This window comes from Myxocyprinus asiaticus, chromosome 27 (assembly GCF_019703515.2).
Source record: "Myxocyprinus asiaticus isolate MX2 ecotype Aquarium Trade chromosome 27, UBuf_Myxa_2, whole genome shotgun sequence".
In the NCBI taxonomy this organism is placed as follows: Eukaryota; Metazoa; Chordata; class Actinopteri; order Cypriniformes; family Catostomidae; genus Myxocyprinus; species Myxocyprinus asiaticus.
In genome coordinates, this window is record NC_059370.1 from 6,530,223 (window position 1) to 6,674,401 (window position 144,179).

Sequence of the window (144,179 nt, forward strand, 5' to 3'; positions counted from 1 at the left end):
ATGATCGAGCGTAGTGGGATCAGTTCCTGCATGGGTTATCCGATACCATCCAGGATGAAATCTACGCCTTGGACTTGCAACACCCCGTGGACCAGCACCTCGACGCAGCCGATGTCATTCTCCACATCCCAAGCCAGCTGACTGTCACCACAACCCCACTCCTGCTACCCAGGTCATTGGAACTGCAGTCCAAGGTGGAGCCCATGCAGATCGGGAGGACATGGCTGTCACCAGAAGAGAATCAGCAGCGCATCACCAAGGGACTCTGCCTCTAATGTGCTGGCGCCGGTCACATCTCCACAAACTGCACAGCAAAAGCCAATGTTCGTCGGTAGGAAGGGGGTTACTGGTGAGCACAACTCCACTGAGCAAAACCCCCACACTACGGACTCTTCTCCCGGCCCGACTTCAGTATGGACCAACCAGCCATTCTGTCTCTACCTTGGTGGACTCCGGAGCGCAGGGGAATTTCCTAGATGTCACCATGGCTTCCAGATGGTGGATTCCGGTCGTCAAGCTGGACCATCATGGCATACTCCATCAGAGGCATGCCCCTGGCTGTAGTCACCCATTCCACCAAACCGCTCACCCTCGTCTCCAGTAACCATTCGGAACAGCTGTCCTTCCTCCTGGTCTAGTCTCCGTCTGCACCGGTGGTGCTAGGGCATCCATGGTTGGTAATGCACAATCCTCACATTGACTGGTCAACCAATTCTGATCTTGCCTGGAGTCCATATTGTCTGTCCCATTGTCTAAACTCTGCTGTCTCTTCTGTCCAGTCTTGTGTTTCGTTTCAGGATGAACTGGTGGATTTATCTGGAGTACCTATGGCATACCATGATCTGATGGTGGTGTTCAGCCGGTCCCACACTACGACCCTGCCTCTTCATCACCTGTACGAATGTGCAAACTATCAGCTTCCTAGTACTTCTCCCCCACGAGGCCATTATATTCGCTATCTGCTCCCGAGAGGGAGGCCATGAATAAATACATTAATGATTCTCTGGCAGCCGGTCTCATCCATCCTTCCCTTTCTCCTGCAGGGGTGGGGTTCTTCTTTGTGGAAAAGAAGGATGGCTCCCTTAGACCCTGCATAGATTATTGGGGGCTGAATGACATCATGGGGAAGAATTGTTATCCTTTGCCATTGATGTCTTCAGCTTTGGAACTATTGCAGGGAGCGTCCGTCTTTGCAAAGTTGGACCTACACAATACTTATCACCTTGTTCGGATCAGGGAAGGGGATGAGTGGAAGACAGCTTTTAACACCCATTAGGGGCACTTTGAATATTTGGTCATGCTTTTCGGATTGGTCAACTGACTTGCAGGATGACACTGTCTTCCAGGGGCTCGTGAATGATGGGCTTCGGGACATGGTCGACCGATTTGTGTTTGTTTACTTAGATGATATTCTGATCATCTCCCAGAATATCAAGGGCCATATCCAGCACGTCAGGCGGGTGCTTCAGCGACTGCTAGAGAACCAGCTATTCGTTAAGGTGGAGAAGTGTGCTTTTCATGTGCAATCGGTTCTGTTCCTGGGGTTCATCATTTCGTCCGAGGGAGTGCGCACGGATCCGATTAAGGTCAGAGCAGTCTCCGATTGGCCAAACCCAGATTCCTGCAAATCCTTGCAAAGTTTTCTGGGGTTTGCCAATTTTTATCGCTGTTTCATTCCAAACTACAGCCAGCTTGCCACACCTCTGATGGATCTCACCTCCACCCATACTAAGTTTTGCTGGTCCTTGCAGGTGGAAGCCGCATTTTCTAAATTAAAAGAGAGGTTTACTACTGCTCCCATTCTAAACACTCCCAACCCTTCACGTCAGTTCGTGGTGGAGGTGGATACGTCAGAGGTCAGTGTTGGAGCTGTTCTGTTGCAGCGCTCTTCCTCGGACAAGATGCACCTGTGTGCTTTTTTCTCGCACTGCCTCATACCAACAGAACGGAATTACGACATTGGTAATAGAGAATTGTTGGCTGTCAGATTGGCCCTGGGGGAATGGCACTACTGGTTACAGGGTTCGGGGGTACCTTTTGTGGTCTGGACTGACCATACAAATTTGGAATATATTCACGGAGCAAAGCATCTAAATTCCAGACAGGGTCGTTGGGCACTATTCTTTACGTGCTTTGACTTCATCTTGTCGTATCATCCGGGCTCTAAAAACATTAAGCCGATGCCCTGTCTTGATGTTTTGAAATCGAGACCTCCACCACCCCTCTGGACACCATCCTACCCGCCTCTCGGGTGGTGGGCATGGTGTCCTGGGACTGCACAATGCCATCTCACCCACCGATTGCCCAACGGGCCTGTTATTTCCTCTGTGTTCAGTCAAGACACACATCCTCTGTTGGGGCCACTCGTCCAACATCGCCTGCCATCCAGGGGCTGCTCATACTGATGCGCTCATTAGACAGCGATTCTGGTTGCCTTCGCTAGCGCAGGACATTTGCCGGTTCGTGTCCACTTGTCCTGTTTTTGTGTCCAGCATGACTTCCTGTCAGCCTCTGGCCGGGCTTCTCCAACTGCTGTCAGTCCCTTCTAGACCCTGGTCCCACATAGCCTTGGATTTTGTCACCGGTCTCCTCCCATCCCTTGGCAACATGGTTGTCATGATCATGGTGGACCGGTTCTCGAAGGCGACTCATTTCATTCTCCTCCCCAAATTACCTTCAGCGAGGGAGACAGCGGTTGAAGTCATTAACCACATCTTCCGCATTCATGGCCTCCCGGTCGATGTGGTTTCTGAAAGGGGACCTCAGTTCATGTCACGGTTTTGGGCAGAAGTCTGCCAACAGCTGGATGCTACCATGAGTCTATCTTCTGGGTTCCATCCCCAGACAAATGGGCAGGTGGAGCGAACAAATCATGAGCTTGAAAAGACCCTGCGTTGCATCGCCTCCTGTAATTCATATTCTTGGAGCTCTCATGTAGTCTGGGTTGAGTATACCCACAATTCCTTGCCGTCATTGTCTATGGGGCTATCACCCTTCCAGTGTTGTCTAGGTTACCAGCCCCCTCTGTTCCCTGCCCGATGCCCAGGTCCCATCCGCACGTGTGTTTATTCAACGGTGTCGTCGCACGTGGCAGATAGCCAGAGAAGCCCTCCTCCGGATTGGCGCACACGTTAAGAAGTCTGCAGACCATCACCGTCAGAAGGTCTGTTTTTTATCTGAGTACATCTGCTCCGACTCCCCTTTCGTAAGCTGGGGGCTCTCATGAAGGGCATTAGCCTGGTGGCGGTCCATCTCAAATTGCCCCCTTCCTCAGTCATGTCCACCCCGTGTTTCATATCTCCAGAGTTAAACCAGTAATTTGGTCTAATTTACATCCCTCCACACCCATCCCACCTCCACCTCGCCTAGTGGAGGGTGCTCTGGCTTGACGTCAGACGCTGGGGCAGAGGGGTTCAGTACCTGGTGGACTGGGAGGGTTATGGGCCTGAGGAGAGATGCTGGGTCCCAGCTCAGGAAATTCTGGACCACGCCCTCATCGATCAGTTCCATCTTTGTCATGGTAACTCATCTTGGGACACCAAGAGGCATCCCTGAGGGGGCAGGGGGCGGGGAGGTACTGTCACAGTCTCAGTGAGTCCGATGGTTTATTCCATTTGTGTTTATGTTCTCTTCATATGTTTCAGGTGCCTTTGGCTCATGCCAAATTTCAGTGGTTGAGTGGCACCTGATCATGATTTGTTTTTTGCCTATATTTACCCCACTTTGTTTCATGTTCATTGCTAGATTGTTGTTGTGTGTTTAGTCACTCACCACTCTCTCTCTGCCCTAGTCAGTCCTGTTGCGTGTTTTCTATATTGGTTGCCATTATTCGCCGTAGTGCCTGGATTGTGGTTACTATCCTGCATTGCTTGCCTTGACGCTTCACCTGAGTATTCCTCATCGGTTACCTCTCTACACTGGATCTGCTCTTCACACTACCATGATGCACACAAACCTACGAACACACTATCCTCCAGAGGATTCCTCGTGGATCTGCTCTTCACACTAACACAACGCACACAAGCCTATGAACACACTCTCCATCTCCACGCTGCAGTCGGTGCCTGGTTCCCCACACGCTACGCCAGCTCTGCTGTGTTTTATATTCAATGAATTCTGTTAATTTGTCTCCACACTTAAATCTCTGGTCTCATCCTTCTGACACATTCAGCCAACATTTTTTTTGTCTACAGAACAGGGTAGGGCTAATTTAAGTTTGTGTAAATAAAAGGCAATTATATAGGCCTAGCAATATAATTTTTTCGTTTGGTAATTTATTTTTTTAATTTAATGCTTTATTTGTTTGGTGATTTAATTTAATATAGGGAATTTTGCCGGCATTTTTCAAATGTAAGCTCAAAAATAATTTAATAGAATTGGGCTATGTTAGCATTCCAAAAAAGCACACTGAAGCTTTTCTTCTAGTATTGTGTATTTATTTTTTAATTTAAAACATCTTTGTGCACAGAAATGCTATGTTTTTTGTATTGTGGGCTTCCATGACTGCCGTCTATTATTGTGAATAGAGTTAAATGGAAAAACATTATGTCGACACGTGATATTTTAGCAATAATTTGCGTTTCCATAAGCTATATTGGTAAACTTTTTGATGTGCTACACTTTTTTTCGCCAAAAAAAACCTTGGATGGAAACATAGTTAATGACTTCAGAGCACTCCTTTCTCCCCAATTGTCTTCGTCAGAGCTCTCCTTCAAAATTTGTTCGACAATGACTTCAGTGACTTCAGAGCACTCCTCCCAATTGTCGACAATGACATCAGAGCACATCTCCCAGTTGTCTTCGTCAGAGCTCTCCTTCAAAGTCTGTTCAACAGTGACTTCAGAGCACTCATCCCAATTGTCTTCACCAGAGCTCTCCTTCCATATCTGTTTGACGATGACATCAGCCGACATCATGTCAGAGCACTCATCCCAATTGTCTTCACCAGAGCTCTCCTTCCATATCTGTTTGACGATGACATCAGCCGACATCATGTCAGAGCACTCCTCCCAATTGTCTTCATCAGAGCTCTCCTTCCAAATCTGTTTGGCGATGACGTTAGCCAACATCACGTCATAGCTCTCCTCCCAGTGCTCTCCAACACCAAAACTCTCCTCCCAGTTTTCTTGGACAACGATCATGTCAGAGCTCTCCTCCCAATAGCACCACATGATCTTTACTGCATGAGTAGAACAGGCAAGGTGCACAAAGCTGACATACCCATTCCATAGATGGTTGGTTCCCCTGGGTTAACACACCCACACAGAAGTAATGGGACCGAATGGGATGAAGGTATGGAGCAGCAGGTCTTTGGTTACTTCTGGGTGCAGGTCATCCAGGAACAAAGATGCTGGCTGGCCACTTATCCAATCTTCATAAAACTGTTTGTATGGTGTGGCCATTGTTCCACTCTATACAAACAGAGCTGTATAAAATACTGTATTAATACTGTATTGCTGTAATCTAGCAGCTGGAGTGTACAGTTCGAGTGCAGTATGATCAAATGATGATAAACTGAAGGTTTCAGCTCATTTGATAGGCTGCAATATGCAAAATTCCATTTCAGAGTTCTAAGAGTTCCAGTAATCACATAAGAGTTCCATTCCTGTGATGTCATAAAGACCTATTGAGTTTTTATAAACATTTTTGAATGTATACAGGAATGGAGTTCTTAATATATGACCTGTTGAGTCTGAGGAGTGTTGAATTTGAAAATTGCAGTCTATAAAAGGAGCTTAAATGACCCATTTGGAGTTCCATTATATGAAAAGACATTTGAAAATGTATTAACTAATATATAAATTAAAATATTTAATTATTTTACACTAAATTAGCAGTGAGCAATTTTGCATAATGCATAAGTGTGTAATCACCAAACACAATTAGCATGATTAACATGAAATAAAACCATAAACATAAATGATAACTAAAATAAATCAGGACCTAATAAAGAAAAAAATAATAATTAAATATTAAAAAAATTAAACTTACACTATACTGTAAAAGAGGAGGCGAGAAGCAGTTTTTCCTTTTCCAGGTGACGCTTTTATTTCCCCTTTTCCTCGACAACACTTTATAGTTACTTCCGTACACTCTAACCACACTAACACACACACACTGCTTCTACAAACAACTTCTATTCAGGAATGGTCACCCTGGCTCAGCTCTGTCATCTCCAGTCTCTCCTCTGAGCGTTGTGTCGCTCTCTTTATGCCGCTCTCCCTGTGCTCACTGAAATTAGAGACAGGTGTTAGACATAATTTAGCTCAGGAGTAAGCGCCCTTACCGCTTTCTCTCTCCGGAGAGATGCTTGACCACGCCCCCGCTGCCACATATCCCCACCGCCCGACTCAGGCCGGGGCGACATCCGGCCTGCCTACCACTCCCCCCCCATTTCTGGAAAGGAAGTCGGCGACAGCCATCTGCGCCCCCGGTCTGTGGACCACCTTGAACTTAAACGGCTGAAGAGCCAGATACCAACGGGTGATCCAGGCGTTAGTATCTTTCATGCGGTGGAGCCACTGGAGTGGGGCGTGATCCGAGCAGAGGGTGAAGGCCCGCCCCAACAGGTAGTATCGGAGAGTGAGGACCGCCCACTTGATGGTGAGACACTCCTTCTCCACGGGGCTGTACTTAGTTTCCCTTAACGAGAGCTTACGGCTAATGTACAGCACCGGGCGCTCCTCCCCCCCCCACCACCTGCGAGAGCACGGCCCCCAGCCCCCTGTCTGAAGCATCTGTCTGTAAAACAAAAGGGAGAGAGAAGTCAGGTGAATGAAACAGCGGCCCCCCGCAAAGTGCGGCTTTAACTTGCGTGAACGCCTGTTGACACTGCTCCGTCCACTGGACCGGATCTGGAGCTCCCTTTTTAGTGAGATCAGTCAGCGGGCAGGTGACGTCCGAATAGTTAGGCACAAACCTCCTATAGTAGCCAGCCAGCCCCAGGAACTGCCTCACCCCCTTTTTGGTCTTGGGTCTCGGGCAGGTCGCAATCGCCGCTGTCTTGTCAATTTGGGGACGCACCTGCCCGTGGCCCAAGTGGAACCCCAGATACCGTACCTCCACCCGCCCAATTGCACACTTCTTCGGGTTCGCTGTGAGCCCCGCTCGGCGCAACGATCTCAGAACCGCCCTCAGGTGTTGCATATGCCGCTGCCAATCATTGCTATAAATGATGATGTCATCTATATAGGCAGCGGCGTAAGCTGAATGCAGCCTGAGGATTCGGTCCATGAGACGCTGAAACGTAGCCGGGGCCCCAAACAAACCGAACGGAAGTGTCACAAATTGGTGTAATCCAAACGGTGTGGAGAAGGCGGTTTTCTCACAGGAAATTGGTGTCAAGGGGATCTGCCAATAACCCTTCGTCAAATCCAATGTCGAATAAAATCGAGCAGTGCCCAACTGATCGAGAAACTCATCAACGCGAGGCATTGGATATGCATCAAATTTAGACACCGCGTTGACTTTTCTATAATCCACACAGAATTGCACAGACCCGTCGCTCTTAGGCAATAGAACAACTGGGCTGGACCAGTCACTGTGGGATTCTTCTATTACCCCCATATCAAGCATCGCTTCCAATTCCTCCCGAACAATTTTCTTTTTGTGTTCGGGTAGTCGATAGGGGCGGCTACGTACCACCACCCCCGGCTCGGTCTCGATGTGGTGATGGATGAGGTTTGTACGTCCCGGTAGAGGGGAAAACACATCTGCAAACTCCTGTTGCAACCTGGCAACCTCCGTGTGTTGGCTCGGTGAGAGGTGGTCTCCGCAAGTGACCGGGGTGAACTGTTTACGTTTTGAGCTCACCTCCGGTCCGAGCTCTGCCTTCTCGGGAACCACCGTAGCCAACGTCACGGGGACCGCCTCCCTCCACAATTTTAGGAGATTGAGGTGGTATATTTGACGTGCGTCCCCTCTATCGGATCGTTTAACCTCATAATCGAGATCTCCCACTCGTCGTGTGACCTCAAAGGGTCCTTGCCACTTGGCGAGTAATTTAGAGCTCGATGTGGGAAGCAATACAAGCACTTTATCTCCCGGTGCAAATTCCCTTAGCTGAGTTCCCCTGTCATACAGTCGGCGCTGTCGTTCTTGAGCTTGGAGCAAATTCTCCTGTGTTAGTTGCCCCAAGGTGTGGAGTTTTGCTCTAAGATCAAGAACGTACTGAATTTCATTTTTACTGTTTGAAGGTCCTTCCTCCCAGGCTTCTCGCAATACATCAAGCACGCCGCGTGGGCATCGCCCATACAGCAGCTCGAATGGGGAGAAGCCAGTGGAGGCTTGCGGGACCTCTCGTACTGCAAATAACAGGGGGTCAAGCCATTTATCCCAATTTCTAGCATCGTCATGCACGAACTCACGAATCATGTTTTTGAGGGTTTTATTAAATCGTTCCACCAGGCCATCCGTTTGAAGATGGTATACACTGGTGCGAATCGATTTAATATTTAATAACTCGTACAGTTCGCGTAGTGTCCGTGACATAAACGTTGTGCCTTGATCGGTGAGGATTTCTTTCGGAATCCCCACCCGGGAGATTATTTTGAAGAGTGCCTCCGCAACACTGCGTGCTGAGATGTTGCGAAGAGGCACTGCTTCCGGATATCGCGTTGCATAGTCCACTAGGACCAATACAAAGCGATGTCCGTGTGCTGACCGTTCTAATGGCCCGACAAGGTCCATTCCAATTCTCTCAAAGGGGACCTCGATCAGAGGGAGAGGGCGCAATGGCGCTTTTGGGGTGGCCGGTGGGTTAACCAGCTGGCATTCGCGGCATGCCGCACACCATCTGCGGACATCGCCGCCAATGCCCGGCCAATAGAAACGGGCTATTAGACGGTTCAGTGTTTTCCTTTCTCCTAGGTGACCTGCCATAGGATTATAATGAGCCGTCTGGAATACCATTTCCCGACGGCTCCTTGGAATCAAAAGTTGGGTTGTATCCTCTTTGGTTCGAGTGTCCTGTGTCACTCGATACAACCGCTCATTTATAATTGCAAAATAGGGATATGAAAGTGCGATGTCAGGCTGGAGTCGTTGACCATCGATAACTCTCACTTGGTCAAAGGTGTGTTTGAGGGTTTCGTCTCGCGACTGCTCCAAAGGGAAATCCCACTCAGGGAATTCCCTGAGAAGGGGAGGGGCCGCAACCTCTCCCCCTCTCTCGTCATCATGACGTGGAGCTGTCGAGGACGGCCCCGGCTCCGCCTCCCCTGCCAGAGCATCGCACATCACACATCTCCCTATTCTCACACAGGACCCATCCGCACAAATTCCCTTTAATAAAGCTTTAAAATCAGGCCAATCAGTCGACAAAATCAGCGGATGGGTGAGGCGGGAACTAACCGCAGCCTCCACTCTATGCTTTTTCCCCCGAAATTTAATTGTCAGGGTCACCACTGGATACTTGTGAATATCCCCGTGTACAAACTTCACCTTCACCGTTTTGGATGTGACCAATGCCTCGGGTTGAACCAGGCGTTGGTGGATAGTGGTTTGATTACACCCGGTATCCACCAACGCTTGGTGAGTACCCCCCTTGACACTTACCGGTATCCGGTACGCTCCGGCCCGGTCGGGGGCAGCCTGTGGGAGGTCAGAGACCCGCACCACAGTCCCCAGCTCCATCAGAGGGCACTGATCTCGGAAGTGGCTCGGGTCTCCGCACCTCCAGCAGGCCGGCCCAGGCGCCACGCCCGCACTTGCGTCGGCAGGCGCCACCCCCCTGAGGGGGAGAGCGGCGGGGCACTGGAGTAGGGGAAGGTGTCACCTCCCACACCCGGGGAACTGGTCTCAGGGGCTGGGTTCCTCCTCGTCTGCGTGGGGCAGGAACGGGACCTGGAGAGAGAGCAGACGAGAGAGAGAGAGGGGAGGGGGAAGAAACAGAGGGAGGAGAGAGAAGGTAGGAGGGATCTTCTGTCCTCGGGATTGCCGCCATGTGGTCCTCCGCAAGTCGGATAGCTTCCTCCAACGACGCCGGGCGGTGGCACTGGACCACTCCGCCGTTCCTTTTGGCAGTCGAACTATGAACTGTTCCAGTACCACCTGGTCGATAATTCCCTGGACGTCGCGATCCCCCGCTAACAGCCATCTTCGGCAGGCGTCACGGAGCCGCTGGGCAAAGGCAAACGGGCGGTCAGAGCTTTCCAACTTCAAGCTCCGGAAGAGTTGACGACTTTCCTCCGGAGTGCGACCAACCCGTTGCAAGATGGCTTTTTTTTAGATCTCCGTAGGCCAGGAGGCTCGACGCTGGCAGTTGTTGAGCCGCGAGCTGGGCTTCCCCGGACAGTAGTGGGATCAGTTGGGCTGCCCATTGGCCGAGCGGCCAGCCCCAGATCTCGGCGGTCCGCTCAAACAAATCCAGGAAAGCCTCGGGGTCGTCCGCCGCCCCCATTTTCTGTAATGCTGGCGGGGGTAACGGCGTGGGTGTGTCCGGGGTCGCGGCTGAGGATGCCCCCTGGCTGAGGAGGCTCCGGATCGCCTGCCGGTCCTCGGCTTGAGCATGCATGAGCTCGACAAACCGGCGGTCTTGATCTTGCCGGAGCTCAAGCAGCGTTTGTTGGTGGTTCCGATGTAGGCTGGCGAGGGCTTGGAGGATCTCCGCCAACTGGGAGGACTCTACGGGACGACCTCCATCCATCTTCGACCCAAAACTTCAGTTCCCGGGTTTCGGCACCAGTGTAAAAGAGGAGGCGAGAAGCAGTTTTTCCTTTTCCAGGTGACGCTTTTATTTCCCCTTTTCCTCGACAACACTTTATAGTTACTTCCGTACACTCTAACCACACTAACACACACACACTGCTTCTACAAACAACTTCTATTCAGGAATGGTCACCCTGGCTCAGCTCTGTCATCTCCAGTCTCTCCTCTGAGCGTTGTGTCGCTCTCTTTATGCCGCTCTCCCCGTGCTCACTGAAATTAGAGACAGGTGTTAGACATAATTTAGCTCAGGTGTAAGCGCCCTTACCGCTTTCTCTCTCCGGAGAGATGCTTGACCACGCCCCCGCTGCCACATATACATTTATAAATAATAAATAACAGCTTTATTTTTTAAAGGCCTTGAAAAGAAAGAAGTTTGTTAAAGTTTTTTATTTATTTTGTTTATTTTTTATTAAACAAATAATTTTGTTTTTACAAATAATAAAATATATTATATCACAAGGTTTTCAATATAGGCAATACCAGACAAAAAAGAAAAAGAAAAAAACATACAGGCAGTTTGTTACCATACCAAAATGATAGTTGATACCAATAGCAGTGAAATTTCTCAATTCTCTACAACAATTTTGATAGCACAGCAAATCAAGCAGATCAAGTATTCATATAAATTTGATCAAGTAAATAGTATCAAAATTCAAGTAAAAAAAAAAAAAGAAAAAAAAGAAAAAGATGAAATGTAACAAAACTTATTAATTTACTGGTGTAGTCCTTCACTGTATGATTTGTAGTTATAATACATTAATACTTTTTAAAAGCTCCTAAAGTTATCCAGCCGAGAGATGTGAGTGGTTTACTCATTTCTTTTTTTGATTTATTTTTTAATAATATTAACAATATACTTGACAGCGGCATGTCTAATAAAGGAATTCTTCGCCCAAAAATATTATTTCTCTAATCATTTACTCACCCTTATGCTGTCTCATTCATATGACTTTCTTTCTTATGCGGAACATAAATTAAGATTTGTTTAGAAGGATGTATGAAATGTTTATATCTATACAATGCAAGTCAATGGGGTCTAAAACTTTCAAGCTCCAAAAAGTACATAAAGGCAGTGGCAGCATAATGGTGATCCATTTGACTCCAGTGGTTAAATCCATGCCTTCTGAAAAGTTATGATCAGTTTTAGGTGAGAAACCCAAAATGTAACTACTTTTTCACTTTAAATCTTGATCACATGAATCTTGTCTATTTGGCACGATGCTCATTCACACTTCCTCGCACTTGACGTATGCACAGAGTATGTGAACAGCATGGACTTTATGTCATTTTTGGATTTTGAGCATTTTGGACACTACTGACTGTCGTTGTATGGACTATATATATACAGTATCGTATACTGAGACGGCATGAGGGTGAGTACATGGTCAGATAATCAATTTTTGGGTAAACTATTCTTTAAGACTGTATTTACACTACAAGTCATTAAGTATCTGTGACAAGGAGGAGGGCGGGGCCAGGCCGTGAGTCTGCATGGCCAGACCCCAATCGGGCTAATCAGCCAAGGAGAGAGATAAAGCCGAGCCGGATGTGGCAGTTTGTGAGAGAGAGAGCCACACTGCTACAGCTGCCGTATGTGTGTTTGTGTTTTGTGTCTTTTAAGTTTGATTAAATATTACTTTGACTGTTCAGCTGGTTCCCGCCTCCTCCTTGTCACAGTATCCAATATTTTGTACACCTTTTTGTCCTGCTCTTTACTTTGCATGTGAAATGTATATACTGTAGCATAATAATAATAATAAAAAGCCAAGAAAAATTAACACTGTACAGTGGTTCCCCTAGGTTTTTTTCAGCAGCAGTGCTGTTGTGCATGCATCCATGAGCCCGTAACACTTATTTACATGCATCGGTGGAGGAATAGCTTAAAACCACCTTAGAATCATTATAGATGGTTTATTCATGTTCATCTTGTCGTGTAAGTTTACTGGAGGCTTTTGACTCTTGAAGGGCTCTGAAGGGCTCTGGGGGTTAAATGTTATAAAACATCCGAAAATGTAAAACAATTTCCCCGAAATCTCACAGGGGTTACTTTTCTCAATTTTTACGTCTAGTTTTATTCCGATAGAGTGATTTTTAAAGTACAGTATATAGCCTAATTATGGTCCTCTGCTTCACTTGTTTCCCAGCAAGACGAGATGTAATTGTGCTGAATTACATTTATGTTGTTGTTCTTGGCAGATACCTTTAACAAAAACTTCAACATGTAGTTAATGGGCAGTTCATTCAAAAACAACATTTCTGTCATCATTACTCAACCTCATATCTGTATGAATTTCTCTCTTCTGTGAAGCACAAAAGGAGATGCAAGGCAGAATGTTAGTTCTATCAGGAAGACTTGCAGACTTGAGTGAAATTCAAGATGACATTTATTTGATGAATATAAAACAGAAAATGTAATGTCTCTGTGGCAGCGGGGACGTGGTCAAGCATCTCTCCGGAGAGAGAGAAAGCGGTAAGGGCACTTACACCTGAGCTAAATTATGTCTAACACCTGTCTCTAATTTCAGTGAGCACGGGAGAGCGGCTTAAAAGAGCCACACCGCCAGCAGTCGGGGAGAGAGATTGGCGCAAGGAAGGCCACGGTGTTATATATTGTTATGCTGATGATGTAATGAAGTGGGACTCTTTAAGTAACTATTTGCTTGTGAAACTTTTGAGTGTGTGTGGAACTGTAAGCGACAGGGTGCACAATTAAATGCCTACCTAAACCAGGAAATCTTGCTTCTCGCCTCCTCCTTCCACTGAGAAGTGTTACACTGGTGCTGAAATCCGGGAAAAGTTTGAAGATGGATGGATGTCGCCCCATAGAGTCCTCCCAGTTGGCTGAGATCCTCCAAGCCCTCGCTGGCTTACATTGGAACCACCAGCTAACCCTGCTTGAGCTCCGGCAATATCAAGATTGCCAGTTTGTGGAGCTCCTACACGCTCAAGCAGAGGACCAGCAGGCGATCCGGAGCCTCCTCAGCCAGGAGGCGTTCCCAGCCGCGACCCCGGACACCCACACGCCGTTACCCCCGCCTGCGTTACAGAAGATGGGGACAGCGGTTGACCCCGAGGCATTCCTGGACTTGTTTGAATGCACCGCCGAGATCTGGGGCTGGCCGCTCGGCCAGTGGGCGGCCCGACTTATTCCGCTGTTGTCTGGGGAAGCCCAGCTCGCGGTTCAACAACTGCCGGCGATGAGCCTCCTGGCTTATGGTGATTTGAAGAAAGCCATCCTACAACGGGTTGGTCGGAGTCCGGAAGAGAATCGTCAACTCTTCCGGAACCTGAAGCTGGAGAGCTCCGACCGCCCATTTGCCTTTGCCCAATGGCTCTGAGATGCCTGCCGAAGATGGTTGCTAGCGGGGGACCGCGGTGTCGACGGGATCATCGACCAGGTGGTACTGGAGCAACTAATACATCGACTGCCAAAGGGCACAGTGGACTGGGTCCAGTTTCACCGCCCGGCATCGCTGGAGGAAGCTGTCCGGCTTGCGGAGGACCACATGGCGGCGATCCCGAGGGCGGAAGAGCCCTCCTACTCTCTCTCTCTTCCCCCTGTCTCATTCCCCTCCCCTCTCTCCTCTCATTCTGCTCTCTCTCCAGGGCCCATTCCTGCCCCACGCAGACGAGGAGGACTTCAGACACCGAGACCAGTTCCCCGGGCGTGGGGGGCGACACCTTCCCCTACCCCGATGCCCCGCCGCTCTCCCTCTCAGGCCAGGAGATGCAAGTGTGGGCGTAGCGCCTGGGCCAGCCTGCTGGAGGTGCGGGGACCCTGTGGAGCTGGGAATGGTGGTGCGGGTCTCTGACCTCCCTCAGGCTGTCCCCGACCAGGCCGGAGGTGGACACCGGGTGTAATCAAACCACTATCCACCAACGCTTGGTTCAACCTGAGGCTTTGGGCACAACTAAAACGGTGAGGGTGAAATGTGTGCACGGGGATATTCACAAGTATCCGGTGGTGACACTGATGATTAAATTCTGGGGGAAAAAGCATAGAGTGGAGGCCGCGGTTAGTTCCCGCGTCACCCATCCGCTGATTTAGGGGATTGATTGGCCTGACTTTAGAGTTTTATTAAAGTTAATTTGTGCGGATGGGTTCTGTATGAAATTAGGGAGATATGCAATGTGTGATGCTCTGGCAGGGGAGGTAGAGCTGGGGCTGTCCTCGACAGCTCCACGTCATAATAACAAGAGAGGGGGAGAGGCTGCAGCCCCTCCCCTTCTCAGGGAATTCCCTGAGGGGGATTTCCCTTTGGAGCAGTCACGAGACGAAACCCTCAAACACGCCTTCGACCAAGTGAGAGTCATCGATGGTCAACGACTCCAGCCTGACATCGCCTTTCATACCCCTATTTTGTGATTATAAATGAGCAGTTGTATAGAGTGACACAGGACGCTCAGACTAAAGAGGATACAACCCAACTTTTGATACCACGGAGCCGTCAGGAAATGGTATTCCAGGCAGCTCATTATAATCCCATGGCGGGTCACTTAGGAGAAAGGAAAACCTGAACCGTCTAATAGCCCGCTTCTATTGGCTGGGCATTGGCGGCGATGTCCGCAGGTGGTGTGCGGCATGCAGCGAATGCCAGCTGGTTAACCCACCGGCCACCCCAAAAGCGCCATTGCGCCCTCTTCCGTTGATCGAGGTCCCCTTTGAGAGAATTGGAATGGACCTCGTCGGGCCATTAGAACGGTCAGCACACGGACATCGCTTTGTATTGGTCCTAGTGGACTATGCAATGCGATATCCGGAAGCAGTGCCTCTTCACAACATCCCAGCACGCAGTGTTGCGGAGGCACTCTTCAAAATAATCTCCCGGGTGGGGATTCCGAAAGAAATCCTCACCGATCAGGGCACAACGTTTATGTCACGGACACTACTCAAGCTGTATGAATTGTTGAGTATTAAATCAATTCGCACCAGCGTGTACCATCCTCAAACGGATGGCCTGGTGGAACGATTTAATAAAACCCTCAAAAACATGATTCGTAAATTCGTGCACGACGATGCTAGAAATTGGGATAAATGGCTCGACCCCCTGTTATTCGCAGTACGAGAAGTCCCGCAAGCCTCCACTGGCTTCTCCCCATTCGAGCTGCTGTATGGGCGACGCCCACGCGGTGTGCTTGATGTATTGCGAGAGGCCTGGGAGGAGGGACCTTCAAATAGTAAGAATGAAATTCAATACGTTCTTGATCTTAGAGCAAAACTCCACACTTTGGGACAACTAACACTGGAGAATTTGCTCCAAGCTAAAGAATGACAGTGCTGACTGTATGACAGGGGAACTCAGCTAAGGGAATTTGCACTGGGAGATAAAGTGCTTGTATTACTTCCCACATCGAGCTCTAAATTACTCGCCAAGTGACAAGGACCCTTTGAGGTTACACGACGAGTGGGAGATCTCGATTATGAAGTTAAACGAACCGATAGAGGGGGCACACGTCAAATATACCACCTCAACCTCCTGAAATTGTGGAGGGAGGCGGTCCCTGTGACGTTGGCTATGGTAGTTCCAGAGAAGGCGGAGCTCGGACCGGAGGTGAGTTCAAAACATAAACAGTTCACCCCGGTCACTTGCGGAGACCACCTCTCACCGAGTCAACTCGCGGAGGTTGCCAGGTTGCAACAGGATTTTGCTGATGTGTTCTCTCCTCTACCGGGTCGTACGAACCTCATTCACCACCACATCGAGACCGAGCCAGGGGTCATGGTATGTAGCCGCCCCTACCGATTACCCGAACACAAGAAGAAAATCGTTCGGGAAGAATTGGATGCAATGCTTGATATGGGGGTAATAGAAGAATCCCACAGCGATTGGTCCAGCCCAGTTGTTCTAGTGCCTAAGAGTGACGGGTCTGTATGGTTCTGTGTGGATTATAGGAAAGTCAACGCGGTGTCTAAATTTGATGCGTATCCAATGCCTCGCGTTGATGAGTTTCTCGATCAGTTGGGCACTGCTCGATTTTATTCGACATTGGATTTGACGAAGGGTTATTGGCAGATCCCCTTGACACCAATTTCCCGTGAAAAAAACGCCTTCTCCACACCGTTTGGATTACACCAGTTTGTGACACTTCCGTTCGGTTTGTTTTGAGTCCAGGCTACGTTTCAGCATCTCATGGACCGAATCCTCAGACCGTATTCAGCTTACGCCGCTGCCTATTTAGATGACATCATCATTTACAGCAATGATTGGCAGCGGCACATGCAACATCTGAGGGCAGTTCTGAGATTGCTGCGCCGAGCGGGACTCACAGCAAATCCCAAGAAGTGCACAATTGGGTGGGTGGAAGTACGATATCTGGGGTTCCACTTGGGCCATGGGCAGGTGCGTCCCCAAATTGACAAGACAGCAGCGATTGAGACCTGCCTGAGGCCCAAGACCAAAAAGGGGGTGAGACAGTTCCTGGAGCTGGCTGGCTATTATAGAAGGTTCGTGCCTAATTATTCGGACATCACCAGCCCGCTGACTGATCTCACTAAAAAGGGAGCTCCAGACCGGTCCAGTGGACGGAGCAGTGTCAGCAGGCGTTCACGCAAGTTAAAGCTTTTACATTCACCTGATTTCTCTCTCCCTTTTGTTTTACAGACAGATGCTTCAGACAGAGGGCTGGGGGCCGTACTCTCACAGGCGGTGGGGGGAGGAGCACCCGGTGCTGTACATTAGCCATAAGCTCTCGTTGAGGGAATCTAAGTACAGCACCGTGGAAAAGGAGTGTCTCGCCATCAGGTGGGTGGTCCTCACTCTCTGATACTACCTGTTGGGGCACTTCACCCTCTGTTCCGATCACACCCCGCTCCAGTGGCTCCACCGCATGAAAGATACCAACGCGCGTATCACCCGTTGGTATCTGGATCTTCAGCCATTTGAGTTCAAGGTGGTCCACAGACCGGGGGCGCAGATGTCGCCCACTTCCTCTCCAGGAATGGGGGGGGGGTGGTAGGCAGACTGGATGCTGCCCCAGCCTGAGTCGGGCGGTGGGGATATGTGGCAGCGGGGGCGTGGTCAAGCATCTCTCCGGAGAGAGAGAAAGCGGTAAGGGCACTTACACCTGAGCTAAATTATGTCTAACACCTGTCTCTAATTTCAGTGAGCATGGGAGAGTGGCTTAAAAGAGCCACACCGCCAGCAGTCGGGGAGAGAGATTGGCGCAAGGAAGGCCACGGTGTTATATATTGTTATGCTGATGATGTAATGAAGTGGGACTCTTTAAGTAACTATTTGCTTGTGAAACTGTTGAGTGTGTGTGGAACTGTAAGCGACAGGGTGCACAATTAAATGCCTACCTGAACCAGGAAATCTTGCTTCTCGCCGCCTCCTTCCACTGAGAAGTGTTACAGTCTCTCTTTGGCAAAAGCCCCGTCTGACAGTCCGAAGAAGTTGTTCTTGGAACCGTCATATCCTGCCGGAAATAGGAGGCAGGGGCGAGGAGCCTACCCCAAAAGAGAGAGAGTAGAATACTACCACCAAAAGAGAAGATCCAGTCAGGTACGACCAGGTCTTGTGTTAAGCGTTCATTTTGGAGAAGAGGGAAAAAAAAGGATGTGAACACCTAGATTTGACATGGTGCACGATATCTCTGGCATGGTTGTGCAATACCTTTGCAATAGGAAAAGCCGTGCGTTTTTTTTTTTTTTTCTCATTTTGTCCTTGTCCTGTGTGTTTTTTTTGTTTGTTTTTTTTAGTTTAATTTTATCCTTGTCCTTGAGTGCGATTTTGGGCTCTCCGTCGAGGAGCCCCTGGTTGAGGCCCTACGTTAGGCCAGCATTGTTGTGCAGTATCTTTGTTGAAAGATAAACAACATTTGATTATGAAAATACTCAGACGAGGGAAGAGTTGTTTGAGATATCTTTGCCGAAAGGTGAACAATGTAGTGTAAAGCCATACGATAATGGCGATGTTGTGTGCAATCCCTTCGTTGAAAGAAAACAATGTTTGATTATGAAAACCCTCAGATGAGGGAAGAGATTGTTTGATGGTTATCTTTGCCGAAAGGTTAACAACATGCGTAAAGACATACGATAATGGTGACGTTGCATGCAATACTCTTCCTAGAAAGATATTCCATGAGGCTCGAGCCCTCAAACGAGGGCGGCCGTTGTTTAATGGATATCTTTGCCAAGGTGAACAGCATACATAAAGCCATACGATAATGGCGATGTTGTCGTACAATACCCTGTTGAAAGGTATCCCATGATAGTGTTAGCTTTCCGGCAAGGGCGAGCTGGCTTGTGCAATACCTATGCAAAGGAAACCATGCTTAAGATTATGGAAGCCCTGGCAATAAGGGTAGACATAATTATGCGTTATCCTTGCGAAACGATGGATGTGCTTGAATTGAATCATTGTGTAGGGAAGGATGTGATGGAAGAGAGCCACCAACCACCACCAGACAGGTATGAAAACTTACAGCTGATAGAGAGTTGAGCTTGTTTGATGATTTGAGTGTTAGTTCGAATATATTTCAGGTAGGATGAGGAAGACCAACGGCCGAGCATCTTGATAGTGGACTTTGTAATACCTCGATGAGCGTCAGTAGTAGCTGCTCCGATACAAAACGAGTGCCCCGAGAAGATATGAGGGGAGATACCACAGTCTTTGAGGGTTGCGGTGAGGTGGTTTCTGAACCAGTAGCGCGACATGGGGGCTAGGGATGGAGTGATGAATAGGGGAGGAAATTGACATGTCTAGTGTGAAAGTAAAAGGAAATGAACACACACACTGGGAGATCAGAACGGAAAATAGAGGACTACTGTGTGATTGGCAGAAGGAGGAATAGTGAACCCAGGTGGAGTTGTAGGAAGTGAGTGTGGACCGGACAAGTCCTTTCTGCATGAGAGTTGGAGCGGAATTTAAATGGGGAGTGAGGAGGGCCTTAATCCAGCAGGAGGTCTGAGAGGGAAGGCAGGGAATATTTTTTTTTTTTACATTGAAAAACCCAGGGATGTGTCTGGCTGAGATAATGGAGTTGCAGGAAATGCTCTGCCATGTCAGATGTCTCATAAGGGAGATGATGAGGCTAGAGGAGAACCAGCCTTAATGATTATAGTGACGACTGCGGAATTGTCGCAAAACTACGACGCGTTTGCGTGTCCAAAGGAAACCCCATATTACGCTGCCCATGACGATGGGATAAATTTAAAAGAGAAGCTATATTGAAAAATTTATCTGGCCATTTTCCTGTGAACCATGATCCTAGAAAATATCCCCCGAATCCTAAGGAGGGAGCCGTGTCCGTGAAAATGGACATGTCATCTGGAGATTCAGTTTGTGTGTGTGTGTGTGTGTGTGTGTGTGTGAAAAGGAAATGCCATTCCGGTGATTTAATAGCTGTGACCAGAAGAGGAGGTCCGAGCGGCAGCCATCATCAATTGATATGATGTAGGAGAGGTTGTCTATGGAATGGGCTAGTGTGAGGAGGCGGGAAACTAAGGAGCGGCCTTGAGGAATGATGTGCATGGCAAAATTGAGGTGGCCTAATAGGGACAGGAGATCGTGTTATGAGACCCAAACTGACCGGAGGACGACGTGAAAATAGACCTGATCCTGTCGAGTTTATCTTTAGGCAGGGAAGCTTGCATGTTTAAAGAATCGAGCGTGATGCCAAGAAATTCGAGAGACATGGCAGGGCCCTTGTTTTTGTTTTTTTCTTCCTCCACTTGAGAGAACACCCAACTTGTGAAAAAGCGCGATAGGATGTCCAAAAATAGGGGTGGGGCAGCGAGGTGATCGATGAGCTGGAAATCGTCGAGCAGGTGTAATAAGAATGGGAGCTTAATGTGATTGAGAAGGATCCAGTATAGGCCTTTCGATAGAAAATTACAATGTGAGGGCTACTTCTGCACCCAAAAGTGAGTCGGACAGCAAAGTAAAATTTTGACTGCCATGGAAATTTAGAGGGGCCAGTCGGTGGTGTGAATGGATATGATTTTGGAATCATCTTTGATATCTGCCTTTTTTTTTAAATTAAATTTTTTATATACGTATATATATATTATTATTATTATTATTATTATTATATATTATATATATTATATATATATATATTAGCCCGAAAAACCAGCAGACCATGCATGGTCCATGACATGCAGCTCAAATGGACTGAATTTCGGTATCTTCTATGAGAACACCTTTCTGGCCTGTGATGTCCAGAGGAAGGAATCCTACTGCCTGCTGCTGACGAGAGCTGCCCTGAATATATATATATATTTATACACACACACACACACACACACACACACACACACACACACACACACACACCTATGTACATTGAGTGGAGCAAAACGAAAACATTGATAACTTTAAAATCAATAAGGCATTTGGCAACATAGTTGAAGAAATAAAAGCATTTGGAGGGAGCTTTGACTTACCAGAAGGAACAGAAATTAAAGGAGCAAGATGAAATTAGTGAGCTTGATTCGGCACAGGTTTTATCCAGTGATTGCCAAACCTACTTACCTGCTACTAAATGTAACATCCCCGACCACGTGCATTAAAAGTGAACAGCATCATACTGAAATGCGTTAATACTAAAATTAATGTAGTTAGGCTGACATGACTGTTAAACTCATGAGCTTTGAAATTTTGAACATTGATAAAGCCCCAATGCTTGAAGATACCCATAGACTGAAACATGGTCCAACCGAAGATGAAAGTGAATGATTTATGAAGACATACGATACAAATTTCTGCACTTTAATGATGACTGAATGAGTAATAAAACTTAAATATGCTGTGAAAAAGGAATTACCCCCTGTATGACCTGATCATATAGGCGATATGCATTATGCTGGTAATGAAATTATCTGATGAATAAAGGAATGCAGTGTGGAGCCTACCGCTAGGTGTCAGAGGTGCGCCGCAACAGTGGTGCTTCCGAGTGAATGAGGAATTATGTATAGATTAAGAAAACACTGCGGCATTAATGCGCCCTTGAAGGCGCTCGGGTAGGGAACACCGCTCGAAATGTTGAACCCAACAAAATAAGTTAATAATTTCACTAAGGACCCTTTCACGAGACTTTAGTGAAGACTATATTTACTGTGATGTCATGCTCCCTCGGAGTGCCCACATCATGAGCTTTGTCTTTCCTAGTGGGTAGGGCATAGGGATGATACCTTGTATTGGAAAGCTCCCGTTACATGATTTAGAACGAAGAGCGACCAACAAAACGGGGATATCTAATTGAATGGAGTGATGAGACCCCATTCAATAAGCACTGTACATCATAACATGCCTGAGTATTGATCTTAATCCCCCGGTGGGGAACACTTGGGCATGCAACACGGTGAAAGACATGCGAGTCAACCCGACCGAATTACCCTCATGTGATCACACTATGGACGGGTGGTTGCCTGCTGTTAATATGAGAGCGAATGCGCTGTTGACATGAAATATTGCCTTTTGATATTGATGCAGATGTGTTATGATGAACAGACAGCATAGGCAACAGAAGGCCTAGACCCATGACTAAATCTGAATGCATTTGATGGATATGATGAGAACTTAGCTTATTTCTGATGGAAATCAGCTGCTGCCTGAGCCGATAATTTTGACAGACTTGGCGAGGAGCACACTCCTTCCACGCCAGATCGTGCATTCCAATTGAGGATGCGGTGGCTTGATTGAGGGAGATCTCCTAAGTGAATGAGATATGGATGAAGATCCGGGTTTGCTGATTGTTTACTCCCCATGGGTTTGACGCACGCAGAAGTTGAGATGAAGTGACGGCTTCGTTGGTAAGGGAAGGCGGGCTTCCAGAAATGTTCTGTGCACGGGTTCTTCTGTGGCCTGGAGAGGTCAGAACATGTCTATTATGATTCCGAGAGGGCGCGATCCCACTGAGAATCCAGAAATTTGCGGATGTGTGATGCGCAAGGAACTGCTGATTCTGGATAAGGTAAGGAGCAGTGAATAAGTCTGTGTCCATAGCTGGATGTTAGCTAGTCGGAGAGCGAAATGGACTCAACATCAGACAGTGCTATAGAATGATGTTGCCGTGTTAGCACAGTGAAACAGCAATGCGATAGATTGTGAGCAGACTTATAAAACAATGGCTTACATGTGATTGGCTAGGAGTTACCTAGCTAATGGTGCAATGATGTATAGCTGCTACTCTTCCCGCTAGAACTACGCTGCGCTTACATTTCCAGTCACCATGCACTGTCACAAACTTTTTTTCTCCATACAATAAAAGTGAATGGTGACTGAAACTAACATTCTCCCTAACATCTCCTTTTGAGTTCCATGGTAGAAAGAAATCATAAATGTTTGCAAGTGATGAAAAAATTACTGTAACTGAGAGAGAAACTTGCTTATGTAATATGTAAATTAAAGATAGAAAATTATACATTTTCATATTATGTATATCATTAATATTATAGTATTTATATTGCTATATTATAAATTTTTATGTACTGTATATTTTTACATATAGTACTTATTAGAGAAAATATCTGTATAGATCATATCAAGCTCTAGAGAGATTAACAGGTGTTTAAGAGTTTCTCTTCACCCCACAGTAGTTTCTCTTCAACCCGCATTAGGTTCTCTTCACCCAGAGTAGTTCTGGTAGCATTTTACACAAGTATCTTTGCTGTTTCTGCCTTTCTTTTCAAATGTGCGGTTTTGCGAGGGAGTGCCACCATATACAGGTGTCAAAACTTGATCACTCCGATGATCCACGCTTGCAATATTGACAGCTTTGCTTTCTTAATTTGAAACAGGAGCAATATTTTTATTGCATCACACGTTTACAGAGATGTGGTACAACGCCATTTGCATGTCGAATCTTAAGTTCAATAGTATGCGATTTCCTCTGTCCAATAAGGTGCTGCACAAGAGAGGGAGAGAAAGAGGGACACTGAGGAGCTGATTTATTCATGCAGATTCTGGAATTACAGTTTGATACAGACACTTTGTTCAGTCAAAGTGTATCAGTTTGATATTTGTTCATCTGTATGGATTGGTTTACCAATTCTCAGCTACATGTTAAAGTAAAAATCCTCACATTATGAAAGCAGAACATGCGGGAATGATTAAATTTGTGATCAAAGCCTGCAATCCCGTGCCGAATTTCAGGCCCTGTGGGTATCCTGCTTCTCTGTTGCAGGACACACTCACGTTGGACTGCTATACGGTGATGTCACTGTGAGTACGTGCGTGTATTTGTGTGTGTATGTGGTGGGGTCTCTTTCATTTCATACCAGCCACATTCTTCTGCACCAGCTGACAAGAGCTAGCAAGCATTAGGTTGCATAAAGAATATTAATGAACCATGTGAAATCTCAGCAGTGGCACTCATAATTTAGTAGCGGCGGTGCTAAATTTGAGTTATTTAATAATTTCTGAGGCTAGCTAAAAGATTATTACTGTAGTCCAGTCTAGATATGACAAGAGACTGAATGAGAAGTTAAATAGTCAAATAATGCTCCTGACCATCACTGTTAATACTAGCCATGATTTGTGTGTCAGTAGATCAATATAACTAATTACACTTGCATTCTCTATAATTTAGCGGAGCCCACATCCAATTAGTCCTATAAGGAGTGTGTCACTGTCAAAGAAATATGCCTGACATTCAACAGGGACACAGTAAATATGCAAAAGAACGTAAGGCCATGTTTCTGTTTTTAATCTAATTCAATGCATACAGCCCATTTACAATACCAAATTCTTATGAATGTGCTTTCTTTGCTTTTGTTTTTTTGTTTTGCTGGTGCTTGACAGGGAATGATATTTATTATAGGATGCAGACTACACAAAAACAGGAGAACCTCAGAATTAAATTGCACTTGACCCAGCCCATTAGTGCTTTGCGCTCACGCAACTTTGTCCAAACCCACTTGCACCTAAACTTGGTGTATGCTTGCACGAAAATACCAAAACTTCAAGGCCATCCTCACTGACTTTGTGCGTATGACGTATTGCCTAGCGCTGCGCTTAAAGGTGAAATGAATAGCAATTTTGTATATAATCTGTATATAATCATGATCACTCTCATAAGATGAATACTTCAGTCTAGGGCTCCAGACTAACAAGTAGTTTAAGTCTTTGGTTCTTTTAATTGTGATGATTTTGGCTCACATTTAACAAAAACCCACCAATTCACTATCTCAAAAAATTAGAATACATCATAAGACCAATAAAAAAACATTTTTAGTGAATTGTTGGCCTTCTGGAAAGTATGTTCATTTACTGTATATGTACTCAATACTTGGTAGGGGCTCCTTTTGCTTTAATTACTGCCTCAATTCAGCGTGGCATGGAGGTGATCAGTTTGTGGCACTGCTGAGGTGGTATGGAAGCCCAGGTTTCTTTGACAGTGGCCTTCAGCTCATCTGCATTTTTTGGTCTCTTGTTTCTCATTTTCCTCTTGACAATACCCCATAGATTCTCTATGGGGTTCAGGTCTGGTGAGTCTGCTGGCCAGTCAAGCACACCAACACCATGGTCATTTAACCAACTTTTGGTGCTTTTGGCAGTGTGGGCAGGTGCCAAATCCTGCTGGAAAATGAAATCAGCATCTTTAAAAAGCTGGTCAGCAGAAGGAAGCATGAAGTGCTCCAACATTTCTTGGTAAACGGGTGCAGTGACTCTGGTTTTCAAAAAACACAATGGACCAACACCAGCAGATGACATTGCACCCCAAATCATCACAGACTGTGGAAACTTAACACTGGACTTCAAGCAACTTGGGCTATGAGCTTCTCCACCCTTCCTCCAGACTCTAGGACCTTGGTTTCCAAATGAAATACAAAACTTGCTCTCATCTGAAAAGAGGACTTTGGAACACTGGGCAACAGTCCAGTTCTTCTTCTCCTTTGCCCAGGTAAGACGCCTCTGACATTGTCTGTGGTTCAGGAGTGGCTTAACAAGAGGAATACGACAACTGTAGCCAAATTCCTTGACATGTCTGTGTGTGGTGGCTCTTGATGCCTTGACCCCAGCCTCAGTCCATTCCTTGTGAAGTTCACCCAAATTCTTGAATCGATTTTGCTTGACAATCCTCATAAGGCTGCGGTTCTCTCGGTTGGTTGTGCATCTTTTTCTTCCACACTTTTTCCTTCCACTCAACTTTCTGTTAACATGCTTGGATACAGCACTCTGTGAACAGCCAGCTTCTTTGGCAATGAATGTTTGTGGCTTACCCTCCTTGTGAAGGGTATCAGTGATTGTCTTCTGGACAACTGTCAGATCAGCAGTCTTCCCCATGATTGTGTAGCCTAGTGAACCAAACTGAGAGACCATTTTGAAGGCTCAGGAAACCTTTGCAGGTGTTTTGAGTTGATTATCTGATTGGCATGTCACCACATTCTAATTTGTGATAGTGAATTGGTGGGTTTTTGTTAAATGTAAGCCAAAATCATCACAATTAAAAGAATCAAAGACTTAAACTACTTCAGTCTGTGTGCATTGAATTTATTTAATACATGAGTTTCACAATTTGAGTTGAATTACTGAAATAAATGAACTTTTCCACGACATTCTAATTTATTGAGATGCACCTGTATATATATATAGTTTTAACAGTGTTGTTTTTAACAAGACCATGGCAACCTCAGGTAAAATCAGGCATATATCATTATGGCATTTTTGTAATGAAAAACAGTTCCTGAAACACTTTTAAAAACTATACATACAAAATACTAATATTTATAAACTGCCATAGTTGTTACAAAAATGAATTATATTCCCCCACTACCCTAATGTAGTCTATTATAAATTTTGTATAGCTTCAGTAGTAATATGATATTGTTTATTATGAATCTATTTCTGCCTAAAATACTATAGTTAATACAGTTAGTGTTACTATAGGAAATTCATGGTATTTTTTTTTTTTTAAGGGTGGTGATGTGTGAAAAGTCTGCTAATTTATGTCACAGTGTTTTGTCAAGCCATTTAATGTGGTTTTAAACTAGTTAACTCACTAAGGGTTTTCATAGAGGTTTGCATCAGAGAATTCTGTGCTGAATAGGCCTTTATCACACTTCTGCATTCGCAAAGCGGAAGCTTCGCTTTGTAGTGCAAAACAAATTCCACTACTGTTTCAATGGCAGTGCCCATAGTGTGGAATTATTATGGTCTATTTTACGTATATACAATTAATCTCAAATATTTAATCTAAACAGACCCTATCTCACCTTCCAATCATTATAGCAATGATGAAGCAAATAAAAACGGTGTTATGTTATGTTATGATTTTAAACAGGATGTATGCAAGTAGGGAGTACTTAAAGTAAAAGTAAGTTTTTTTTTTTTTTTATTAGAGGAATGCAAGAATATAGCACAAACAAGATTAAATTTATACATTAAAGAACATTAGAACAAGACAGTATGTCATAAAAACGTATATTCTGAGTAAAGATTATACATGAGTATGAGCGATGATAATGATCACATTACTTTCGTGTTCTTACTTTTTATAATCTCCAAATAAGTTATAATATGCATTTAAAAATGATCAAATAAAGAAGCATTTCCATCCCAGAGTCGGATTACAGAAAACAACTGGTTTTAATGTGGAGTTATATCCTCACGGTTTAAGGACAATGATTGGGGAAGCATTCACCTGCGAGTCAAGACTGAATGCAATGTAAATAAAACAAAGAGATGAAAATGCCCAAGTGTCTACAACTGTATTATATTTAAAAAACAAACAAGAGATGAACATGATGCATTAGTGAAAACAATTACATTAAAAGACTTAAATGCGGTCTCTTCGGACTTAGACAGATACAGTATATGGGTGGATGTTTGATTATGCTTCTATTCGGAGGCGGATGTGATGACACGTGGACTGTGATAAAGGCCTGTTCAGAAGGTTTCCGCAACACCAGTGCGACCTATAATAAAATGTAGTTGCACTGGCGGGAAAAACTGTCCCAGTCTGGAGCCCTGCAGTCATACCATTTACCTTATAAAAGCTGTTTTATTCTACATGGAAAAGGAACCCTCATGGTGGCTGCCATGTTAGGATCACATGACCAGCTGAACCACATGACCGCCCTGTTATTTGACACTCATGGAATAAATAAATCATGGCTGACTGTGAATAGTAAATTTCAACAATGGCACTGGTAACAGAAAACTATTGTATTTGAACATTGCTGCATCCAGGCCCCTTGGTGTAAGTGTAAGCCATACTGAGAGTGCACCTTTAAGGCATAGCGTTCTTAAAATATTGCCCACAGTATTGTATTGTTAGAAATATCATGAGATTTACATACAAATGGGCAGATCAGTTGGTCTATTTAATTACATTAAGCAGAATCTGAGGCTGCAGTCTTCAGGATAAGAGTAATTACTTATTGTCTGCATTCAGCCATTAGTATAGAGAAACAACAACCTTGCATCCCTTGAGGATGACTATTTTTCCTCAGGTTGGACAGTGTACCCACAATGCCAGTGATAAATAGTCATGTATTGACATTAACATCATCCATTCACCTGAAAAGGCAGTGTGAACTGCTCTCCTTCAATAAAACGTCACCACGTAGTTGGACATTTGGACTTTTTGATCCTTATGATAAAGTTGCTTCAGAATCTACTGTCGTTCCAAAGAATTGTCATTTTAAAAGCTAGGTACTCAATCTATTGCTTAAAAGACTCATCCAACTCCAAATTAAGGTGTTGTGTCTAAAAAGTATCTTTCCCAACAAATTATTATTTGTCAAGTCATGTTATTATGGTTTGTCAGTTGTAATAGCAACTTTCAAAATAATTTAAAGTCATATTGCTATGATGTGCCCCTACTCTGGACCCATAAGGTCTCTCCCTCTCATTTATCCCTCAGTTGTCAGTTGCTTGGACAAATAGCTATCTAGATAATTTGGCACACAAATTTTGCTCTTACTAGCAAATGAAATTGGTCAACTTGTCTCCTGGCTAAGGATAAATACTACTGAAGACTCACTGAGACCCAAGTATAGAGATTTATTATAAATGTACTTGTTTACCTCTTGATTGTGTATTTTAGAAAGCTGTTGGTAATCTTGATTTTTAGGCATATTTTGATGATTGAATTTTGGTGACTTCAGAAAACAATTGGAAGTCTATAGCCCCGTTAACACATGCAGCCAGGTAAATTACAAGAAAATCATTGGGTTGCCTTCATTGCTAAATGTTCCACATGTGCTGTTCACACATAACGTCAGAATGGAAATGTATAAGTAATGATACAGCTCTTTAAGGGAAATTGCCAGAGCAAAATTTACCAGTATTTTCAAAAAGGTCATGTACAGTAAATTTTCTGGAAAATGCTGTACATGTGAAAGAGGCTTATGGGAAAATCTTGATTTTAAAGGAATATTCCAGGTAAAGTAAGTTAAGCTCAATCAACTGCATTTGTGGCATAATGTTGATTACTACAAAAAGCAATGACTCGTCCCTACTTTTCTTTAAAAAAAGCAAAAATGGAGGTTACAGTGAGGCACTTACAATGGAAGTGAATGGGGCCAATTTTGTAAGGGTTTAAAGGCAGAAATGTGAAGTTTATAATTTTATAAAAGCACTTCCGTTAATTCTTCTGTTAAACTTGTGTATTATTTGAGCTGTAAAATGGTTTAAATCGTCTTTTACAGCAGTTTTAGGGTTTATGGCATAACATCGTCATGGCAGCATAGTTGTAAAATTGGCTATAATGTTGCACAGAAAATGTTAATAAGCAATTTTCTAACACTAAAATCATGTTAACATGCATAATGTTTACGTCTTGCGGCTATGAGTATTTTAACGTTTACTGACTGGCCCCATTCACTTCCATTGTAAGTGCCTCACTGTAACCGCAATGTCTGCTTTTTTTTTTTTTTTTTAAGAAAAGAAGGGACAAGTTGAAATTCAACTGTGTGGCAATCAACACTATGCCACACATGCTGTCAGTTGAGCTTAACTTGTATTGAACCCTGAATATTCCCTTAAAGTGTGTGCTAAACGATTCTGATTTACTGTCTTCAGCTTACTTAATTTACTACTAAATTAGTATTAAATATAAAATATTCCAATTTCTCTGGGTATTATTGTACTGATTTTACAAAGATTCACCCTGCATGACAAACGTTAAATGGCCCCTAGATAGAGCTATAGTCTACTGAATGATTCATGTAATGCTCTCGCTCTCTCTCTTTCTCTCTCTCTCTCTCTCTCTCTCTCTCTCTCTCTCTCTCTCCCCGCTTCCACTTTCTCTGTCTTAATGGTTTTGGCAGAGATAATGTGAGAATTAAAGATAATCTGTGTTTATGCCCATGAGACATGGTTATTATTCACTGTGCCACAACATGCAGACATTGGAGTCTAACTCAATTACACCAGATATTATTATTCTACACCAGAGACAATTATTATACACAACAGCATACATACTGTACAAGCTCCACACACAAAAATAACTTTCAAGATCAAAACATGACGTTGACTTCCCATTTTATTTAATGGATTTTTAAACATCAGTACCCACAATCCTTCATTATATTACATTGTGATCATATCCTTTGATGGGAATTCATTTTTGAGAAGCTGATCTTGTCTGAATTTGTGTAGTGTCTCTTTAAAAGGCAGGGCCATGTGGCTACACCTCCACTCCCTTTCTAGTTCCGTAGATGATCTCACTGTGGCATCCCTTAGACAAATGATGTGTCTCCTTGTGGCGTCTCTCTTTCTATCTCTCTCTCTCTCTCTCTCTCTCTCTCTCTCTCTCTCCCCCCCCCCCCCCCCAAGTCTCTATCTCCTACTCCACAGCTCTCTTCATCAACAGAGGTACTGCAGCTGAGGAAACTTGATAGCACTCTGTCTCCCTCTCTTCTCCTCTTTTCTTTCTCTTTCTCCTCTTTTTTTGTCTATCCATCTCTCATTCTCCAGCAGTGATGTAGTCCTCTCAAACTTTGGCAGATCTTTGGCGATGAAGCCTTGATTGACATCCATGACTCCTGGACCTTTATGGATTCATTCATTTCTTTTTTAGGTCTTTTTGTCCTCTTTTCAGAGTCACCTCTCTCTTCATTTCTTATATCTTGTGTTTCCTTTGTATTTGGACCATGGCCATGAAGGAGACCGTACTCCCTATCAGTGAGGTTACCAGTCCGTACCCGGAGGTCGTGGAACTCAATGTTGGCGGCCAGGTGTACGTCACCAAACGTTCCACCTTGATCAGTGTACCTGACACCACCCTCTACACCATGTTCACCCGCTACACCCCACAGGAACTTCCCCGCGACAACCGAGGACGCTTCTTCATTGACCGTGATGGCTTCTTGTTCCGATACGTGCTGGACTTCCTTAGAGACCGCCAGCTAGTGCTACCAGAACACTTCCCAGAACGGGACCGTCTACAGCGGGAAGCCGAACACTTCCAGTTGGGGGAGCTGCTGAGACTTCTTGGCCCACGTGTTGCCAAACAAGGATCGCTTAACGATGAGGGCTGCCAAAGTGATATCGAGGAAATTTCACAGAGTAGCGAGTTGGTGACTCGAATGGGAAACAGCGCCACCAACTACGCGACTTCCTCTTTCACCCTAGACAAGAGGTCAGGGTTCATTACGATTGGTTATCGGGGATCATATACGATGGTGAGGGATAACCAAACCGACACAAAGTTCCGTCGTGTGGCGCGGATCATGGTGTGCGGCCGTATTGCTCTGGCGAAAGAGGTGTTCGGGGACACGTTGAATGAAAGTCGAGATCCGGACCGTCCACCGGAGAAATACACCTCACGCTTCTACCTAAAGTTTACCTACCTGGAGCAAGCATTTGACAGGTTGAGCGAAGCTGGGTTCCAGATGGTGGCCTGCAACTCGACTGGAACGGCCGCATTTGTTAACCAGTACAGAGATGACAAGATCTGGAGTAGCTACACAGAGTACATCTTCTTCAGTAAGTAGCTCTTGCATTTCCTACTTTGCTTATTAATTTCCCTGTAGTTCCCAGCTTTTTCCCCAAGGGATTTGTTTCATGACCAGTGTTAATGTTCACACAGTTTTTTGTCATAATTTTTGTCTTTTGATGAAAATGTCCTTTAAATGTAGTCAACATTTCATATTCATTGTTTTTAGTCAATTTTACTCTGACTAAAATGGAATACAATTTTAGTCAACAAAAATAAAATTTTAGTTGACAATAATGTGCAATATGACAAAAACATGGATCAAACTGTTCAGACTAAGCTTTAACCAAATATTCAAACATTTTGAAAAAATGTATAAAGTATTTACAGTTATGTAAACATGGATCAAACATATTAAAAATGAATTTGTTTAATATGTAAGATTAAACAACATGAGAAATATAAAATATTTTTTATTATTTGCATCATATTTTCATCAACAGCAAGTTCAGTTGCACTTGTTTGATTATCGTCATTATGCATGTTTTTCTTCTCGTCTTTGTTATCATTGACAAAATTACTAACTTCATCAACACATTTGTTTTTCAGTAATTTCATGGATGAGTTAGCACTGTTCATGACAGTAAATCAAATAAATCAGTAAACTGTGTAATTTTTTTTTTCTTTCTCGTTCAAAAATTGCAGAGATAACTGTAAGTATGCCATTGGTGGGTTGATTTTTCCCAAAAAGTGTAAAAACTGGCTCTGATGCTCTTTCAGAACATTGATCTGTTCATTTGAGCATCCCAACCAGCCCGGCTTTGTAATCTATTCTTCTTTACTTTTCAGTAATGAAAGTGATTTTTCCAACAGCTAGGAAAGACTCCCTGTCTTGTTAGCACAGATTTGTTGATAACAGCTACAAGTCATATTCATTTGACCTAAAATTAAGTACGCTTGGCGACCCTTTAGAGTAATCTTGAGACCCCTAGATCTACCCCCCCCCCCCTCTCTGTCTTTCAGTTTTTTCTTCTCTTCAGCTATTCTTCTGCAATCCCATGTCGCTCTTGTGCTGGGGTATTTTATTAAAGTTCCAAGAGGTCAGGTTCTCTACATTTCCTTCCCAGCAAAGGTCCGGATAATAAATTACATGGTGTCAGTAGTCAGTATAGCAATGAAATTACGTAAGGAATGCTAATTAATTAAAATGGTTATTATAAATTTCCAAGTTGGCAATAATAATACTGTGTATAAGAAGAAAATATCATAGTTAAAAAAAAAAAAAAAAAAAAGTCCAGACCAGTCTGACCATCTGGCACCAACAATCATCCATGCGATTATCTAATCAGCCAATTGTGTGGCAGCAGTGCAGTGCATATAATCATGCAGATACGGGTCAGGAGCTTCAGTTAATGTTCACATCAACCATTAGAATGGGGAAACAATGTAATCTCAGTGATTTGGACCGTGGCATGATTGTTAGTGCCAGACGGGCTGGTTTGAGTATTTGTGTAACTGCTGATCTCCTGGGATTTTCACGCACAACAGTCTCTAGCATTTACTCCGAATGGTGCCGAAAACAAAACACATCCAGTGAGCAGCAGTTCTGCAGATGGAAACGCCTTGTTGATCTGTACAATTGTGGTGAGAATGGTGCTGTTTTGGCCGCACGAGGGGGACCTACACAATATTAGGCAGGTGGTTTTAATGTTGTGGCTGATCAGTATATATATATATATATATATATATCATAAAGAAAAAAAGTCATAAAGTCAAAACAGGCAAGGATTAGGATATTGGGGCACCAGAGACAAAGCCAATAGTGGAGTTTGGAGGATCTTCTACCAAAAGATTAAAATATTTCAATCAGTACATCAATAGAGTGCACTCTGATATGAATATTTAAAGATAAAATCAACTGTTTGTTTTGAAGCTGAATGACAACAGTCCAGTATTTGTGTTTGAATATTTTTAGATACCCAAAGGGCATAGTAGGCCTTGTGACAAAAGAAAGATACTCTATGGTGGTTCAGGTATACCCCCGGAGAGAAAATTTTGAAAATGTAAAAGTCTGAATTTAGCTAAAGTTAAGTAGGCCTACAAATGGTCAGACTATCAAATAATGGAAACGTTCTGAGAACTCCACTATGCTACTAGTAATATCAGTTTTTTTTTCTTGCCATCTATGATATCTGTTTGTGAAAGGCTCGAAACATGATGATTAATAAAGCAAATTTTAAACAAAATTTTTTTTAAAGGCGCTATGGAAGCACATTGTTCTGTTACAAACCTGGTTTAGCTGAACGGTCGGATTCATTTCAGACACATGAAGTTCAGTTCACTTTGCTGTGTGTTTTAGCGAAATATGCTGGTATCCATCTATATTTCAGCTCAGTGTATTTCTCCACTATGGTCTACTGCTGATGTCATGATGTCTCGCGGTCCTGATGGAACCAAGCCGTGGTCCGGACCTGTACTGCGGTCCGCTAATTGGTGACCGCTGCTCTGGTGGATCACCTCAACTCTCTATCACTACATTCTCCTTTTTTCTCTTTTAAACACACACACACACACACACACACACACACACACACACACACACACAGTCCTCTTCAATATGTTTAGACTTTGATGCTGTAATTCACTGCAGTACATGTAAATGTGTGTCATAAGTGGGACAGTGTGTGCCTCAGGCCTGACATACTGAATAGAGAGAGGATATTATACACCAGAATGACACACCAGTTCTGTCCAATCATAAAGAAGCCTTGATATCAATGCTTCCTCATTAACCAACAAAAGTCAGCGTTGTCTTAAAAGATTGACTATTCATGGTTATCAGTTCAAACCTGCCTCAATGCATCTTGACCTGATATTTAGCTTTGGTGAATTATAACCTAAGTTTCCGCACCAAAATCTTTTCCCAACCTGGTCTCATAGATTCACGTTACTGTACTTACCTCTTTCAAAAATGAATTTTACATACCTTGTTGTACGTATTGCGGCAGTTTCCCAGTGAAATGAACACTAGAGGTGCTACAACAACATGACTTTTATTCACTTTAAAATAAACCATGAGAAAATCATCAGATTATCATTTGATAAGCTCTTATTTTTTCACCCTGTTTCTCACACAATACTGTCTTATGACATCTAAACACTTTTACTGCAGCGCATGATTTTAAAGGTGATGCATTTGAATGTTTGCATTAAATAAACAACTACATTTACAAGCTTGTTTGAAAGCGATTAAATTGGTAACTGTTAGAGCGTTGCACTTGGGATGCAAAATACGAGTCCTGAAGAGCAAGCGAGTCGACACGTGAGACGAAAGTACCACAAAATGAAGTGACTGCATCAGCAATTGTGTGTTTCATCTCACATTTGCTTTCATGACACTTATGGTAAGGTTTAGAGTAGGGAGGTAGGTGTGTTAATCTTAAACTCAATAGAGTATTAACCTTAAAAACCTCATCTGTTTGGGAGAAAATTTAACTCTCGCCACTCAGTGGACATTTCACCTCTGAACTGTTGTAATATCATTCTGTACGTAATTTTTATTAGATCGGGCTGTCTTTTCCTCACACAGCTATTGTATGGCTTCAGAAGTGTTGGATATGGATATGTAAAGTCAAGATGGAATATTGTTAAGTTCCAAACATACTTCACGCAAGTATGCAAACGCAGACGCATCTTGCTACGCAAGCTCGACTTCACGTGTTGTTGAGTTGTGAAATGTGTCAGAGCGCAATTCATAACCTAACGCAAGTACACGCTGTATTCTCAGCGTTGCCGCAAGGGGCGGTACAGTGGATTTTCTTTTTTCAATCAACAACTGTCATGGCGGAGCAGCAATTTGAGGAGAGCCTTGCCGGACAAGTAAGATTACACAAACATATTTTTCTGTCATCTTTTCAGCAAATAAAAACCACACACTCCTCAACTGTCGACATGCTGACTCCACCACATCCGGTTTTGTGGCGCCTAAAAAATTATTTCGCCCTCTTGTGGTCCGAGGTTTGTAACCGCCAGAGCAACGCAAGAGCGCACGTAATGTATGGGACCACGCATTGACCATGCACTGGCGAAGCGCTTGCATCTGCGTTTGCGTATTTGCGTGAAGTATGTTTGGGCCCTTATGGTGCTTTTTTTATGGAGCTCATGAGCCGCAGTTCCCAGTGTATTTTTATTTTTCATTGGACATTCTCCAATTTTGTGTTCCATGGAGAATTAAAGTAATTCAAGTCTTGAAAGACATTTTTCCTAATGGGTGAACTAACCCCTAACCCCTTAACACTGCAGTCCCTTTGGCTGATGGATTCACACTGCAATGACTGAGAGTTGAGTGCTCAGTCTTTGCAAGGTCTCAGCCAGAATGCAATGCAGTGTGTGGTCTCTGACTGAGCTGATGAGAATGTGGTCGTCCAAACCGCAAGTTTGATTTAATTGATTTGTGATTGACAGGAAGCCACGTCTTACATTGAATTTGAGCACTCCTTAAAACTGTTTGAAACATTTCAGCATGTTTCAGTGGGTTTGCGTGTGTGTGCCTGTGTGTTTAAGCTGAGATAAGGCATAGCTGAGTGGACCGGTAGAGAATTGTGGAAACATGTTAAAAAGAAAAGAAGGGCTGTCTAGGACATGGGTTTTCAACAGGGGTTGTACTGTCCCCCAGGAGGCGTTCAAAGGTTGCCAGGGGTGCTGAGAGCAAATTAGTATAGAGGGGGGCGTTAGGTTACAATTGGGGGGCATTTATCAGTCATAATCAAATCAATCGTCAAGTTCCTCTTTGCATTAAAACGTTTATCTAGACTTGGAGTATGTCAGTTGGTTCTCAATTACACGGGTTGGTACGCATTTGCACCGCGGTTCATCTGATTTTGAAGTCTAGCGACGCATATGAAGTATCTGCTTTAGCAGCATCAAATACACAGGCGGAGGCACAACCTCAGCTAATGCAACTGTATGGCTCTGTAGATGGATACAGCTCAATGGACAGAGCAGCACGAGTGCAAAGCTCTTCAAGCTTGAGCTCTTAAACTCACAGCTTTGTGAGAATCAGTGAGAAGCAAGGTGCGACAAGCGGAAACCATCTGAATTCTGCACATAATTCTACATCACCACCCTTGAATTTACTAGAGTAACACTAACTGTACTTTAGGCAGAAATAGATTCATAATAAATATTATCATATCACTACTTCAGCTCTATTAAATTTGTCATAGGCTACATTAGGGTGCGGCTGGGATAAGGGAATGAAGTAGGGGGGCGTTCATCAAAAAAAGGTTGAGAACCACTGGTCTAGGAGGAAGAAAATCTCACTTTGGTAGACTTAAGCAAGGTAATGGAACTTCAAGAGCTAATCCAACTGCTGCATGTCTCAGATAATGAGGTGTGTGTGTGTGTGTGTGTGTGGGCGGGTTTTGGTGGTTTAAAAGGAAATTTGTTTAGGTTCCAAACTGGTAATTACAAGGGTATTATGGTATAAATGTGGTTTATGAGGACATTTCTAGTGTCCCCATAATTCAAATCACTTAAACATACTAAATTATGTTTTTTTTTTTTTTTAAATGTAAAAATGCAGAAAGTTTTTTATGAGGTTAGGTTTAGGGGTAGGGTTAGGGGATAGAATCTACAGTTCGTACAGTATAAAAATCATTATGTCTATGGAGAGTCCTCATAAGTGTGTTTTTCTTATCACTGTGTAGTTTTGAGTTTTAAAAGATACCAAATGAATATAAGCTGTCCACTCTATCAAACTGCTTACAATCATCTGACACACAATCTCTTTCTTTTCTTCTTCAAAGTGAGCTGGTGTGTGTAATTTTCCGATTTTAAAATACATTCTCCTCCCAGCTAAATATGCAGAGACAGGGACGTAACAACCATAGACTAATATTCTGAAATAGTGGTCAAGCAAGATTGTTTCGTTACAAAATCTTGAATATTTGCTTTGTTTGAGCATCCCAACCAGCCCAACATAGCAACAGTGGTTTAAGCAATTGCTTGAGTGTGGGGCGGAGACTATTTTTTAAATGACCAATGTCAGACAGAGGAAGTATTTGGGAATCCTGTTTGAAAATGGTAATTATTTTTTAAATTCATTTTTGTGATGCAGAAATTGTGACACTTCAACTTTACAAGCAATATTGAGAAAGCATTACAACAAACACAAACAAATGACAGAGAAAAACAAAAAAATAATAACAAGTTACTAGTAATAAATAGTAAGAACAAAATACTGTAAAATATTCATACTTTTTTTAGCACTTTATAAAAAGTTTACATTTGTGAACAAAAGTAAATACATTAAGTACCATGAACTAACAATGAAAAATATGTTAATTATTATTTTTATTTTTTTTACAGCTTTTATTAACCTATTTTTTTTAAATGTTAGTTAATAAAAACAACAATTGTTTATTGTTAATTCATGTTAGTTCATAGTACATGAATTAATTTTAACATATATAAGTTTAGATTTTTAAAATGTGTTAGTGTTAGTATGTTGAAATTTAGATTAACCAAGATTAATACATGCTGGAAAAGCATTGTTCATTGTAGTTCATGTTAACAAATGTAACCTTTTTTTTAAAGTGATACCAAAATGTCCTTCCTTTCAAAAATAAAACTTCATGTCATGTCATGTTTTCATTCAAGTTACAAATGTAATTTATGTGCAAAATCAGTATATTGCAAAAACAATTTATGAATAAAGAAGCTTTTCCATCCCATGTGTTTAAGAGAACAAAATCGTGATTTCTGGGAAAAATGGCACAAAATAAAAATGAAAATGGAAGTTGAAACCACTGTGGCTCCTTTATTACATTTAATAAATTACATTTTGTTTAGAGCGCACAGACACAATGCTCTGACAAACTTTGTTTGTTAGCGTCTGGAAGCAAAAGCCTGTCATATACTATAGTTCTTGGAGGTAATAATAGGTAATTATATTATTTTTGCTGTTGATGTCAATCAGACCAATCAAGTTTTCTCTCCCCCTCTTAAAAGTTGATGAGCCTTCTTATTTATATGAGCCTATTATAATCATTTTCCAGTTTATTTCCTAATATCAAACATCATTCAAACAGAACACATATTACACAGGAGGAAAACTTTGTCACAATTTGTCCATAAGTCTTGGAGGTCCAGACTTTATTGTCCTTTTTGAACTTGCCCTTACACTTACAGTGCAATGCCATATAAGCACAGGTAAGACCATAGATGGCTTCTCATTACTGTAGTTAAGTCATTGTAGGTAGTCATTCTTAACCCTTGTGTGACCTTAAGGACATTTTTGTCTTTTTCTTATTAATAATTTATTTTTTGATCATTTTGGCTGTGTTAATGCCAATTTTGATATTTCAACCTCAGTTCCTATAATACATCTATAATACACTGTGTACACAAAATAGTTACACTCAGGACCTTAAGGACAAGACTGTCCCAATTGAAACCCATTAAAATTGCAATATTTGATCCCAGTGCCATTAAAGCATAAAATCATGAATTCTGTGGTATCATGTTTTCATTCTGGAGCCCTGGCTTAAAAATTTAAATGTTTAATATTTTCCACCAGATGGCGCCATTTTTCTCATGTTTAGCCTATGGAGCATATACATGCTTTTTTCCTATTTTCTGTTTGCTGTTTTATAAAGCACTGCAGGCCAATTGAATAAATGATGCAGCAAAAATTGTGTGGGTGTGTTGGTGTGGATGTCAGAGTGTGTTTTGTATGTGTATACATATTTGTGTGTGTGTGTGTGTGTGTGTGGGCAGGTGTGTCCCCATAATTTAAATCGCTTAAAAAACATTTAATAATTAAATTAAATTAATTAAACAATGTTTTATTGAAAATGTAAAAATGCAGAAAGATTTTTGTGAGGGTTAGGTTTAGGGGTAGGGTTAGGGGATAGAATTTATAGTTTGAACAGTATAAAAATCATTATGTCTATGGAGAGTCCTCATAATGATAGCTGCACTAACATGTGTGTGTGTGTGTGTGTGTGTGTGTGTGTGTGTGTGTGTGTGTAAAAAACAACAGTGGCACTATGTAAACAAACAGGCATTTAAAGGGTTAAAATCCTGAAAATGAATGAATATTTGGTAGTTATGATCAGGACTGATGTTGGTTAAAAAAATCAGACAAAGTGGAAAATAATATTAATATAAAATATTTTTATGGCAGTTTTTTGACGCAACATTTCTGTCCTCTAAGGTGCTGAGTGTGAGTTTTTATTTTTAATCTGACACTGCACAAAAAAATAATAATGCATCAAAATCAGTTGTTGTTGCTAATCATTGACATATCCCAGATGGTAATAAAAAAACAAAAAACAACAAAAAAGCATCCCCTTAGCATTTAGTATATGGAAAATAATTACTTTTTTTATTTATATTTTTATTAATTTTTTTTTTTTCATTAAAAAAAAACAACAGTGGCATTATATAAACAAACTGTCATTTATAAGGTTAAAATCCTGAAAATGAATGAATATTTGGTATATATGATCAGGACTGATGTTGGTTAAAAAAATTAACTAATTGAAAGTGGAAAATAATATTAATATATAATATTATTGTGGCAGTTTTTTGACACAGACATTTTTGATGCACAAGGGTTTCTTTTTTTCTTTTTCTTTTTTATCACCTTTTCTCCCCAATTTGACATGCCCAATTCCCACTGGTGGTGCGGTTACTCACCTCAATCTGGGTGGCGGAGGACAAGTCTCAGTTGCCTCTGCTTCTGAGATAGTCAATCCGTGCATCTTATCACTTATCACTGTGCATGACACCGCGGAGGCTCACAGCATATGGAGGCTCATGCTACTCTCCATGATCCATGCACAACTTACCACGAGCCCCATTGAGAGCGAGAACCACTAATCGCAACCACAAGGAGGTTAACCATTTGAATGGAAGTGACATGAAAGGAACAGTTAGTCTGATTTTTAGAAACATTTGAGTAGTAATTACTTTAAAATATGCTTAACCCCAACTCAGACCCTAAACCTAACCCTAAAGGGGGTTGCACACCGGACACTTAAGGCAGAAAACACACTGCATCCTAAAACTGAAACCATTGTTCCCTGTCTGTCACTCACTCGATGTTGTGTCGATGTAGTGACACTAGGGGTTCGATCTTGAGAGCCCCAATCACCTTTGCTTAAAATAGAAAAGGCCAATGAGAATTGGCGAGTGGAACTTGCATGCCACTCTCCACCCCGGACATACGGGTATAAAAGGAGATGGCGTGCACAACTCATTCAGATTTTTTTCTTCGGAGCCGAATGCATGCTTGCGTTCATCCTCTCACCTTTTGCTTACGCTGCTGGATTTATGGCACATATCAGCGGACACCCTCACATGGTCGAGTGTTGTTTTCCCTGGGCGCTTCAGCGGCGGGTGCTAAAAGAGTAAATTCAAAAGAGTATATTTCCTTCTAAAAGAGCTCACTCAAATGCTTGCCATCTTTTTAAAGATGTCCTTCCGTGTTTGCGCTACTGGATGTGGCCGTTATCTCTCCCCTCCAGACAGCCATGAAATCTGCCTCGAGTGCTTGGGGCCCATCACGACAAGGCAGCTTTCGTGGAAGGGACATGTTCTCATTGTGAGAACATGTCCATCAGAACGTTGCGGTCACGGCTCACTTCCTTCTTTATGAAGCAAGGAGCCACCGTGGCTGCTCCCCAACCTGGTCCGCCCTGGGCTGATGCTCAGCCGGCCGAGTCGGCAAGCACCGCGGGCAATCTGGATGTGGACATGGGAGTGTTTCTGCTGGCTCAGCCCCTTGGACCTCCCATCCCTCAGCATGCTTGTTCTATACAGAAGAGCTGTCGAGCGATACAGGCAGTCCACCCAACAGATGGGGAGGGTTGCGCCCAATCTTTGATCTGCGTGCCTTGAACAAAGCCTTACAGGATGTTAACGCAGAAGCGCATCCTGGCGTCAGTACGACGTCAGGATTGGTTCGCAGCCATCGACCTGAAGGATGTTGTACTTTCATGTATTGATCCTTCCTTGACACAAACCCTTTCTTCGGTTTGCCTTCGAGGGACGAGCATACCAGTACAAGGTCCTTCCCTTCGGTCTGTCCCTGTCCCCTCGCATCTTTACCAAGGTCACAGAGGCTGCCCTGGCCCCGCTGAGGGAGAAGAGTATATGCATTCTCAATTATCTCGATGACCGGTTAATCTTAGCTCACTCACGAGACCTATTGCATGCACACAGGGACCTCGTGCTTCAGCACCTTGACCGACTCGGGCTGCAGGTCAGCTCGGAGAAGAACAAGCTCTCTCCTGTGTGGAGCATCTCTTTTATCGGTATGGAGTTGGACTCGGTCACTCTCAAGGCACGTCTTATGACTGAACGTGCTCAGTCAGTGCTGACCTGCCTGAAGACCTTCAGGCAGAAGGTGAAATAATTGTGAAATAATTTCAGAGGCTCCTGGGACACATGGCATCCTCAGCAGCTGTTCTCCCCCTCGGGTTGATGCATATGAGACCGCTTCAGCACTGGCTACAGACTCGAGTCCCGAGGTGGGCATGGCACCATGGCACCTGGCCTGTGACCATCACAACACAGTGCCGTCAGACTTTCAGCCCTTGGTCGGACCTGGTGTTTCTACGGGCAGGTGTTCCCCTAGAGCAGGTCTCAAGGCACGTTGTGGTCATAACAGACACCTCGAACTCAGGCTGGGGCACCGTATGCAACAGGTATTAACTGCTTGCCCTGCAAGAGTTGCTGGCCCTGAGGAGGCTTCGGCCATTGATTCAGGGCAAGCATGTGTTGGTCTGGACCGACAACACAGCGACCATAGCGTACATAAACCACCAAGGCGGTGTACGCTCACGTCGCAACTCACCCGCTGCCTCCTCCTTTGGAGTCAGCATATGTTGAAGTCTCTGCGAGCCTCTCACCTTCCAGGCGTCCTCAACCATGCAGCGGACGCGCTCTCGCAGCAGGTTATGCTCCATGGGGAGTGGGGACTCCACCCCCATGTAGTCCAGCTGGTTTTGGAGAGATTTGGGGAGGCGCCTCCTAAGAGTCCTCTCACTGCCTCCTTTGTTACTCCTTGTCTGAGGCTCCCCTCGGCACGGATGCCTTGGCACACAGCTGGCCTTGGGGACTGCGTAAGTATGTGTCTGCTCTGTGCAAAGTCAGGGAGGACGAGCAGCATGTCCTGTTCGTTGCGCCGTTCTTGGTTCTTGGTTTTTGGATCTGATGCTTCTGGCAGTAGCACCTCCCTGGCACGTTCCCCTGAGGCAGGACCTTCTCAGGGGCAGGGCACGCTCCAGCATCCATGGCCAGACCTCTGGAATCTCCATGTCTGGCTCCTGGATGGGACCCAGCCTTGTCATTGCTGTGTCCAGTTTGCGACCTGCACATCTATCTGGACTGCACGCAGAGCTTTAGACACTCAGAGCAGCTCTTTGTCTGTGTTGGAGGACAGCAGAAGGGGAAAGCTGTCTCCAAGCAGAGGCTAGCCCATTGGATTTTGGATGCCATTTCTCTCGCATACCAATGTCAGGACTTGCTGTGCCCCTTGGGAGTCCGGGCGCACTCCACTAGAGGTGTTGCGTCCTCCTGGGCACTGGCAAGGGGGGCCTCTCTAGCGGACATATGCAGAGCTGCGGGTTGGGCTACACCCAATACCTTTGCAAGGTTTTACAACCCACGCATAGACCCGGTTTCTACCCAGGTGTTATGCTGTAACTGCAGGTAGACCGGGTGGCCGGTTGAGTGTATTGCTTGCATTGCGCCTTTTTCAAAAGGTGATAATGTGTCCCTTTTTGTCCACAACAGTTCCCCGTATCCTGTGAACCCCGGACGCCTCTTTAATTCTTAAGCACTGTTCGGTGACGAACTCAGCAGAGGAGTAACGGCACCAGGCCCAGTACTTGTGGTATGCCCCTTTTCAGGTGTGCCCATGTGCTCGGGCTCAGTGCTCCATGTGAGGTGATTACCCCTTGGTAATCCCGTATCATGAGTTTGTGTATCATGGAGCAAGCTCAGGCGTGGCTGTGACATGGCATGGAGCAGGCTCAGGCGTGGCTGTGATGTGGCATGGAGCAGGCTCAGGCGTGGCTGTGACATGGCATGGAGCAGGCTGAGGCATTGCTGTAACATGGCATGAAGCAGGCTGAGGCGTTGCTGTGACAAAAGCGGCCATGTCGTGGAACTCTGGCTCGGCAGCCATGACGTGGAACTCTGGCTCGGCAGCCATGATGTGGGGCTCTGGCTCGGCGGCCATGACGTGGGGCTCTGGCTCGGCGGCCATGACGTGGGGCTCTGGCTCGGCGGCCATGACGTGGGGCTCTGGCTTGGCGGCCATGTCGTGGAACTCCGGCTCGGCGGCCATGTCGTGGAACTCCGGCTCGGCGGCCATGTCGTGGAACTCCTGCTCGGCGGCCATGTTGTGGAACTCCGGCTCGGCATCCGCCTCCCCCACAGTGAACGTAGAACCAGTGATCTGCAGGGCAAAGTCGATATACTGAGCGAAGCTGAGGGAACTGCGACCTCTAGGCATCAAAGTGGAGATAGGCTCATTTAGTCCAAATCGGAAACAGTCTTTGAGGGCAACCTCATTGAAGTCCACCCGGCAGGCCAGAGTGCAGAAGTCCTCCACATAGTCCTCCAGGGGATGATTCCCCTGACGTAGATGGAGGAACTGGATTGGTGGGTTCATTGTTTGGTCAAGTATTTCTGTAAAGATCTGTTGGTGCTGGCAATGATGATGACCAAGGCGACGAATTGGAGAACCCAAGTGCAATTTTTAAACAAAAGTGAAATCCAGTAAAACCCTAACTATAAACTTGAAACATAAACATGAACTTGACATGAACTAGACCTGACATGAACAGCATACCAAACATATACAATACTTGACAAAGGACAATGGAAAACATGAGGGTTTAAATACATGGACATGGGAGAACAAACCAATGAACAACCAGAACTCTAAACAAGATAATTAAACAATAAACCAATGAAAACAAGACACATGAACATGGAGGGAAAACAGGACATCACATGACTAGGAAACCACATGACATGAACCAGGAACTAGAATTTTCAAAATAAAAGACAAAAAAAACAAGAATCAACAAAATACATGACAGTTTATTTTTTATTTTTTTGCCTATTTCTTTTGAAAGGAAAAAACTAAATTCAAAGCATATTTTTGTATAATTTTTTTTTTTAATTTCATAACGAAAAACGAATGAACGCAACGTACCAAACTGGAATGATGTTTGAGAGTTTTTCAATATGAATTTTCTAGCACTGAGGGTATGCCCCTCTCTCTCTGTCTCTCTCTCCCTCTTTTTCAATTCATGACCACACGCCTCCTGTCCAGTAAATTTGTGATACAGAAACAGGAGCAAGAGAGATCAAACACATGGCGAGAGAAGGTGAGGGCTGTTGACAGTCTTGTCGTTCAAGCTTAGTGTGATGTGTTTCCGCCACACAGGAATCTACACACCGCCGCCCCCTTATCTAATCTCTTAACACCGTGTCTACGCCGGATGTGAGCGATGTTGTGTCGCATCACAATGACTTGAGACTGTCTACACAGGACGTGTTACATTGAACGTTCTAAACAGTTTATTTGTCTTGTTGGCAGAAGTGGCGCTAGTGTCCGCAGCACAGAATAGAACGGGGTATCCGTTTACTGTCAGCGCTTCAAGACGCAATGCGACGTACGCATCCAGTGTAGACCGCATCATTGATTATAATGGGAACGATATTGTGCCGTGCTATTTGCGGATGGTTTAGACGGTGTAAGACTCAGGGGAAGATTTCGGACATGCCTCAGCATGCCAGAGGTTCTTACAGTTGGATAGTTGCAAGTTAGAGGACACCCCGACTGTTATGCAAGAGACTGACACTTGTCATTCAGGGAGAGTCACACTCACTTATTAGTGGTGTTTGTTAAGGCAAGCATCACTATTACTATCACACATATTTAGGGTTAGATGTTTGAACAAATCCCTAATCCTAAGTATTAACTTAACCCGCTTGTCTGTGCTACAGAATTGCATGATAAATCATGCTGCTTGTGGAGGAGAGGCATTCTATTACTTTTCTTAGCAATCAGACTTGTGAATTTCACCTGGCGGTTAATAAAACAGGTAAAAAAATCCCACAGAGATTGAAGAACGGACCCGAGCCAAGGCTTAGAAACTGAGAACTGGGTGTAGTTCAGAACTGGTTCCATTCTTTAAAAACACAAGAACTGTGTTATTTTCTTGACCTTTGATTTCGTTAACACTTTTTCAACATTCACTTTTCTGCCGATGCAGATGGAACACCGTACATTTAAATATTCTGACAGAGTTTCCTGTGAAGCTTTCAGAGGCAGCACTGCCCCGCTATTGAATTTACAGAGTGCAAAACTCAGCACATCCAGTGTAGTCCGATTCCTGAACAAAAGACAAACATAAGCTGGTTCTTTTGAATCTACAGCGCAAAACATATAGTGCGACCAGTGTAGTCAGATTCCCAAACAAGCAGCTCTTATGAACAGATTATTTTTAGTGAATCAGAAACATACATGCTGTTTCCCAAATGACGCACTGCACACTGTGCACTCAGCCATGTAGTGGATACATTTTCAGTGTGTAGTACCTTCCCAAATGGAACACTTAACGTTTATTTTTTTTTTTCTACATGGAAACATTCGCCGTTTAACAGCTGATGGAAGAGATGTTTCAAACATATGTGATATGTGTTGCCACTAGCTTAACCCTCTTGTTGTGTGTAAATCTGGCCAACAACTTCTATGTTTGGGGCCAAAATGACCACAGACTTTTAAAATAAGATGAATTACTCAAATTCAAAATGTTATATACTTTTATGTCATGCCTACTGATTGTGACCTTTCTGAGCAATCTTTTTATACAAATTAATAGGAAGAAACATGGCATTTGATATTTTTTTTTAAATATTTATAATGGCATGTACGGTTTGCATAGGAAAACTATTTTTATACCAGCAAAATCACAGTTGTGTTAATAAACAATGCTTTGTGCTGTTTGAAGGCTCAGTTTGTGATATTAAGTAATATATTTTAACCTATTAAGAAAGGGCAAATGAATTCAGTGTATATTTAGGAAAATTCTGAAATTTATCATGTTTGGGGTCAATTTGACCGCTGTCAAAACAAACATGTTTTACATATTTATTTGCAGTTTTGTTATTTATTATTTGTATGTCAAGCTGTGAGCACTGAGTGCATTAAGTGTCCAGCATTCAACACTCTGTTTTGACGGACGAAGTAGTGCATCATCCAGGAACTCATAGTACACTTCTTTTTGTTGCATTATCAATTTAAACATGGTACTCGCACTACTTACACTTCAAAATGACACAGAGTAGTGCAGAAGTGTGCGGTTTTGGACGCACCTACATTGTGACAAGTGTAGTCCAATTCTGGAATGAACTGACTCTTATGAGCCAGTTCTTTTGAATCTAAAGTGAGAAACATACAGTGCTACCAGTGTAGTCCGAATCCCAAACAAACGACTCTTATGAACCGGTTGTTTTTAGTGAATCAAAACAAATGACTATTCGAAGAAACCAAGTATTTGTAAAAACAACATAATAATGTATGTATTAACACATTACTCTATTTTTCTTACAACCATGAATCAAAAGGCATTGCTTTCATATGCAATGAACATACATTTAGTTACCCGTCACATGTTTTAGAGTTCATCTTTTTACATTATTGCTTTGTTGATTGTCACCGTTATGGTGTGTGTGTGAAATGTTTTGCACTGTGTGCATCTCATTTAAACAAATGGACATAATATATTGTACTCTTAAGATAATTATGTAGCCTGTAGTGTTTCGAAGCAAGAACTCTCATCAAACATGAGGATGACGCAATAACAAATGTGCTGAACAATCTTTAGTTGCCTTGACAAGACTGTCTGTATTAGATGAACAAAACCATTTCTTGGCAACTCATTCATTTCAGTTGGACGTCTGAACTTTAAAGCTTGGTTTCTTCCTTTATTTTAGGAAAAGCTGTTTCACAATTAATCAAAAAGACATTTTCAAAGGTGTGAAACACTGAAAGGGGACCAAAAGCTCATAAAAGGAAATTGTTAAATTCCTTATGATGTCCGTCTGTAATTGTGAGTGAGTGAGACCTGAAGGGATAAAATGATCTGGAGGACACCAAAACAGTTTCACGTTCACTGTTAGAATATACAAATGTATGTTTTAGAAGATATTGTCTGTGTGATCTTAATTTTGATGGCATATATGTATAGAGTTAAGATTAGCTGAGGGCTGAATTTGATCATGCATGCATGCTCTTGTCAGTATGTGTGTGAGTGGGTGTGTTGTGAATGAACGTACATGTGTGTGTGTCCCCACACATCCTCATGTGTTGTTATCATTGCTGTTTTATGTGAGTGTGTGGGGGGTTCTCACTCCATCTAAGGCCAAACCAAACCTCTGATTGCAAAGCCACAATGGCCTTAACTCACACAGAGGACACAAATAAATATCTGTCATCTGTCTGACGTGGATCTCTTGGTGTCCTCCAAACCTCTGACTGAAAGAGCTGGAGTTAATCAGTCTGCTCATAAACTCCAACGCCGACCGCTGCTCTCGAGCAAAGTAAACAAGCTCACAAGAAAATTGCTTTGTCTGTGCAGCGGACAGACTCAATGACTGCTGAGTAGAACTGTATCAGCAGCGCCTGTGGCAGGATGAACTTCCTCAACTGGCAAAGGAAGTACAACCTCTGCTGGGCCTTTTTCAAAATTGAGTCTATGTGGGTCTCTCACTTCAGGTCCTGTGAGATGGTAGTGCCCAGAAACCTGAATGACTCCACTGCTGCCACAGTGCTGTTCAGAATGGTGAGCGGGGTTAATGTTGGGGTGTTCCTCCTAAAGTCTACTATCATCTCTACTGTTTTGAGCGTGTTCAGCTCCAGGTTGTTTTGACTGCACCAGACGTCCAGCTGTTCAACCTCCCTTCTGTATGCAGACTCATCGTCATCTTGGATGAGGCCGATGACTGTAGTGTCTTCTGTGAACTTCAGGAGCTTGATGGAGGGGTCCTTGGTGGTGCAGTCATTTGTGTAGAAGGAGAAGAGTAGTGGGGAGAGCACACATCCCTGGGGGGCACCAGTGCTGATTGTACATGTGCTGAAGGTGAATTTCTCCATTTTCACTAGCCACTGCCTGTCCGTCAGAAAGCTAGTGATCCACTGACAGATAGAGCCAGGAACAGAGAGTTGGGTGAATTTAGTCCATAGGAGAGTAGGGCTGATGGTGTTAAAAGCTGAACTGAAGTCAACAAATAGTATCCTTGCACAAATCCCTGGTCTGTCTAGATGTTGAAGTATGTAATGCAGTCCCATATTGACTGCATCATCCACAGACCTGTTTGCTCTATAAGCAAACTGAAGGGTATCCAGAAAGGGTTCAGTGACGTCCTTCAGGTGGGCCAACACCTCTCAAATGACTTCATGACCACAGACGTCAGAGCAAAGGGTCTGTAGTCATTAAGTCCTTTGATCTTGCGTTTCTTTGGGATGGGGATGATTGTGGAATGTTTGAAGCAGCAGGGAACTTCACACTGCTCCAGTGATCTGTTGAAGATCTGTGTGAAGATGGAGGCCAGCTGGTCAGCACAATTTTGCTCATTAACAATTAGTTGAAATGCTGTCATCTCAAACATTTCTGTTTTTAGGATTCTATTATATTATTATATTATGTTTTTATAGATCAGGTAGAAATAGTTCCTTAAGGTAACAATAGCAGATTACCACTTTTAACAATGTGTTCTCCTTTGGTTGGGAGCTTAGAACTTTTTACATATAATGAATTTTCTCCAAGCCAGTTTAGTAGTGTTACAATTGTTTGCACTGTATTACACTGAGAACACAAGCTGAGATTAAAGATGAAGTCTTAACTTGCATTCTACACTGTAGCAAAATGTGGTATGTTATATTATAGAAATAATAATAATTTTGTAAACCGTAAAAATTGTTTTTTGGGCCCTATTGTAAGAGTGCTAGCGTTAAGTGAAGTGCTATGCCATAAGTCATAAGCAAAAGTTAATGTACATGGCCATGAAGTTTTTATATTTTCGTGCAAGCATGCGCTAAATCTAGGCACAAGTAGGTTTGGTGAAATTGCACATGCAATGCGCAAATGGGCTGGATTAAGTGCTTTTTCACTCTAAGGTTTTCTCAGGTTATTATTATATACGTATGTAGTTTATTCCCACAAGCACAAGCAATATAATCCAAGACAGCACATTCATAAGAAGTTGGTAGTGTAAATGGACTGTATACAACAGGGGTCGGGAACCTATGGCTCGCGAACCACAGGAGGCACTTTGTTAAAAATCAAGTGGCTCGTCTGGAGTCTCACCATTCACCAACACATGATCGTTTAAAACTTTCTAGAGATAATTTTCCTGCAGAAAGTGTGGGTGCAATTGCAAAGCTTGAAATCAATGGCACTGTTTTGATTTCCTTTCTCCCAAATTTGTCGTACAGCCTACTCCTGGTGAACAAGGTTTGAAATTAACATCCGCCAAATGCGGATTTTTCAAGCGCAATGGCAGGTAATTTTGCTGATGTATCAGCCACTGTGGAGGGCAATCTGTAAGACTTCTCAGAGTGATATATGACAAGAAATTAAACACAAAGACGTGTGTTTGACAAAACATGTGTGATTATATTTTATAAAACAGATGAAAGAAAAGCCACCGATGCGCGTCTCGTTTGATATATGTGCGCAGTGAACTCTGCTGTTCACGAGTGCAATGAAAGTGCTTCTCCAAGACACGCACATGCATAGAGTTCTGGGCCTCATTTGCCAATAACTATTGATCTTAGTGGTTAAGAGCATTTTCTACGAGCGATTTTACAAATGTTTGTTATTTTTTTTGTGCGCCCAGGGTGTGAAATAGCACCCGCCACCCGCAAAATGCGAGGAGTCTCAATTCAGTTCGTAAGCTCCTCGTCTGAATGCAGTTATTTCATGTGCGAGTAATTTTGCTCATCTACCCGCAAGAGGGGGATGACCTGTAAGACGTCTCGGAGTGGCACATGACAAGAAGTGCTGATAGTCACAAAGACATGCACTTGAAGAAACTTTATTATATTTTATCATATAAGAACAGACAAAAGAAAAGCCATCAATGCTCGTGTCTGATTCGCTGTTTGTTCAGAGGCGTGGAGCAGGACACTGTCTCGTGAAACACGCCCATGTAAAGAGTTATCACTCCTTTTTCTCTGTTTCATTTGTCTGAAAACTGTTTGCAAGAACAATGTTGTCTATGAGAATGCTGCAAATGATCTCCGATCATCTCAGGAGGTGTAGTGAGTTTCACTTTATTTCCACGGAGCAGTTCGCGTTTGAGATGTGCATGGAGGCTGCGGAGAATAGCGTGAAGCCTCCACATGAACTACGTCTCCCCGGTAATGCGCTCAACAAGACACATGATAAGATGCGCGGATTGACGGTCTCAGATGCTGAGGCAACTGAGATTCGTCCTCCGCCACCCGGATTGAGGCGAGTCACTATGCCACCACGAGGACTTAGAGCGCATTGGGAATTGGGCATTCAAAATTGAGGAGATAAGGGGAGAAAGAAAAAAAAAATAATAATTCAAAAATAAACCATGACCTATAGATAGTTTAACACAAATCTCATAAAACGGCTACAACAGTGATTTGTCAGGGTCATAATTTGATGTTCCACTATATTTTGGATATGAACTTTATTACCACCAGCTGGTGGAATCTCCAAACTGCAAATGCAGAAACTGAGTTAAAATTTTGTACTAGTCTTTCAAACGTCTTAGCACAATTAGCTATTTCTCAGGAAAATAGCAAATTGCGTTTTGCGCTACTTCATTAACATACAGTACACCCACAGTTTGCTCGCATACACCCACAATAGCGCAAACACTCCCACCCACGCCCATTTGCACTTTGCGCTGGTACAAAAATTTCGATTAGAATTAGCGGACTCACGAAAATTGGATAAGACGTTGCGCATGGTCGATGCAGCCTGATCTCACATAAAATTCAGCAAGTGTGTGCTGATTTTTCTTTAGCCGAAATCTGTATATGTTGGCCAAATTTGAAAACACTGCCTCCAGAGGCTAAAGCGGTAAGTGTTTCAGAGCATATATTTATATATATATTTATGCATTTGGCAGACACTTTTATCCAAAGCAACTTACAGTGCCCTTATTACAGGGACAATCCCCCTGGAGCAACCTGGAGTTAAATGCCTTGCTCAAGGTGGCTGTGGGGATTGAACCAACAACCTTTGGCTTACCAGTTCAGTGCTTTAGTCCACTACGCCACCACCACTCTGCATATAAACAAGTGTGACATACATTTATATCCAGGAGAGGTCACCAGAAGCCAGTTGTAAAAAGAATTGTTTTCAGCTGAACAGGGTGTAAAACAGTGAAGAGAAATGCATATTTTATTTAATCTACCCCCCAACCAAAACACAAATCTAACCCTAACCTTTAGTAGAGACAAAATACAATGTTAGCAATAATAATGCAACCTCCTTATCACGCTCATGATTGTTTATACAAATGTGATTACTTTGTCGTTTGAATGGAGATTGAACTGTGGTAACTGACGCAACGCATGCCACGAGGGAAAATAATTGTTGTTGAGCTGTTCCAAATATATCCGATGGGAGATAGAGCATGTCAGTGAGTCAGCATACTGTTACCGATCCAAGGGTACTGGAACTTTCGGAAACAGCATGCCGACTTCCCGTGTGATCATGTTGGTCGTTGCACGTAGCACTGCGCTTTGCGCACTCACGAAAACAGACCCATTTATTTTAAGGATCCATAATAATATACTAGTTAAAGGAATAGTTCACCCAAAAATATGATTATTACTGATAATGTACTCACCCTCAGGCATCCAAGATTTATCTGAGTTTCTTTCTTCATCAAAACAGAATTTAAGATTTTTAGGATTTCATTTCAGGCCTCCTCCTTAAAACAATGCAAGTGAATGTACTCCATGTTTTGACGGTCCAAAATGCATATTTAGGGTGCATCAAAATAATCCACACGACTTCAGTCGACAAATAAAGTTCTTCTGAACCCAAACAATTGATTATTTTTAGAAACAAAACAATACTTATATACTTTTTAACTACAAATGTTGCTTCTGTACATCTCTGTGACACATACTCATAAGAGGGATGACGTCAGCTCGTGGGTAAGGTCACGTGTCATGTGGAGGAGGAGTCAGGAAGCGCGTCATTGTTTACAAGAGAAGGAGAGCTGTACAAAAGTTTAATTGTCTTTGCTGTAGATTTGTATTTGTATAAGTGTATTGTTCAAAATGGTCATTTGGCATGTATCCTGGATGCTTCAACCTTCAGAAACCCCAAAGAAAATGCACGGCGGGAAAAATATTAACTTTTCATCGATTGCCTGTTCATGATTATGAGCGATTGAAGCTCTGACTTATCACGCTGAACCTGGATATCAGTGCACCCCTACATTCTCTCAAATATTGGAGTGAACATTTTACCCCTGAGGATTTCAGACCATCGAAAGAAACAAAGAGTCGATATCTGAATTCACCGGCTGTGCCCGTGCTGTTTTTCCAGCTAACTCAGGTATGTGTGAAAACTTTGTCATTGTCACAGCTCCCTCGGGCTCTGCACCTCCCTCAGCGATATTTCTAATTCACCGCATTTCTAATTAAACCCGATTTCTAATTCACTGCACCTGCAATCAATTCACTTGCTCATCACTGCCTGCATAAATAACTCACCTTCACTCCACTTCACTGTCAAGTCTCACACAAAGGACTCGCAGTGTTTATTTACCTGTCTGTATTTGCTCTTGATCTTCATCGATATCTGTTTAGTGCTTACCCTGCTGTTTCGCCTGTTACCTCTTCTTCAGTTTGTGAAGCTTCTCTTCTGTGATATCACCTGTAGCTTGAATTCCTGACAGTCATATAGCCTATATATTTCTGCTAAAGAAAAAGCACAAGTAGAGAACGCAACGGTATTGCTCCGAAATAAAGGATTGTTATTTACTGCAGTAATGTTTTATTATTATTATTATTATTATTTGAAAATTATTTTTTTATTTTATTTTATATTGTTTTGAAATTGCTTTGGATTGTTTTGGTCTGTGGTGTGTGCCAGTTTCTCTTGTAAACAATGACGTGCTTCCTGCCTCCTCCTCCACGTGACGCGTGACCTTACCAACGAGCTTACATCATCCCTCTTATGAGCGCATGTCACAGAGATGTACGGAAGCCAACATTTGTAGTTAAAAAGTATATAAGTATTGTTTTGTTTCTAAAAATAATCAATTGTTTGGGTTCAGAAGAACTTTATTTGTCGACTGAAGTCGTGTGGATTATTTTGATGCACCCTAAATATGCATTTTGGACCGTCAAAAAATGGAGTACATTCGCTTGCATTGTTTTAAGGAGGAGGCCTGAATTGAAATCCTAAAAATCTTAAATTCTGTTTTGATGAAGAAAGAAACTCAGGTACATCTTGGATGGCCTGAGGGTGAGTAAATTATCAGCAAATTTTCATTTTTGGGTGAACTATTCCTTTAAGGATGAATAAGACAAATACGAATAAGTAATTAATAATTTACTAAATGTAGATTAAGGCTATTTTAGCCATAATTTACAACTTATTAAACATAATATTTTTATGGTAAAAGTCATGCAATTAATGCTCTATTTCAGAGGTCCATGTTAAATTATTAAAATATTCTATTAAAGACAACTGGGCTCCTGTTCTTAGTGAAAATTTGACCTATTTAAGTTATTGGTTGGTTCACAAAATAAGAAATTTAATAAGTAAATTATGGCTTAGAGAGCCTTGCACTACATTCAGTTAATTATTACTTACAGTTTTATTCATGCTTTACTAGTGAATTATTGTGCACACTTAAAATAAGGTGTGACCAATTAGTTTTTACCTAAAACAGTTTTAGATAAAAAATAAACTATGAACAAGTAGCTAAAAGTGGCAACCAAAACAGGAACAGCAGTAAACACTGGAAACTGAAGCGCCTGCATAGTACTGTGAACATCACAGTATTACTGTTAATCTGTAAATTTAGAGAGATGACTGTAATGCAAACACATAATAATTGTGATTCTACAGTACAATGCTGCTACATCACTGTAATTTACTGCTCATGTTCATTGTGCTACAATATACTGTTGTCTTTTAATTTGTAGAACTAATTCTGTACGAATGACTGTGAAGTACAGAAACCAGTAGCCAAAAATATAGGCCTACTTTAAATTCACAATATGTTTTGTTACAGTGAGGAAAACATCTATGCATACAGAGGCGGTTAGATCAATACCTGTCTGTGTTACAGAGGAATGCAAGGAGAATGGGCAGGTCAAGGTCAGGTTTATAGACCTTCATGAATATTTATACAATTTGATTCACATATTCAGCAGATATTAACAGGAGTTAACAGGGGTAAGCATTTTTTTACAGTGACTGGGACACACAGACATATCCAGTGAAACCAGAGATGGACAAAACAAACAGGGAGTTTCAGATAAACCATAACACACTGATGGTCTCAAACATTGACAATGTGTCACTGTACTTGCATGACAGCTGCAGAACAAACATCAGACATTTGAAACATTTGACAATTGTGAATAAGGACTAAAATGTTGGTATCCTTCTCAATTTAATCTAATCCTAAAAAAATATATAGTTCACGTTGAACAGCACTTAAAAAAAATACCAGTTGTCTCAATGTCTGTCTTGATTTATAGGCATATAATACAATGTAATTAGACAGAGAAACCAGCCATGGCTCCATTACGGTCTCTCGTTCATCTTTGTCACCACACAGAGTTGTTCTGGTTTGTAAACATTGATGCCGCTTGGTCATTGTGTTTCAATGGTTTGAATGTTTTTGTCACTTCACATAAACAAACTGCTGCTGGGGATGAGAGATTATAATCACTTAATTACTTGAGCATGAATTTATACTGTGAAAATGACTGAAGAAAAGAAACTAAAAGCCCTACAGCAAAGAGAAGCATAGTTGCTCATTCATCATCAGAATGAAACTAGTCATATCATTTGTTTTTGCCTAGATTTATTGGTTATTTGGTTCCAGCTCTTGTTTTTTTGACTGAAAACAGACTTCCAGTAAAGTTTTCACATTTTAATACTTTTCTCTGAATTCTCTGAACTAAAAAGAGCAGATACTGTCACTTTATCTAAGAGTGTGATAAAACTCACTTAAACACAAACTTTCATCCATCCTCCAGTGAACTTATAAAACCTCTCTCTATCTCCATTTCTAACCCTCGGGGTGTATAAGCATGAAAACCTGAAAACCACACTGTAACTCTGAGTTATGATGATATTTCTGCAGTATAATGCTATCAGGTGCATTCATGTTGACCAATCATTACAAACAATTAACAATTTGTTCGACTAATACTGTTAAATCTGTTACAAAAAAAAAAAAAAAAAGAAAAAAAAAAACATTGTTTTAAAATAAACAACTAATGAGAGCTAAATTTATACTTCAAGGTACATGTGTACATATGAGTGTGCTATAATGCGTAAACCACTGTCTTCCTCTCAATCTGTAATTTTTTTTCTGTACAATCTGTACAATTGCTAAACATTTAAATAGAAAGAAATGAACAGTATTTTTGGAGACTATGTTTGAAATTATGCACACTTGAAGACATAAGCTACACATTAATGAGCCATGTTGAGATCACCTGACCAGCCGAATATTACTCGCTTGCAAATTAATTGCAATTATTCGTATATAATCAATATTTGCTGAAAAAGTCCCTCAAATAAAGATAATTCAATATATAATAATCAAAATAATTATAAATATAATATGTACAAAATTTAATTCAGATCATTTCAAAGACATTACATTATTGTGGTGAACTAGAAAAGCATTGATTAGACAATATTTAAAGTGTCTTTGGAAGTTCATATATTGTTTGGTTATCACTTTGATTGAGAAACAGATCAATATTTAAGTCCTTAATAATTGTTTTCTTCTGGTCGCTCTCCAGTGCACTTCCATGAGAGGACCATGTACATGCTGCCTCTCGCATGACATACTGTAAGCACACTGGCATGTTCAAATGAAAGCAGAACCAACAAAGCTTGTGAACAGTGTTCTGTTTTAAATAAACTGAACTGCACTTCCGGTTGTATCCCGTCAGTCCTTGCGTGACCATGCCAATGTGCTTACGTCACGCGAGAGGCAGCGTGAACTGATTCCCCTCATGTACTCTGCGCAGGTTGCCATGATTTTGGAGAGAGACCGGAAGTAAACAATTATAGTGAAATGGACTTAAAAATGTATCTGTTTCTCAACCAAAGCAATCGTATCGCTTTAGAAGACATTCATTTAACCACTGCAGTCGTATGGATTACTTTTATGTTGCCTTTATGTGCTTTTTGGAGCTTTAAAGTGCTGATCATCGTCCACTTGCATTGTATGGACCTACAAAGCTGAGATATTCTTAAAAAAATGTGAATTTGTGTTCTGCAAAAGAAAGATCTGGGATGGCATGAGGGTGAGTAAATGATGAGAGAATTTTCATTTTTGGGTGAACTATCCCTTGAATAATAAGCAAAAATCTGGGTTACAATAGCTCCATCCAAAGATTTTTTTGCGACAAAAGGTGTATCGCATCAAAATGTTTACCGGTATAGCTGATGGAAATGCAAATTATCGCTAAAATCTCACAAGTGTCGATATAATTTTTTTTTCCGTTTAACTCTAGTGCATAAACTCTAGTCTGAAAACACTTTTTGTCGTGAAAAATAGCATTAACACAAAAAAGGTAGTGTCACATGACAGAATTTACATCACATGTGTCCTCACTCCCCACAACAAACAGCATGGCAGAGAGATACGCTTGGACAGATGAGGAGACTCGAGTTTTCCTCAAATACATCCAAGAGAATGAAGTTACATCTATTTTTGATGGAAAACGCCAAAGGAATGCTACAACATTCCAGGATTTGGAAAGAAAGATGGCCACACACGGCTACAATAAGCCTTGGCATATTCTTCGGCGCAAAATGGAAAATGCTGAAATAATGTTACTTGGCAGAAAAACGTGATCTTTCACGTAGTTATGCTGGGGGGAAAATGAGGACGAAGTTTTTCAATGAAATGGATCACATATTGGACCAGAGACCCATGGTTGCCTCGTTTTCTATAAATATCAACAGCTCTGGTAAGTTCTGTGTTTGTTTCAATTATACAGTTACACTTTACAATAATGTTCCATTCGTTAACATTAGTTGATGAATTAGGTATTATGAACTAACATTTAACAATTTATATTTTGACAGCATTTATTAAACTTTGTAAAGGTTAGTTAATAAAAGTAGAAATTGTTAATTATTTCATTTTCAAGTGCATAAACTAACAAATACAACTTCTTTCTGATTAGCCTATTATTGGTTCTCTTGAAAATAAAACATGATATATTTATAGTGTGTCAAACCATGAAAACAAACTCAAGTTTCTGGGTTGTGTAGATCATCAACCCAATGATTCACTCACCACCTCAGACAGTGGACCGTGTGACTCAACTACTGAGTTGCCATCGCTGGCCAGCCTGATGAAACAGTGCCAGAGGATTCCAACCCACCTCCCAATGCACCAAGAGCCTGGAGGTGAACTCAACATTGTACTCTAAAAAAGAAGCAGTTGTCTGAGGTTAAAGCCCTTTTTGAGGAATTTCTTGATCAGCAGCGTGAGCAAGCAGAGCGAGATCAACAAGCCATTCAGTCTATTGCCACCGTCATCTCTCAAGCTGTTAATTGCTTTGAGCTTTGTACTAATGCTAAAGAAAGGCATGCTAATGCTTCTGAGGTAATGGCTGTTTTAAGGCACCCAGCGAGTTTGCACAACCAGCATGGATGCTCCAATCAACCAGTGTCCCATCACTCCTACAACCAAGCAAGCAATTCTGCACACCCGTCTTTGAATAGTGCTTCTAAAATGTCATTCAGCACATACCTTAATGTCATGGTTACTTGTGTAACCTCTGTTCCCTGATGGAGGGAACGAGATGTTGTGTCGATGTAGTGACACTTGGGGTCACTCTTGGGAGCCCGAGACACCTCTGGTCTTTGATAAAAGGCTAATGAAAATTGGCGAGTGGTATTTGCATGCCACTCCCCCAGACATACAGGTATAAAAGGAGCTGGAGCCGATATAAGGTCCGGCCATTTCAGCGGGTAGTTCAGCGTTGTGGCAGGAGGGACACAACATCTCCTTCCCTCCATCAGGGATTGGAGGTTACACAAGTAACCATGACGTTCCCTATCTGTCACTCACTCGACGTTGTGTCGATGTAGTGACATTAGGGGTCCCTATACGAAATGCCACAATTTGCTGAACTGTGTTACGTGAACTGGCGGTGTGTGGTGGGCAAACTACTGTGTGCCTCATAGCCAGCACACCAGGTCAACACGTAACCTCCCCCAATATAGTTATGAGTATCGAACGGCCCTTTTTGGGGACAAGTCGACTACCCAAAAGATAGAGACAGGCTTAACCCAGTTGTGGCCTCTTTTCCCCTTCTTTTTTTCCACTCCCTAAAAAAGAAGGGGGATTATGCAACTGGACCGCCAGGTCTAGTCGGGGGGTGTCCCTCCCAAGGGGAAGACACAGCGGAGACCACACCTCGCCCAAAGAGAGGGGGGGATATTTAAGTGGAAGGATACGTCACATGGTCTTTTCAACCATGTGGAGAGTCTTCAAGGTAGATCCTGCCCAATGGGGGAGGAGTTACTACAAACATGGAGACTGGGGCAGAGGGGCTCTGCCCAAGGAAGACGCAGTTTGCCAACAGGGAAACAAATTAGCGGAAGATGTATCTCACATGGGGTTAGCCTTACAGGGTACCGCCACATGCGGAGCACCTACCCCAGAACAGGACTCTTAGTTAGCACGTGTACTGGGCCAGCAGCGAATCTTTCCGAAAACTGGACTGCCACAGGGTTCGGAGGAAGTCAACCAGGGAACAAACTTGTGAACACTGCTGGGAATTAATGGCATCTTCAGCTCAAAAGGAGGTGGAAGGCGCTATGTGCAAGCGATACACCCGGCCAGCTATCCTGGGCTTATCAGCTTGTGTTGCGTGCCACTACCTGGGATGAAACCGGTTCCACCCGGAGGTTGTAGAACCTTGCAAAGGTGTTGGTTGTTGCCCAGCCCGCTGCTCTGCAAATGTCTGTTAGAGATGCACCCCTGGCCAGGGCCCAGGAAGCCGCTACACCCCTGGTAGAATGGTGCTCGTAGCCCTACCGGGGGCAGCATGTCCTGGGCGACATATGCCATAGTTATGGCATCAATGAGCCAGTGGGTGATCCTCTGCTTGGAGACAGCGCTTCCTTTCCGCTGTGCACCAAAGCAGACAAAGAGCTGCTCAGAGATTCTAAAGCTCTGCGTGCGAGCCAACTAGATGCGTAAAGCGTGCACCGGACACAACGACAACAGGGCTGGGTCTGCCTCCTCCTGAGGCAGCGCTTGCAGGTTCACCATCTGGTCCCTAAAAGGGGTGGTGGGAACCTTGGGCACATAGCCTGGTCGGGGTCTCAGGATCATGTGAGAGTAACCCGGACCGAACTCCAGTCATGTTTCGCTGACAGAGAACGCTTGCAGGTCACCTACCCTCTTGATGGAAGTGAGTGCAGTCAGGAGGGCAGTCTTCAAGGAGAGTGCCTTAAGCTCAGCTGACTGCAAAGGCTCAAAGGGGGCTCTCTGTAGACCCTGAAGAACTACAGAGAGGTCCATTGAGGGAATGAGGTGTGGTCTGGAGGGATTCAGCCTCCTGGCGCATCTTAGGAACCTGATGATCAGGTCGTGCTTCCCTAAGGACTTACCGTCAACTGCGTCACGGTGTGCTGCTATGGCGGCAACGTACACCTTCAAGGTGGAAGGGGAAAGCCTCCCTTCCAACCTCTCTTGCAGGAAGGAAAGCACTGATACAGCTGCACATCTCTGGGGGTCTTCCCATCGGGAAGAACACCACTTAGTGAACAGACGGCACTTAAAGGCATACAGGCGCCTAGTAGAGGGGGCCCTAGCCTGAGTGATCATGTCTACCACCACAGGTCTGTGCAAGTAGGCTTACTGGGGGAAAACGCATATTTGTGCATGCCAAGGGGCCAGCTGTTTGCCAGCGCGTTTATGCCGAGGGGGGCCTCGGTCAGGGCGTACCAGAGCGGGCAGTGGGGAGGATTCTTGGGAGGCAAACAGGTGCACCTCTGCCTGTCCGAATCAACTCCAAATCAGCTGGACCACCTGAGGGTGGAGTCTCCACTCTCCCCTGAGGATAACCTGTCATGACAGCGCGTCCGCTGTAGTGTTGAGGTTGCCCTGGATGTGAATGGCTCGCAGCAACTTGAAGTGCTACTGAGGAGATGGTGGGCAAGTTGTGACAAACAATGAGAGCGCAGACCGCCTTGGTGGTTGACATATGCTACTGTGCCATGTTGTCTGTCTGAACGAACATATGCTTGCCCTGGATCAACGGCCGAAACCTCCACAGGGCGAGCAGAATTGCCAACAACTCGAGGCAGTTGATGTGCCAATGTAGTTGCGGGCCCGTCCACAAGCTGGAGGCTGCGTGCCCATTGCAAACAGCACCCCAGCCCGTTTTGGAGGCATTTGTCATGACCACGACATGCCTGGAGACCAGTTCTAGGGGAACACCTATCCGTAGAAATGAGAGATCGGTCCAAGGGCTGAAAAGACGGTGACAGACCGGCGTGATGACCACGCGATGTGTCCCGCGGCGCCATGCCCATCTCGGGACTCGAGTCTGAAGCCAGTGCTGAAGCGGTCTCATATGCATCAACCCGAGCGGGGTGGCCACCGGTGAGGATGCCATATGCCCCAGGAGCCTCTGAAAAAGTTTCAGTGGAACCGCTGTTTTCTGTTTGAACGCCTTCAAACAGTCCAAAACCGACTGGGCGTGCTCGTTCGTGAGGCGCACTGTCAAAGAGACCGAGTCCAACTCCGAACCGAGAAAAGAGATGCTCTGAACTGGGAGGAGCTTGCTCTTTTCCCGGTTGACCCGAAGCCCTAGTTGCTGAGGTGTGAGAGCACCAAGTACTTGTGTACACATCGTCGAGATAGTTGAGAATGCGAATGCCCACCTCCCTTAGCGGGGCAAGGGCTGCCTCTGTGACCTTTGTGAAGATGCGAGGAGACAGGGACAGGCCGAAAGGGAGGACCTTGTACTGATACACATGACCCTCGAATGCAAACCGCAGGAAGGGTCTGTGTCGAGGAAGGATCAAGACGTGGAAGTACGCATCCTTCAGGTCTACCGCCGCGAACCAATCTTGATGCCGGCCGCTCACCAGAATGCGTTTTTGCATCCGCATCTTGAACGGGAGTCTGTGTGAAGCCCAGTTTAGTACTCACAGGTCCAAGATTGGCCACAACCCACCACCTTTTTTCGGTACGATGAAGTAGGGCTGTAAAACCCCTTCTTCATCTCGGCTGGAGGGACAGGTTCTATCACGCCCTTCCGTAGGAGGGTAGCGATCTCCACACAAGGTAGCAGCGTTTTGTCCTTCACCAAGGTGAAGTGGCGAACTGAATCACGTAGCCGAGTTGGACGGTCCGGACAAGCCATCGCGACGGATTGGAAAGCGTAAGCCACGCGTCCAAGTTCCGCGCAAGGGGGACCAAAAGGGACAATGTCGTCAGACGTACCGGCAGGTGGGGCCTCGCGACGGGGCGGAGCTCAAGGTGCCACACCATGTCGTGGCCGTGCTGAGTCTAAGGACATCGAAGCACTTACCTGGCTCCTTGTGACCACCCCCGGAACAGCCTGGGACGTAGGAGGAAGAGGCCTGTCCTCGTGACCCGTGGAGACTGTCACATCGGGGGAGATTTGTGCCACAGCTGGGCGCTCAGGGGCGGGAGACTGCCGCTGGAGCACCAAACCTGCCAAATAGAGTGGTGGATGGTGGACGTGATGACGGCCGTGCACACTGAATACGTGACCCAGGGAACAAGGAAACCGCTCTTGCTGAACTCTTGAGTACTGCAGCCACTTGGGCATGCAGTGCAATTAAATGCAAAAGGTAACAAAAAGATGGAGAAGTCTGCTTACCAGCTCCAGAGCAGCGGGTTTCGTCGTCCCTGGTTCACCCGTCTCAAGGGCGCTTTGAAGCCTTTCACGGGTTATGGGTGGACGCGAGACGGGTGGTGTCTGCTTCCTGCGGTGGGCTCCACACCGGGGCCGGGCCGAAGGGGCGGGCTGCGGCGGAGCCGGTGCAGTCACCGCAGGGCGATGAGTAGACGGGGTGCAGGATCTTGAGCCGTGCCGGGGCAGGATATGCCGGATAGCCTCCGTCTACTGCTCCACCGTCGAGAACTGCTGGGCAAAGTCCTTGACGGTGTCGCCGAATAGGCCAGCCTGGGAGATGGGGGCAGCAAGGAATCGTGTCCTGTTGGCCTCACCCATCTCGACCAGGTTGAGCCCAAGGTGGCGCTCCTGGACCACTAATGTGGACATCGTCCGCCCGAGAGATCACACCATGACCTCCGTCGCTCGGAGAGCGAGGTCGGTCACCGAGCGCAGTTCCTGCATCAATCCCAGAACTACACTTGTGCAGTTCCTTTAGTGCCTTGGCGGACTTGCAGGAGAGCCATGGTGTGCAGGGCGGAGGCAGATTGTCCAGCGGCACCGTAGGCCTTGGCCATCAGAGACAACGTAAACCTACAGGCCTTGGACGGGGGCTTTGGGCACCCGCGCCAGGTGGTGGCGCTCTGCGGGCGTAGGTGCACCGTGAGCACCTTTATCCACTGGGGGATTGCCGAATAGCCCTTGGCCGCCCCACCATCGAGGGTGGGGAAGCTGAAAAGATCGGGACCGGGCAGTAAAAACTGCCTCCCACGAACTTGTCAGCTCTTCATGCACTTCCGGGAAGAAAGGAATGGGGGCGGGGCGTGGCTTTGAGTGGCAGCACAAGCCCAGGAACCAATCATCGAGCCGTGAGGGTTCAGGGAAGAGCAGAGGGTTCTACTCTAGCCGACGCTTGCGGCTTCCACGGGAAAGCATGTCTCCGCATCAGCCTGTGACTGGGCAATCGTCCCCGAAGGGAGGAGCTCAGCTGAGGCTTCCACGTCCAACTGGACGAGCCCGCTCTCCGATGCCACGCTCGAGAGCTCATCACTTTCGCAGGCTCCGAATAAGAGGTCGAACTCCCCATGAGATGAGCCGGCGGACTCATCCAGAAGCCCGATCGGGGCAGACGAGTGTGCTGGGGAATGGGAGGTCCGCGGGGGATACCCGGTGGAGGCAGTCCCATTGGGGTTCCCAAATCGCCCCCAGTGCTAGCCGTGCTGGCCTCATACCCGTGGGTAAAAGGACCGAGGCGGGGAGCCTATGGGGTGGCTTGCTTTCTTACGAAGGCGAGCCGCGACCGCATCGTTGCCATGGACATGTCCTCGCAATGAGAACATGACCATCCACGAATGCTGTCTCCGCGTGAGCAGTGCCCAGACACGAAAGACAGCGATCGTGACCGTCAGAAGGCGAGAGATAACAAGCGCAACCAGGACTAACACACAATCGGAAAGGCATCTTTAAAAAGACGTGTCTTTAAAAAGATGTTCCGTGTGTGCCGCTCTTTTAGAGAAATATACTCTTTTAGAGAAATATACTCTTATTTCTGCTGAAGCGCCCAGGGGCATTCTCTGCATTGCACCAGTGCAGAGGGGGGAGAAGCCACTGAAATGTGCCGTCAGATCCAGCAGAGGTGAATGAACAGCCGTAGGAATTCAGCTCAGTGAGCGTGACCGTTCGGCTCCGAAGAGAAAATCTGAATGAGTGGTTGCATACCAGCTCCTTTTATACCCGTATGTCTGGGGGAGTGGCATGCAAATACCACTCACCAATTTTCAATGGCCTTTTATCAAAGACCAGAGGTGTCTCGGGCTCCCAAGAGTGACCCCTAGTGTCACTACATCGACACAACGTCGAGTGAGTGACAGATAGGGAACTTACATTAAGTTAGTCAGATGTTTTTGCTCATTCCATGTTTTATAAATGTTACATACTGTTCTCAGTTGAAGTTTTAGAAATGGCTTTTTTTTTTTTTTTTTTGCCTATTAGAATTGAGATTTTTTTCCTCATAGATTTGTCAAGTTTGCCTGCAGAGAATGTCTTTGTTTCGTGCTCTTAAAAATGCCTGAAGTTACCTCTTTCGTTCGATTAAAAATGGCAGTTTTTTTTTTATTCAACAAAAGTAACAATGTGCCAAAATGAGAGGATTGCTAATAATTTTTTTTAACAACATGACATTGCAACTGTTTTTTTTTTTTCTAGAACATGTCTTTTCTTTTGAAAATCCTAGTAGTTATCTGATATTACTGCATGTTACCTTAAATGTTCTGTTTTTACAATAAAACTTTACAAATTGTCTGATGAATCCTTCAAGATGTAAGCATTCAAAATTTGTTTTTTTAACCAAAAAATAAAAAATAAAAAGTGTAAAAAATTTCTTCTTAAACCAACAAGACATAAAAAAAACAACATTAAAAAAAAAAGAGTGACAAGATGTTTTTTTTTTTTTTTTTTTTGTGATTTAAAATAATAGTAACAAAGTGACAAATTTGGGAATTATATTTTGTGAACTTCACCAAAAATATCAGTGTGCAGTCATTTAGCATTTTTTCTTTGTTTATTGTCTTGTACTTGCGCCCAAACCAGGCTGGATGTGCAAAAGCCTACTGCCTACCCAAATTAGATATGTACTGCATAAGAGTGTCCCTGATAACCACAGCCTCTGCAGCAGGTTGGTCATCGCATCATAAATGATGTGGTTGTGGCACGCCTTCATTACTCAGGTCTTCAGTAGGTGGTACATATCATTACTTCTCCATCTCGCAGATGTTATGGAGTACACAACTGTGGCCATGAATGAGTGTTGAATATCCGAGCGTTTTGCAAGGATGTGCCATCTTATTTTCAGCCTTCCAAAAACGTGCTCCACCTTAACCCGCATACCATTCAAGTGGTGATTGAATGCTTCCTGTTCTTCTGACAAATTGGGTCCAGAATAACTTTGATGAGCCAAGGGAGCAGTGGATAGGCTGGATCTCCTGCCATCAGTAAAGGAACCTGGACTCCATCCATATTAAATGTAGCATGAGGGTGTCTCTCAGGGTGTCTGAGTAAAAATACAGCGAATTGATTCTCTATTACCTGTTATTCATTATATAAACATTTTTATTTTTTAATGACAAATATTTCCACCAATGTGTCAAATTCTTTCCCAATTTTATTAACTTTAAATATTTTAATACACCAAAAAGTTACTTTCACTTCATATTCCCACAGTCGTTAGCTCATGACGTCTTGGTACTTTATACATACTTGAAAGGCAATTTATTGTGTGCGAAACATTGCTTGCTCTGTTAAAGGATGTTGGATGGTCTTTTCAAGGTTGAGCTTACCTTTTCAAATCTGAAGCTGCAAAAACAGCTGCGTCATGGGTGCTTTCAGGAGTGCCGACACAAATGTCTCATATGATGTCATCCACAAGTGCATGGAGAACAATGGATGGCCACCCTTTGTGATTAATGTAATCGCGGTAGCCATCTGTCAGGGGAAGAATAGGGATGTGCGCAAGGTGCACCAAGGAATTCCGGTATGCGTTTTCATTGGCCTCCACTACATTTGGCAGCCTGATATAATGGTGCATCAATTTTTCTTTAATAGCTGTGCACACAGCATATCCACATTGATGGACGGATGTTTTACTAACCCTGAAAGTGTTTCCTACTACTCTGTACTCTGCGCAGGTTGCCAGCTTATACAGGGCAATGGCGATCGTAACCGGTGGCCTGCGATGGGTGTTGGCCGTGACATCCTAAAATGTTGCAGCCATAAACTTTCTGTGAAGTGTCTCTCTAACACAACCTCCCAGAATGCCCTACTGCGTGGTCTCTCCCAGACTCATGGGCTTCGTCGCATAAGGGCAGGTACTTGCAGTCCTGTTAGACGTACAACTGCTGCATTTCGATGTTGTCTTCTGATATTTCCTAATAGAGCAAATATTTGTGAAATTAAAATGACTGTAAGCTGGCCAATTTCAGTTAATTGTCTCAATACTCTCTCCTTTTTTACTCAATACTCTCTCCAGGAAAATTATTAGGGACATCTGGAACGTGAAAGGTGAACAAATTGCAATAAACACAAAAATCTGTAAGAAACGCCTCAAGGGCAGATTTCTTTAGCGCAAAACCAAAACTTAAGCAATAATGTTTTTTTTTTGTTTTTTTTTTTAAGGATGACGTCATTACGCACATCATTTTATCAGCAAAAGGCCAGTTGAATGGAAACGAGCAAGAGACAGCAAATTTCACTTACATTTTTACACATTTTTCACTTTGTCAATAATAGAATAGCGCAAAAAGTGGATGGAAACTAGGTTAGTGAGGCAATTATACTGAAAAATACTCAAAATACTCACTGCTTAAAAAATATAATCACAAGACATAACAGTATGCATGTTAGCATGATTTTCGTGTGATAAAATGGCTTACATTTTCTGCGTAGTTACATCCAATTTCACAACTTTGCTGCCATGACAATGTTACACCGCAAATCCTGTAATCCTGGAAATGAGAATTTAAACTCCCTGCGTTTGCAAAACAAAACACCCCTTGTGGTAATATCACTGTTTACATGGCCTTTAATGACTAATTGCTTTATTTAAATTGTGGGTATTTTTTTTTTTTTTCAATGTTACATTTCTTTCAGCTCATATATCGTATATCAGCTCAATATTCACAGTCATTTGTAGGTTGATTTGATCTCTACATTACTTTTAATAAAAGGCAAAAGCTGGTTGTAATTAGCAGGACAGAGATAAGATGGTCCACCTCTCTTTCAGTCCACTCACTAAATGGGAAAAAGCCTCTGGAAAGCAATACAATTGCTCAGATGAAGTCATTTGGGAAAGAAATGAGCCACATGCAGAGAAAAGGACGGTCTTCACCTGCCGTTTAGCAGTAATCATGTGTCCACTCCACCAAACATTCACAATTCCTCCAGTGTTCAGGACATAATACTTTCTCAAAAAGACAATGAAATGTCATTCTAGTGAAATGATAAGTTACTGCTGCAAACCTCACAAAAGAACATGTCCTCTTATAAGTAGATACAGCCGTACCACCACTCATTTTGTGAAAACCACTGGCCACAGTCTCTATCTCTGTAAGTGAAGAAGAACAGGGCAGTTGAAACACATGTAATGCTTTCAATATCTTTTCTGAGCTGCTAGATAGGACAGCACTATCTTTGCCCAGGGAATATTGAATTATCGTATGTTCTTGCAAAGGTAAATAATGGGAGAATCTGCTGCTGCTGCTTTGTGTTACTGACTCAACTTAACATTGATTTTTTTTTTATTACTTTTATTTATTTTTTGGTTTGTGGATTTTAAGGGTTGTGACAGGAAATAGCAAAAAAATTCATAGAGAGAATGTTGCCCACAAAAAAAAAAAAAAAAAAAAATCCAAGATAGTGAATGCGGGAGACATGAGAAGAAACTGTGGCTGTCTGAGAGATGTCAGACAAATCTCTGTAATACAATTTGGCTACCTAAACCAGTGTTTCCCAACCACTGTGCCCACTAGTGTGCCGTGAAAGATTGTCAGGTTTGCCATGGAAAATTATCAAATTTCTAAAAATAAATAAATACCTTTTTTTTTTTCTTCAGTATTTTGTGAAGGCATAGTGACGGTAGAAGAGTTTTAAAGTTGCCAATTCAGTATTTTATGCAACCAGTTTAAATATTTTGTCCATCACAACATTATTGTTCTAACTAACTCTAGTCCACTGTCAAACGCAACTCCTCTGATGCTTCATCATCACACTTGTAGTAAAAACATTCAGGCAGTGAACCAAATGAATGAATAGAATGCAACAGGTGTATTGTTTTACTCAAAGACTAAAAGCTGTTTATTTGTGCACAGCATAGAGTTACAGATGTTATGAACTTGGGCTGCACAATTAAACGAAAAACTAATCGCAATTACGATTACGGCTGCCACGATTATGTAATCGTGAAAACTGACGATTGCAGCGTTCAATTCAATGGTTTCTATTTACGGTGTGTTTTTATGCAGCGGTTGAGTATTCTAACCAATCGCTAACATGTCCGATAAGCAATGAAACGTCAATGGCCAATCAGAGCCACTTAAATTAGTCCTCCGTCCTATCAGTAATGACAATTGATCCTAATGCTCAAGTTTTAAATCATCTGAATGGTCAGATGCTTGCTTTTTGTTCCACCTCTGTTCGCGTTGGCACACGAAAATGAATACTGAAGAAACATCACCTGACACTCGAAAAGAAACTGTAGAACAAAAGCGAAAAGCACTTTGGAATTGTTTTAGATTCATGGCATATTGCACTGCTCGCTTTGAACGTAAATGTTAAATACACTGCAAATGAGCAACATGACAAAACTAAAATGCTCCCGTTCTAATCAAGGCATAGATGTGGTGTAAATAATTTATTTATTATGCTGATTAGACAGCTTTGTTTTTAATGAGAGCATTAGTGAGAGTGCAGAACTTTGTGCAGAGCATCATTGAGCTTGCATCGAAATGCAGGTCTCAAACAGTGTAAACCTGTAGTGAGTGACAGCAGTCACTGTAATGGGAGAGTTTGTCGCATTGCTCGATTTCTGTGTACAATTTATTAAAAATGTAATAACAGTTTTGTCTTGTCATGTTAATAAGTAGGCCAATGTGAATTTGATTTGTACAAAATAGCAATAAAACAATTCAGCTTAACTGTTCTAAGTTTGTTTTGGAGGTGTAGCCAACATAAAGAATATGGCATGAATAGCATATTTCAGGAATCACCATCATTATTATTGCTTCTGCTCTAATAAGACCCATTTGCCACGCAGCTGGTATTAGTAGATTTAACATTTTCACGAATCGCACAAACTCCAATTACAAATGACTGTTTTTAATTTCCAAAGTGCAACCACTGAGGCCAAAAATGGTATAACGATGATCTTACATGAACAAGATCATCATTAAAGATCTAACGGGATGAATGGTCCCCTATCTCACCACCAAAGGGCTTACTGAACAGAATAACTTGGTCAATTTAATAAGTTTGAATACTGATTATGTCATATTATTTACTGTAAGTGGACTGATAATTTAAGCAGTAATTTAGCGATAATTTAATTTATTTGATACCATAGATATCCATTTAAAATATTATTATAATTTTTTTGTCCTAACATTAACAAACATTATTACAATATTTAATGCTTAAAAGAAACTGGAGCGCAGCTCATATCCACCATTGAAATCTGCTACTCTGAAGAACCGCACGGTTGCTTACTTTGTGAAGTCACGGTAATTTAATATTTTAATCGACATTAATAATTGTGATTACAATATCAAGGGCAATATCAAGAAACTTGGCGCGTTTCTCTCATGAAACATAAAAATAATATGAGAAACTGTTACATACGATTACTAAAAGCAAATTCTCCTGTTTTAAACAAGTCCAAAAACACCGTGATTCGATGTGAAGGTTTTGATGTACTGTAATCTTCACTGAACCGGTGGATGGAGGCCGGGCGGCTGCTCTCGGGTCCTAGTGCCTGTCGGATCCAACCTCTGTCAGTGCAACTTATGTGTTTTTTCTCTCTCTATCAACAACGCGAATTTGACCCAATGTGACTTATAGTCAGGTGCAAATTTATTTCCCGAAAATACAGTAAATAAGTACTAAATTTATTTGCTATGGTGTTGCAAGAATTCATTTGCCAGAACAAATCTACAAATTGGAAAAGACACAAATTTGTTGGTTTTTCATTATCCAGTTAGCGCTCTTGTCACCTGTGACCTCATTATACAGCATACCTATGCTACTTGCATTATTTGCATAACTGAATTTCAAACATTACGAGTTCACACTACTAAGACAGATAGAAAACATGGACAAGTTCTTGAAAAGGAAAACTATCACCGATGGTTATGTGGGATAGTGGTGTGCCATGATATTGTTTTATTGTAAAAAGTGTGCTGTGGCAGAAAAAATGTTGGGAAACACTGACCTAAACCACACAGAGTTAATCTGTAAAAAAGTATCCAAAAGAAAACACACAGCAGTATGTAAATTCTGCAATGCAATGCTTACCGAGACGGCTGGGACCACATCAAACTTTTATTGGCACTTAGATAGAAGGAAGCATATAGAAAGGTAAGCTAAGTGTAAGTGATGCTAGCAAAGCTAGCTAGCTAACGTTAGCAATCTGCTTCTTGCTGCATTCCATTCAACTTGTAAAGTTGGATTTTCCAACTTCCTACTGGGAAAAGTGCAATGGAACACCACTTGAAGTCCTAATTCCAACTTGGAAAGTCATGCGGAAATTTTAAACTCTGATTTTGCTGAGATGCAGGTGCGTGACGGCGCACAATCTTGTCGGCACCCAAGATGTACAAAATAAGTGATAAACATTCACTTTTATTAAATAATATCGATAAATTAGTAAAAGTTCCTACATTACATGATATTAAAGCTTGTTTAACAAATATTAGCAGAGTAGCAGGTGTTCAAAACATGGTAAATTATACTCTCTTTTGATAATCGTACACATGTAGCACAAATGCTTGCACTGCAGATCGTTTATGAATTGGGTTGATAAGAGACATCTCTGCTGACAGTCAAACACCTGCTAATCTAACGGGAGCATTGCAGTTTTGTTTCCTTTAACTTCATCTTCCCAGCATCTGGCATTGGAATGCCTTTAGTCGGAGATCGGAAATATCAAGTGGAATATCCCACATCCGATTTGAATGGAACGCAGCATCTGTACCTAAACTCATCTTCACCCCTTACCCAAAGAGATTTTGCGAGTATTAGCTATACATATTAGCTACATATGCATTTACTCTTTTTTTAGGGTGCTAGTTTCAGTTGCTTGCCAGCTATTTGCCACCTAGCTAGGTGCGCAAGCTACCTAATGTAAGTTAACATATATTGAGGGATGTAGCTAATGCAGTGTCAACTTTGTGAGAGATTGAAGGGACAGGGCATGCAGTGACAAATTGTTGTTCCCAAGTTACGTTTTTGCTTGTGATAAACAATGGCGAGACAGGCCACATAAAGCTATGTAGCTAATATATATAAAGTTACATTACATCAACGTTAGATAATGTCAGCTCTGACATACTGTAAATGCTACATGCCGCGGTAACGCTCCCTCATTTGGGTGAGAGAGCTAGAGATGTGACAGCAGAGAGTGGAGACCGAGTAATGCGCCTCCACTTATATTAAAAATTTACATTTTAAATAGGCTGATTTGCTTCTGTTTGGCATTCTTTGTTCTATTTTCTTGATTTAGCTATGTGGTTAGCAAATTGCACACATTTATACAAGGCTTGTTGTTGGTTCAGAAACTACAAAAAACCTACTATAACCTACTGTAAAACTTGGAAAAGGAGTGTTGAATAAAGATGGTTAAGTTAATTTCAGCTACTTAGTGTTTGTTTGTATTTGTTTGCTCACAGAAAACAAAGGAAAATTCACCTCTGCAATGCCTTTTGATTATTTTATCAAGACATTTCTCATGGTATACTGATACACACACACATGTATATATATATATATATATATATATATATATATATATATATATATATATATATATATATATATGAACATGGATTTATGCAGTTAATCTGCCCGAAGTAGCTGTGATAGTTTCTAGTACACCTGCAAGGGCGCGGGTTAAATGCATAAATACTGCTTATGACATGCGGGATGCGGGACAAAGTGCACTGATATATTGCTGCAGATTTAAAAATGTACACTTAAAAACTGATTTTTCAAGAGCCCATATTTACAGAATCACCCTGAAAATGACCATTACCATATCACAGAGAACCCCGCGTTATCATTAGAGCCAAAATTTACCTCAGCATGCTGCCTTAAGGGAGCTGCAATTTTAATCTTGAAATATCCGCTTGTCTTGGTGTTGAATGAAGGCACTGCATGACGAAACTATGTTTATTTATTTATTTATTTATTTTTTTTGTGCAGAGCAAAGAAAGTGTTTCACTTAGTTAGAAGAGCATGATGCTGCAGCAGTGATGGACTCGGCTAGAGTGATTGTCTGTGACAGCAGCGCACGCAGCTGTGTGAACTTCCGCTTTCGTAAAAGTCCCATTCAGTAATCTCTCAATAAATTACACATTAGTTAAAATGAAACCCAGTAATGTAATGGCAGGAACGCCGCCCATTGTAACGAAGTAAAAGTAAAAAAAATTCATTAGAAATGTACCTGAGTGAGAGTAAAAAGTACTCACTTTTAAACCTACTCTAAAAGTATTTTTTTTCTCCAAAAAGTTACTCAAGTAAATGTAATGGAGTAAATGTAGTGTGTTACTACCCACCTCTGATAAATAGTAACATATTTATAAATTTCAGCATGTTTAGCATGTGAATAATGAATGATGATGCACCATCCTATACATTATTAGGGGAAATAAATGGAAACCAAATGGAAACACTTGGACACAATTAAGAGTAATATGACATTTGATTCATCATTAAAAGACAATTAAATGACATTAATTATGAAAACATTGCCAGTAAAAACTGAAATGTAAAGTTTCTTCAAATGACTCTGTTCCCTAGCAAAATAACAATGAGAAAATAGACACGTCATTTGTATTATTCATTTCATTTATGGTAATACTTTATGACAAATACTTTATGATAGTGAAACACTCTTGCAGTCATTTAAAAGTCAAGAGGTGATGAAAGTGTATCATCACAAGTTGAGAAAGTTTGCCAGTACATGCCAGTATGGGCAATTAATCTTAAAGGTTTTCCCAAAAAGAAGTCACTATGGCCTAAAGAAATAGCCTACAGTATAAATTAATTAACTAGTTTAAACTGTGGCAATGACATCAGACAAAACATTATAAACTTATTTCATTACAAAAGTGTCAGGAAATACAATTAAAAAAAAATTATTATATCTGGAACAAAATCTATAAATAAACATTAAAAAAAATATATACAGTATATTATGGCCGTTTATGCTCTCCATATCATGAAAATAGGTGATAAACACTCACCATATTTCCCACTATTCCCAAAATTTGGCTTTTATAAAACTTGATTGTTAATGGCAATTTTTCTTTTCTTTCTTTCTTTCTTTCTTTTTTTTTTTTTTTACATTTGAAAGAAAATAAAGTTAATTCTTTTGTTTGTCTTGGACTATAGTGTTACATGTTTTTCACAGTGGTTGCCTCAGTAGAAATGAATGTTTTACCAATGTCACCAAAGATATCACCACTGTAAAACACTCTGATACATTCACACAAGAATCCTCTAAAGTATACTGTTACTGTAAATGTATAGAGAATTTTATAAGATCTGACACATCTAGATTATTCCACATCACAATCTCTATTTACATCTTTTTTAAATGAATATTAATTACAATTTTACAATGTATAACATATCACCACATCCTCTTGATAAACTGGATGTTTGGGGTGTTAAACTTTTGCTGTAAGGGGCATTTTTTCCCCCGGTGCAACTCATAGCGTATCTTCAGTCCTTATTCTAATGTGGTTTTGCTAACAAATATTTAATCACTAATTTGATCAATTATTCTTTAATGAAAATTTTTGACTGTTTGTACATTATGATACTTTTATGGTGCTTTTGCGTTTTGAAAGCTCCAGTCCCCAGTCTTTGTAAATGCATAAAAAAAAGAAAAAAAAAGAATAACCAGTACATTCTGTCCCATAGACGATAATAACAAAAGATAAGTGAAGTAGAAATGCCAAGTTGATATATGCCTAATTATTTTGCTATTCTAGCTATGTATGATGATAGTTGCAACTGTTCGTGTCATTTATTTAATTCTATTAAGCATTTAACAGGGAGATTCCTAGTTTAGTGGTAAATATGTCATTGAAATTTCACGTTACTTATCTATGATTTAAAAAAGGGGAACAATTAGGATGTTGTGTATTTTGACCATGGTGAATGTAGTAATGTGAAGAACTATGGTGTATCATACTCTGTTGAATTTGTCTCAATGAAATTCCAATAAAGAGGCAAAGTTGATTGTTTTTAATTGTCTTCTGTTACATATGACTTTATCAATATCAGGCCAAGTCTGAGTCGAGTCCGAATGAATCTGTTCATGAATCTGAATTAAAACTGTAACCGTAAACTCAACATCAATATTTTAAGCTTATTTTAACCTTCACAACTAAGAAAAAAAAATTGTCAATATAAATGCAACAAAAACACCTCTGTTGCATTTAATATTCACATTTTTCGATTAGTATCCTGCTGAACAAACTTAAAATTGGTTTCAGAATGAAAGCATATGTTTTAGGTGTATGAAGACAAAACTGTCCTTCAACACATTCTTATTGTGTTCTGTTGACTTTTTCAATTATGTGTTGCTTTTCCCATCCTCTCAAACATAGACTAAAGAAAGTAAAAGCTGTGTTAGTCATTACAAACAGTTATTATTATTTTGAATTTTAATTTTCAATTTTCAATTTGTCCATTAAATGTAGTTCAGTTTTATCTAAAATTATGGGTGAAATACATGTAATTAATTTAATGTGTTTAATACATTTAATAAATGGTAATATTATAACATCTAATAATGCCCATAAAATGAAACAGAAAATAAAAACAGAAAAGTTCAGATACCATTAGAAATGTATTTTTATTCTACTACACTTCACACTTTTCAATCCTCCTGCTGTGTCCAGGTGTAGCCTACATCCTTAAAGTTGAGTACATTTTTTTTATGACAAACTCTCCTTGAGCTGACGTTTTGTTATTTTCACATTATATTTAGTATGGATAATAGGTGAATAGAGACTTCTCCCCTCACTTGTGTTCTTCATTGTATTTTCTGACTTTTTTGCCAATGAAACGCAAGTGCCAGCTTTACAGTTAACACACAGAGGTTGCACTACAAATATGTAATGGACTGAGTTGTACAATTTCCATCATGGTCTATTTCATCCATCATATTAGTTTAAATATCCCTAATATGTAGCATATTTGATTTAGTCTCGATAGTCAACATTTTCAGTTAGAAATGACTTTGCTTCGAAACGTGAGTCTGATAAAACATGTGTTCTGTTTAATAATTTGCAGAGTTGGGGAACGTACTTTTAAAAGTGTACTTATGTTATTGATGTTTCTGGATGAGAGTGGCAGAGCATGTGTGGTGATCTCTTTCACACACACACATACAGCACGTGCACGGGAGAGAGAGAAAGTACTTTGAAAGAGTGTGCGCTGCCGCTCTTAGCCATGAATAATCACACGTAAGGACAGATATGCATGAAAACTGATGCGCAGTATCAAATACACAGAATGTATGAAAGTACTAACTGTAGAGAGCACATCATTATGAAGACAAAGCCAAATCCCGGACATTTAGAGGCAATTTTGATATCCCGTCTGGACGCTTTTTTCAGGTCTTAAAAAGAGGATATGTCTGGGAAACAGAGGCTGTATGGTCACCCTATGTTACATATTTGTTTGCTTGTTTATTTGTCATTGCATCACAAATGCCATGAACTCGGCTGGACTCCTAAAGTCCTAAAGGCTCGAGTCCGAGTCAAGTCCGAGTAAAAATGCATCCGAATCCATGACAAGTCCATTAAAATTGGACTTGTGACTTGGACTCGAGGCCGAGTCTGAACTCAAGTACCCCAAAAATACTTGGTCACACTCTTTACATCACTCTTCTTACTCTCTTTTAAAATTCCTTCTCTTCTCCTCTTTTCCTTCACCTTTACCTGGCACTTTCCTAAAAGTAAGATGGCAGGCTACTAATTTGCTTGCTGGATAACCGGCAGAAGAATTTAAAAAGAAATTAGCTCACTTGACTATCATTCCCCTCAGCATTACAACTGAAATCATATGAAACACTTACACTATGTATTATATCGGGGCCTGAAATTAATTTCTGAAGGGCTGATTGCCCCCCTTAGATGCCTCATATTGTTGGGGATTTTTTCCACTTTGTAGTCATGACACAAAGATATTCAATATTGTATATTAATAATAATAATAATTATACAGAAAAATAAAACAGCAACAAAATAAACAGCACACGATTAACCTTGTTGCCGGTAGGCTTCAATAGGGGCTTTCTTGCCAAGTATTTTCATTTAGTGGACTGTTTTGAACATGCAGTAAAAACAGGGACATTTCCCGGAACAACTCCAGTCAGGGACAAACCGTCAAAATCCTGGACTGTCCCCGGAAAACGGGGATGTCTGGTCACCCTAGTTTAGCGTTATTTGCATTTTTTCCCTCCCACCTGTGACAAAATAGAAACAGACCCATTTTTTTTGGGGGGGGGTTGACACACCAGTTAAGAAAAAGTGTGTTAGAGAACCCTAGTATGTCTGTGTGTGAAAACTCATATTTCAACAGAGCTGTGGATATGGCCTTAAATAAAATGCAAGTCAAAACAAGACATCATAGTCATATCATTTACAGTTTGTTCCATCATGTTAAACGAGGTGGATGAAACTGAAAAACATAAATCATGGCCATCTGTGCCAACCCAAATATCTCATCAGAAATAAACGCTTCTCTCCTCTGGGGTTTGAAAGAGAAACTGTGAGTTTACAGAGAGTGTGGAGATTTTTATGGGTGTTATTATAGTGAAAACATGAATGCACATAATATTTACACAGTTTTGATGCCAGTTAGTTCTAAGATATATTTTGGCCCTCAGAGAAGTTGATGCAGACATCTGGTTCTTCTCTGTACAGGTTATGAAACTGTGGCTCATCAATAGTTATTAGTATATGAAAGTTCATTTAATTATAGAAAGTATACTTACCAATGAGATTGTGTGTGTGTGTGTGTGCGTGCATGCGTGTGTATGTTTTGCCTTCGTTGTAGGTACCAAATGTCCCCACAAGGACAGTAAAACCTGAAATAACCTACATTGTGTTTTTAATAAATTTACTTAATGTCTAAATGAACATTCCAAATTGGGGAGAAAAGGGGACAAAAAAACAAACAAAACAAGCAGCACAGAGTTGCGCACTGAAGTTTTATGTGTTGGGTTAAGGGTTCATTCAAATTCCTAACACTATGTATGAACAACAATAGTAAGGCTTGTTGTTGTAGTACAAAAATCTGGGGCCGTATGTATAAAGCCGTTTAGAGTAAAACTTTAGTCTTAAGTGTGTCAAAATTCTAAGAATGACATAATGTTACTCTTATTCCTAGACTTAAGTGTATTTTATTTTTTTTATTTAATGAATACATTGAAACTTGTTGTGAATTAAGCATTAGAAAAATGTGATGGTTAGCATGCCTAAGCTTTCAAAGGGCTGCAACAACCAATAATCAACAATGAATTTAATTATGATTAGTTAAATATATTTGCACTAGCACTGCAATCTCCATCAGTGATGGCACTTTATTGTAGTGAAAATGTGCTTCGATGAAAAAAAAAAACTGTGTTTAACTGAAATCTTATTTGTAACTGTAATGGGATTATAACAATTGGGTTTATTATCATTTCATTTCATGATTTGCATTGTCCATCTATTTATATTTCTTTATATTTCTTCTATTTATATTTCTATTTACACTGGCAGCCAAAAGTTTGGAATAATGTACAGATTTTGCTGTTTCGGAAGGAAATTGGTACTTTAATTCACCAAAGTGGCATTCAGTAGTGGATTTAGGCATGGGCGACATGTGCAGTTGCCCAGGGCGGCATCTTGCGTGGGGCGGCACGAGGCACCCACACAGACCCCCCCGGTAAACAACTTTGGTGGCGTGTTGAAGCGGGGTTCGCCCAAGGCACCAGGCGCTCACATGTCCTCAGCTGACAGCTTCATTGAATTCTACCCGCTCAACACCAGTTTCATGTACAACAGTAAAGAGAAGACTCAGAGGTGCAGGCCTTATGGGAAGAATTGCAATGAAAAAGCCACTTTTGAAACAGAAAAACAAAAAGAAAAGGTTAGAGTGAGCAAAGAAACACAGTCATTGGACAACAGATAATTGGAAAAGAGTGTTATGGATCTTATCCCCATTGGTAAGGTGTGAAAGAAGTGCCCGACAAGACAGTCACATCTATAGCAAGTGCTACAGGAAGTGTGGGGTGAAATGTCACCTGAGTATCTGGACAAACTGACAGCTAGAATGCAAAGGATCTGCAAAGCTATCATTGCTGCACATGGAGGATGTTTTGATGAGAACACTTTAAAGTACTTTTTAAATTGTAATATATATTTTTCATGTTATTAATGTCCTGACTATACATTGTGATCAGTTTGGTGAATGAAATTACTCATTCCTTTCCATAATAGCAAAATCTGTACATTATTCCAAACTGTTGGCCGCCATGTGTATATTGCAAGATTTTGCACTTTGAGGACAACATTTAGCAAGATGTGGAATGATGTTTTAAAATTCAGAACATTTAATTTGGCTTTCTCATTTGATTAATCAAAGAATTAATCCACAGAAAATAACCTATTATTAAAATATTGTTTTATAATGTGTTGTATTAAATCATGAGTGATTTAATGATGTCACACCAGCTGGGACAAATTGCCCTTGCAGGGCTCACTATTGGCCGATTCAGTGGTTGAGGGTGGCCATTTTGGGTCGAAATCACTGCAGTCCTTATTTCACAACATTTAAGTGTCACCTCAGTCAACACTTAAGAATCAGTCTTAGACTTTGCTGAAAGCTGCTTTTAGCATCTTTATAAAAAAGCTCCTACTCTTACACAAGTCCTACTCTCTTTGCTAAGAATGTTTTGACTTTTAAGTCAAAGCTTAAAACTATTCTAAGGAGCATCTCTGAGAAGTTTTATGCATACGGCCCCAGATATTTTATCGCATGAAACCTTGATTACCATGTATTTTGTCTCAATCCTTTTTCAGTTTCACAATGGCATCTAGATAAAGCGCAATCTACAGTAGTTGCCATTTCCACTGGAACAGGAGTCTGATTGGCTGTTTTTATCACAGTCAAAATGATTATATCGTAACATGCACCAATCTATTGCATTATCACATCCGAAACATATTTCTTTCATTTTTGTATCAGTCCTGAAGGTCACTCACTTCCTGTAGTTCTCATGCCCTGCTGTTGGCCTCCCAGTTGACGGCTAGACTTCCTCTAATCCTGTGTTTCCCTGCGGGATTACGCACGTATTGAAATCCCTATCAGATTTTGCCTCACTTCAATCTTTTTCCATTCCTTCTGCAGAAATGCTCTGTGCATTTCAATTACATATCAACGTTGTGTTCACATTTTCTTTTTTTCCCTCTTCTTTCTTTCTCTCTCCAATAATCCATTCTCCCCAGGCAAAGGTCAGGGTGTGTTCAGTTGTGGCGGTCTGGCGCTGCTGAGAAATGCTAAACAGACGCACACGGATGGGTAGAATTCCTAGACTCCTTCAACAAATGATATCTATGTTTTTGCCATCTCTGGAATGGAATGCATGTGAGGGACCCCTAGTTTAGTGTTTAGTAAATTATAGCAGTTTAAAAAAAAAAAAAAAAAAAAAGTCCCTGATGAACATTTCTCATGTAAACCATAGACAGTGGCATTACCAGGATGCAATGATTTAATAGGCATATTGACCTTTAGGGTGGGCAATGTTGGAGGTATGTTAGTATTTGGGTAATTCACTAAACAGTTGTGCCACTTTTGCGCGTGGTATTTCAGCGCATATACCTACATTTTCTTCACTAACCACCTGCAATCTATTTTAGCAGGCGCAATCAGTGCAAAAATTGCGCTGTGTCTTGAATATTTAAATGAAGTAATTCCTTTCCACGCAAACATGCTTCCTTTCTATGTAAATTAGGCTCATTGCAAGTAGCGTTTTGTTCACAAAAACTGCACGGCGCAATTTAAATCACGCTATTATTGCCAAATAAATACTGGCGGTAAAGCTAATTTTGCTTAAAAGAAATGTTTATGCACATTTTCTTTCGATCATATCAGCAGTAATTCATCAAATATTATGAAATGATGGAGAAGAGCGTTATAAAATGTCAGATATCCAGATATAATTCAATTAATTCTCAGTGAATTCTCCAACAGAGTCTCATGACCAGATGTCACTCTGGTGCTGTATTCAATTTATTTACACAATGCTAAATTAAAATATTAAATGATTTGAAAGTACTTTCATCATTTACTCATTGCTTTATTTATTTATTGCTTATTTCCTCATCGTTTTGTATGCTATGGGACACAAAGAGAGTTTCACAATGTACGAGTTGCAACTCGAAAATAAAAGCACCATAAAAATGATCATAAAAAACAATCCATGCTATTTGTGCACCGTACTCCAGATCTTCCGATGCCTTGTGATCACTGTGTGTGAAGAACAGATCCAACTATAATAGCCAGAGATTAAACTAAACTATTAAAACTGTTGCACTGCACAGCTTTTGTTTTGCAGTCCGTCCGATCATCTCGGCTGGGAAGACAAATTTCAGCCCACACGAAAACACGCCTCCGACCATAGATATTTGAAATTTTGATCATTTGCTGTTTTTTAGTGATATCAATCAACATGAAATACAAATTGACCCTATTCCAAAGAAAAACAATACAAAATATAAAACAAAATAACTTACTAATAATCAGTGTTGGATGTAATCTGATTACAAAGTATTTAGTTACTGTAATCTAATTTTAAAGTTAAAAAAGTAGAGCAATGCATTACATTCTAAATACTTTTAATCAGATTACAGTTACTGACTTTCAATAAAGGTAATTACTTTTAAAGTAAATAAATTACTTGGGTTGCATGTTTCTAAAATAAATATTATTTGTGTATAATAACTTTAAAATATGAATTAACACATACTGTGTGTATCTCTGTTTGTGTTTCTGTGACAGCTGAAAGGAGTGTGACACTGAACAAGGAGGAAATATAGGCATTTTGAATTTGCTGAATAGAAAAACAATGTTTCTGTGAAAAGTGTTTTCTTTACAAAAGTAATCGTTACACAGCACCGCCAAAATTAGATTTTGAGACTGCAGCGCACACAGGAATAAGGTTATGACAGGAAATACAAATATTGTAAGGCCTGTTGTTGATTATTATGCTTGGGGGACTACCCATTCAAGTCAAGTCAAGTCATTTTTATTTGTTTATACCTTCTCACAACACACATTGTTTCAAAGCAGCTTTACCATTGGCTGTTGTATTCGAGTAATAAGGTAAGGCCTAGGGTGTGTTCACACTTGTAGTTTGGTTCTCTTGGTCCAGACCAAAAAAGAAAATTATACATTTAGTCCTGGTTCACTTAGCGTTCACACTGGCATTTTTAACACTGAACCTAATGATACAACACAAAAGGCAACGAGAAAAAGTCACAACCTGATTGGACAGCTTTTACGACCTATATTTTGCGACGGAACTTGCCGAACATCCAAAACAATGCTGGCTGCTGGGCGAAATGCGCTCGTTAGATTTATATATGTATATATGGTGGTATTTTTACCAGCTGAGAATAAACAAAGAGCTAATAAAATGTGTAAAGGAGTCAAAACAGCGCCAGAAATTCCTCCATTGCACACACAAAAGAAGACATGCTGCAAGGACGGCTGATGGTGGTTCCGACGCCTGTACCGAACTGTAATGGGCAACATAGCTCCTATGATGAGAAGAACCAGGTATGCTTGAGGTCAGTATTAGGCAAATTACTTCCTGTTTTTGGTCTGTTTAGATGTCTTTGGTCCATTCTGCATTCATATATCAATCGAACTGCACCAGAGTTTGTTTGGAAGCGGACCGAGACCCACTATTCAGGCGGTCTCGGTCCGCTTGTTTGGTGCGCTCCAAGGTACGGGTGGCAGCGTTCACACTTGTTCAAATGAACCGCACTAACAAAGCAATCGCACCAGAGTTCGTTTTAATCAAACCAAACCGTCCAAATGTGAACACACCCCCAGAGTACGTAAGGTAAGAGTAAGGTATGAGTAAGGTCTGTGCAATGTTTGGAGACTATTTGGGGATGTTATTAATTGTCATTTATAAGTAATTTGAAATTATAATTCTGTTTCAACTGCCCCCTAATGCCCACCCTTGGCAACGGGCCTGTATGCATAGCAAAGCAAAAGATAGCTTTGGGATTCATTTTTGTTGTTTCTGAACTATGGCAATTTATTTAGTTTCTAAACCTCAGTATTTCAAGTAATAGCAACTCTGTCAGTGTGCTTCTGTTTAACCGTAATGTTTTATTACACTTATAAATACATTAGTTACATTATACTACCTAATTAATATTTTAAATAATATTTTATTTAAAAATGTATTAACATGTAATAGGCAGGTAAATTTAGTCACAATAATTTGTGTTACAATACATTATATTATAGATAATTTTTTTAGCACTAACCCCACCCTTACGCCTAAACCAACATGATTGGCCACATTATGCCGACTCACTGAACAAGCAGCATCTCCCATTAGACCATTTTGCATCAGCACAATTGTGTTTACCTTCCCCTGTGGTGTAACTGGAAACTTGTTGCATCTGCAGCATGGGAGACCCAGGTTCAGATCCAGCACTGAAACCAGGAAGTAAATGCATTTGCATAATCAGTGAAGAGCATGATTTAGAGGTTGAATATTCCCCCTCTAACATTACATTTTCACTCCACTGATGGTTAGGATTAGGTTTGGGGTTGGGTGCTTCACAACTCGCTTTTGGCACCCCTCTATGGACATTTCACCTGGAAAATTAAGCTAACGCCTGCCCATTTGCCCAACAACACTTACCGCTTTGGCCACAGGGGGCAGTGTTTCGCATTTCGGTACGCACAGACAATTTTAGCTAAAGAAATGTCAACCTACTGTTTCTGATTACACTGTGAAATAACTCTGCCTAAACCTAACCAATTCTCAACTATCTAAAAGAAAAAGTATTACAATTGACTCATGCTGCATTAAAAGTCCTCTGTAGTCACACTCGGATGGCAGGTTCTTTGAGTACTTTCAGTTAGTGTATAGTGTAAAATTGCAGTTCTACTGTGGTAAGAGCAACTCTGTCCATTATAAGAGCTATATAAGTTGTAGTCAGTTGCCTCTCTGTTTAATTTTAATCCAGTTCCTGTCTCTGCCAGAGCTAATTGGTCTTTATTTGATGGGGGCGGGATGAGGGATAATCCTGTGCCCCTCTGCCAACAGCATTGTGACAGCTGGGGGAATAATTAACATTTCCAACAGTCATTATCCAACATTAATTTATGTGCTTTCACACACTTTAGAAAAACAGCATGCATTTGGCCTCGTTGTCCAGTTTTAATACTATTATTGTTGATTTTTATTTTTGCCCTTGGAGAGGGACATACATGACAGGAAATCCCTACAAATATATAACCCTACTTGGTTTATATTTTTGTTGAATTGAGCTGGGTAATTCAACAGTGAAATCTTACTGGTTCAAATTCAAATTCCTGCTCTACATACATTAAACATCTAATATGCTCTGATTGGCTGCGCTTATGTCCAGTGATGGGCAGTAGCTTCGCTACAAATAGCAAAGCTTTTAGGTAAACTACATTTCTGTGTAACGAGGTGGTAGCTTTTTAAATCAAGTAGCTTTTTAGTAGCAAAGCTATATTTTTGATCAGTTAGTGGCGTAGCTTTGATAAATGCTACACAGCTACATCATACCATATACACAGTGTTTACTATCAGCAGTTTTGAATCAGAACTAAAAATGTCCGGTTCACAAATGAATCGCTCATTTGAGTCGGTTCTTTGCAATGAATTGGTTACAAGTGATAGCAAAGAGGTCTGAATCGGTTCACGATTCTATCTGAATGACTTAGAAAGCTCACGTGTTCAGGTTATATTAGACAAGTGTTTCCCAACCTTTTTTTCTGCCATGGCACACTTTTTACGACTAAAAAATTCTACGGCACACCACTATCCCACACAGGCTAACGTCCTGGTTACTTGCGTAACCTCCATTCCCTGGACCACCTGAGGGTGGAGTCTCCACTCTCCCCTAAGGGTAACCTGCCGTGACAGCATGTCCGCTGCAGTGTTGTCATTGCCCGGAGAGAGAGGTCGGTCACCGAGCACAGCTCCTGCATCAATCCCGGGGCGGAACTACCCTCGTGCAGTTCCTTTAGTACCTTGTTTTGGTGGACTTGCAGGAGAACCATGGTGTGCAGGGCGGAGGCGGCTTGTCCAGCGGCACCATAGGCCTTGGCCGTCAGAGACAACATAAACCTACAGGCCTTGGATGGGAGCTTTGGGCGCCCACGCCAGTTGGCAGCGCTCTGCGGGCATGGGTGCACCGCGAGTGCCTTATCCACCGGGGGGGTTTGCCGAATAGCCCTTGGCCTCCCCACCATTGAGGGTACTGAGGGCGGAGAAGCTGAAAGATTGGGACTCTGTATATTTTCCTGCTTTTTTGTGCTTAACTGATCACATGCCTAACACTGGTATATGGTAATCATTTCGCCTCTGATCAGAAGCTTCTAGTACATGCAGAAATACATCTAGACACATAATTACAGGATTAGATGAATAGTATATGAATGCAGAGTTTTTATACAGAAATGTGCAAAGGAAATTCTTCAAATGGATATGGGTTTGTAGAGTTACTAGTATAAATATGAAAAAAAATGTAGTGATTTTTCATTTTGAACATATGGGTTTATATAGTTAACAAATTAATTTACATGTTTTTTACATGCACATACTGTACATTTTATAGTGCACTATGCTGTATTGCAATATATTGTACTATATATTATATATATACAGTTGTGCTCAAAAGTTTGCATACCCTGGCAGAAATTGTGAAATTTGGAGTCTTTTATTTAAGGATAGTGATCATATGAAGCCATTTATTATCACATAGTTGTTTGGCTCCTTTTTAAACAATAATGGTAACAGAAATCACCCAAATGGCCCTGATCAAATGTTTACATACCCTTGAATGTTTGGCTTTGTTACAGACACACAAGGTGACACACACAGGTTTAAATGGCAATTAAAGGTTAATTTCCCACACCTGTGGCTTTTTAAATTGCCATTAGTGTCTGTGTATAAATAGTCAATGAGTTTGTTAGCTCTCATGTGGATGCACTGAGCAGGCTAGATACTGAGCCATGGGGAGCACAAAAGAACTGTCAAAAGACCTGTGTAACAAGGTAATGGAACTTTATAAAGATGGAAAAGGATATAAAAAGATATCCAAAGCCTTGGAAATGCCAGTCAGTACTGTTCAATCACTTATTAAAAAGTGGAAAATTCGGGGATCTCGATACCAAGCCAAGGTCAGGTAGACCAAGAAAGATTTCAGCCACAACTGCCAGAAGAATTGTTCAGGATACAAAGAAAAACCCACAGGTAACCTCAGGAGAAATACAGGCTGCTCTGGAAAAAGACGGTGTGGTTGTTTCAAGGAGCACAATACGACGATACTTGAACAAAAATGAGCTGCATGGTCGAGTTGCCAGAAAGAAGCCAATGCCACAAAAAAGCCTGGTTACAATATGCCGACAACACCTTGACACGCCTCACAGCTTCTGGCACACTGTAATTTGGAATGACGAGACCAAAATAGAGCTTTATGGTCACAACCATAAGTGCTATGTTTGGAGAGGGGTCAACAAGTATTGTTGTATATGCATTTTTTCCTTGTACCCCAAATGTGCACACGGTAAATGCTAATCTATGGATTTGTAATTGTTTTTAGAGTGAGAGAAGAAGTGTGTTTTGAAGCTGTTCTTTAGCCCCATTAGCTTATTTGCTGGAGGCACTGATGGTTATTAATGTACAGATTACAAAGCAACAGGAACAAGTTAATAGGATCACACTGTTAAAATGGCTCCAACGATTAATTCCTAAACTTACCACATGTGCCTTAATGAGCAAACTCAACCATATATTATTTAATAACAGTATATTCATATTTAAATGTATCCAATCAAATGAGATGACTTCACAGCGGCTAGTTTAACCTGGGATGACCAAAAACGGCGGATGTTCCTGGATGTTACAAGCCTTTAATCAGCACTCATGCAGATTCACATTGGCAGGGGAGTGTTGAGGGAACATCTGTTGGGTTTAATAAGGTCAGCTTAGCGCTCTACAGTTGCTTCTGAGAACACTTGACATCAGAAAATGGATCCACAGCTGCTTCAGATGCTATTCAATTTACTGCATGAACATTGTATATGTTACACTAATAATCGATTACGAAGCAAATTGAGTTTTTTCAGCACATTCAGCTTTACTCAACAAGCTCATTTAGTTATTTGACATCTAGCAGTTCTATTATATCTAGAGAGAGTTATCTGTTAGCATTCCCATTCATCAGTGGCAGTTGCTTATTGCATGCATCCCTGGACATATGCGATATACATTCTGCCATCTTTACTCAATATAGGATATTGTTGCTGTCAGAAGAAAAACATGTTTTGAAGAGTTTTGAATGTTTTGAAGAGCATCAACTAATTTACCTCAGCTGTATGGCTGAAGTGTAGTGAAGAGATTGATACATCGCACTGGCTCTGTGATTTCCCTGACAACCAAAGCCATTCATGCATGCACAATGTCAGGTGGCTTTAAAATTAGACCATACCAGCCATATACGGTTGCCAGATTTCCATCTTCGTGAAACTGCGAGTGAAAGCTAATTCTGACTGCTAATTCTGGCAATTTATGCGTTGGACCCGGAAAACGCGTCTCGAAACTGAACTGTCCACTCAACAACCGGACTAGAAACCCTAGTCATAAAACTGATTTAGACATAAAATAGTAAGTGAATGCTCAGATTATATTAATAAATGAGTTTAGATTAATATATTCTTTAGCAATCCCTACCAACACAAGTTCTGGCAACACAAACAGTTAGACTTGAGTCTGTAACTGAACATGAGTCATTGGAACACATGATAAGAAAACCTTGGATGTCCACGTTCAATAACAAAAATCCAATTCAATTATTGAACAGTTCACTAACAGGTGTGTAATGATAGAATTCTATTTATGGTGCTAAAGGTGACTAGTTTTGTTATTTTCAATTCATTTTCATGCTCTTGAAAAAATAATTTTTTGGAGATACACGCTTTTCATCAGACAGCTACGTTATACAGTGTATATGATGTTGGAATGACCCCAAGGTTGGTCAGCATGAAATACATAGTGTAAAAATACATTTCAGTGTTAATGAGCTGTGGGTTTAGCTTCCAGAGTTTTATGCAGCCTGATCTCAAATGATGATTTTTGCAAAATTATATTACGTGGTTCATTACACATATTGTGGCAATTCAGAGGTGAAATGTCCACTGAATGGCGCTTAAAGCGAGTTAAACTCTCTCCCAGACAGATGAGGTTTTAAGATTAATGCTTTATTGAGTTTTAAATCAACAAAACCTACCTCCCTACCCTTAACCTTAAACCTAAACCTAACCGGTAGTGTCATATAAAGCAAATGTGGCATGAAAAACAATTGCTGAAGCAACAATGTCATTTGTGGCGCTTCTATGACACTTTTGACACACATGTTGACTCGCATGCTTTAGGACTACCCTGGTCCTTCACATCATTCTTTTTTTTCTCCCCTTTTCTCCCCAGTTCGGAATGCCCAATTCCCAATGCGCTCTAAGTCCTCGTGGTGGCGTAGTGACTCGCCTCAATCCGGGTGGCGGAGGATGAATCTCAGTTGCCTCTGCATCTGAGACCGTCAATCCGCACATCTTATCACGTGGCTTGTTGAGCGTGTTACCACGGAGACATAGCACATGTGGAGGCTTCACGCTATTCTCCGTGGCATCCACGCACAATTCACCATGCGCCCCACCGAGAGCGAGAACCACATTATAGCGACCATGAGGCGGTTACCCCATGTGACTCTACCCTCCCTAGCAACCGGGCCAATTTGGTTGTTTACGAGACCTGTCTGGAGTCTCTCAGCACGCCCTGGATTTGAAGATTTGAACTCGCGACTCCAGGGGTGGAAGTCAACGTCTTTACTCGCTGAGCTACTCAGGCTCCCCTTCACATCATTCTTAAACAAGCTTGTAAATGCAGTTGGTTATGTTATGCTAATGTTAAAACATATTGCCTTACAAGTCAAGAGCTATAGTAAAAGTGTTTTGATGTCATAAGATAGCATTGTGTGAGGAACAGGTTGAAAAGTAAGAATCTGTGGTTTGATAATCTGCCGTTTTACTTGTGATTTGTGTGAAAGGGAATAAAAGTAATTACACCTGGAAACTGCTGTGATACGTACAGGTGCATCTCAATAAATTAGAATGTCGTGGAAAAGTTCATTTATTTCAGTAATTCAACTCAAATTGTGAAACTCGTGATTTAAATAAATTCAGTGCACACAGACTGAAGTAGTTTAAGTCTTTGGTTCTTTTAATTGTGATGATTTTGGCTCACATTTAACAAAAACCCACCAATTCACTATCTCAAAAAATTAGAATACATCATAAGACCAATAAAAAAAACATTTTTAGTGAATTGTTGGCCTTCTGGAAAGTATGTTCATTTACTGTATATGTACTCAATACTTGGTAGGGGCTCCTTTTGCTTTAATTACTGCCTCAGTTCGGCGTGGCATGGAGGTGATCAGTTTGTGGCACTGCTGAGGTGGTATGGAAGCCCAGGTTTCTTTGACAGTGGTCTTCAGCTCATCTGCATTTTTTGGTCTCTTGTTTCTCATTTTCCTCTTGACAATACCCCATAGATTCTCTATGAGGTTCAGGTCTGATGAGTTTGCTGGCCAGTCAATCACACCAACACCATGGTCATTTAACCAACTTTTGGTGCTTTTGGCAGTGTGGGCAGGTGCCAAATCCTGCTGGAAAATGAAATCAGCATCTTTAAAAAGCTGGTCAGCAGAAGGAAGCATGAAGTGCTCCAAAATGTCTTGGTAAACGGGTGCAGTGACTTTGGTTTTCAAAAAACACAATGGACCAACACCAGCAGATGACATTGCACCCCAAATCATCACAGACTGTGGAAACTTAACACTGGACTTCAAGCAACTTGGGCTATGAGCTTCTCCACCCTTCCTCCAGACTCTAGGACCTTGGTTTCCAAATGAAATACAAAACTTGCTCTCATCTGAAAAGAGGACTTTGGACCACTGGGCAACAGTCCAGTTCTTCTCCTTAGCCCAGGTAAGACGCCTCTGACGTTGTCTGTGGTTCAGGAGTGGCTTAACAAGAGGAATATGACAACTGTAGCCAAATTCCTTGACACGTCTGTGTGTGGTGGCTCTTGATGCCTTGACCCCAGCCTCAGTCCATTCCTTGTGAAGTTCACCCAAATTCTTGAATCGAATTTGCTTGACAATCCTCATAAGGCTGCGGTTCTCTCGGTTGGTTGTGCATCTTTTTCTTCCACACTTTTTCCTTCCACTCAACTTTCTGTTAACATGCTTGGATACAGCACTCTGTGAACAGCCAACTTCTTTGGCAATGGATGTTTGTGGCTTACCCTCCTTGTGAAGGGTGTCAATGATTGTCTTCTGGACAACTGTCAGATCAGCAGTCTTCCCCATGATTGTGTAGCCTAGTGAACCAAACTGAGAGACCATTTTGAAGGCTTAGGAAACCTTTGCAGGTGTTTTGAGTTGATTATCTGATTGGCATGTCACCATATTCTAATTTTTTGAGATAGTAAATTGGTGGGTTTTTGTTAAATGTGAGCCAAAATCATCACAATTAAAAGAACCAAAGACTTAAACTACTTCAGTCTGTGTGCATTGAATTTATTTAATACACGAGTTTCACAATTTGAGTTGAATTACTGAAATAAATTAACTTTTCCACGACATTCTAATTTATTGAGATGCACCTGTATGGCATTAAATGCAAAAATTTAGGTATAGTCATGTTATTTTTTATCAATGTCCCATGTGCTGCAAAAAAAGGTGTGTCTCTCTGGGATCAGTGTTCCAGCCAATGGGCAAGTGCCCTGTTCCCGGATCTACCAAATTATCTATGTGCTGGAGAGAGACTGATGAACACTTTGTTTCCTGATGAACCTCCATATTCACGTTTAATCAACAATTAGCAGCTCCTCTGCATCACATTAGTTGACTTGCTGAAGCATGCAATTACAGCTGGCTCCCAATTCACTGCAAAAACATATTCTTTCATCATTAAAAACTAATAGAGAGATAATAGAGAAGAGATTAGATTTTGTTAGTTGAGTTTGTTGTGTTCAGGTTATATTAGACAAAGCCTTTTTTAATGTCTGAGTTGAATTCTCTGCTGGGGAAAAAAAAACAACAAAACACACACACACACACACACACACACACACACACACACACACACACACACACACACACACACACATTGTAACTGTTCTTAGTGGGTTTAAGCTAATGCTCAGCTGGTTAAGCTGTTTAAATAAGAAAGTGCTAAGGGGGAAATATGATCCCTCTTTTTCGACCCCGTTAAAAATCTGTATAATTTATAGATTTTTTTTAATTTTTATTGTATTTTTATTTATTTTTTTATTTTTTGTATAATTTGTTAATTTATCTGGTTTATTACAAAGGTATTAACTATTAATTTTCTCTTTAAAATGTAGTGAAGTAAAAGTGATAGTCAACAAAAATATTTAGACTCAAGTAAAGTACAAATATTCAAAAACTGTACTTAAGTACATTAACAAAGTATTTGTATTTTTTTAATATACACCTCTGTGACTGAATAGTCATTAATAAATCCCTTTATAAACCCTTAACAACATCTGTTACCACACAATCTGTAATGTGCTTATTTTTTATCAATAATGTACATGTGAAACAAGGAACATGTGTAACAATGTTATAAATAACTGACGGATGAGTGTTTCATTGGTTGGAAATTAACTTATGGCATTTACACATATGGATGTCCTATAATCTTGAACATTTAACGTGGTCTGCTGCTGCTGCTTCTGCTGCTGGCGCTACATCACTTAAAGAGTCCAGGTAGAACATGCAAACCATTTTTTCTCATGGAATATTATGTTTCACTTGGAAATGCATTTTGGAAATAAAATGGGATGTGAATACATTTTCATGTTGACTTTAAAGCGATGGTTGAGATAGAATATTACAAAAGTTGTGCTGGGAATAAATATCGAGAAATCTTTTTCTTTTTTCTTTTATGAGTACTTGTTTTTTCTCTTTGTCTCACATCTTAAGACACCTTGATATTGTAATGTAACCACACACTTCTGAATGGGGAAAGCAACCTAGAAGGTTTAAAAAAAGAGTTCTAATACTAACCCTTCATTTATGGACAGATGGGGACTTTTGTGATTTATTGCAGAATACACAAAGACAGTATTCTTGGAGCTCAGCATTTCATCACTTCAGGGATTCTGACATTTGCCATTGAGGTTTCTATTGTTTTATCAGCTATTTTTTTTCCCTCTGTCCACCAGGGCCTGCCTGCAAGTCAGCATCACCTAAACTGGAACGCGAGGAGCCCAAGTCAGAGAAACTGCTGGATAAGGCGAGCGAGAGCGGGGCCTCTCTGAATGAGCTCTCTACCTCCAGCTCCGAGATCCACTCTGAGGCCACTTCGCCCCAGGACGGGGGCCCCATCCTGGTGTCTTGTGGTGAGGTCGTTGGGGGATCCCTGGCCCCGTGTGGCGCCCTGCACTCTGTCTCTCGACCTCCGAGCACACTCACTCTGGGCCGACCGCCAAAGAAAGGTTCCTCCGTGCAGTGGATGGAGCTACCGGATAAAAGGCGGAACAGCGAGCTGTTCCAGTCCCTCACCAGTGGGGTGGGACCGCGGGAAGGTGAAGGCAGTGGTCTGACCAGAAGGAAGACTCTGGAGAGGCCCAGTGCAGAAGAGGAAATGAAACAGTGCATCCGAGAATTTCGAAAGATCAAGATCCCCCCTGCGTTCCCAGAGCGCAAACGGCAGTGGCAGTCAGAACTACTTCAGAAATACGGCCTTTAAAGAAAACTCAGGATAGAATAACTTTGTTTTAAACTACCCATTTTATTCACAATCGCACACACTATATTGCTATATTTGTTCAAAGTTTCCTCAATTCCTCAATTCCAAAAACAGAATTCCTCAAATGCCTTGATATACATTGAGAAACAGAACCATACAACCAACCATTGGAAAAATGTTGAAAGAAGCAAATTGGGAATAGAACCAATGAAACACAGTCCACTTTGCTACATTTTGTTGGCATGGAACTACAAAGATCGACAGCACCATTGCTTTACCATTCATTTCTTTAGAACTTGAAAAAACTATTAAAAAGTGACGAAAGAAATGTTTTTGAATAAAGTGAGATTCAAGAGCCATTCCATTAGAGCCATCTAATTAAACCATTGTATTGTTCAGAAAGTATGTAGAATCTATTAATTACTGAACTGACAGACATTGTGTCATCTGTCTTTGGTGGCCTAGGCAAAGTGGAAATAGAAATTCATCATGTGTAGTCATGTCACTTCACTGGAGAAATGTGGAGCACTTGAATCAGTCTAGAGTCTATGTGATTTATGTGAAATGCTGGTCTTACCAATATATACAGTATATAAAGGTCTTTTTTACAACATAAACAGATCTGCTGATATACTTTTCGCTGAGAATCATGAAGATTGAATGGAAAGTAATTTCGAATTATACCATGCATAATTTATACAGGATCTACTATCTTACAAGGTTGAGTCAATTTGAATTTAATTTGAATTGAGGAATCAAACAGGATGCAGAATTTTAGAAGGCAATTTAAGAATGTAGAATTAAACTGGTCTTTCTAGCAAGTCAGTCCACTGTCAGCCATCTTTGGAATGCTTTCAGGAGGCCCATGACAGTGCAGCTCCTATCTACTTGAATGGAGAAACAATGAAATCTCAAAAACGGTTGGTCAAGATTGCGATCAAAGAATATATTTCAAATCTGCAGTAAAATCTGACAAAACTGGTATCATAAATTGTGCTTCTTTACATCATATAACGCAAGTTTCCCGGCTTGTATAGCTAATGTGCATGCGCATTCTCAAGTTGACAGGCGATGTCTGTATCTAAAAGGTGATTGGCTCTTTTGCCTGTAAGGCGGGACTTCCTTTCTACATCTGATGATCGTTGGCAGTTCCAATTTCTCCCATTCATATTAATAGAAGTGACCTGTCTCGCTAAATAGTCTCTGGGAAAGCGTGTTACAGGTGACTGACAATCCTCAGCCATTTGTATTGCATAAATAAATATGGAATTAGTAAATTAAGTGTTGGATAGGAAACTAGCTAAAATTTGATGCCTGTATTGTATTGATTTGAAATACTGTTTGTTGACTGGTTGGTCTCTATGGGAATAAAAGTAATACCTTTTCTTATGATTTTGCCATCTCATACAAATTATTACATTTAATGGACCATGGTGCAGGAACACATTGTTTCAATAATGGTCTAATTTACTTTATGTATTATGTATATACAGTAATCAGTAGAATCAGATTTTGATGTCAGTATTTCTTTTTATAAAGTTAAATATATTGAAAACAATGTGGTGGCCATTTTAGGGTGCTGTACGGCTATGCTAATTGTTTTGACAGCATTGAACTTATTAGAACTATATCTATCAGAAAAAAATTTAGTCTACTTATCAGGGAATAAATAGGCATAATTAGTCAGAATTAATTATGTAATTATTTATGTTTTGTTGGACTAATGAAATTTCTCTATTGTGTGACTTTGTTAAATTGTTTTGAACGGCAATTAAGTATATTCCTTTTCCTGACATTTCAATTCCGATTCCTGTTCAACATCCTTAAGGGCGTGACCAATTCAATTTAAATTCAACATCCTTTCCAAGTTTTATAGGTTAAGTAAAATTAATACATATGTACATTAGTGATTTCTTCTCCGATGTATTGTGTAACAAAGTCCGTAATGGGGTTGCAAGGAGGAAGTGGGAGACAGCGAATCCAACTCAAATGGTATTTATTTTATAACACAAAATTGACTTTTCAGCACGTCACTCAATAATCACGCTTTTCAGCGCACACAGCTTAACACAGTCTCGAATCAACATGCAAATTCAACATCCTGAGGCATGTGGCCAATTCAATTAAAATTCCAATTCAACATCCTGGGGTGTGGCCAATTCAGTTTTAAAATTTAATTCTGAGATTGTTCTTAGAATTCTTAAATTCTTAATGCTATGTAGTAACGAGAACAGATTAATTTGACCAATACAATTTTCTTTCATTACTAACCCTGTCGAATGACCTGAATGACTTTAAATGACTTCATTGTTGGTTTAATTTGACAGGCCATCATGGACATAATCTCAACATTATTATGTTTCTTTTCTATATGTGTTGCTCTGGATGATGCTTAAAATTGTCCAATGTCCAAAGTGGTTTTGTGAGTGCTTATGTCCATACTGTACGTGTACACACACTCTCATCTTTTATGTGAATTACTGTAAAGGTGGTTGTGAAGGACACTTTTGAATTACCAAGTGATTTGGAATCTCAAGAAAAAAGCAGCAGAAGAAAAACTAGGAAATTTGTTGTGACAAATCTTTTATAAAGAAATTATAATGTGGGTTCCAGGACTGGATTAGGGACTGGGTCATGATCAGGCCCTTGGATGTGCAGCTAATGGGAAAACCATATATTATACGCAGTCTATATGCAATTTGGAACAAAGACAACTATATTTGTGTTCTCTGGAACAGACAGTCCCCACAACAAAATTCTGTATATTTGGCAGTGGGGTTTCGATGTTCCACACACTCTGATGACATCATTATAGGATTACCGCTTGGCATATTGCTTTTTCCAACAATTTCACGCATATAGCTTTGTTCCTTCATATCATACTGAAGAGCCATCAGAGCACCAAATACCCTCAGATGGTGGGTAAACCCATGGAGTTTTACCTTTGGGAAAACCTGTACTATCAAATTATACCCCAGAACTTCAGAGATCTTTTGACTAGATCTCACAATAAATATCATAAATATGCATATAACTTATTAGGTGAATATCCCATCCCACAATATTAATGTTCTTAAATTATTAGTTTTATATCTCCAAGTTTTATAGGTTAAGTAAAATGAATACATTTGTACATTAGAGATTTCTCCTCCGATTCATAATAGGATTGCAAGGAGGAAGCGGGAGACGGCAACGGCGACTAACTCAAATGGTATTTATTTTATAACACAAAACTGGCTTTTCAGCACTTCACTCAATAATCACGCTTTTCAGCGCACACAGCTTAACACAGTTTCAGGGTGTGTTTGGTAGCTCTCTCTCTGTCTCAATGGTGTCCGGCTCACTCTTAAATACATCTCCAACTCTTACTGCAATGACAAACAGCTGTTAGACACAATCATTGCCAGGTGATGATCCTTACCATTCTCATCTCCTGATCTTGCTCTCCATTCACAAGCCAGCACTGAACAATGCCCCCACCACCACATACCCCCACCACCTGACTCAGGCCAGGGAGCCATCTGGCCTGCCCAGTACTCCCCCCCCCCATAGCCATCTACGTCCCCGTCCTGTGGACCACCTTGAACTTAAAAGGCTGAAGAGCCAGATACCAATGGGTAATCTACTGGAGCGGGGCGTGGTCCGAACAGAGAGTGAAAGCCCGTCCCAGGAGGTAGGGTGAAGGGTGAGGACCACCCACTTTATGGCCCACTTTATGGCCACATTATGGCCACTTTTTGGTCTTGGGTCTCGGGCAGGCCGCAACCGCTGTGGACTTATTAATTTGTGGAAACACCTGCCTATGACAAAGTGGAACCCCAGATACCATACCTCCACCTATCCAGTTGTGCACTTCTTGGGGTTTGCCATGAATCCTGCCCATCGCAGTGACCTCAGGACCGCCCCAAGATGATTCATGTGCCGCTGCCATTCATTACTGTATATAATGAAATCATCCAGATAAGCAGCGATTCGCCATGTGACCTCAAAGGGCCCTAGCCAATTTGCGAGTAATTTAGAGCTTGATGTGGGTAGTAATACAAGGACTTTATCTCCCTGTGTAAATTCCCATAGCCGAGCTCCCCTTTATACAACTGGGACTGACTTTCTTGAGCCTGTAGCAAATTCTCCTGTGATAGTTGCCCCAGTGTGTGGAGTTTTGCTCTCAGGTCAAGAACATATTGAATTTAATTTTTGCTCCCAATTTTCCCTCACAACGTCAAAGACATGGCAAGGCTTACACCCATACAATAATTCAAACAGGGAGAACCCAGTGGAGGCTTGTGGGACATCTCGAACTGCGAATAACAGGGGTTCAAGCCACTTAACCCAATTCCGAGCATTTTCATGCACGAACTTACGAATCATGTTTTTCAGGGTTTTATTAAACCAAGCCATCCATTTGTGTGTGGTACATGCTCGTCCGAATCGATTTAATACCCAATAATTCGTACAGCTCACATAATGTACGTGACATGAAAGTCGTGCCTTTATCAGTGAGGATTTCTTTTGAAATCCCCACTCAGGAGATAATTCTGAAGAGCGCCTCCGCAACACTATGTGCTGAAATGTTGCGAAGAGGCACTGCTTCCAGATATCACGTTGTGTATTTGACCAGAACCAACACAAAGTGATGCCCATGTGCCGTCCGCTCTTATGGCTCGACGAGGTCAATACCATTTCTTTCAAAGGGGGCCTCGATCAAAGGAAGTGGGTGCAAAGGCGCTAGTGGGGTGGCCAGCGGATTCACCAGCTGACATTCATGGATTTCCGCAAACAAACTGCGAACATCCCCTCGAATGCCCGGCCAATAGAAATGGGCCATTAGATGGTTCAGTGTATTTCCTGCCTTAAGTGACCAGCCATCGGATTATAATGAGCCATCTGGAATAACATTTCCCAACGGCTCTCCGGTATCAACAACTGGGTTGTATCTTATTTTGTCTGAGCATCCTGCGTCACATGATACAATTGGTAATTTATAATAGAAAAGTATAGATATGCGAGTGCAATGTCTGGCTGAAGTCACTGACCTTCAATCACTCTCACTTGGTCGAAGGCGTGCCTTAAAGTCTCGTCTCGCATCTGCTCCAGAGGGAAATCCCCGGCGAGGAATCCTCTAAGGGCTGGGGAAGCCGAGACTTCCCCCTCCCTTATGACATCCTGACATGGAGCTGACGTAGATGGCCCCGGCTCCACCTCCCCAGCCAGCACATCACAAATCCCACACCGAGACACTCTGTTACAGGACCCATCCACACAAATTTCCCTTCATAATGTGGAAATCACTGGCCAATTCATGCCCAAAATTAGCGGATGGGTGAGGCGGGAACTAACCGCAGCCTCGACACTATGCTTTTGTCCCCAAAATTGAATTGTCATAGTCACTACAGGATAATTGTGGATATCCCCATGCACACACCTTACCTTCACCTTGTGACTAGCACCCAAAGCCTCATCTTAAACCAGGCATTGATGGAGGGAGGTTTGGCTGCAACCTGAATCCACCAAATCTTTGGCCATCCACAGGCCCCCACCGTCCGTTCGCAGGAGAGGGGGTCATTCGGGATTTTGAATGTTAAAATACGGGTCCCCTGGAAAAAAGGTTGGGAACCACTGGCTTTAACCATTTATGAACATACTCCGATAAAGGAAAGCCATTTAAGGAATTTACATGACTTTACAGGTTGTAGGCTTAATAAGCATAGTCGTAAGATTGTGCATGTGAACAGGTTTGTAAGGGGGTTCAGTGGAAAGGAGGAGGCGAGAACCAGCTTAATAATATAAATAATAATTTAATAAACAATTTAAACAAAACACACAACCAAAACCACACAGTACAGCTGCCTGCAATTCTCTCTCTCTCTCGAACTGTCGTCCCCGGCTGCCTTTATCCCTCGCGCGCCCCATCAGGCTGATTGGGGACAGGGTGTGTCTCATTCCAGCCCGGCCCCACCCTCCTTGGCTCTACACTCCTCCCGGCGTTGCCTCAGGCCGGGGAGCCCCCGGCATGACGTACATCCCCCACCCTTCCTCTCCGGGGGGGGGGGCGTGCCTTACGCCCCGACTGCCGGCGGGTCATCCCCGCCTTCCTCGACCTGGGAGGAGACAGGAGGGGAAAAACAACAAAACAAAATGGCGAGGGAAAGACCAACACGGAGCGACAGAGAGAGAGAGAGGAGAGAGAGAAAAAGAAACTCACCGGTTCTCTGATGCGCCGTCGCGTGGTCCTCGATCACTACTCCACCCTCTCAGGCGGACTGCAGCCGCTCCTCCCCGGGCGGACCGGAGTCAGACCTCCGACCCCCAGCGGACAGAATGCCCCTCCGTGTTCCCGGCGTCCCGTGGGGACACTTCTCCTCTCCTGGCAGTGGCCCTACCACTCCAGGTGGTCGGGGAGTCGCTTCCCTCCTCCCCCCGCGGACGACGGTCTTCTCTCGACCCCTCTGCATTCCCGGGGGACGGCAGGGCACTCCTCCGCCCCCGGCAGCGGCTCCCTCTCTCCAGGCAGTCGGGGAGTCCCGTCCCCACTCGCCTCGCGGACGGCGGCCGTTCCCCGCGTCCGGGTGGTCGGGCTACGCCGTCCCCTGTCGGACGGCAGCGGCGCTCCCCTGGGTGGACGGCAGTGTCGAGGACTCTGCGACGGGAATCCCTCCTCCCTCCCGGGTTTCGGCACCAGTGTAAGGGGGTTCAGTGAAAAGGAGGAGGCGAGAACCAGCTTAATAATATAAATAATAATTTAATAAACAATTTAAACAAAACACACAACCAAAACCACACAGTACAGCTGCCTACAATTCTCTCTCTCTCTCTCGAACTGTCGTCCCCTGCCGCCTTTATCCCTTGCGCGCCCCATCAGGCTGATTGGGGACCGGGTGTGTCTCATTCCAGCCCGGCCCCGCCCTCCTCGGCTCTACAAGGTTTTTATTTTATTTTATTTTTTTATGGAAATAGCCATGGCATTGGGCCAGTATCTTAATCCACATCCAGAAAACTGTTCCAAAAAATTGTTTATGACAAAGTGTTATCCCAGACTGTGGAATGATATTTCCATCTGCCGTAGGCTGAGTTTCAAATGTCAGTGAGCATTCACAGTGCATTTCCATCTCCATAAGGATGTGAATTTGAGAAATGAGTAGATGATTGCCCAGCAATTTGATGTGTACAGTGATTTGCACATGTTTAAAGCACAACATTCTGTAAATGCCGGTTTGAGATGTAACATTTGACATTTGAGACCTCTCAATCCAGGACACAAGTTTGAAAAGCACAAAGTGACTCCTAGAAATGTGTTTAATGGGTTTAAATCAGGACTTTGTGTTAGTCTACTGTCAAACCTGTAATGCCCAAAAATTTGTTAAGATATTGGTTGTTATCTGTTGATTTGCCTCAGTGTTCTGTAATAAAAATTCATCATGTTATGATGAAGGATTAATGTGCATTTATTTAGCCCTAATTTAATCCAGACTGATATTTGTTGTTTTTATATTTTTCAAACTCTAGAAAAATGACTGCACTTTTATTTTCTACTGAGGACAATACTAAACATGTTCCACAATTTTTCCTGTCATATGTTTAAAAACAACAAAATTTCCACTTTGAAATATATCAGAGATGATAACTAGAATTTTCTAAACAAAACTTGAATCTCTATTTTATAAAAATTATAACATTACATTATATACTACATATATATATATATATATATATATATATATATATATATATATATATATATATATATATGTATGTATATATATATATATATATATACACTACCATTCAAAAGTTTGGGGTCGCTTACCTGAAATATTTCTCATGATCTTAAAAACCTTTTGATCTGAAGGTCAAAGTATGCTTAAATGTTTGAAATTATAATTATATTTATAATTATAATTATAATTGTGCCAACAAAAATGTTATTTATTTATTTATTTATTTATTTATTTTTTTAAATGGATGACTTGGACCGAATAATTAAGAAAAGCAGCCACTAAGTGCCCAGCATATCGATGGAAACTCCTTCAATACTGTTTAAAAACCATCCCAGGGTGATACCTCAAGAAGTTGGTTGAGAAAATGCCAAGAGAACATTTCTGCAAAATCTAGGCAAAGTGTGGCCACTTTGAAGATGTGAAAATATAACAGTTTTGATTTATTTAGGATTTTTTTAGTCACAACATAATTCCCATATTTCAATTTCTATTATTCCATAGTTGTGATGACTTTACTCTTATTCTAAAATGTAAAAAAATAAATAAAAACAAATAAAATAAAAATAAAGAATGAGTAAGTGACCCTAAACTTTTGAATGGTAGTGTATATACAGTTGAAGTCAGAAGTTTACATACATCTTAGCCAAATACATTTAAACTCAGTTTTTCACAATTCCTGACATTTAATCATAGAAACATTCCCTGTCTTAGGTCAGTTAGGATCACTACTTTATTTTAAGAATGTAAAATGTCAGAATAATAGTAGAGAGATTTATTTATTTCAGCTTTTATTTCTTTCATCACATTCCCAGTGGGTCAGAAGTTTACATACACTTTGTTAGTATTTGGTAGCAACGCCTTTAAATTGTTTAACTTGGGTCAAACATTTTGGGTAGCCTTTCACAAGCTTCTTGTCCCATTCCTCCAGACAGAACTGGTGTACACTCCAGATGGCCACTCCAATACCTTGACTTTGTTGTCCTTAATCCATTTTGCCAGAACTTTGGATGTATGCTTGGGGTCATTGTTCATTTGGAAGACCCATTTGCGACCGAGTTTTAAATTCCTGACTGTAGTCTGGCTTTTTTATGGTGGTTTTAGAGCAGTGGCTTCTTCCTTGCTGAGCAGCCTTTCAGGTTATGTCAATATAGGACTTGTTTTACTGTGGATATAGATACTTGTCTACCTGTTTCCTCCAGCATCTTCACAAGGTCCTTTGCTGTTGTTCTGGGATTGATTTGCACTTTTCGCACCAAACTACGTTCATCTCTAGGAGACAGAATGCATCTCCTTCCTGAGTGGTATGATGGCTGCGTGGTCCCATGGTGTTTATACTTGCATACTATTATTTGAACAGATTAACTTGGTACCTTCAGGCATTCGGAAATTGCTCCCAAGGATGAACCAGACTTGTGGAGGTCCACAATATTTTTCTGAGGTCTTGACTGATTTCTTTTGATTTACCCATAATGTCAAGCAAAGAGGCACTGAGTTTGAAGCTAGGCCTTAAAGTACATCCACAGGTATACCTCCAGTTTACTTGAATTAGTCTATCAGAAGCTAATTGGCTAATTGCCTAAAGGCTTGACATCATTTTCTGGAATTTTAAGCTACTTAAAGGCACAGTTAATTTGTGTATGTAAACTTCTGACCCACTGGAATTATTATATAGTCAATTAAAAGTGAAACAATCTGTCTGTAAGCAATTGTTGGAAAAATTACTTATGTCATGCACAAAGTAGATGTCCTGAATGACTTGCCAAAACTATAGTTTGGTAATATGAAATCTGTGGAGTGGTTTTAATGACTTCAACCTAAGTGTATGTAAATTTCTGACTTCAGCTGTTTACTACACTTAAAAAGAATGTATCTTAAAAGGAACATTAATTATGTCCTGACAAAATACAGCTCTTTTATAAGGTTTCACAAATGTACTCTTACTTGTCATCGCTGTCAGATTTTTATGAAAACATTTATAAAATCAGGCAGTATTCATATTTTACTAGCTGCTATGAGGTCAACAAGATAATATAGGCTCTGGTGAGTTTTTCTTATTATTTTACATACATTGTGAGTACTTATATGTTCTGTGTCACAAATTGTAAATAAATTGTTTGATTTTTATTTATTTATTTATTTATTTATTTATTTATTTTTGCTACCCTCATGTTGGTCCCATTAAAAGCTAGCAACACAACAAAAATAAAATTACTACTGCATTTAATACATATATAACATGCAAAAATGGTAATTTTGTTTTTTCTTTTGTTATCACTGTCAGATCTTCATTCTGGAAGTGGTGACAATTTAATTGATTAAGCTTCAGACATTCTGCTTGGAATCATTCTGTACTTTCAGTTTACCAATTAACTGAAGTTGAATTCTAGATATGCCATTATTTATAATGAGATGTTTTATATCTGATGGTGTTGACACACATTGAGATATAAGCAAAGACAACCCCACATTTTGCATGAAAATGCAATCAAATTTGCACCGTGTTGATGAAAACCTGTGAACATATTAAACAGATAAATCCAAAATGATTCTTCTGTACATAAGCTTTTATTTTGCACTTCTGTAGTCTGTTTTGTTCCAGTACTCAAAAATGAGTGAGCTGTCTGTTGCATGATATAGGCTACTAAGGCAGGAATATTCAATTAAAAAATGTCCCTAGTTCAATTACAAATTTCAGATACATTTTAATTTTACTGTAATTTCATATGATCATTTAGCAATATGTTCTATATAGCAGCCCAGCCAAGTTGCCATCAGCTGGTAGTCAAGCTGGTAAACCACCAGCGTGGACCAGGTCATGACCAGTTTGAATCATCAGCTACGATGTTTCAAAACACAGCTGAAGGTAGTTTCCACTGGATTTGCCAGCAGGGGTCCTACAGCAAAGATTTCACAGAATTTCTCCTGTCTCACATGGCTGGTAAGTCCTCAAGAGCATTTCTTTCTTCCTTTTCTTTTCAAAACAACATCTTATTCATGTGAAGTAGTTACTTCATTTACATTGAGTCTTAACTTTGTCATCAAAGGCTTTTTACTTCATCTGCATGTAATCATTTCAGACATTTGAAATTATGCTCGTAATGTCTTGTAATCAGTGAAGCAGATCTCAAAAAGATTATTTATACTAGTCAAAATGATGTCCACCTTCAATGTGAGATACAATTTATGATTTATACACTATAAATCTGTGATTTCCTTCTAAATCTCCACCCATGTAGTAATTTTTTAGTTTGAGTGGTAAATATCATTAAATCTGACAAAAGGAAACTAAACTATTTGCCATTTTGCCATGTATGTCATCTGTAGATGGGCAGTTGACATGAAGTTTAATGCTATAATGAATCAAAATTATTTTAAACAACATTCTCCTATTATTATTAAGTTTTTATGACCTCATATTGATTGAGAAACTGCATGGAATATTTGTACATTTAAAAAATAATTTGTCACATTGCAGGACCATTTAAAATAAACTATTAAATGCAAAAAAGGTAAAAATGATGGACAAACTTAAAATAAATGGTGACCAGTTACAGGGCCTTGGACACATTTCCCTTATACATGCATGTGAATTTCAAACTAAAATACTGATACTGAATGTCACCATCTGCTGATGGATCCTGTAACTACACTATGTGGGCAAAAAGAATGTTTATCCACCGATGGCCAATTAAAAGTAGCAGTGTTTGTCTAAATAATATTTTTCACAAGCATCAGATGAATCACAAATATTTAATATTTTAGTAGATGTAATGACAGTGTAAGATTTTTGGTAGCTCTTTTAAGCGTGAAAATGTCTTCTATTTTTCCGTCTGCTGCCTTTGACGTCACAGCTTAAGACAGCAAATAGTGAAGGGCTAGGGACTGAGCGGATGCAACATGATCACACGGGAAGTCATTATGTTGTTTCCGAAAAAGTTACGGTATCCTAGGATCACACACATTATGCCAACTCACTGACAAGCGCCATCTCCTATCAGACATTTTTGCATCGACTCAAGCATGTTTATCTTGTTGAGTCATGTTGAGTCAGCAGCATGAGAGACCGGGGGTCAAAACCCGCCTTGAAACCAGGAAGTAATCGTATTTGCTTAATCAATGGCTGGCGTGATTTGGAGGTTGCATTTTTCCCTCTAACATTAAATTTTTCTCCACTGATGGTTGGGTTTAGGTTTGGGGATTCAGTTTATAAATATGCATTCCTCTTTTCCTGCAGCTCTAAAGCCGGAGTTCCCAAATATTTTTGGCAGCTGAACCCCTATGTCCTACATTTTTGAAGTAATGCTACCATGTAAAATACAATTAATTTTAAAAATTTGCCTATTCTTTTTATATTTTAATGAGCCTTTATTAAATATTCTGTTCTTTTCCTATAATAATTAAACATATGATACAAAACCAGGGGCGTGGCAAACATTATAACCTGGGGTCCCTATAACTTCTAGAAAACATTTTAGGTAATAAAACATTTATATTTTTAGGAAGTTATACATTGTATTCTAAGAGTTTCAGGCTGGCCACAATGCAAGTTAATTGAAGCCGGCTGCATAAACTGATGTTAAAACTTTAAAGTTTAGAGAGTTCACCCAAAAATTGTCCAGTCAAAGCTTTTTTTTTTTTTTTTTTTTTTTTTTTGTCAAATAACAGAATTTAGAATTATCCATCAAAGTTTTAAAAAATTTAGTAAATGACGGACATATTTTGATGCAACCTCTTCACTATCTCACAAACCCCTTGCAGTTGCCTCCCAAACCCCCAGGGTTCGTAAACTCCATTTGAGGAACAATGCTCAAGAGTGTTTAATTTCTGGGGATGAATGCATCAGCCAAGCAACTGCCATTGAGGTGAACTGGAATGCTATTAGATGCTCTATCTAGATATATTAACTCTTTGAACATGACAGAGAGAAATGTGTCTCTTTATTCTTAATTAAATCTTAATCTGTGATTTTAAATTGATTTTAAGATTTCATAGTGTTTAGGAGTTTTACATTTCAGTCAAATTTTGGAGGGCATAACATTTCACAGGCATCACACAAAAGGAAAAACTAAAAACAAAAGTAGCTTAAATATCTTCAAATCCATTCAAATTAAATAATAATAATAATAATAATAATAATAATAATAATAATAATAATAAATTATTCATTGCTTTCAAAGAACTAAAAAATTCGGACATTTGACTAATGGAACTGTTTTAATGGAGAAATAGGCTGGTCTAAATGCCATTGTCAGGTGGACATTAAAAAGGCGAATTAGAGGTCTGTCATTGTGTAGAGTCTGGCATTTTATAGTGAATGATGGTGAAACAATTCTTGGAAAGGCTGAACACCTCTGCTTCCATTAAATCTGGGCCACCGAGAAAAGAAATATTATGTTCAGTATGTGAATTAGAGCTGTGACATGACACATCAGTATATCCCATTTCTTGAATATGACCCGTATTCGAGCACACACCCACATCAATCTAAATGCAAACATGCAGTGTTTAAAATGCTGCTGCTCAACTCTCTCTCTGTGCAAGAACAGATATGGTGATATGTTCCAAACCAGCGGCTCTCAAGTGGTTTTGTTTCAGGACCCAGATATTACATTGGACATCAAGTTGCAACCCAACACAGTGCCAAAACTGTACCAAAACGTACAAAAAACAATGTCATTAAAGTCAAACATGTACATGAACTGAGTAAGCCCAACAATATGCAGAATTATTAAGATGAATAGGAAAATTGGCCAATTTGGTTATTAAATGTCTTTTGAATTTCGATGCACTGCATCTTTTCATCATCATTTTGTCTTGTTTTCCAGGAAAAAATATAAAAAAAGAGATAAACTTACTTGAGAAGCAAAATGACTTCAGATACTTTGTCTTCTTTTCAGAGAAAATCTAACAAAATTTTGTAACATCTGTGCTTATAACATTAAAAAACTATTTGCCAATGTAGTAAGAAAAAAAAAACTTGATTCAAAGAGAAAACAAGTTTATTTTTCTTACCTCGTTGTTGTCACACCCCCATCGGTCTCTCCATCTCCAGCCATCAACTGCTCCAACTCACCCACATTCTAATCAGCCACACCTGTATCTCATCACCTCATCAAGGACTCTATATATACTCACACCTTTCATTCAGTTTTTGGTGAGTCTTGTCTCTGACTGCACTGCTTTCTCCCCTGTGTTTTAGCAGTTGTTTCTTCTATGCTTTAGCATTATCTCATGTTTCATTGTTTTGTTATTCTTAGTCATCCTCGTTGAAGTTGTGTATTGTTTAGGTGTATTAAAGTCTCTGCATTTGGGTCCACTCTGTTTACGTGTTCTTCTCTTGTATGTGACAGAAGACTTGACTCTAGATATTGAACCCAGCAGGACCCGATCGACTTCATCAGATCCTCAACGCCCAGGAGCAAACTCTCCAGTGCCACGAGGACATGATGCGTAAGATCCATCACACACTGGACACTGTACTAAGAGTGCTGCCTTTTGCATCCACATTGGTGTCCGGTGGTATGGTGGCCTCCACGGTGACTTCGATGGGATCTGTTTCTGCACCTCCTCCTTCTCCTATACCATCCCAGCCCCCTGGCAATGCCTGCTAGTTACTCCGGCTCCGCGGACAAGTGCAACAGCTTCCTCCTACAATGCTCACATGCATTCAAGATGCAGCCTCAACGATTTTCCATGGAAAGAGCTAGGATTGCATATTATCTCTCTTCTGACTGGGAAAGCTTTGCAGTGGGGTTCCTCAATCTGGAGCCAGGGAGGTCCAAGTTACACAGTCAGTTGATGCATACATCGCTCAGTTCAGGGTAGTATTCGAGCGCCCAGCTGGTGATTCTAATACCAGCGAGCAGTTGGTCCATCTGAAGCAAGGTAAACTTTCAGTGACTGAGTATGCACTGCATTTCTGTACTCTCGCCGCTGCCAGTAACTTGAACTAACAGGCACTAATTATCACCTACCACCAGGGGCTTAAAGGATTTACAACTACAGCTAACTGGTGTCGATGTTTCTCTTGGCCTCGAGTGATACGATTCAAATGTCTATCTGGGTTGAGCATTGCCTTCAGCTAAACTGCGCAGACCAGTGCTCTCCAACACCTCTCAATCTTCAAGGAGAGAGTCCACCCTTGGATGAACCTATGCAACTTGTATCTACTCATCTGACACCGGCGGAGCAGAGGAGAAAATGGCGCCACCTGTGTCTATACTGTGTAGCAGCTGATAATCTCTTGCCATCCTGTCCCATTCAGCCACCCAGAATGAGGGTGAGTTCTGTCCAGTGTACATTTGTTGTTACCAGACCCTTTTGTTTTAGAGTGAACATTTATATTTCTCAGTATTCTCTATCTGTTGATGATCTTCTGGATTCAGGCTCGGCAGGGAACTTTATCTCCCGCTCCCTCATTTCCCAACTCCACATCCGAACCATCCAATGTCCCATGCCGCTGCCCATCCACTCAGTATTTGGAAAATCAATCAGCTCTGGCTACATCACCCATAAGACAGAACCCTTAACTCTCCAGGATGGCGCTCTTCATTCCGAAACCATCTCCTTCCTCATTCTGAATAATTCCACTACTGATGTCATCCTGTAATCTCATGGACCAGCAGAGAGGTGTATGCCTAGGGCAATTTTAGTTTTTCCTCCTGCCTATCTCTTCCTTGCCATCCTTGCACCATCACAGAGACACTTACTCCAAATGTGTCTGTTCCATGCTACTCTACCACCATCGAAAGTCCTATCATTGCCAAAGAAGCTATGATCCTACCTGAATACGAGGACTTCATTGACGTGTTCAGTTCCCAAAAGGCCTCCCAACTTCCACCTCACCGTCCCTGGGACTGTGCCATCAGTCTTCTCCCAGGTTCTCCCCTTCCTCGTAGACATGTGTATCCGCTGTCACTCAAAGAACAGCAGGTGATGGAGGAGTACATAGACGAAGCTCTCCGTCAAGGCTACATTCGCCCTTCTACCTCTCCAGTGGCATCCAACTTCTTTGTGTCAAAGAAGGATGGTGGGCTCCGACCATGTATTGACTACCGTGCTCTGAATGAAATCACTGTTAAATTAAAGTATCCTTTACCCCTGGTTCCTGCTGCACTCGAATTACTGAGAGGGGACAACATTTTCACCAAACTTGACATACGTAGTGCCTACAAACTTGTTTGCATTTGCAAAGGAGGATAAATGGAAAACCACCTTCATCACCTCTAGTGGCCACTACAAATAGCTTGTCATGTCATATGGTTTGGTCAGTGCCCCATTAGTCTTCCAGTCATACATGAACAAGGTCCTTCATGAGTACTTACACTGATTCGTCATTGTCTACATTGATCACATCCTTATCTTCTCCTCCAACCTCAACGAACATATCCATCATGATGACTGGTCCTGCAATGCCTACAAGAGCATAGCCTGTTCCTCAAAGCTGAATAGTGTCCATTCCACCAGACCTCCATCCACTTCCTGGGATATGTCATCACCCCAGAGGGCATCCAGATGGATACAGTGAAGATACAGGTCATTACCTCCTGTCCGCCACAACCAGCCACCTTGAAGGAGTTGCAGCATTTTCTTGGGTTTACCAACTTTTACCGCCACTTCATCAGGAATTTCAGCACGATAGTCTTTCCCCTCACCAATCTCCTTAAGGGCAAACCTAAGACTCTACCCTGGTGTTCCGGAGCCACCAAGGCCTTCCAGTGGCTTAAGAATGCCTTTAAATCTGTGCCAATCCTCAAGCACCCCAATCCAGATCTTCCCTTTGTCGTAGAAGTTGACGCCTCCACCACCAGCGTCGGGGCCATACTGTCTCAGAGGCAAGGCACTCCCCACAAGCTATATCCTTGTGCCTTCTCTAACAAGTTATCCTCTGCTGAACAAAAATACGATGTTAGGAACCAAGAGCTGTAAGCCATCAAGATGACCCTTGAGGAATGCCAGCGTGTCTATGCCGAGGGGTGCCTCGGTCAGGGCATACCAGAGTGGGCAGTGGGAGGATTCTTGTGGGGCGAACAGATCTACCTGTGCCTGTCCGAATCGACTCCAAATCAGCTGGACCACCTGAGGGTGGAGTCTCCACTCTCCCCTGAGGGTAACCTGCCGTGACAGCGTGTCTGCTGTAGTGTTGAGGTTGCCCGTGATGTGAGTGTCTCGCAGTGACTTGAAGTGCTGCTGACTCTAGAGGAGGAGACGGCGGGCGAGTTGTGACATACAATGAGAGTGCAGACCGCCTTGGTGGTTGACATATGCTACCGTTGCTGTGTTGTCTGTCCGAACTAACACATGCTTGCCCTGGATCAGTCAGCTGAGGTGTGAGAGCACCAAGTCCCTGTGTGTGCACAACATGTCCCGAGAGTGAGCTAGGATTAGCCAGTCATCGAGATAGTTGAGAATGCGAATGCCCACTTCCCTTAACAGGGCAAGGGCTGCCTCTGCGACCTTCGTGAAGATGCGAGGAGACAGGGACAGGCCAAAAGGGAGGACCTTGTACTGATATGCCTGACCCTCGAATGCAAAATGCAGGAAGGGTCTGTGTCGAGGTAGGATCGAGACGTGGAAGTACGCGTCCTTCAGGTCTACCGCCGCTAACCAATCTTGATGCCGGACGCTCGCGAGAATGCATTTTTGCATCAGCATCTTGAACGGGAGTCTGTGTAAAGCCCGGTTCAGTACTCGCAGGTCCAAAATTGGCCACAACCCACCGCCTTTTTTCGGTATGATGAATTAGGGGCTGTAAAACCCCTTCTTCATCTCAGCCGGAGAGACAGGTTCTATCGTGCCCTTCTGTAGGAGGGTAGCGATCTCCGCGCACAAGATAGCAGCATTTTTGTCCTTCACCAAGGTGAAGTGGATACCGCTGAACCTGGGCAGGCGCCTGGCGAACTGAATTGCGTAGCCGAGTCGGACGGTCCGGACCAGCCATCGCGACGGATTGGAAAGCGCAAGCCACGCATCCAAGTTCTGCGCAAGGAGGACCAAGGGGTCTACGTCGTCAGACGTACTGGCAGGTGGGGCCTCGCGGCAGGGTGGAGCTCGAGGTGCCACACCACGTCATGGTCGTGCTGAGTCTAGGGATATCGAAGCACTTACCTGGCTCCTTGTGACCACTCCCGGAATAGCCTGGGATGGGGGAGGAAGAGGCCTGTCCTCGTAACCCGTGGAGACTGTCACATCGGGGGTGGCTGTGTGCCATAGCTGGGCGCTCAGGGGCAGGAAGACCACCGCTGGAGCGCCAGTCCTGCAAGGAAAAACCCATGAACGATAGTAGTGATGACGACCGTGCACACTGGGTATGTGACCCAAGGAAGAAGGAAACCGCTCTTTTGCTGAACTGTTGGGTACCACAGCCACTTGGGCATGCAGCAAAATCAAACAAAAAGGCAACAAAAGATTCTCAACCCAGTCCTCCACCGGGGGATGGAGTGGTCTTCTTACCAGCTCCAGGTGAATGGGTTTCTTCGACCCTGGGTCGCCCATCTCAGGGGCGCTTTGACGACCTCCATGGGTTCTTAGCGGCCGACTGTGAGACGGGTGGGGTCTGCTTCCTGCGGTGGGCTCCACGCCGGGGCCGGGCCGAAGGGGCGGGCTGCGTCGGAGCCGGTGCAGTCACCGCAGGGGGACGCCCTTGGCGACGAGCAGCCGGGGTGCGGGATTTTGAGCCATGCTGGTGCAGGATATGCCGGATAGCCTCCGTCTGCTGCTTCACCGTCGAGAACTGCTGGGCAAAGTCCTCGATGGTGTTGCCGAATAGGCCAGCCTGGGAAATTGGGGCAGCAAGGAACCGTGTCCAAAGGTGGCACTCCTGGACCACTAATGTGGCCATCGTCCACCTGAGAGACCGCGCCGTGACCTTCGTCGCTCGGAGAGCAAGGTCGGTTACCGAGCGCAGTTCCTGCACCAGATCTGGGGCAGAACTACCCTCGTGCAGTTCTTTTAGCACCTTGGCTTGGTGGACCTGTAGGAGAGCCATGGCGTGCAGGGCAGAAGCGGCTTGTCCAGCAGCGCTGTAGGCTTTAGCCATCAGGGACGACGTGAATCTAAATTTTAATCAACAAAACCTACCACCCTACCCTAAACCTAAACCTAAGCGATAGTGTCATAAAAGCAAATGTGAGATGAATAACACAATAGCTGAAGTAAACATGTCATTTTGTGGTGCTTCTATTTTCGGCTCACGTGTCGATTCACTTGAACTTCAGGACTCGCATCAGAAGTGCAACACTCTAACAGTTACCGTGCAATTAGATTGCGATCAAACAAGGTTGTTAATGTAGTTATTTAATGCCAAGGTTGAAATGTATCACCGTACAAGTCATGCGCTGCAGTAAAAGTGTTTAGATGTCACAAGATAGCATTGTGTGAGAAACAGGGTGAAAATAAGAGCTTGTGAACTGATAATCTGCAGTTTTACTCTTGATTTGCGTAAAAGTGAATAAAAGTCATTGTTGTTTTAGCGACTCTAATGTTCATTTCACCAGAAAACTGCTGCGATACCAAAAAGCCACATAAAAATAATTAGTGGGTTTCAGTTTCTGTAACAATAAACATTAAATTTTCCTTTGTTAAGGGATTATAAAGGGGTTCATTAATTACTAATAAGTCATATACAAATGCATTATGAATAATTGATAAAAAAATATAATAACAACATGAATAAAAAGGGTATCGTTTCATGAAATTCCTGCCAAATAGTGAGCCATTTTAATTCACATGTTAGAAATCCTTAATGACACTTATTTAACATTATTAACCTATGGAAATGCACCTTAATGTAAAATTGACACATATGAAGGATTTATTATGGAACTCCCAATATTAGAAATCTATATCACATTAGTTTAGGGATCAGAAATTAGACAGTAATTCATGATTAATAATTGTACTAGTAAGTGACTAGTTAAAGTATTTACTAAGCCTTTATTGGCTGATTTCTTGTTCTTGATTTATAGCCCCTTTATATTTTCTTTTGTTATAACAATGAATTTCTTAGCTAAAAACAAAACATATCAATAGCTAGTATGATGCAAAATACATCCTTTATATGTTATCAGTCCTCTATGTGATTGTGTGGCTTATAAGTATAAAATACATGTAGAATGCATACTGTAATTCAACAAAGCAGGGAAGGTTAGGGTTAGGTTTTAGGGGTAGGTGTAGGGTGTTTTTGGGACTCTAAATAAACACAATAAACATGCTGCAGTGATGCCCCTATACTGTATGGTGGTATTTAATTACGAGTGAAAATAGCTTCTAACACTATTTGCACTTAGTACAAACAGGATGCTTTTTGTTGCTATTTACACTAAGCATCTGAAGTCTCTGCCTTCTATTTTTATTTTATAATTATAAGTTTCAAGTGTAATGAGAACCTATAAAGGATGTATTTTGCACCTTGGTAGATATTGGTATATATATATAACATAAGTTAATTGTTAGGAAAAAACAAATGTAAAGAGACTATTAGGAAAGGGTAAGATATCAACGAACAAAGGCCTAATAAATACCTTATAATTCCAAACTAATCCATAACTAGTCCATTACAAGTCAAATTATTAGTCATTAATTACTTTCTAATTTCTGATCCCTAAAATAAAGTGTTACCAAATCTATATACATAAAGTTCAGTATGGTGTAACGATCATCAGGTTTTATTATATGATATATGCTGTGATGAGCATGAACAGATGAAAAGTGTTATACAGAGGACTTTAGGTAACTAGGACTAGTTAAGTTGGGACAGCACTCGGAGTAGCACCATTCTTTTGACATCAACATGACAAAGAAAGTGACAACACAAGTGAGTCAAGAAATTACAGTAATGTATATAAACACAAAGCAGACTGAAGCAAAATGACATCATCCCTCCTTTTAATATTACTATAATAGTCTATTATTGTTACATTGTGACATAAATCATTAATTAGGCCATTTTAAGTTTTTAATTAATATAACTATGAATAAGTGCATTAATTAAGTATTTATAACAAGTTAATGCTCACTATTCTCACTTTCTGACAAATATTGGATGAAAGTTGCCCTTTTTATGCATGTTGTAATAAAGCATTTACAAAGCATTTGTAAATGATTTATTAGTCATTAATGAATCCCTTTACAAACCCTTAACAAAGGCAACATTAATGTAAAGTGTTACCACATTTTCTCCTCCCTTTTAAAAGTTGATAAGCCTATGTATTTTGCTATCCTATGTATGCAAAGTTATAAGGATAGATGCAATTTATTATATGCATTAAGAAATGTTTTTCCCTGCACTCCGCAATCCTTTCAGAACAGACTTGAGTCCCAAGGGGTCACGACCCACTAGTTTAGAACCACTGCTGTAAAATATGAGAATTGCATGTGACTATGTAGTAGATAAAGCCTTGTATAGATAAGCAAAACATTTTTGTCTGAGCTGCCTTACAGCTACAATTGTCCATGAAAACCTTTTGAGGAATGCTCCTCAAGACACGGTTCTCTGATTTGCATGAGTTTTCCTTAAAAGGCCATGAATATTTTATCAGTTTTTTCAAGGAACATTCAAAACCACCTTGAGCACCTGCCACATTTGAGCAATGTACAAAAACATTGTTAAGGTGAGTGTTTTTGTGTGTCCCAGTGAGAAATGATCATTCAGTGCTGTGTTTTTTAATTACAGTATTTGTATTGCTCAAGGACAGAGATGTCACTTCTCTACTGTTTAACATGGGGCCTGGGAATACAGTGCAATGTGAGCTTTTCAATCAAGATATGAATTGGCAGATTTTAAGCTCGCAGCATGCTCGCACATAGTCATGGATTCATCTCTGTCGAGGGCCTTTGTTGGATGGGAACGGCTTCCAAGCGATTGTCATCTGTGTTTAGTAGGGAGGATTTTGCTGAGAGAGCTATGATTGGAATGTCAATGGAGATGCTGAAAAATCATCAATAGCTTCCGAAGTACCTGATTGGCTGCCGTCCTCCTTCCTGATGCTCCAGGAACATTGCGGAGATGAGGGCACATCTGTCCTCAAAGTAAACACAGAATTTAAAGCTTCCTCTGATTGCAGCTGCAGTGGAACACATCAAACATGCATATATGCACCTGCTGGAAGGAGATACTTCAATTGGTCTTGCTGATTAGTGCATTTATATCATACACATTTGCATATGGTAATGCATCTGACTTAATGAGGCGCATATGCTTTGCCTTGCTTATTTGACTGCACTTCATTGAAACCGTTTTCACAAAACAAACCCCTTTTATTGCAGTCAGCCCTGTGAAGAATACAATTTATGGTGTTTTGCAACATTCTATCCTAAATAACTGAGCTAAATCACTCTCAGACTAGGGAACAGCAATTTAAGATAAAAAAAAAAAACCCACTACCGGTTTAGTTTCAAATGAAACAGCAGTATTTCAGACAAATATCACAGAATGCTTAGGCTTTTTTCATACTTGGTTTGATTGTTTGGTTCAAACATGATTTCAATTCCTTCTCTCTCCCCTTTGAAAGCATCCAAACCATAGTGCATTTGCATCATCAGCATGTATAAAAGTGACCACAATAAAGTCAGGAGGAGATAGTTTCAAATAGTTGTCTCTTTGGATTGACCACCAAACCTTTATACGTGCAGAACAGATGCAATGCAAGAGATGCAAATAATGCGAGTTGCTCTCCGAGGGCTGTTTATTTGGAGTAAAGCATATATGAGAAATGTTTTACTCTATAAGTGTGACTGGGAGCATGCAAATAAATATAATTAATAACGGTTCACTTGTGTGGGTTAGGAGGGATTGTTTTTAAACCACTTGCAAATGAACCATAACACTGACCACGTTTTTCAGTGGTCTCTGGTGTGACTCACTGATGTGCAACTCTTTCCGAAAACTGCTTTTTATGCCAAACAAACTCTAATGTCAAACAGACTCAGGTTCACACCAAAAGCTCTAGTGTGAAAGCATCCTCAGTCTGGAATGTAGCAATATCTCAGATCTAAAACTATTTTTACTTAGAATGGTTTGTGTGGTTACTCTTCGACAGCATATACAGGTGCATCTCAATAAATTAGAATGTCGTGGAAAAGTTCATTTATTTCAGTAATTCAACTCAAATTGTGAAACTCGTGTATTAAATAAATTCAGTGCACACAGACTGAAGTAGTTTAAGTCTTTGGTTCTTTTAATTGTGATGATTTTGGCTCACATTTAACAAAAACCCACCAATTTACTATCTCAAAAAATTAGAATATGGTGACATGCCAATCAGATAATCAACTCAAAACACCTGCAAAGGTTTCCTGAGCCTTCAAAATGGTCTCTCAGTTTGGTTCACTAGGCTACACAATCATGGGGAAGACTGCTGATCTGACAGTTGTCCAGAAGACAATCATTGACACCCTTCACAAGGAGGGTAAGCCACAAACATCCATTGCCAAAGAAGTTGGCTGTTCACAGAGTGCTGTATCCAAGCATGTTAACAGAAAGTTGAGTGGAAGGAAAAAGTGTGGAAGAAAAAGATGCACAACCAACCGAGAGAACCGCAGCCTTATGAGGATTGTCAAGCAAAATCGATTCAAGAATTTGGGTGAACTTCACAAGGAATGGACTGAGGCTGGGGTCAAGGCATCAAGAGCCACCACACACAGACGTGTCAAGGAATTTGGCTACAGTTGTCATATTCCTCTTGTTAAGCCACTCCCGAACCACAGACAACGTCAGAGGTGTCTTACCTGGGCTAAGGAGAAGAACTGGACTGTTGCCCAGTGGTCCAAAGTCCTCTTTTCAGATGAGAGCAAGTTTTGTATTTCATTTGGAAACCAAGGTCCTAGAGTCTGGAGGAAGGGTGGAGAAGCTCATAGCCCAAGTTGCTTGAAGTCCAGTGTTAAGTTTCCACAGTCTGTGATGATTTGGGGTGCAATGTCATCTGCTGGTGTTGGTGTGTTTTTTGAAAACCAAAGTCACTGCACCCGTTTACCAAGACATTTTGGAGCACTTCATGCTTCCTTCTGCTGACCAGCTTTTTAAAGATGCTGATTTCATTTTCCAGCAGGATTTGGCACCTGCCCACACTGCCAAAAGCACCAAAAGTTGGTTAAATGACCATGGTGTTGGTGTGATTGACTGGCCAGCAAACTCATCAGACCTGAACCTCATAGAGAATCTATGGGGTATTGTCAAGAGAAAAATGAGAAACAAGAGACCAAAAAATGCAGATGAGCTGAAGGCCACTGTCAAAGAAACCTGGGCTTCCATACCACCTCAGCAGTGCCACAAACTGATCACCTCCATGCCACGCCGAACTGAGGCAGTAATTAAAGCAAAAGGAGCCCCTGCCAAGTATTGAGTACATATACAGTAAATGAACATACTTTCCAGAAGGCCAACAATTCACTAAAAATGTTTTTTTTATTGGTCTTATGATGTATTCTAATTTTTTGAGATAGTGAATTGGTGGGTTTTTGTTAAATGTGAGCCAAAATCGTCACAATTAAAAGAACCAAAGACTTAAACTACTTCAGTCTGTGTGCATTGAATTTATTTAATACATGAGTTTCACAATTTGAGTTGAATTACTGAAATAAATGAACTTTTCCACGACATTCTAATTTATTGAGATGCACCTGTAAGTGTAACTAAATATAACTGTAGCCCAATTATTTGAATCATATTACAGTAAGTCTTATCTGTTAAAAAATTTACAAAGCACAGAGTAGTGAATGGTTTGATATGGAGGTGAAAACATGGTAACTGTGTCCTCTAACACACTGTAAATCTTGTAAAGGGGGTTGAGTTTTGAAATAAAACAACCTCAGCAGTTTTGAGTATTCTGCACCAGTAAGCAATAAAACCCAGGCAGAAAAAAACATACGTCTCCCTGAATTGATATCACCCTGCTCAACAAAACTCTAATCAAGAGCTCTTCAGATGTGAGAGTCAGAACTGTTATTCTAAAATCATGTCAGTATGTTTTATAGGCTGGGTTTATACCTGGTTACTTATTAAAGGAAATTAAAATGTAAGGGTCTTTTTGACTTTTATAGTCCATGTCAGTCAGTTTATAGTCTTTGGGGTCCTCTATATGTATAAATTTACTTTTAGCATTTACAATTTACAGTCGTTTTCTTTCAGAAAAAAATAGACCAAGAAAATTCATGACATTATCTCCTGTTCAGGGGCATATGAAAATATTTATCCAATTAAAAAATCTCTAAAACCAGAGTGTCCTCTCCACCTAATACCACTTGTTTTTAACTAGCAATAGCAAGTAGTAAAACATGAGCTATGTTTGGAATAGCATACTAGCATAGCCAACTACTATTTCTGCAGTAGTTGTGTGTGACAACCGCATTTAAATGTGGGAGTGAATTCCCTAAATCAACGTTCCATGTGTGTAGGAAATACAGGACTGGCTCCTGCAATTGCGATGATTGACAAGTGTAGCTATAGCAACGCTGCAGTCTGTAAACGTCACGTCTGTAAAACATGAATGCCACCAGTTAAAACCCATTTTTGTTTGCTGTTTTTGAGCAAAGAGATTCTCCACCACAGATGTATTATCACCCAACAATGTTTATTTAGCTGCCATCGACAGAATTACTGTATTTTGTTTATACATGTATAAATGGCTGTTGTTTAACAGCACGTGCTCTGGACTGTAATGTTCGTGTTACCCCGAGACCGCAGGGATGATGAGAGAAACTACAGAAGAGAAAGAAAGACTGGAAAATAAATGTGATTTACACTAGGACAAGACAGACACATCTCACACGTGCCATTAATCACGTCATTAACAACTAGTTGTTCAGTTCAGTTCCATACACACTGCATGGAATTTATGAAAATGCAGTTGTCACAACCTGAATTTTTCGGGAGATAATTCGGTTGTAGAATGCGGTTATCACTCCCGTATTTTACTAAACTGTGTGTGTGTACAGAACAGGATTAAGCACTAAAAGATGAACTGACAACTGAATTTAGTTGCAGTGTGTATGTGACTCTGTCAGTCTGGGGTTTTTGTCTGACAGGACCGTGGTATCATCGTCCAAACTCTGTCTTGTGTTTCATTGTCTGTCTTTTTTGTGAGTACATGTTTTCGGTTGTATTCCCTGCCGTGGGCTCTTCAGTCCATCTTGTTTCATGTCTGGAGTATGGTGTCTGGGTCCTGACTTCCTGTCTGGTTCGGTTTCGGTCTGTGTCGGGATCCGGACACTCATGCTCCATGTCTGTCTGTTATTGACGTGGGTGCATCGCGCTTATGTCATCTTGGCAGCATGCACTCGCACCAATAGTTTATGTCTGTCTCTCATGAACACGGGTGCGCCTCGCATCATGCTCGCATTGTGCTGCGCGCTCGGGTCGCGAGCTGTCTTCACGTTATGCTGAGGTTCGTTCACTTCAGTCTGAGATTTCGGGTTTGTGTGTGGCCAAACTCTCGCACAGGTGTCCTGTCTTGTTTTTGTGCCTGTTGCATGCATCACGTGGCGTTTGCCTCGTGATGTACGCTCAGGTTTCAATTAGTGTGAGAATGCGTGGCATTTCTTTGTTTGGCGTTGCTACGCAATCTTTCATCCTGTTTGTCGGTTGACATGGGCGTATATTGCCTTATTGTCTTGCCGATGTGCGCTCATGCCATTTGGGTGTTTTGTTGTCTTGTGAGATCACGTGGCTTTGTTTTATTCCTGTATCGCCACATGTCTCTCTGTCTTACTTCATACCCTGCCTTCTTGTTTGCTCATTATTAGTTTATTAGTCACACCTGACCTGTCTTGTTAACCTGTTTATAGTGCCAGTTTGTCTTGTTTCAAGTCTTGTGTGTCTTTTGATCTAGTCGGCCCTCTATGTGTTTTTTGGTCACTTTCCTTGTCAGTCCTGTTCCCCTACCTTGTTCCTGTTCGGTCCGGTTGGTCTTGTGCCCCGTTTACCTTCTTCCCCAGCCCGGATTACTTCCTTTGTTGTTTTTCCCCTACAGGGTTGTTTATGTTTGTTTTTCCCCCTTGTGGGAGTTTTTGTTTGATTTTTGCCCTTTTATTTGTATTAATAAATTCATTTAATTTAACTCTGCATTTTGGGTCCTGAGCCTCTCTTATTCCTTATTCCTGGCCTTAGAGTAGTATGCTACTGTAGTGTTATTCCGAAGCTACTGTTTTCCTAGGCTTTAACATAAACTGAAGGCTATTAGCTTCAGTTCAAGATGTTCTGCCACAACTTCCTGATTCACTGAAACTAGCATCTTTCCACAATTCAAATAATTCCAGCCTGATCTAATGAAAAGTACTGATCTACACATACAAAAAATCTAGTGTTGCCGCAAAATTGCTGCAGACTTACCACAAATTCACCACTCATTATTTTCACATGAAAATGAGCTTGTTATTCGCTGCAAATATTTGCCTGAAGTTTGCCGCATAGCTCATTTGTATGTGAAAATTATTGAGTGCTGAATTTGTAGCAAGTTTGCAGCAACTCTAGATTTTTTTAAGGGTAATGAAAAGTAAATTAAAAATGAAAGATAACATTACATTCTTCCTTACACATATTGTACCAGTTCTGAGGTGAAATGTGCACTTTGTGGCACTAAAAGCACGTAAAATTTTCTCCCAAACAAATACGGTTTTTAGGATTATTACTATATTGAATTTAAAATCAACAAAACCTACCTCCTACCCTAAACCTTACACCTAAACTTAACCGAGCGTGTCATAAAAAGTCAATGTTAAATGAAAAACACAATTGCTGAAGCAACCACGTTATTTTGTGGTGTCTCTTCAACACTTTTGGCTGACGTGTTGACTCACGTGCTCTTTAGGACTCATACCCATGCGCGAACATGTATGTAAATGTAGTTGGTTATGCAATTTGAATGTTAAAATGTATCACCTTACACATTGTCCTAACTAGATGCGTTACAAGATTTCAGAGACAAGCAATTTGTCTGTCCACACAGACGTGACACAACACAGCGATATTCATACTCTAAACTGATGATAAATTACATTAAAGTGGGAAATGAGAACTGCCAATTGGAACAGTTTGCTTACTGAACCTAAATTATTTTCTCACTAAAGCTGCTTATGGGCATATGCTTTCTACAGCAAACAAGAGGGAATAAATACACAATCACAAATATATACAGGGCAAAGTTGCTTTATGAATCGCATCCAAATTCAGTCTGTTACCATTGTCTATGTTCACCCGGTACTCCTATTGTTATTACGTCGATCTCTGTGTGACAGGGAAGCGGAGAGAAAATCAGGGGGAGCTAGCCGGTATGTCTCCACCATTCTGAACTGGGGTGTGTGTGTGTGTGTTTGTGTGTATGTGTGTGTGTGACAGACCTCTGACTGAAAAATGCAAGACCTCAAGCACAACATTCGGTAGGTGTGTGACACCTTTGGCCAAAATCAAGTTGTTTTGATCCGGCTAGTGAGATGCCAGATTTAATATACTGTTATGAGAAGGATTTTAGACCCATTTGTTGACTGGGCTACCCTGCATGACATTGCAGTAATATTAACCATTGTGTTGTGGCGTTGTGTTATCTGTTAGGAAATGGTGTTGTTTGTATGTCATAAGATAGCATTGTGTGAGGAACAACTCCAAAAGTGGACTGATAACCTGCCATTTTACTTTGCGATTTGTGTGAAAGTGAATACAATTAATTGTTGATTTAGCACCTCTAGTGTTTAGTTGCGATAGGTACTGGGGTTGTAGGTAAGGGAACCAAGTGGGGGGCATTCATCAAAAAAAGATTGAGAACCACTGCACTACATGCATAAGGACACATTAGCATTTACACTATAAATCTGATGTGGCCATATGTGGTCCTTGACTTTTAAAGGTGGTTTAAGTGATCAGATCACAAGATCCACTCAACCAGTGTGTTGAGTACATTGTGGACAGATGAGCAAATTCCCAAATAGCTTTTATATATGCAAAATTTCCAACATTTTTTCTATGAGGGACAAGTTCTCAAAAATTCAGCTGATGATGTGGCTATAAAAGTTATGCTGCACTTAGTGTGGACTTTTAAACTCTGAGGGCTGAACTGAGAACTTTCTATGTGCGTGTGTGGTGGACTTGCAATCAACTTTGGAATGCAAATTGCCCTCTTCATTATTTTTAGCCCAGTTAATATTCATGTTCCAGGTTTCCGGGTTAAAGGCTTGTGTAATACCATTTACCTTAAATTGTCAATAAGAAACCAATACTATAGCCTTTTAATACACAGCTCTGAAATACTCGTTTCATATTTGTCATTCACACTATATAGTGGCTAGATATTTATGAATAATGACTGCACAAAGTGATATCAGACTGGTCATCCGGGTATTGCGAGTCTTCTTTCCTACTTCTCGTATGACTCTGCAATCTCTACAAGAAAGCTAATAAAATAATTCTAATAAAAATAAACTCAAATAAATATTTCATGTCTATTTATTTGTTTATTAAGCAAGTATTCATGTAATAAGTGAGATAATAAGCAGTTATTGGTCATTTTCGCAAAATAAACACCAACCGGTTCATCAGAACTCAGACCAAAGGTGGAATTCAGCTGTTTCTGGAGAGTCTCTTTCTAGCATTTTCACAATATCAATGCAAATCAATATTTAATGTCCATTTTACATATTTATTTTGTAGGTAACCATGCAATGAGTACAGTAATGTACAGTCAGCCAGTATTTATCTAAAAATAAACCTCGCCAGGGTATATTTTGCAATGCAACCGTCTGACTTTATTATACTGGTTTTTTTTTTTTTTTTTTTTTTAACAATTCACATCAAAGTCTCATAAAGTTCATGTTTTGAACATGTATTCATTCCTTCAAAAATATTAACTATAATAATAAATTAAAAAAATAAAATAAATAAAAATAAAGAAAACACAGTATTCCACATTCTTTTCGGACCATTAGTCAACAATACTAAACATGGCATGTGTATTAATCACAGAAAAAGAGTTGCACCTATAAATTTAACCAAGCTGAGTGGCTAACTCTCAGATCATCGTTTTAGGTCATTTTAAATTCATTCAACCAAAAGTGGTGATGGCTGAGTGGGTGAGCATACTCTGTAATTAGTACATCTATTTCCCCCTATTCACAACAATTTGCCCCTATTTGAGCATGATAGGTGATAGGCCATGGAATTATTACATCAACCAGTCAGAGCCTCCGTTCACGTGACTTTGCTGTAATCCTCCTCACATTCAACTTTTACACACTAATTTCATGTTTCGTAATACATATTTTGTTTAACCTTGCACTGTAGATTCTGTTCCTTTCCACATTTTTTGAGAAGTCACTCCTCCCTTGCCTCCTTGGAAAAAACACCTCTGACATGTATGTGTTTGTGAATGTGCCATTTTTTCGGTGGTCTGTGTGGATTACATTTTTTCATCAGTAGAGCAAATGTGATTTAGTTTCAGCTTCAATTTGAGCCTTAGCAAGTTTAATAAGTTTGTTAAAGACAGAGAAACAGTGGGGGATAGAGAGGAATTGTTGATTTAAATTTTATTTTTTTTTTATTTTTTTGTGCAGTGCAAGATGTCAAACTCCACAACACTCGATTATGACATCACACATTGTAAATGAAGTCCACTTCTGGAATCCATCAGTCATCCAACAAGAGCACTGGAGTGTTTACCAGTATTTAGCCCAGCCATTTGATCAACCAGTCAGCAATCATGCTTATGTAACTAATTATTGCCTGGATGTTGCTCCCCTGGAAGGCCTTTTCTTTCAGCTGATTGTTCAGGGAAAATGAAGAGACAGCTGATAAGCTTCGCTCTACACTGCTGCACAGCTACAATCCATTATTTTACCATGGCAGCCCTGTTCCTGTGCAAGGAAGTGGACCTGCAAAGGGCAATCAACCTGATATTCATAAAGCTATGGTCTATAACAGTGGTCACCAATTAGCGGACCATGGTCCGAGTCCGGACCCCAGCTTGGTTCCATCCAGATCGCAAGATAATGACAACAGTTGTCCTTTCTCAATGTTTCTACAGTTTAGTGAGCAGTGCTTCAAAACAACGGAGCTATACACACCACAAGCACACAGGGGTGATCAGCGCTATATTATCTTTTTCTCAAGTGCCAAACACACTTCATTTCCTGCTCTGTGCATGTTGCCACTCTCCCTTGCGATATACACGAGGTGTTGCATAAAGCATGATTAGGCTACGTAGATTTCCTGGCGCAGTTATTTTAACAACAGCAGCAGAGACACAGTGAGCAGCAATGTAGATGGAGACTGGCATCTTTTGCTAAAACACACTGCAGAAAATGAGAATAAAGCAAAGTGAAATCTTCATCTGTCTGATAAATAACTCAGATGGTTCAGCTAAAGCAGGTTTGTGAGTTCACGTGTCACCTTTTTAAACTAACGTCTTTTTCCATCTAAATTTAGCTTTATTAATCAGCATGTTACGTGCCTTTCATAACAAACAGTTTGTTGTTTTAATTTTGTGAAAATTAATCAGAGATGTCATCATCTCTGATTATTAGTTATAATTAATAGAAATGATTAGTTAGCCTGGCTAGTAGAGTTCTCTGCTTCAGAAAGTTCCCATTATTTCATAGTCAGCCCACTTATACTTAACTTAAGCAAACAGTATTTTTAAGATGTAAATTGTTAGTTTATTGTTATCAGATTCTCACTTTAGGAAAATATAAAAATGGCCCTGTAACAGCTCACAAACAGAAGGGAAGGAGAATACAGGGAAGCAGGTTTTTCCAGGCTCAGGTAGGACTTTTAATCAGCCACTTCAATGCTTTACAACTTCACAAACTCGTCAGCTTCACAGGCACATAGACTCAAATTCATTAGCTTCACAGGCACATAGTAACTTAAACACATCAGCTTCACAAACATAACAGATTAAACGTTGTGGTGGCGTGGCTGCTTATATGCCGCTCTCCCCATGCTCACTGGAATTAGAAACAGGTGTTACACATAATCTAGCACCCTTACAGCTTTCTCTCTCTCTGGACGGATGCTTGACCACGCCCCGCTGCCACATATCCCCACCGCCCGAGTCAGGCCGGGGAGACATCCTCGCCATTACCACCCCTCCACCCCATTTCTGGAAAGGAAGTCGGCGACAGCATCTGCGCTTCTGGTCTGTGGACCACCTTGAACTTAAATGGCTGAAGAGACAGAAACCAACAGGTGATCTGCACGTTGGTATCCTTCATGCGGTGGAGCCATTGGAGTGGGGCGTGATCCAAGCAGAGGGTGAAGGCCCGCCCCAACAGGTAGTACCGGAGAGTGAGGACTGCCCACTTGATGGTGAGACACTCCTTCTCTACGGTGCTGTACTTAGTCTCCCTCAGCGAGAGCTTGCGGCTAATGTACAGCACCGGACGCTCCTCCCCCTCCACCATCTGTGAGAGTACGACCCCTAGCCCTCTGTCTGAAGCATCCGTCTGCAAGACAAAAGGGAGAGAGAAATCGGGCGAATGTAAAAGCGGCCCCCCGCAAAGTGCGGCTTTAAACTGCATGAATGCCTGTTGACACTGCTCAGTCCACTGGACCGGGTCTGGAGCTCCCTTTTTAGTGAGATCAGTCAGCAGGCTGGTGACGTCCGAATAGTTAGGCACAAATCTCCTATAATAGCCAGCCAGCCCCAGGAACTGTCTCACCTCCTTTTTGGTCTTGGGTCTCAGGAAGGTCGCAATCACCGCAGTCTTGTCAATTTGGGGATGCTCATGCCCGTGGCCCAAGTGGAACTCCAGATACCGTACCTTCACCCACCCAATCACGCACTTCTTGGGGTTTGCTGTGAGTCCCGCTTGTCTCAACGATCTCAGAACCGCCCTCAGATGCTGCATGTGCCGCTGCCAATCATTGCTGTAAATGATGATGTCATCTAAGTAGGCAGCAGCGTAAGCTGAATGCGGTCTGAGGATTTGGTTCATGAGACGCTGAAACATAGCCAGGGCTCTAAACAAACTGAATGGAAGTGTCACAAATTGGTGTAATCCAAATGGCATGGAGAAGGCTGTTTTTTTACAGGAAATGTCTGTCAAGGTGACCTGCCAATAACCCTTTGTCAAATCCAGTTTTGAATAAAATCGAGCTGTGCCCAACCGATCGAGCAACTAATCAACGCGAGGCATTGGGTATGCGTCAAATTTAGACACTGCGTTGACTTTTCTATAATCCACACAGAACCGTACAGACCCGTCGCTCTTAGGAACTAGAACAACCGGGCTGGACCAATCACTGTGGGATTCCTCTATTACCCCCACATCGAGCATCCAATTCTTCACGGACAATTTTCTTTTTATGCTCGGGCAATTGGTAGGGACGGCTACGTACCACCACCCCCGGCTCGGTCTCGATGTGGTGTTGTATGAGGTTCGTATGACCCGGTAGAGGGGAAAACACGTCTGCAAACTACTTTTGCAACTTGGCAACCTCTGCGAGTTGATACGGTGAGACGTGGTCTCCGCAAGTGACCGGGGTGAAATGACTGTGTTTTGTATTCACCTCTGGCCCGAGCTCCACCCTCTCCGGGACTACCATAGCCAACGTCACAGGGACAGCCTCCCTCCACAATTTCAGGAGGTTGAGGTGATATATTTAACGTGCGCCCCCTCTATCGGTTCGCTTTACCTCATAATCGAGATCCCCCCACTCGTCGTGTGACCTCAAAGGGTCCTTGCCACTTGGCGAGTAATTAGGAGCTCGATGTGGGAAGTAATACGTGTACCTTATCTCCCGGTGGAATTTCCCGCAGCCGAGTTCTCCTGTCATACAGTTGTCGGGCTTTACTGGTTGTTTAGATCAGTGTTACTATCAGAAATAATTAATAATTATTTCTGTAATTATTAATCAATATTTAAATTTATTAATTGGATCTAATTCATTAAAACCTCATATGTGACTCCAGTAAATGTAGTGTGCTACGTTTAGGAGAAAGTTTGGTTATTAGCAATAATTAATAATTATCAAAGATAATTATTAATTATTAAAATCAATAGAACATTGATGAGAATCAATGTTAGCTTTTTTTAATCCTTTAAATCAACAATTATCAAAGATAGTCATTAATTGTTAACATCGATGAAACATTAATTACAATTAACACTAGCTTATTGATCATTCAAATTCAATCAAAGATAATTATCAATTATCAAAAATCAATAGAATATTAATAAGGATTAACATTGACGGGGCACCACCCTGGAATCAGGGATTAATAACCAAATATTAAAACAGTCTCAATATTAGATTGTTTTCTTAGGAAAATCGACATCCGAAGAATATCGATTTTCGGGAAAAAAAAACAATGAATGAAGGTTTGAATCCGAGCACTGACATCCCGTCAGCATGACACAGGCGTATGCAAAACAAACCAAAACACTTCTCTTTGTAATATAAACAAAGGTTATTTATGCAGTAATATCAATTAATAATTAATACAATGCAGTCAATAAACATCCGACTTATAACTACAAACTAAACAGTGATATGATTAGATATGGAAATAAAAAGAATCCTATAACACATAAGGTGTGTGTGTATCAGTGTGTGTGTGTGTGTCAGTGTGGTTAGTGAGAGAGAGAGAGAGATTATTAAGTGACAGCCCGAAAGCTGATTTCGCGATAGCTGGAGATAAAGCAGCCGTGTTCATCACTCAGAGACGCGGTTTTACGAGCAGGGCTCGTAAACGTCCTGTGTTATTTGACTCTAATGGACGAACTCAGTTGCTGTCTCACCCGCGATGGCGAAAATGCACAACAATCCAATTTGCTTGGACCACAATACAGCAAAACAAATTCGTGATAATTAATACCCTGAGTATTAATAATTAGCGGACATGGCGGTCCGTAAACTGTACAAGCAAAAACCTTGAAACACAAGAATAACACGCTATAATATTCTATCTCTGCCCAGACGTAACCTCTTTCTTGAATCGCATGAGGACACAGGTAGAATGTGTTTTCCTCCGTCCTTTAACTTTGACCCGGTTCCTTGAGGCTCGTGTGATGACGGGAGGCTGTTTCCTCGCTCTGTCGGCGGGCGGTACGGCTGTTGATTCTCGGCGGGCTGGCGGAGAACTCAGAAATGTCGACTTGATTGAAGATGGAAGAGAAATCTTTTAATCTCTTCACTTCTGTAGGCAAACGGATGAAGATGCGAATTGCTCGGCGGTCTCCTTCGGATCCGTTAGAGTGTTCGGTTGAACACAGAGTAATCTCAACTCATCCAGCGAGATGGAGATTGTGTGGCTACAGTTTCAAGTCGGACATTACTTCCTTAAGCCACGAGGTTGCACCTGAGAGCAGCAAAAAGCTACGTCCGTATTCGGTGAACGAAGTCGCTGGAAGCAACTCTGGAAGCATTTCAGAATTATTTGAAGCCCTGATGATGTCATGTTTGAGGGAGGTTCTGTGGTGTGCCTCAACCAATAGGAGTTGAGTGCTCGATCCTTTAGTGAGCAAGGCTTCATGGATCTGTAGTCTGTTTTGGACTCCCTTTGTTTGATTTTGGCGCGATTTTTATCAGAAAATTTACGACTAAGAAGGTGGGGGCTTGAGGAATGTTTTTGTGACTGTTAGGCCTGCCTTTGTCTTCTATCTGAATACATGAGGCCCAACACAGTCGTCGCTGTCGTTCTTGAGCTTGGAGCAAATTCTCCTGTGTTAGCTGCCCCAAAGTGTGGAGTTTTGCTCTAAGATCAAGAATGTATTGAATTTCACTCTTACTGTTTGAAGGTCCCTCCTCCCAAGCTTCACGTATAACATCAAGCATGCCGCACGGGCACCGCCCATACAGCAGCTCGAATGGGGAAAACCCATTGTGGGGCCTCTCGTACTGCGAATAATAGGGAATCAAGCCATTTGTCCCAATTTCTAGCATCCTTGTGCACAAACTTACAAATCATGTTTTTAAGGGTTTTATTAAATCGCTCCACCAGGCCATCTGTTGGTGCGGATTGATTTAATGCCCAATAATTCGTAAAGCTCGCGTAGTGTCCATAACATAAAAGTTGTGCCCTGATCAGTGAGGATTTCTTTCAGAATCCCCACCTGGGAGATTATTTTGAAGAGTGCCTCCGCAACAGTGCATGCTGAGATGTTGTGCAGAGGCACTGCTTCCGGATATCACGTTGCATAGTCCACTAAGACCAATACAAAGCGATGTCTGTGTGCTGACCGCTCTAATGGCCCAATGAGGTCCATTCCAATTCTCTCGAAGGGGACCTCGATCAGCGGAAGAGGGCACAATGGCGCTTTTGGGGTGGCCGGAGGATTCACCAGTAGGCATTCGTGGCATTCTGCACACCACCTGCGGACATCGCTGCCAATGCCAATGCCAATAAAAACGGGCTATAAGGCGGTTCAGTGTTTTTCTTTCCCCTAGATGACCCGCCATGGGATTATAATGAGCCACCTGGAACACCATTTCCCGACGGCTCAGCTGTATTAAGAGCTGGGTTGTATCTTCTTTGTCTGAGCATCCTGCATCACTCTATACAACCGCTTGTTTATAATTGCGAAATAAGGATATGAAAGGGCGACATTCGGCTGGAGTTGTTGACCATCGATCACTCTCACTTGGTCAAAGGCATGCTTGAGAGTTTTGTCTTGCGACTGCTCCAAAGGGAAATCCCCTTTGGGAAATCTCCTGTGGACGGGAGGGGCTGCAGCCTCTCCCCCTCACGTCATCCTGATGTGGAGCAGACGAAGATGGCCCTAGCTCCGCCTCCCCTGCCAGAGCATCGCATATTTCACATCTCATTGCTTTAGTGCAGGACCCATCCGCGCATATTCCCTTTAATATATTTCTAAATTCAGGCCAATTAGTCCCCAAAATCAGCGGATGGGTGAGGCGGGAACTAACCGCAGCCTCCACTCTATGTTTTGTTCCCTGAAATTTAATCACAAAGGTCAACACAGGGTAGTTGTGAATATCCCCATGCACACACTTCACCCTCCCCGTTTTAGCTGTGCCCAAAGCCTCGTGTTGAACCAAGCGTTGGTGGATAATGGTTTGATTACAACCTGTATCCACCAATGCTTGGTGAGTACCCCCCTTGACCCTTACTGGTATCCGGTACACTCCGGCCCGATCAAGGGCAGCCTGCGGAGTGTCGGGGATCTGGACCACCATTCCCAGCACCATTACAGGGCATTCATCCTGGAAGTGTCCCGGATCCCTGCAACTCCAGCAGACTGGCCCAGGCACCATGCCCGTACCTGCGTCGGCGGACACTTCCACCTGAGGGGGAGAGCGGCGGGACACTGTCACTGCTGAGGGTGATGCAACACCCTGGGCGTGGAGAACTGACTTCAGTGGCAGGACTCTTCGCCTCCGCAGGGCAGGAACGGGCTCCCATATGGTCCTCCACCAATCGAACAGCCTCGTCCAGCGATGCCGGGTGGTGGCACTGGACCCATTCCGCCATTCCTCATGGTAGCCGATGGATGAGCTGCTCCAATACCACCTGATCGAGTATTCCCTCGACATCGCGATTAATCCTTATTAATATTCTATTGATTTTTTGATAATTGATAATTATCTTTGATGATTGTTGAATTTGAAGGATTAAAAAAGCTAACACTGATTCTCATCAATGTTCTATTGATTTTAATAATTAATAATTATCTTTGATAATTATTAATTATTGCTAATAACCAAACCTGCTCCTAAACGTAGCGCACTATATTTACTGGAGCCCATATGAGGTTTTAATGAATTAGATTCAATTAATTATTTTAAATATTAATTAATAACTAAAGAAATAATTATTAATTATTTCTGATAGCAACACTGATCTAAACAACCAGAAAAGCCCTACACAGTTTTTCTGAATTGCTAAAGCACTAAACCCCATTCTCTGAACCAAATGCTCATAGGCCTAAACCCATTTGTCAAATCAGTCACTCTTTTGGCAAAACTCTAAACACATTCTCACTCACTAAAACACATTTCGCACTGTGAGCACTTGTGTTGCAAAACGGTAAACACAGGCAGAAAAATTTAAACACAACTACAACACAGTTCCCTATATGTCACTCACTCGACGTTGTGTAGATGTAGTGACACTAGGGGTCACTCTTGGGAGCCCGAGACACCTCTGGTCTTTGATAAAAGGCCAATGAAAATTGGCAAGTGTTATTTGCATGCCACTCCCCTGGACATACGGGTATAAAAGGAGTTGGTATGCAACCACTTTGGAGCCAAACGGTCATGCTCACTGAGCTGAATTTCTACTGTTCATTCACCTCTGCTGGATCTGACAGTGCATTTCGGTGGCTTCTCCCACCTCTGCACTGGCGAGAACATGACCATGGCAACGTTGCGGTCATGGCTTGCTTTCATATGAAAGCAAGCCACCCCAGAGGCTCCCCGCCTCGGTCCTTCTACCTACGGGTATGAGGTCAGCACGGCTAGCACTAGGGGCGATTTGGGGACCCCAATGGGATCGCCTCCCATTCCCCAGCATGCTCGTCTGCCCCAGTCGGGCTTCCGGATGAGTCCGCCGGCTCGTCTCACAGTGAGTCTGGCCTCTTGTTCGGAGCCCGTGAAGATGATGAGCTCTTGAGCGCAGCATCGGAGAGCAGGCTTTTCCAGTCGGACGCAGAAGCCTCAGCTGGGCTCCCCCCCTCGGGGATGATTGTCCAGTCACAGGCTGATGCAGAAATGATGGACATGCTTTCCCGGGTGGCCGCGAGCGTCGGGTTAGAGTGGAACCCTCCACTCTCCCCTGAACCCTTGCGGCTCAATGATTGGTTACTGGGCTCGCAGCGCCACTCAAAGCAGTCACGCCCCGCTCCAGTGCCTTTCTTCCCGGACGTGCACGAGGAGCAAACAAAGTCATGGGAGGCACCTTTTAAGGGGTAAGAAGAGGTTTTACAGCCCTTACTTTATCGTACCGAAAAAAGGCGGTGGGTTGTGGCCAATCTTGGACCTGTGAGTACTGAACGGGCCTTACACAGACTCCCGTTCAAGATGCAAAAACGCATTCTGGCGAGTGTCTGGCATCAAGATTGGTTCGCGGCGGTAGACCTGAAGGACGCATACTTCCACATCTCAATCCTTCCCTCGACACAGACCCTTCCTGCGGTTTGCATTCGAGGGTCAGGCATATCAGTACAAGGTCCTCCCTTTCGGCCTGTCCCTGTCTCCTCGCATCTTCACGGAGGTCGCAGAGGCAGCCCTTGCCCCGTTAAGGGGGGTGGGCATTCGCATTCTCAACTATCTCGACGACTGGCTAATCCTAGCCTCGGGACATGTTGTGCGCACACAGGGACTTGGTGCTCTCACACCTCAGCCGACTAGGGCTTCGGGTCAACTGGGAAAAGAGCAAGCTCCTCCCGGTTCAGAGCATATCTTTCCTCGGTTTGGAGCTGGACTCAGTCTCTTTGACAGCGCGCCTCATGAATGAGCGCGCCCAGTTGGTGCTGGCCTGTTTGAAGGCATTCACACAGAAAACAGTGGTTCCACTGAAACTTTTTCAGAGGCTCCTGGGGCATATGGCATCCTCAGCGGTAGCCACCCCTCTCGGGTTGATGCATATGAGACCGCTTCAGCACTGGCTTCAGACTCGAGTCCCGAGATGGGCATGGCGCCACGGGACACATCGCGTGGTCATCACACCGGTCTGTCACCATCTTTTCAGCCGTTGAACTGACCTCTCGTTTCTACGGGCAGGTGTTCCCCTAGAACTGGTCTCCAGGCGCGTCGTGGTCACGACGGACGCCTCCAAAATGGGCTGGGGCGCTGTTTGCAATGGGCACGCAGCCGCCGGCCTATGGACAGGCCCGCGACTGCATTGGCACATGAACTGCCTCGAGTTGTTGGCAATTCTGCTCACCCTGCGGAGGTTTCGGCCATTGATCCAGGGCAAGCATGTGTTAGTTCGGACAGACAACACGGCAACGGTAGCATATGTCAACCGCTAAGGCGGTCTGCGCTCTCGTTGTATGTCACAACTCGCCCGCCTCTGGAGTCAGCAGCATTTCAAGTCACTGCGAGCCACTCACATCCCGGGCAACCTCAACACTACAGCGGATGAGCTGTCACGGCAGGTTACCCTCAGGGGAGAGTGGAGACTCCACCTTCAGGTGGTCCAGCTGATTTGGAGTCGATTCGGACGGTCACAGGTGGACCTTTTTCCTCCCAAGAATCCTCCCACTGCCTGCTCTGGTACACCCTGACCGAGGGCCCCCTTAGCATAGACGTGCTGGTACACAGCTGGCCCCCTGACCTGCGCAAATATGTGTTTCCCCCAGTGAGCCTACTTGCACAGACCCTGTGCAAGGTCAGGGAGGATGAGGAGCAGGTCGTCCTGGTAGCACCCTACTGGCCCACCCAGATGTGGTTCTTGGACCTCACGCTCCTCGCGACAGCTCCCCCCTGGCGAATTCCCCTGAGGAAGGACCTTCTTTCTCAGGGATGGGGAACCCTCTGGCACATGCGCCCAGACCTCTGGAATCTCCATGTCTGGCCCCTGGACAGGACGCAGAAGACCTAAGCGGTGGTAGACACGATCACTCAAGCTAGGACCCCCTCTACGAGGCACCTGTATGCCTTTAAGTGGCGTCTGTTCGCTAAGTGGTGTTCTTCCCAACGGGAAGACCCCCAGAGATGCGCAGTCGGATCAGTGCTTTCCTTCCTGCAGGAAAGGTTGGAAGGGAGGCTGTCCCCTTCCACCTTGAAGGTGTATGGTGTGGTGCATAGCAACACACCATGACACAGTCAACGGTAAGTCCTTAGGGAAGCACGACCTGATCATCAGGTTCCTAAGAGGCACCAGGAGGCTGAATCCCTCCAGACCACACCTTGCTCCCTCATGGGACCTCTCTGTAGTTCTTCAGGGTCTACAGAGAGCCCCTTTTGATCCTTTGCAGTCAGCCGAGCTTAAGGCACGCTCCTTGAAGACTGCCCTCCTGACTGCGTTCACTTCCATCAAGAGGGTAGGAGACCTGCAAGCGTTCTCTGTCAGCAAAACGTGCCTGGATTTCGGTCCAGGCTACTCTCACGTGATCCTGAGATCTCGACCGGGCTATGTGCCCAAGGTTCCCACGACCCATTTTAGGGATCAGGTGGTGAACCTGCAAGTGCTGCCCCAGGAGGAGGCAGACCCAGCCCTGTCGTTGCTATGTCCGGTGCATGCTTTACGCATCTATTTGGATCACATGCAGAGCTTTAGGATCTCTGAGCAGCTCTTTGTCTGCTTTGGTGCACAGCGGAAAGGAAGCACTGTCTCCAAGCAGAGGATCGCCCACTGGCTCATTGATGCCATAACTATGGCATATCACGCCCAGGACATGCCACCCCCAGTAGGGCTATGAGCCCATTCTACCAGGGGTGTAGCGGCCTCCTATGCCCTGGCCAGGGGTGCCTCTCTAACAGACATTTGCAGAGCAGCAGGCTGGGCAACACCCAACACCTTTGCAAGGTTCTACAACCTCCGGGTGGAACCGGTTTCGTCCCAGGTAGTGTCCCACAAGTGGATAAGCCTGGGATAGCGGCCGGGTGTATCGCTTGCACATAGCGCCTTCCACCTCCTTTTTGAGCTGAAGACATGCGCTATTAATTCCCAGTAGTGTTCACAAACTTTGTTCCCTGGTTGACTTCCTCCGAGCCTTGTGGCAGTCGAGTTTTTGGAGAGACTCGCTGCCGGCCCAGTACACGTGCTAACTAAGAGTCCTGTTCTGGGGTAGGTGCTCCGCATGTGGCGGTTCCCTGTAAGGCTAACCCCATGCGATGAGCAGAGCCAATCTGCCCCAGTCTCCATGTTTGTAGTAACTCCTCCCCCGTTGGGTAGGATCTACCTTGAAGATTCTCCACATGGTCAGAAAGACCATGTGACATATTTTTCCACTTAAATATCCCCCCTCTTTGGGCGAGGTGTGGTCTCCACGGTGTCCTAGACCTGGCAGCCCAGTCGGTTAATCCCCCTTCTTTTTTATGGAGTGGGAAAAAAAGGGGAAAAGAGGCCATGACTGGGTTAGCCTGTCTCTATCTTTTGGGTAGTCGACTTGTCTCCAAAGGGCTGTTCGACACTCATAACTATGCTGGGGGAGGTTACGTGTCAACCTGGTGTGCTGGCTACGAGACACACGGTGGTCTGCCCACCACACACCGCCAGTTCACGTAACACAGTTCAGCCAGTTGTTGCGTTTCGTATAGGGACCCCTTGTGTCACTACATCGACACAACATAGAGTGAGTGACAGATAGGGAACGTCATGGTTACTTGTGTAACCTCTGTTCCCTGATGGAGGGAACAAGACGTTGTGTCCCTCCTGCCACAATGCTGAACTACCCGCTGAAATAGCCGGACCTTGTCTCGGCTCCTCAGCATAAAACCTGAATGAGTGGTTGCATACCAGCTCCTTTTATACCCGTATGTCCGGGGGAGTGGCATGCAAATACCACTTGCCAATTTTCATTGGCCTTTTATCAAAGACCAGAGGTGTCTCAGGCTCCGAAGAGTGACCCCTAGTGTCACTACATCGACACAACGTCCTGTTCCCTCCATCAGGGAATGGAGGTTACACAAGTAACCATGACGTTATCATCGTTTACACACAATGACTCAAAATCATTCAAATTTGTTTCTAATGATGTGAAAACGTGATGGTGAGGCAGAAAGAATCTCTCATTGACTTTGATTTTGCAGTTGCACAACATTTTTGAGTGAGTGTACTGTAATGTGTTTTTCATTTAAGGCCGAAACATACTTCACGCAAGTACGCAAACGCAGACGTGAGCGCTTGGCCAACGCATGGCCTACGCATGGTCCCATTGTACATACCTTACGTGCGCTCTTGCGTTGCTCTGGTGGTTACAAACCTCAAACCACAAGGGGGCGACAGAAGTTTTTTTAGGCACCACGAAACTGAATCACAAAGATTTTGCTCTGTCGTCTGGTGATTATGAAGTCAAAAAGTCATTCCAACATGTCCAAAATGACTGGATATCCATAGCTAGTTGCAGCATCTCCGCTGCAGACGCCTTTCCATTTCTTCCTGGCTTGGACAAATCGGTCTCACAGTTGTTTCCATTTTCTCTTTACAGTGTCATTATCAGAATTTAGGGAAGCTGCAATTTCTTGCCAAGCATTTTCAATTGCTGTTTTATTCGAATGGAGTGGGGATGAGGGGTCGTAAATATGTTTGTATAATCTAACTTGTTCGGCAAGACTCTCCTCAAATTGCTGCTCTGCCATGACAGTTGTTGACTGAAAACAGAAATTCCGCTCTAGCGCCCCTTGCGGCAACACAGAGAATGCAGCGCGTACTTGCGTTGAGTTATGAATTAAGCCCTTGACACATTTCACTACGCAACGACGCGTGGAATCCAGCTTGTGTAGCAAGGTACATCTGCGTTCGTGTACTTGTGTGAAGTATGTTTGGGCCTTTAGTGTTCTTTGTTCTTTGGGGTTTTGCAGTTGGACTATTGTAGTTTTACAAGTGCTGAATATACAGACATTCAATACTGTATTACTTGCAGTACTTACAGTATACAATATATTCACTGTACTAATGTAAGTTGTGATTACTATACTTTTTTTGACAGTGATTGCAAAATGCGCTTACTATAAACAATAAACATTTTTTTTGTTGTTTTGTTCTGTAACTACATGCCCTGGATGCTGTGTTCTCCATTTTCTGATGTAGTGTCTAAAGAATGCTCTGTAGTGTTTATATATTGACTTGCTGTGTGTAAGATCTGAAAGCATTGTTTGATTTTGAGCACAGATGAAATGGCTTTGAGGTGATTGTTTGATTTTTCCAGAAGAGTCAGGGGTTTTGTGAATGTAGTTTGAAGATTTGGTGTTGTATTAACAGTTTTTCCAATTGTTTACACACTAAAATTGGAACTTGAAATGCAGTCACCAAAACCTGAAACTCATGTACCAAATACCTAAAGCAAGTCTGCAAAACTGCAAGCACAATTCCTGCTTTACAGTCAGCTTAGTTTGGGGGCAGTGGTAGCTCAGTGGTTACTTAACAGAAGATCAGGGGTTCAAGCCCCGACACTACCAAGATGCCACTGTAGGGCCCTTGAGCAAGGCCCTTGACCTATCTGCTACAGGGGTACCATATTATGGCTGACCCTGCACTCTGACCCCAGATTAGGTGGGATATGTGAAAACAAAGAAATTTCACTGTATATATGAAAATGTATAATGTGTGACAATAATAAAGGCTTTCTTATCAATTCTATATCAAACTTTTTTGCAAAACACTACACACAGTCCTCTACATTAGGCACAACATTAAAAATTTAAATCTCTTTAGTCCTTTTGGAAAGCAACGCAAATAACAATACCAAGCTCTCTACACTAACACCCATTCCTCACAGGTGTAAACACTAGTTGCTTAATTGTTCACTTAGAAATCAGAGCTTGGAGGAAAATGGAAGTCAATGGTGAAGCAAGAGCTAGAGGTGAAGGAGTGAGAGTAAAAGGAGGTGGAGGAGGAGAAGGAGGACGAGGAGGACAAGGATGAGGAAGGACAGTTGTCTCTGATGAGATCAGGGCCACATTGGTTGACCATGTGCTCAACCATGGATTGAGTATGAGGGAAGCTGGGCAGAGAGTTCAGCCCAACCTGAGCCGCTACACGGTTGTACCTATCATCCGTACATTCAGAAATGAGAACCGGTAAGTTACCTACCATCTACACTATGCTCTTTATGTATGTATACTGTAGTATACTGTAGTCCGACATATCAGTGGGCCTATGTTACTCAGTGATTGTTGGCCAATGTTACAGTAATGTCATTTCATATTGAAAGTAAAGAGATTATTTTAGCTTACTGTTACTAATCATATCAAATTTGTGGATCTTCTGCAGAACTGAGAGATGGCCAGGCCATGGTGGAAGACACTGGCTGTTCACACCAGAACAGGAGAATGCTATTGTGAACATGGTGGTGGCAAACAATACCATTAGAATACGAGAAATCCAGAACCACATAATTGCAGACAACATAATATTCAATAACATTCACCATGTGGGCTTGTCTACGTTGGACCATGTATTACAGTGCAACCGAATCTGGATGAAACAGGTCTACAGGGTGCCATTTGAGCGAAACTCAGAGAGGGTTAAAGAACAGTGCTATGAATACGTGCAAGTACTGTACTGTGAATTTACTATCATATCAGTACAGTATAGACACATACGGTACTGTAATCCACTGTATTGTGCCTCACCATATTGACTGCTTTAGGTCTATTTCACATATTGACTTGTTGTCTGTTTCAGAGAGCCTTGGAGCTGAATGACGCTGCAATTCAGCATGTTTATATTTACATTGATGAGGCTGGCTTCAACCTAGGTAAAAGAAGGGGACGGGGATGCAACATTATTGGCCACCATGCCATTGTGAATGTCCCTGGACAGTGTAGAGGGAATATCACCATGTGTGCAGCCGTTAGCCAGCAAGGCATCCTCCATCACCATGCCAACCTTGGTCCCTACAACACCACCCTTCTCATCACATTCCTGGACATATTACATGGCATCCTCATTCCAGCCGAGCAGAGGGGTGGACCAGAGCTCTGGTGCTCTGCCTAATGCTCTGGTCCGCAACTGGTTCATCGACCACTCACAATTTATTGTTCTATACCTCCCACCAGATTCCCCATTCTTAAACCCAATTGAAGATTTTTTTTAGGTATGGCAATGGAAGGTGTATGACCGCCATTCCCTCGCACGCATGCCTCTTTTCCAGGCAATGGAGGATGCATGTGGTGAAGTTGATGTGGGGGCTTTCGGCGGCTGGATCCATCACTCCAGAAGGTTCTTTCCCCGCTGTTTAGCCAGGGAGAACATTGCTTGTGATGTAGATGAGGTGCTGAGGTGAGACCAAAATAGAAGGCAGGATGCAGCCTTATTTCCTTTTTCTTACATTTTGCATGTGTTTGTGTGTGTGTGTTAGAGTTTTGAAAGAATGAGCCACTTTCATTTTTTTATTTTTGTACAGAAAACCCTTTATCTTACTGGATGTTTTTCCTGCTTTTCTCCTGTTGGGTATGGAAAGTGTTACATACAAAACACAAGTGTTCAAAAATACTGCATTTTGGAAATAAATGACTTTTACTGTATTAGTTACTGTATTGCATTTTTGTGTGTTTATGTACATTTGAGTAGGTATACATTATTGTAACAATCTTTTACAACTGACTACAGTGTAACACTGACAATGCAAAAGGCATAAATCTACTGATAGGATATTCATAGTTGTGTTTTGTGTTGAGCACATCAGTGTGTTGTTGTTAGACAGATCTATTCGTGTGTGTCATTTTGATGCAAAAAAAAAAAAAAAACTTTTTGGAAAGAGATAAATCAGTTATGAATGCAGTGTTTTGCAATTTGTGTTTGTGGTTTTGTGTTTAGAGTTTTGGGACAATGGGTCAAAGATTCAGTAAACGTGTGTAAACAGTTGGGGAAAACTGTCAATTTGTGATAAAATGGGTGAAGATTTCAAGAAATGTGTTTTAGCAATTCAGAAAAAAATGAATTTAATACCCATGGTCTATAATATCAGATTGAGTGCATTTTTCTCTATTTTTGTTGTGAAACAGAATCATGCTCATTAAAGTTGCACAGATGCAGAGATATGTGTGATGCGCCCACACCTGGACTGTTGCGTCCTCTTCACTTGATTCATGGCAACGATGGGGTTGGTGTGAAAAGACTCATTGTGTCGTTTTGCATCCAATGGATTGATGTGTGAAAATATGCAACTACAAATGAGAACATTGTGTTATCACAGTGTTCCCACACTGATGTCCATGGGGAAAAGAGGAAATAGTAGGGTACAACAGGGCTAAAACCCAAAGTATACTTTGATTTTGACGCGAACACTTATCGTCTGTGTACAGTCAAACATGAGCCTGTCAAAGTATACTCCATATGACTGTGTGCGCATTTATAGGTGTTTGGCACATGCGCGCTACGATTGCTATGAGACACTGGACTATTTCTCTTCAGGACAGAGGACAGGAGTTTAGACCCATAAAGATGACTTTATAGTCCTTGAGACTTGAGTTATACAGTTGCAGGTATTACCTTCATCTCCTGTTTTTTGGGGTGATTACATCTTCCTCTAGTGCTTCTTAGTGACAACAATGGCTCAAATGTGAGCGTTGCCACCTTGTGGACACAGTAACTAATGCAAATAATTCCAGGTGCACGCGCATTCAGAGTGTTCAAGGACGCGCAGTTAGAAAAATTGGGCTGAGCACGTTCAGTGTTTGCGCACTCTGCTGATGATGAGATTTGTATCACGCGGATGCTCAGTGTTTGCATCTGACCAAAGTATACTTTGGGCTTAAAGGCCTGCCGGAGTAAAAGGCACTTTTGATTTTATTTTCTCCAAAAACTCTAAACAGCATGTGGTTATCATTATAACCCCTCTGGGGGCCTTTTTTAAGTGTGGGCTAAAGGCTCCCTTGACCTCCTTTTTAAAAAAAAGAATTTTAATCAAAACAACCTTACGTTATTATTTCTTTTCACACCAGTTTTGTTGCTCTATCAATATTCAACAAAAATAAATGTATTTTTTCAATCTTTTGTAACCAGAAAAAAAAGCACATTTTCCCCTAGTTGTACACTATATTTTAAATTGAAGAGTTTTGGTACTCCCCAAGGAAAATGTTATTTCTCAGATGCTCTTTTGTCATCAACTCCCTTGTGTTTCTTTTTCTTCTTCTTCTTCTGTTGTTTATAAGGCGGTTGGCAAACCAACTAGAAGGTGCATTTACGCCACCTACTGGACTGGAGTATGGAGTGCAACTTGGCTGAGAAGAAAAAAAAAAAGAAAATAAAATACTATTGAATCCTATTTACCAATTCTGTAACATTCAAAAATATGAATAATTCCCTATGAATTCTATCATCTGTTTCTTCTCCTAATATATCCTTGAGTGAATAATTACTTCCCGTTCTTTAAATGCTTGGAATAATTACAATCTTTCTCTATTGTATGCAGTACATTCTAGCAATACATGTTTTACTGTTTCTGGGTGTCCACACTTTCCACATTCACCCGTTTCATGTTTCCCTATTGCAAAAAAAATAATTGATTTAGAGTTGTATGCCCAATTCGCAATCTAGTCATTGTCACATCCTTTTTCCTGTTATTAACTGTTCTTCTTTCCACCCCTACATTTCCTTGTATACTATACATATGCCTTCCTCTTATTTCGTTGTCCCATATTCTCTGCCAATTCTTTTTTACTTCTGTTAAAATCAGTCCCTTAGTTTCCGCTTTACTCATCTTTACCCTGCTGAAGATACTCCACTCGGTGAACTTACTAGTGCTGATTGTGAATCTGTACATATCACATAACTTTCAGGCTGTTTATTATCCACTCACTGTAATGCCAGGGATAAAGCTATCAATTCTGTCCTAAATACGGATATATGATCAGTCACTGTTTTTGCTATTTTAACTTTATGCTGAGGAATATATACTGCTGCTGCTGTTCTACCAGATTTTGGGTCTTTTGATCCATCCGTATATATTTGAGTCATGTTGTTATAAGCTTGATTAATGTACTGATGAACAATTATTTTCAATGGCATATTTTATTCCTCATTGTGTATCTCTTTATGTAAATATATGTCTGTTTCTGGCATTGGGTATAGCCATGGGGGTATAGTTGGAATTATCACAGAAGGAGCTATGTCTATCTCATTCAGCCCCATTTCCTGTGCCTTCTTATTGACTATCCAACCAAAACTTGTTAATCTTCCATATTCATATTCCCAACAGTTTTCCAGTACCTTTTTAACTGGATGACTTACTTCATGCCCTTTAACATTGATCCAATATCTCATTCTCAATTTTCTCCTAAGAATTTCTAGAGGCATTTCCCCCATCTCCACTTGAATTGATGACACTGGATATGTTCTAAATGTTCCGCAACTTATACTTAGAGCTTGAGTCTGAACTACTTCGATCTTTTTAAGCCATGTTGCGGATGCAGAACTGTATATCAAACTCCCATAATCCATGGCAGATCTAATCAATGCCTTGTAAATTCTTCTTAGTGATTGTCAACATGCTCCCCACTCGGCACCAGCCAAACACCTCATTACATTTATTCCTTTTTTGCATTTGTCTACTAACTTTTGAATGTGTACACCAAATGTAAATTTTGAGTCCATCCATATACCTAAAAATCGTATTACTGCTACTTGTTCCAGCTCTTGTCCATATATTTTAACACTCACTTTAGGGATTTTCCTCTTTTTTGTGAAACAAATGACCTGCGTTTTCGCTATTGAGAACCGAAAACCCCACGTATTTGCCTAGTTCTCAACCTTGTTTACTGCTCCCTGCAGGCTCTTCACTACATATGTCTAATTTCTTCCCCTCTTCCATAATGCACCATCATCTGCGTACAATGATCTACCTACTCCCGTGTCTATTTGTGAATAAATATCATTGATCATTATATTAAACAATATTGGACTGCATACACTACCTTGGGGAGTTCCATTTTCTATAGAATATACTTGTGAATATGAAGTCCCAACTTTTACTTGTATGGTCCTATAAAATAAAAAGTCTTTGATCCAATCATACATCTTTCCTGAAATTCCCATTTTATCAAGTTTCATTAACAAACCCTCCTTCCACAACATATTGTATGCCTTTTCTATATCGAAAAATACTCCAGCTATTACCTCTTTATTCACTTGAGCCTTTCTTATTGCCGCCTCCAAACTAATTACAGAATCCATTGTGTTCCTGCCTTTCCTGAAACCACTCTGGTATTGGGAAAATTATCCTTTTTCCTCAAAAAAATACATTATTCTTGACACTACCATTCGTTCCATAAGTTTGCACAAGTTTGAGGTCAGTGCTATAGGCCTATAACTGCTTGGTTGAGACTGATCTTTCCCTGTCTTATCAATAGGCACTATAATCCCATATTTTATTAAATAAACCCAGTATTGTCTTTAATGATGTTTCCGATAAATTTTTAATCATCTCAACACAAATTTCATCTTTTCCTGGAGAGGTCTGTCTAACCCCCGCGAGCGCTCTCTTCATTTCATATAATGTAATCTCTGCCTCTATTATACTACCTTCATACCCTCTTTTTCCAAAATGTTAGGATTTTCTCTTACACATTGTTCCCTATATTTTCTCATTTCTTCAGAAATATTGTCATTACTATGCACCTTCATAAATGTTTCTGCTAATACTTCTGCTTTTTCACTATCTGAAACTGCTGATTTATCCTTATTTATTAGTACTGGTATATGCTATATCTCTGAATCCCACTCATCTTCCTAATCATCCCCCATATATCATTAATTTCAATGTCTTCTCCAATGCTTTCACAAAATTCCCTCCAATATTTTCTCTTTGCTATTCTTATTACACGCCTTACTATTGCTTGTGCCCTCTTATAGCTTATTAAGTCAATATAGTTAAGGCTTCTTCTTACTTTCCTAAGAGCTTTATTTCTTTTTGACACTACCTCAATATATTCTTCATTCCACCAAGGAACCACTTTTTTCCAGTTACTTCTTCTGCTGCTCTCCATATCACTTCACTTATTTTTGTATTAAATTCATCTATATCCTCCATTTTATCCAAAAACCCTTCCATGTTATGTTTACAAATTTCCTTAAATTTATCCCAATTAGCCTTTTTAAACTTCCATCTCTCCATTCTCTCTACCTTCCCTTTTTGAATATCAATCCCTGTTTGACATAAAATTGGAAAATTATCACTTCCTATATTGCTTCGAGTCAATACTTTCCATGTACTCTTCCTTGCTAAATTATCGCAGAAACCTTTCCATGACCTATATCTATTCTTGTGCCCGACCCATCGTTTATACACACTAATCCTCTCAAATCTAGCAATTCCTCCACTACCAACCCATTATGATCAGTGTTTTCACTCCCCTGCAATGTACTGTGTGCGTTAAAATCTCCACACTACACCATGTTCTGATTACCTTCCCCACCTATCTTTTCCAGATTTTCTTTATTAAGTTTCCCACATGGATTATAAAGTTTTACAATTTTAATACTTTGTGATCCATCCCATATTTCAACTATCATTAACTCTTGTTCCTTATTTACCTCAACGATTCTGTATCCAATACCTTGTTTTATGAAAGTTGCTACTCCACCGCCATTTCCACCTTGCCTATCTCTACGTACTGCAATATATACATGTAATGTATAATTTAAGCATGGTTTAAGCCATGATTCTTGAACACATATAATATCTGGGCATCTTTCTTGTTTTAATATGAATTTCTCAAATTAATGTCCATTAGCGATCAAGCTTCTTGCATTCTATTGCAATATTGATAAAACCATAGTGTTTCCTACCTGTACCTTTAATTTTTCATTTATCATCTCCACCTCTACATCCAAATACTTTTCTGCTGCTTTAATTATGATTTTAATTCTCTCTGTCCGACTTTCTGTTTGTGCAGAGCAATTCACCACCTCCGCCATAAATGCAATGAATGACACTTTATCAACCTCTAGTGAATTCTCCTTAGTTTTTTCTTGGCATTCCTTCATTTTCTGAGGTGATACTCCTCTGTTTTCTTTTGTTCTTGTTGTCTGTTCAACTTTATTCAGGGCCTCAGCATATGCTAATCCTTCTTCCGCTCTGATATTCTGCACTATCAAGACTTTTTGTCTTGCCTGACATCCGCCATACCCTGCGTTATGCTCTCCCCCAGAGTTACAGCATTTGGGACTTACACCTTGCTCACATTTGCCATATTCGTGTTCTCCACATCTTGCACATCTTTGTTTACCTGTGACTGCCGCCACATGGCCGTATCTTTGACATCAGATCAAATCAAATCAAATCACTTTTATTGTCACACA

The 144,179-nt window shown here is 42.0% G+C and overlaps 1 protein-coding gene across 2 annotated transcripts; it reads left to right on the forward strand.

The window, feature by feature from the left end:
• The first annotated feature begins 30,557 nt into the window (after positions 1-30,557).
• On the forward strand, positions 30,558-93,971 carry LOC127418339 (BTB/POZ domain-containing protein KCTD8-like). Of its 2 annotated transcripts, none has more exons than XM_051658917.1 (2): positions 30,558-31,589; positions 92,085-93,971. In XM_051658917.1, exons 1-2 carry the CDS (start codon positions 30,755-30,757, stop codon positions 92,609-92,611), a joined length of 1,362 nt encoding a protein of 453 aa, XP_051514877.1. In that variant the 5' UTR covers positions 30,558-30,754; the 3' UTR covers positions 92,612-93,971. The 2 variants fall into 2 exon arrangements, 1 of the variants encoding a protein (XP_051514877.1); XR_007893410.1 differs by lacking the exon at positions 30,558-31,589 and adding an exon at positions 52,912-53,183 and having other exon boundaries at positions 92,085-92,215.
• Positions 93,972-144,179: the final 50,208 nt, after the last annotated feature.

Excerpts from the sequence above, each read along its gene's own strand:
- LOC127418339 (XM_051658917.1), top strand. The coding sequence starts at position 30,755 with ATGGCCATGAAGGAGACCGTACTCCCTATCAGTGAGGTTACCAGTCCG. Across the intron at positions 31,590-92,084 it reads CACAGAGTACATCTTCTTCA|GGCCTGCCTGCAAGTCAGCA; the intron begins GTAAGTAGCTCT and ends TCTGTCCACCAG.